We start from the raw sequence: 144,179 nt of genomic DNA on the forward strand, positions 1-144,179 counted from the left end.
CTTAACAGTGAATGAGATTAAATTCTGATCTACCAACAGTAAATGGCTGTTATTTAAGACAGACCTGATTCAGTCAGAAATGCGCTTCCACTCATTTTTACAAATGTAATATGTGAGGAAGTTATGCAATACCAAAGAAAGTTTGCAGCATTCTGACAACTGCTGTGTGAAATGTAACATTTGCAAACATCAAAGATTGAATTTCGAATCCGCCCGTCCAGCAGGAATTGGCATGTGGCAGCGAGTCGGTTCAGATCGACTTGTCGAACCATCTTGCCAATGTCAAGGGTGATGATTACCTGACCATGAACGCACACGTTTAGCATCTGCTAAGTAACTGCAGGTGTCTGATTTAGCAGGGAGAACATGAGCATGTTGAACGCCTCTCCTAAGACTGAGTCATGCGTTCAACCCAGTTACAGAATCAAAAAATCCCACCACTGACCTTGATGTCACCCAACAAAAATGCCCCCCGCCCTCCGACGCATCAAGTCTGAACATGTCAAAGAAAAGAAATCCCTCTGCTGAACCAGGACATTCTGAGATGTTTGAGGTTACATGGCATTTTCTCTTTTGTTTGAGCCGACCTGAAAAGTAGTAAGACGTGGTCGATACAGCATTCAGGAGACTCGATATCTCCTCGGAGAATCAGGACGGTGAAGCAGTCTGCTAATGACTCATTCTGAGTCATGCAGCACATTGTCAGAGAGGGGAACTTTGGGACATCTAAAATACTGATTACACAGTCATATAATTTATATTTGGATCTAATCGCCGTCTTCCGTCGAATCGCACATGCATAATAAATCACGGCGAAGTGAATGGAGCGCTTTATGCAAATACTAAAAGTGTCTAAAATGTTTCTGTCTCTTGAAATGATTGTTGCTCAAAGATAGAATCTGAGAACCTTAGTTTTTAAAGAAATGAGAAAAGAAATACCAGCCCAACTTTTCTAATAAAAACTACTTGACTCTAATCACCATAGATAATAGGAAGTAGATGTCCTTCACTGTAGCCTCAATCCAAAGCCAGCTTTTCATAATATATTCAGATAACTGCAGCATTACTTTTACGTTGGCATACTTATTACAATAAATCCTTCAACAACAAATATATAAACAAAAAGAATATTCCTAAAGGTAGGAGGAACATCCCTGCACATTGCAGATGCCCTTGCATCTAATCAAGCATGTTTTCGCCTGACATTTAAAAACGTTCTTCTTTTCTTCAGCCCACGGGTCGTATTAGGATTCATGCTCGGTTCATCCGGGGTTCAGCTTTTCATGTTGGGGACAGCCTGTAGCTTTAAGTCACAGACAGAAACCTCCACCCCCGAATTCACCTTCCAAGTCTGGTTTGTCTCCTCTGGGCTTCTGTAGAGACACTGTTTTGAGATGTCAGCATGCGGAGGGAAGGTGGACTCAGCTTCCTCTTGTGACAAGACTGCGACTAAAAAGAACCGGGACAGAAAATGGTGTGAAGGCTGCCTATCAATTTAGAGTAAACCTCTAAAAGGTGATTGACTTTATGCTTGTAAAACAAGAAAAAAATGCTTTATAGGCATTTTTTTCTTATGCATTGATTTTGAACAAACTGATTACTGATGCCAAATAAAACTCCTCATCTTATGTCAACATCTAATTCTGAGCCTCCTCTCTGCCTCTGCAATATTGCAACACTTGCTCAAAGGTTTAAAAGAAGCACGCAACGTTTTTGTCTCATAAAGCCATCAAAAAAAGAAATATTTTATTTCTTCCTCCTCTTGACATTAAGTGCAAGCTGTAGAGCTTCCAGCGCAGCTCCCCTCCCTTCCCGCCCCTTCCTTTAATTCAGCAGAATTAGATGTAGAGGATTCTGTAATGGCCCCCTGGAGGCATGAAATTATGAGTCAGAGAAAGAACAAAGTAATTACCATCAAGGCTTTGGGCTTCAACCAAAAGCACATTACCCACTTCAAAGGCTGAGAGAGTGAGAGAAAAAAAATGCAAACACAGAAGCAAGATAAGTGAACCCCTGACCGACCACTACAGGCGCTGTGTTTATGGCCAAACAACGTTTAATGAAATGATTTAAAAATATATAAAATTCTGGGCTGGTTAAAGCTGATGGAAATGTATAATTGTCTCATTATTTCCAGGTTTAATTCCTGTAGTTTTGATGCCGGCAATTATAAGAGGGACTGTTGACAATGTTGCACAAAGAAGCAGCAAGAGCCGAAGCTGGTAAGTCTGTGGATTCAATTCACAGCTGATTTTTACACAAAAATCTTAACGTCAGCAAAACCCTGTGATGAAGCCATGAATTGAAATCAGGGGAACATCCTGTACATACAGGGACACCAGGGCTGTGAAACACTGCTTTACAGATCAATTATGGAACAAACTAAATCCTTTATCTGTTTGGTGATTTCTTTATTTCAAATCAGGCATTTATCAATAAAAAAAAAATCTATATTTCGATGGTTACCCGAACCCCAACCCTAGGATGCTGAATGAGCATCTACATTTTAAGCATGTAACTGTTAAACTGTGCACAGAGCAAACACTCGCCACATTCAATTTGTGATTATTTTTCACCACAGATAATAGACATCTGACATCTGAATGCGTTGTGTTTTTTGTTTTTATTTGCACACTGTAGAAGCAAACCTGTTACATCTCGTGAAAAATCAACCAACGGTTTCGAAATCTTGCCGTGTGAGCCAGGCGTTAGGCTGACAGGTGGCGGTGAAAAGTGGCCGGAGTATTGTTTCTGTTGTTTCTTTCCACAGGAAAATCAACAGAGAAATGTTGGAGGGTAGTGAGATAATGATGGCATCAAAGGAATCCAAGCCCTCGTAACAGGAGGGCAAACAAAGGAAACTAGTTTAGGAGAAGGCACGCTTACACACGCCAACCTGCACACAGATCTGTGGATATGGACAAAAACGAAATCCACATATTATTTCCAAATATTCCCAACTTTGGGTTTATCACATAGTATTCTGATAAAATGTATATTTTATGGAAAATGGAAGGCACATGTAGAAAATGCAAATGATCTGGAAAATGTATGTTTGATTGCAGATTGGAGATTTACTTTTTTTCATGTGTGATTTCTGAATTTATAGGTTACATTTGCACTGCTGAGGGCATAAAGTTGTGTTCTAAGGCAGGATGAAGATTTGTGCAGAGTGAATATGAATAATGCGTGTTTGCTGCAAGCCTGTTTTTTTTTTTATTTGCATGCACAAAATGGATTTTTTCTTTATATGGAACACACTGCCATGCTGCAAAATGAAATAGCACTGTCTGAAAAAACAATAGCAAACTTCATTTTCAAGATTAATGATTTTTTTGTTGTTGTTTTTATTATTCTTTGGGCTCATACCTCACTGCCTACTTTGTGGAGAGCAGAATCAATTCAGTGATTCAGCCGTAATGCTCTGCCTGATCAATAGTTCTCTGATGCAATACATACAGAGAAGATCTCAGTTGAGCAGCCTGCGTCTGTAAGAATGAGCAACACTCCAGCAGAAGCAAATAAAAAAAAAACTTAATAAAAATCTATGGACAATTCAAACATCTCCACGAATAGGTTTTTGAGGAACACTCAAAGTAAACCTTCAGCTTTTCAAAGAAAAGCACACACAACGCAGGTTTTGAATAGATGAGAAAATAAAATAAGGGACTGTCTGGACTGTTTTAAAATGAGCAGAGTTATTTCACCAGATGAAGGTAAAAAAAATAAAAAATCCTCCATCGGTGCTCACTGTTTCTGTAAATGGCTACCTTGTTGTTTCTCATGAATAATGAATCAGCCACCAGGGGCTCCTCGTATTACGCTACACTTGTATTTTCTGCACCATGGCAAAACATATTTTTATCATGTTTGGGAGCTTTTTTTTCCCCCTCTTCCTCGGTTTTGCACCACTTTAAGATCAACTTTGACGCACAGAAAGATTTAAAGAATATATATGCAAGTTCAGAACGTATGAGCAAGACAACAGCAAAACGCAACTCAGCTCAATCTGCAGGGCCTCTAATCAGGACATCACTTCTTTCCCTGATACAGTTGATTTAAAAACCCCAGATGTTGGTGAGCTTATGTAGATTTACAGATTTAAAGCATGAAACAAGTCACGTCTGATTTACAGCCAAGAAATCAGGAGATGTTATCTGCTAAAAAGTATCAAGGTGACATGAAAGAGGCCCCGTTTGATAGCGCTTGAAATCTAAAAGCCACAACTATGTAAATGCAGCATCAAAGAAATTGTGATGGAGTTTTTCTAAGTCAAGGAAATGGTTGCATTTTTCACTGTGGGTGTGTTTATCCTACCAGAGAGTTTCTACATATTTCTACATATTGCAACAACCTTTTCTCTTTTATAGTAGGACCGTAGAAGTTATTCTTGTCAGCAGTTTGTTTCCATGATCTCTGTCTTTCAACTGCGATCCGTACAGCCGAGAGTCAGAACATAGAGATGCCCTTTTGGTGGAGCCGTAACATTTTGGTCGTGACCCAGCGGCTCCTTTACACGTCTCCAGTGATCGCAGACTTTCTGAAACAAGGACTCAGGGTGGAATTTTCCTGCAACGCTCCTCGGAGGTGGGAACTACTCCGCAGGTGTGAAAGTGCACAAAACACATGGCTGCAGGATTTGTTCTAAGCATGCACGGGCAGATCACAGTAAAAAAAAAAAATCAATGACGAATAGCATTGTACTGCGTGTGTTACCTGCCCTTTTCAGATTAACAGATGTTCTGATTCAGATCGTGTTGCATGAGGATTTGGTTCAGTGGAGGCAGGGACGCTCAACGCAGATACTGAACGGACCCGTAAAGGAAACACGTTTGGACAACATGCTAAAATCAGCCATTTAGTGATCGGCATAACAACCGTAGTGGATTCAAGATGTTATGATCATGTCGTCTCAACAGTGAAGAATTTGAATCTCGAATCCGGCCTGGAATTCACCAAACAGATGGTACAAGCCTTCTGGGAACCCCACAATCAAAGTCTGAATATGTGAAAGATTATGAATGAGTTGATGTGAAGCTGCTTTAGACATTCCCAGAGTCAAAACTTGATTCATTATGGGAACAAAATCAAATGAAGTTCATTCTGAGGTTTGTTAAGTAACGCGTCTTATTTACGCCACTCCATTTTCTGCTTCAGGGAGCAATTTTAACTCTACCAAACCTTTCGGCAGACTCAAAAGTAATTGGCAGAAGGGATTAAAGCTTGCTGTTTTAATAAGATGTTATTCTTGAATAAGAAGGATTATTTGAGTCAATTTTGAATAAAATATAGTTTCAGTAAACTTAGGGGTTCTGTTCCTTTCCTCATCGCTGCTTTATCTCTCTCTAACAAAATCCTTCAGCTGATTTAATAGATGTCACTGCAGTAAATCAGGATGTGGAAAGCTGACACACACACACAAAAAAAAAAACCGGGGAAGAAAAAAGACATTCAGACGTGTGGGGGGTGGGTGGGGGGGGGGATAACTTATTTATCCTTACAGCCTCACTTATGGAACCCGTAAGGTAAAAGGACCTGGCAAGACTTCAACTCCTCCTCACTGAGCTCTCGCCACAGTTATGGCCGGAGACAGAAAAACCGACTGATCCTTTGAAACCACTGGCTCAGCACGACACTCTGCTTAGCGGCATTATGAAAAGTGTCAGTCAAAAAGCAGCAGCAGCAGCAGCAGCAGCAGCTCACCGAGACACAGGGAGGGTTGCTCCGCAGGGTCGTCGCTGCTCTCATGTACAGCATTGCGGCTCCTGATGTTTAATTCATGGGAGGAAAAAGCACCGGCACATGAATGTCTGGACAGCGTTAGTGTACAGCGGACGCACCCTGCATGATACAACCAGAGCCGTTGTTTCTGTTGGTTTCTGGATCTTATTGAGGCTGAAATGGGTTCAGATTTCTCACGTGGTAATCTCACGTCAACAAGCAGCTGCTGCTGATGGCTTGGGAGTTTAGAAGAAGTTCTTTGATTTTTATCCTTTTTCTCCAGTGATGGAGAAAGATGGAATATGGCTTAAGTATTTTCCAGCTCTGCATTGGTATTTAGAAAGAAAAAGAGGAGTTTAAGGAATCATTTTTCCCGACTTTGTCTGGAAAAGACTTAAGATCTTGAAAAGAATTATGTAAGTTTGCCAATATTGTTGAGACGTGTGTGAAGAGATGTTCTTCTTTCCGTATGGGAAACGAGAATAAAAATAAAGGAGTGGCTGCAGTCGGTCTCTTATTTTAAACATGGTTTATGGTGATACGCTTTGCTCTGCTTACATTGTTGTTTATCAGGTGTTTTAGGGGGATTATTTTCCATTTCTCATCTTAAGCAAATAGAGACCTGCTGATTGACGGTAAACAGAGCCGAACACATTCGCGCGCAATGATGTGGAACCTGCTTAGGTGTGCTGAAACAGGGAAACCAAAATAGAAAACCTAATTGTGTCGGTGTGTTTGTTTTGAGGGCTTATCTTGATATGTGGATGTTCTTTATCTCGTCCTACAGGAGCAAAAACAGCCCCGATCCTCACGGATGATTTCCAAACAGCCACTCATATTATTCAGGCTTTGGATTAGATTTCTTACACCTAAAGAATAACAATATTTAAAAAAGGGATGAAGATAAACACTCACAAAACTTTAGAGAGTGGTAGATGGGTTTAATCTGACATATTTGACAGATTCTCTGTAGGTTAATGAACTTCAGCTTCGTGACCGGCGGAGGCATAAACACTCAACTCCAATGGGTTGAGATTTAGGGAAATTTGCAGGTCAAGTCAGCATCTCAAATATATTGTCAAGCTCTTCTAAAGATTTCTAAGCCGTATTAGTTAAGTGGCAGGGTGCTTTGACTGGTTCAACAAGGCCACAAACAGAAGGCAGCATTTTTCATAAACGCTCCTATGGTCTTAGCGCGATGCTCGGGAGGAGCGTGGCGGATGTCACGGTCGGACAGAGGAAATGTCTGAAATACTTCCAAACTTGTGGTGCGACCTTCCCTGTTTAAGGAAAGGTTTTGTCTGAACTAGTTGGGTGTTTTTTATTATTGTTATTATTTTTAAGCAGTTTTAAGGCAAAACATGAAACTGCTGTGGCACAAGTTACTCAACAGGTTGTTGCTAGGTATACCCTTACCAAAAAAATCCCATGAAATCCACATGTGACCACATGTGAAGCTAAAATCTGTTTGCATGGCTGGACTCAAGCTTCAATAAGGGAGTTTTTCATAAGTACACTGCCTCTGTTGTTTAACTCTTTCCCACACTGCATTCTGGTGCCATTGGTCCTTAGGTAAGTGACACCTATACCTACACACACACACACACACAGACACACACTCACACGCACACACACACACCCACACACCCCCACACACACACACCCCCACACACACACACACACACACACACCCACACACACACACACACACACACACACACACACACACACTCTCTCTCTCCCTATCTCACAGGACATTATTGGGACCTACACAAGGTGATTCATCAGACCAGGCCACATTCTTCCACTGCTCTGTGGTTTAGCTCTGAGGCTCACATTCCCTTTTGTTAGAGGACTGTGGTCAGAACGAGAACCCAAACTCATCTGCAACTACGCTGCCCCATATTCAGAAACTGAAATAAACTGGGGCTGTTTTTTTTTTGTTTTTGTTTTGGAGTTGTTGTTGTTTTCTGTCCCTATTTTCCTGAGAACCAGCACTCATTTCTTCAACAACAGCATCCAACAGACCATTCCACCCTATTTTGTGACATGAATGAGAAATTCCAGCGGTTCACTCAGTTCGAAACACTGAACGACTTCATAGCTAATTTTTCTCTTGAGTGCAAAGTGAAGAGGTCTGAAGAACCTGCGACGGCACGGCAAGAACAGGAGGAAAAACACTGCAATGAAGCAAATCACATTTGGTCATGACGCTGTATAGCTTGACAGAAAGAAAAGTTTCCTTGTTCACCCCTTTGTGGGATCCCTGTGAAGAAAGAAAGGATTTATTTCCCCCCTTTCTGACCAAGTCGAAAACAAGCCACGAAGCTAATGAGTCATTTTATGTCTTTTATTAAATACAAAATGACTTTGTTACTCAAGAAAAAGAGAAGATTCTTTACTAAGTGTATCTTGTGAACTCAATTGTTCTAATCCCGATAGATTGAAAACATTCGGCTTTACCCGTCATTCAAACAAATCTGCCTGTTTTCAGGTTTACAAACTGACTGCAGGAGCTGAATCTCATTAAACCATCCGTTGAACGTATCCATCTGTACTTAGCCTCGCAGGAGGGCACATGAAGCATGCTGACAGGGCAGGTCTAGATCCGTATATTGCACATTGAGTTGTTAAACATTGCTTTGCATGTGGACTTCAAACATGTGCACAGTGCTTCCTTGTGTTTATTTGTCAATTAATTTCTGCATGCTCGGATTGCAGCACGGCCACAAATCAGCGTTTCTGCTGATTAGTCAGATGCTGGAGAAGAACATCGAAGGACGACTGAGTCCCGAGACGGATCGGATGCCGTTTCCCCTCCCATGTTAAGTGACCTTTATTTTCCCTTTCCGGGCCAATAAAAGACAAAACCGAGCGTCTGCTGAGTTTAACGGACGTCTGTCGCCTGGACGACAGTAGGCCAAACATCTGCCCTTCTCAGGCAGATGATGGGAGTTTTTAATCGCTCCAACGCAGACACTCCCCTGTTTACATCAGCGGGAGAAACATCACGTAGCACGTCTGAGGTAATGACAGGGAAGCCTGTTTGCTCTCCGTATGAGCCTCGGCACACAAAGCCCTGCCTGACAGGGTGTTGAGGAAAAAAAAAAAAAGAGGAAAAAAATAAACCTTTTATGGTTTCTTGATGGAAAGCACGTGATGACAAGATGACCGATTAGTTTGATGAAACAGAGTTAAACTTATAGGTATAATAAAGAAGTCAGAAGGAGGGGGATTAGATTTTGATGATTGATTTTCACCTGAGCACATTAAAAATTCAAGCCAAAAAAACAGATAATTTACAGAGCCTACACTAATGCACCCAAATAAAACTGAGTGGAACCAGCTAGTAAGTAGGAAACATGCAACAAAGGTCTTGATTTATAACTGAACCCTCAGTGTTTCAAAATGTTTCATCATTGCACTGTTATCCAAAAACCGACAGTATGGCACAACTGTGAAGCTGTCAAAACAGACAGGCCAATGTGTAAGGACATTAAGTAGAGAAACAGTCAGGAGGACTGATAACTCTAGAGGAGATGCAGTGATCCATCGCTCAGGTAGATAACAGGAACTCATTTTTTCTTTTTGTCCATAAATCTGGCTTCAATGGAAGAGTGACAAGAGGAAAATCATCGATGGAGATGATCCAAATAATCCAGTTTAAATAATAGTCAAGTCAGGTTCAGCTCATTTCAGCAATAAGACAGTTCAAAGTGATGTACACCATGAAAGCATCATTCAGTCACCAATCATGGAACAAGCAACGCATTTTGTCAAATGCCCTCGTCAAGTAAACACACATCAAATGTGTTGATTAATGTATCAACTGATTTTCAGGAAGGAGGTGTTGTAGCTGTTCCAGTTTTCTGTTCTTGATTTTGGAGCAGAGAAGCCGAATGCTGCTTCTCCGTGTTTGGTTCTGGTTCTGGGGATGCAGAGCAGAACCAGAACCAGAAGACCTGAGCGCTGTGGACTAAAGATAAATGTATCGGTGAGTTTTTCTCAGTCCGTTAAGCCTGGAAATGTTCTTGAGGTGATAGAAGGCTGACTTTATCCCTGTTTTTATGTGTCTCTGAAGGCTCAAGTCTGGTCACTAGTTTCCAGTTGTAGTAGCTGCTAGAAAGTCCAACATCGGTCGCTTTGGAAATCATTTTAGAATAGTCTCAAAGTGTTCCTACAACGTGCCGATTTCTTATTATCCTTGTCTACTTTACATTTACACTATTTGTGTTGGTCTATCCCAATAAAAAAACTACATTTTGACAAAATACTTTTTTAAAGTTTTGTGCAATATCTGAGAAGCAAAAGCAAAAGCAAAAAAAAGAAAAAGTGTCAAACAAACAGCTGATAAAACACAGTCATCATGCGGAGGAGGACAGATGAGCTGAACTGACCAAATGGAGGGAGGAAGAACTGAAACAAAAAGTTCTGGAGAGGTGTCAAACCCCACAGGTCTGGGACATTCCTGAGCACCATAAAGGGAGTGTTTGCCTTGGCGTGTTTATACAAATGTTCTTACAAGTGTCTGTCTGTCTGTGGAGGCTGATCTTCACTCATTGTGACTTGAAGCAGTGGGTCTTATTAGCATTTTATGGTGACCTTTATGCAGGTTTGATGGAGGTGCTGAGGGGCTGATGCCAGACCAGCTGTGGAAACATCCAAACGCTTCTGACGACACCCGAGGGGTGGATCAGAACAAGAAAACACCACCCTGAAAGGCTTCTGCAGAGCTTTTCTGTCGAGCATCCGTTTTATTTAGAGCCGCTCCTCGAATCTGCCGGAGTTAAGGAATTTAGCACCCTGGTGTAATATGCAGCAGGGTAATGTTAAAGCGCCACAAAGTGACTCTGGGTGCAGCTACAAGACGGGAGCCTGTGACAGGTTTTAGAGAGAAAAATGTCAACAACCTAAATTTATTCAGACCAAAAATTGTCTTCAATTCTTACAAGGTATTTAGAACCAACTTTCTCTTTAAGTGATGGATGAAACCACTGTTTTATTTCTGTGACAGCTCGAGCTGCAGCAGAGATGCAATTAGCCTGGGAGGCATCTGAGCTCCCGTAGAAGGAATGGTATTTCTGAAAATATCAAACGCTTCTTTGAGCCTCTCAATTAGGCTTCTTTCAATATATTTTTTATTTTTTTTCTTCATCTTACTGAAATTGTATGCAGAGTTACTCTCACTGCACGTTTAGCAAGCGGCTGCAATTCACAGCTGATTCTGATCGAGAAACAACAAGGTGATTTTTTAATATTTTTTTAACAAAGAATGCACAGAGCAATAGAGCAAGAAAAAATATTGGTGTGTGATACTAAGTAAATTCAAGTAAATTCAGGGACAGTATCACTGATACCAATGTTGATGTCCTTTATTTGGGTTTGATATATCATCAAACGTCTGACTTTCAGGTGTTTTTGTGTTTTTTTCTTTGAGTTAGGTGTCAACAAACCACTTTTGCATACCGATATAAAAACCAGAAACATATTTGAAAAATAAAATGCAAAACATATATAATTTGAAAGCAAATCAAGACATCTTCTTTGAGTTAGCACTGAGAAACGATGTTACAAAAATAAAATACAGTTTCAAGAGAGTCTGAAACTATAGTACCGATCTTATCACTCTAGTATTGATCGGATACTGACACCAACTTGGTATCGACATTATTGATATTTTGGAGCTCTAGCGTCTAATCAGTCACATAGTTTATCAGTAAAGAGAAATTCAAAAGATATCCAAATACTTTCTATAATTGTTGTTATCAGTCAATATATATATAACACAAACATTCAAGTCCATATAGCCTATCTTTTGGTCTGACCATTGTTGCAAGTCAAACATTGGTCAGATAAATTGTCTTTAATGACCATAAGACAATGACCAAATTGTCCTATATGGAAAACACCAAGCATGATGACAAAGTCATTCTGAAAATCTTCATAAACACACAGTCACTGTGGTAAAACATAACATGATGGGTTCCTATTCTTTACAGAAGAAGTCTCTAGGGCTACATTTGAAAAAGTGCAAAGGGGCATTGACACTTTTGCAAGAAAATGCATGAATCACTTCAAAGCCCTTAAGCAACCTGTGATTACAGCTTCGGTGAGGATAAATAACAGTGGTCTGGTTTCTCTTAAGCCGTGCAGGTGTGGAAGCAGCTTTGCCAAAGCAATGTTCCAGCATTTCGCTCTAGTCAGTAACAGAAACGACATGAACATTTCATCGTTAGAAAGCATGTGGTTTAAGGAGCGGGTCAGGACAGCATCCGAGTCGTCTGAAGTGAGTTTCATCTTACTAGAAAAGTGAGAAATGTGAGGTTACAGTACGGTTTGTCAGCATGTAGGATTAGTCTCGGCTAATCTTTGGCAGCATGTCACTGCAGCTTAACATAATGTCCACTTGGCTGCTTCGAATCTGGCAGCAGAGAAATGTAGCTGACATCGATATGATTTAGGCTCAAATTAGTCTCCGACATCCAAGTCGCTGCAGAGTGAGATGAAATATGTCGTGGACTGCTGAGAATAAGGAGCTCTTGCCATCTCTACTTGCTTACATCATTATCAAGTAAGAAATAAAACACGATGGATCTCGATCTGTGCTAAAGGTTCAAAGAGACAGTTGACGGTAAAGATCCAAAAACATGGAAATATTCCTTCTGATACTGTTTTGCTAAATGGCAGCGGTACTGGTTATTCCTCAATGAGTCACAGTGAACTTCCTTCATGCCTCACACATTTCTAGAGTGAGTTTCAGATGACATGATGGTGAGTGGCTCACTTATTAAATGAGAGATTTAACTCTGAGCTATTATTAAAAATTCAATGAAAACACCCATGATGTCCCAATGTTTTTACTACAAATATTTATTCAATAATATTTTATTATTCCTGTTATTTAGTCAAAAGATCATGTTCTTTACAGTAAAAAATGATATTAAAAACAGTAAAACAAAATAGTTTTGGACCAAAGACATTCTTCCAGAGTTAATTCTCAGAGTATTCATTATAGTTAAATTCTGGAGTGAAGATGCAAATTATTTCTAATTTTGTTGTGAACTGCACCCACCTGGTGCTCATTAGGCAATTGTTCATTTATTAAGTTATTTGTCATTTAAGTACTTTAAAGACAAAATTGTGCATTTACCTCATAAAAATACTCCTTCTGCCATGTTGGAAGCCATGAAACCATGTTTTGGTGCGTTCATACCAAACACGTTTTTGAGCGTTAGACGAGTTGGACGCGCTAAATGCTCCAAACGGTCCAAATCCAGCTGCTCGAAATGCAACGACCCTCGAACGCACCATTTGGCTTCCACAGTGGCTTGACATTGAATGTGTCACGTAACTATGGCAGCACATTCCTGAACAATGTTGAATTGCAAAAAAATTTTATTTTTTTTTTTTATGACGACCAGATCCACAATCCGTAAAGGCAAACAATGAGTTTTTTTATTTTTAGATAGGGTCTAATCAACCCAGCAACAATGGCAGGTGAAATTATTCTTCCACTTTCTCTTTGTCCTGATAACATACGCTAACACACGCTGTTAGAAAACAACAAAATGTGGAAAACTTGCCTGTAATGCAGTGTAAATATCAAGTGAAGAGCTTTGAAGAGCTTTAACTTGCCCTTGTTAAATGAACTCACGTCTTTCAGTTGTTGCTCGGTGTGACGGGGATCTGTTTGTGTCTGCGAGAGGCCAGTGATCTGCTCACAATGTGCATCGCCTCCCCGCCCGCCGCCTGCTGTGGCCTCAGCCTTCCCTGCAGTCCTGAACACCATTAAGCAATGAGTGATGACTAAGTCACCCCCCACAACCTTCAAGCCTGCAGTATAAACTTCCCTCTGCATTCCAAATTCGCAGTTTATCCCTGACAAACTTGTAAAAAGTCTAGAAGTGCCACTTCAGGGTGAAACCACCTGGACCACCCAAAAAAACAAAGGCGAAAACATTTATTTTACATGGATTTTTTCCCCCTCACAGCTGGATACTTAAACAATGCTGTTATGCAACTTTAATACTATTGTAAATTAGGTAAATATGAAGTCTTCCGTGGTGTATTTTTATGGAATATAATGCTTTCTGTGCAACGCTCACTGCCAAACTGAATTACTTTATTTCACAAGAGGAACAACTCCAGCTCCATCATTGTGCCAATTCTCCTCTGCCTCCTCCTGCATAGACTTTGGTTCACACATTGGCAATGCATGTTGTTAAAACTCAGTAAGGCACCAGAGCATTATTTAGCTTGATGTTTTCTGGAGAACACACAGACGATTTCGACGCAGTTCAGAAAAGTCACAGGATTTCTCATGTCTTTTTTTTTTTTGGATGTAAATGTGAATTTCTCCGGTGACCACCAACGGTTGAGTAGTTCTGTTCATGATTATGTGTTTATGACAATATGAAGGAAATGTCACAGGAGCACAATTAACATAAATTATCCTGCTTTTGCTTTTATTGTTTCTCAAAAGTCCCCTCAGTGTACCAAAAACAGTATTGGCTGAAATCCATGCCTCATTTATTTATTTATTTTTTTGCTCTACATGTTACACTGTCATTCTAAGTGCTAAGCCATGTCAGTGGCTTCTGTGGTGTAGGGTGTGGAGCAAAGGGGCATGACATGCTAATCCCTACGCTCTGCTGGGTTAAAGATACGCACAATAGACCAGAGGTGGGCTTTGGGTTTGACTCAGTGAGTTTTAGCCATTTGACAAGCTTTGCCGGTGTTTTGTGAAGAATCGTACTACTGCACGTAATTCCTCACTATGTCTGAAAAACACTCCTTGGTAGGGCTGCACATAGTATCATTAGATCAGCTAATTGATTTATTCGTACCGACTGCCTTCATTTTGGGAGATCTGCGATCGGCCAATACTTACATGTGTAGTCGATCTTATCCCCGTTCTAAAAATGTTGCACTCCCATGAAAGAGGGAAGGCAAAAGAGGACAGACATGTCTGCACGTTTGCAGTTGACAATAGTCATCGCAATGTTGGCAACTCAGCGACTTTCTTGGTAAACTTAGTGACATTTCAGCCAGAAAAACCTCCGGTATCGGACATAATCAGAATCAGCAGGTACAGCTTTTGAAAGACCACGATCAGAACCGTAACCCCTAACGGTTCGGTCTGTTGTCGAGGAGAGGAGGAAGCCTCCCTGCAAACAAGATGACAACATTTTTGTCATCCATGTCAATGACAGACGATTTCAACGCAGTTCGGATTAAATATAAGAGCTTGTGTTTATTCCAGAGGGACTGATGCCACCAGTCTATTGCAACACGTCGCAGAGAGACTGTGAATTTGCCCCAGCTGAGATCTATGTAGATTTTGCATTTTACATCTTTCCCTCTCACCGCCCAAAAACCTGCACATTAGCTTAAGTGTCCTCTCTAAATAGGCCGGAGGTTCAAGTGTTTCTATCAGCAGGAACTAGCGATGTATCGGCATTACAAAGCACTTTGATTTCTTAGTGGAAGACTTTAACTTTTATGTTTACTAAGTGCCAGAAGATGTGGACAAGATAGAAAGAGAAAGAAAACATACTACAGGTAGAGAGTTTCTAATCTAACGTCATGTTAGCAATGGATAATCTTTCTAAATCAGTGTGTGCCTGATATCAGAGATTTATATTGGTGTACAACCAATGGGCTGTTAAATGATGCTTTGAAATGGCTTAAGAGACTCATTGAACTGCTTAATAAACCTAAATACATGTCAGACCTGAACATGCAAGTTCAGTTCAACTTTAAAAGATCAATGATTTGCCAACTTGCTGATCACAAAGTAACTTAACTCAAAACGTTACTCATCAGCAAAAAAAAAAAAAAAAAATCAGCAGCTAATGTGTGAGGTCTCTGTTGGGTTTCACTAAAGAAAAGCTGTTCAGTGCCTGCGCTGCCCTGCGGCGAAGTTGCTCATTGGATTTGTCGTGAAACCAACTCCAGGGCTCATTTTTCCTAATTTATTTTGTTTTATTTCACAATCACTTAACTGATTGATATAAGAACAATTACCCGTGCCCGGAGTACCTTCCAAGGAGCTGCTGTGCAGCAGACTTCTCTAATAAATGTAATTTAAGTGTATTACAGGATGGAGTTTCACATCGATGATGGATGATGCTGTACGGAGGCCTATTTGGTGTTGTGGTGGAGGTGTATTAATCATTATTAAAGGCAGCTTAAATGCTTTCCCTATGCGCCAGGATGATTTAGACTCTTGGGTGGACAGTGTGTGTAACACCGGCGCTCCTGCTGCTGGTGGTTTCCATAATGAAGCACTTACTCAGCCTGCTGCCAAGAGGCTGCAAGGTCATGATAAGCTGCTGGAGTCGTTTTATGGGCATCGTCAAGGGCAAAATATAGACATCCTGGCATGGACATGCAAAGACTGTAGATGTAAACCACACCGTTACGCGTTAGCATAATGGATATCTATAGCAAGAATGTTCCGGGATAAGTCATTTCGACACAATGAGACACGGCGCTAATGTAATGTTGCTTGAGCAAAATCTCTCATTATAATGGGTTTAAACAGTTCAACTCTTTTGCACCAGTTTACAAGGTGATTTTGCATCCAATATACAGAGTCATGAACATAATTATGTGAGATTTTTGCAAGAAGATTTTTTCTTTGCAAGAAAAAATCTCACATAAATCTCAGGGATAAAGGAATGTCAGAAAACATTACGTTTCATTGGTATGACAAGAAATCTCTATTACAAAATTACTGCCTTCACTGTAACGTCTCCGATCAACTCAAATGTTATCAATTAACCAATCGGCAGAAGAATATGAGCCGTTCATAACCTGACCTAAGAGCCTGACTTCCTGGAGGCGGAGTTTCAGAAAGAGCAGGCGTTTTTAAAGAGACAGCAGGTCAATTTCAAGGCATTAAATTAAAATATCTCATTTTATCTAGCAGTTTTATAATAATTGAAGGTAACATAATCACTTGATTGTGTTATAAATTGGTACTATGTGCCAGAAAAATACATAACACCACCTTTTACTCCTTAATAGCATTATAGCAACACTTCTGGTATCTGAGGTTGGACGGCCTTCTTGTCATCCCAACTTAATCTTTCAGTAGCTACACAGAATCCCCAACAGATTTCAGACGCGCTTTGGTCACTCCAAACATATCAACAGATTATGTTAAGTCTAATTCTGCCAGACGTACAAAAAAATGAACTATGTGAATAAAATGAGACAGATTGAAGCAATATGTTTCATTGTAATAAAATCCAGTCTACTCCACAACTTTAGGGAACTTTGAACTCTCGTGTTCCCTTTAAGATCCGACACTTTCCTTTGCTCTCTGTACTTTTCGGTTCTGTGGAGAAAAACCCCCCAAAAACCTCGCCCATTAAAGAGGAAGATTGCTCAGATTATATGCACATCATGCTTATTTTGTCCGGGGGAAGCCGTCTTGTTCTCCACATCATTCTGCGTTGCACATATGGCGCACTCTGTACTCACACGCATTCATGGTAAACGCGTGTATATGTAGAGTGACTTTCAGTGGTAAAGACCTCAAAAAAAAAATCTTTTGAGTCCCCTTTCAATGTAACTTCATTAGCTCAACTCGTGCCAATTGCAAGGACACACAAGCAGCAAACTAAAACGCAGACATCACAAGAGACTGCAGGAGCCAAGGCCCGTCAACACACACGCACACACACGCACACACACGCACACACACACACACACACACACACACACACACACACACACACACACACACACACACACACACACACACACACACACACACACCCCTCCCCACACACACACACACACACGCATGCACACACTCTGCTGCTAGTGCTTAGGAATAGGATGATGTATTACCTCAGTGTGAAAGACACCATCATTCTGTTGACTTTACAATGAGCCATATGGGTTGAGTTGGAAATTGTTAAATCTCTGCAGATCCTTGGCAGAATATCTTTGACTCATAAGTCATCACTGGGAGAAAAACAAAGCTGAACAAATCAAATCTAAGAATTAAACTTGATTACAACAGCAGTGTTTTCCAGCTTTAAAAGGGCACTTGTTATGTGAAATAAACTTTGAGCTTTACATCATAAAACAGGCCTGGACTGTCACCCTGATTCTTTCATGCATGTTTGAGAAATCCTTTCGCCTCCCATGGCAACCGTTCAGATGCGCTAAATGCCTATGTGAACGAAGCACTGACTACGAGGCGTGGCTCCTCCCCAGAGTTTCTAATCTTCCACCTTACACCCTCCTCCTATTCCGCTCCTTCAGACTAGCCAGCAGCAATTAGCAAACACCTGGTGGACCCGCTGAGATCATTGGTAAAAATGTTAAAGGGCTAAAAGAGGAGCAAAGTTGCGATCACTTCCTGAAGGAGGAGTTTCAGAAAGAGCAGGAGCTTCTTAAAGAGATAGAAGCCCAATTTCGCTTGTGTTTTATTTGATCAATTTAGCATTTTTATAACAACTGAAGGTGACAGTTATTTAGTTACGCTACGAATGCCACTGCACAGTAGAAAAATACATAATACTGACCCTTGAACAGGAACAGCATGGGAACAAACAACAAAACAAACATAATCCTAATCTGATCAACTTGTTGGTGAACGGCATCAGAATTAAACAGCAGGCTTGGGGTTTCTATTTCTGTCTGGAGACAGTCTGTGTTGACTGACCTGAGCTCATAAACGTTCCTGTTTAGATCAATCTTCTGCAGCCCTGACTGCTACCAGAACCATTATCTACTGCTTCCATATTTGGTAAAAAAAAAAAAAAAATCCAATATCCCATGACAAACCATTTTATGAGAGGGTAAATGTGTGTACTGAGCATATTTATGTGAAACATTTCTTTTTTTTAAAATAACTTAGATTGATGCTCATTTATAGTCAGCAGCAGTTCCATCTATTTCTAAACTCTTTTTAAAGTGGATGGATAAATATGACATTTCCATGTTTTAAGAACCCGGCCAGAGTGAATAGTGATCAGAAATAAAAAAATAAAATAAAAAAGTTTCTCTATAGAGAATTCAAAACATCTGACTGGATCGATTCTGTTTGGATCGACTCACTCACCACAGGTCCGCGACGTTTCCATCTCTCTCCAGCTTTCAGCAGATGACATTTCTGTTTTTACACAATCTGAAACACAAACAGCTGTGTTCTCTGGTTACGCTTTATTGTTTTTGACTGGGCTGTAATTTTAATTGGCATATCTCACCGTTTGGCTAATTTGCATCTGGAAAACAATGTGATGTCATTCTTACATACTGGCCTTCACTTCATGGGTCCTGAATGTAGCCACCAGGACTTTCCCCTGGTTCTCTGTTGCCAACTTCAGTTTATAGACTCGCAAATTATTGTCCACTTGCAAGAAGACTGTGCGTCCTAGAATACAATCAGCCTGAAGCAGAGTCAAATAAGCTTAAACAACAAATTTTAAGAGTTTTTGTGGTACAAATTTTTTTGTTTTTAGCTTGGAAATGGTTGGAAACTCTGGTTCTCTATCCTACTTGGGACAAAAATAAATACATTTAAAAATAATGCTTTGCTTTGTGGTCCTGCCATATGTTGATGTGAAAATAGATCTGAGAGTGTTTGTGTCATGATGTGAGAAAATCCCCAACGTTGTGTGTCGACTAAGAATTTAACGGGGTCTTCAAGGAGAGCAAAACGCAAGAGCATGAACATCTGTATGTTTAGTCTTGCAACATGACCTTTTGCAACTCATAAACCTGGAATTTTATTTTTTTATTATTATTTTGCTTTGGTTGTCAAGTTAGGGTAAATATATCTCAGAGCCCCTGAAGCCTCGCCTCCACAGACCTGCAAAGCTTTCTGGAGAGAGTGAATTTATTTATCTCACCTGTCAAACAAGAACGCCAAACAGTCATGCTTCATCCATAAAAACTGAGATGCGGACATTTGAACAGAGAAAATAACAGCTTGAAGGTCAGATGACGCTGAATTCATCTCTCGCTCTCCTGGACACCAGCTCTATAAAAGGTTATTCTTTTATACTCCAAGGATCTCAGATTATTTGACTGAATTTGATCACACTTCTGTGCATGGTCATGAAACCAGGTCAAAATATGAACCTGAATTCCACGTTTCTGAGTGCAAAAACGCATTCATCCATCCATCCATCCATCCATCCATCCATCCATCCATCCATCCATCCATCCATCCATCCATCCATCCATCCATCCATCCATCCATCCATCCATCCATCCATCCATCCATCCATCCATCCATATGTATTCGGGGCTTCCCGGCTCAAGAGAAAGAAATGTACGCTTTTGACAGTCCGTGGTTCGCTGTTGCGTTTGCAGCTTTATTTGCATGCGACATGATCACATTAGAAGCGACAGACTCTGTATTTTTTCCCACAGTGCTCCTTGCTCCGTCTCCTCCACCAGCTGAACTGGCAACCACCATATTATCCACCACATCTTGGTTGCGACAGGGAAAAACAAGTCTATTTCCCTGTCGTGTGAGCATGGTTCTATTCTGTTTTCTTAGTACTCTGGAATAAAAGATATAATTCTGTTACCAGCTCGACCCGCCTGTCCTCTATAGCGCTTTATCACTGAAGACTCGCAGGTGGGATGGTAACTCTGGCTTGCTTATCTAAAGGCAGATGCAAGGTACAACCTGGATGTGTTGCTCCTTTACAGGACAAATAATCAACCTCGATTCATTTGATAATGACATTGTATGCAATAACAAGCAGGGAACGCTAGAAGCATAAAAGGTAAACATATCTACCTACCGGTTTCGCTAACTACTGAGCAAGTAAAGAGCTGAAGCTACAACTGAATAAACATGTCATCTAGAGAAACATAAAGTCACATCCCAAATGAACGTCACTGTGTTGCATAATTTTTTCTATCATGCCATTTCTTCTGTGAAGTCCGTTCAATTCAAAATGGCAGTCTGTGACGAACGACGGGGCCTTTGCAGTCTGTTCTCTAGCAAAAACAAACTGGGCAGCAGCTTTTGATACTAATGTTTGGCCAGAGCTCCTCAACTTCATTCCCACCGGCATAAACTTAGAAGAAACAGGCCAGCAGTTTAACAAAGCCTAGAAGGAGCGAGAGCGATAAAACCACAACGTCCTTTCTTTCTTTTGGGAGTGAAGAAAAAAGAAAAAGAAAAGTCTCACGAAAAAGGGTGTAAAAATAAATATGGCAAGACGCACATTATTTGTGGTAACAGTGCTGGGAAGGGGAAAGTACAGAGGGGCCAGATCAGTGAGATGTGCACCGGGATGTAGAATGAAAACTTTTTACAGTTTTGGATGAAATCACCGAACACATGAGAGCGAGGTACAAGAAAGACTCATCCAGCTGCAAGATGATTCTGATTCTGGGAACTGAAATGAGCTCGGTGCATGAGTCATTAGCCGGTGCTTTGAGTATCAGTGTGGGTCGGGGCCCGAGAGCTGACACAGCTACTGACATCATGGGCCGGCTCACCGTGTTAAACGCAGTCTCCCCGGGAAATGGACGACAATCTGCTGTTAATAATTCAGCAGCAAATAAAAACCATACAGCAGGAAAACAAAAAAAAAGGAAAAGAAGTGCATCGCCCCAGTGAAGTGCCGGGTTGCAGCATTATGAGTGCATAGTGTAAAAGGAGAAATATTACATCACCGGGTGGAAGACTCTCTGATTCATATTAAAACACGTGGCGCATAAATGTGTTTTATTAGCTTTTTTTTTTTTTTTTTGCAAGTAAACACAACAGCTATGACAAATGACTCCACATCAAAAACTAAAACGTTTTGAATTAATTGCAAGCGGAAAACCACTCAGGCTTTTACACTCGAAGCACAAAAACGTGTTTCTTTTTGTTTTATTTTTTCGTTTGTTTCTTTTGTTTTACCCCAACACGCCTTAAACCTGTAAGCGCAGCAGCTGTGAGAATTTATAACTGTTATTGAAGGGAAGCCTAATTCAGGCCGTTTCATAGCACTCGTTTTAAAATCCATTGCCTGTGTGAAATGCACACAAGCTGTTTTATTAGCAAACCTCAGCAGCAACCATGATAAATAAAAGAACCTACAGTGCAGTCGGTGCTTTCAGAGGAGAAGTGAGAGGATTGTTTTTTGTTGTTGGTTTTTTTTTGTGTGTGTTGTTTTTGTTTTTTCAGCTCTCGGAGGCCAGTATGATGAGGGACAATGGAGCTGTCAGGAGTTAATGCAAAAGTTGAATGAAAGAGATAAATCTCCCATCTGCACCATTACGGATCGCAAGAGAAGCTCGGAGATGTGCTGCAGAGGTCGACAACAGCCTAACTGCCACCGTGAGACCCGTGCTCGGCTCCGACTGGTTCCCCCGCAGAACCGCTTTTTTTTTTTTTTTTTTTTTTTTGTTTCTGAAAACTATATAGTAAAGTTTGTCAGCTCACCACCTGCATTGTTGTGCAGAGTCTCTGGTTCATCCTCTACAGCACAGCAGGGGTGTCAACATCCAGTCCTCGAGGGTCGATGTCCTGCAACTTTTAGATGTGCCTCTGCTGCATAGAATAATAGGTCATTAGCAAGGCTCTGGAGAAATTATCTACACAAGGAGGAGGTAATTAAGCCATTTCATTCCTATGTTTTGTACCTGTGGCACATCAAAAACCTGCAGGACAGCGGCCCTCGAGGACTGGAGTTTGACACTTCTGCTCTACAGCATTTCTTCAAGTTCTATTTCTGCGCAGAGTTTTTATTAAACTGACACCATTGACTTCCAGGTCCGAATGACTGAAAAAATGTTTTCTAAAAAAATAAATAGTGTTAAAAAAAAACACAAGGGTTTAGAGTTTATTGGTTCTGATTTAGATGTGGGAATTTGAAAGGAATAACAGGAGAGATCCCAAGATACTTGTGATAAAGTGCGTTTGAAAGAGAGGAATAGAAGGTGTCCTTCGCATTTTCAGCGTTCAGAGTTAGCGGCAAACTCAGGTCAGTATAACTCAGGGAAAATGACTTCCATTATCCCAGCAAAGAAAAGAAAAACACCCAATAAAACCCAAATCCTACCAAATAAACTCAAGTCAAACCTCATCAACACTTCCCCCCATTTCTTCCCATTTAAATCTACGAAAGCCTTCCTTCGGTTACATCTCACATCTACGGGTTTAACTTTGTTTCAACCCTTTTAAAAAGAGCAAAACCTGCAAGATCGGTTAGGAAAAATCCCTTTGCGCTCGATTCAACTGGCTGGCGAACTGTTGCATGTTGTGAGAGCCACAGAGAGCTGTTGTGATACTCGACACGGGATGCAGCTTGTGCAACAACTAAAACATGTGGCTTCCAGAATGTAAACACCTGACCTCAGACTTGCACCAGGGTAGGTTTACTCGCAGACAGGGGCATTGTTGCAAAGTGTGTGATTAAACATAGCAGACGAGATTACCCCACAAGTTCGTGTCAATATGAAGTTGTGGGGAGAAAGTGGAGCATTCATTTATTTTTTTATCTCCAGATAATGGTTTTTCCTCATTAAACAAAAGAACAATGAATCCTCATATTGTTCAGTCTTTGAAACTGATTGGGGAAATGGAATTCATAATGGATTTTTATTTCAAATGAATGGCAATAAGGTCACATTGTAGCTCCCATGAGATCTTTTTTGAGTCTTCAGAAAGTTTTAGCATCTTCCATCCTTTTCTAGGGGAAATTACTCACATCGTCAGAGCCGAGCTTGTTTGCAGTTGTTTTTGGAACTTTTAAGAGCTTTTCGGAGACCTTTAGAGGCTCGTAATCAGCACAAATCTTCTTCCTGAGAACCTCAGACAGGTTTTGTCATGTCGACATGGTGTCCAATCCCACTTCAGCCGTCAGGACCACACCAAACCGCATGGGTGACGTTCAAATAGTCTTCTTCGTGACGCAGAGCGACAGTGTTCCAGTTTCGTCGGTCTGAAGTGACGCGTTTTAAACGATGTCGCATTTTTACGTCCCTTTATTAACGTTTGTTTGTTTTTAATGACCGAGTCGTGTGTGTTTTAGTCATTTTCGTGCTGTAAGTCATTTTGTGGGACACAATTGTTTTTTTGCCCTCCCCTTTCTCACCAGAAATTGGTGGAGCGAAAACAAGAGCAGGCAAGAGAAAATGGCTGATGACTAAAGTCACGACTCAGAACTTACTTCTAATTCAGCAACATCCTACGGTTTTAGTCTAAAGTACCAAATTACACGACATGCTCAAGATGTGTTTTTTACTTTAATAAGGCTATAAACAATGTATATTAAGTCTGATCTTAAAGCAGAAAATATTGGAGTGGCGTAGCTTTTGGATGCTGTAATTGGCAAGCAATAGTTAATGAGCTCGTTTTGTGTTTTGACAATGATTTATGTTCGACGCAGATTAGCAGGAATAAATTAAGAGAATAAAAAGTTAAATATATCGCATGTGACTGATTAAATACTTCTATCCATATGCGTCAAAATTTGAGTCAACTACAGTAAACTGTAAAGTCTGCAAAGGCTTTTGAAGAAAGTTTCTGTGCTTTCTCTTAGTGTGAATATATTAAATAATTCCAGGCAATTAAGTCTTTAGGGCCTTCTGGTGGTGCCTTTGTCGTCCTCTTCAACATTTTAAAATGTACTTTTGGGCTGGGCTCAGACAGAATTCATTTTTATAGAAGCATTGAGGCATCCTATAAACGTAGGTGGGAGCTCCATAACGAAACTGAAATAAATAAACCGCCAATCTGCCTTTTTGGCACGAGTGCATTGTCTCATCAAGTCACCGCTGTTTTTTGTTCCAGCACACCGGTTCATTTTATTATTTAGGAGAGCCTGAAACATGCCTGTGGTGCCAATCAAAACTTTAAAAACACTCATCATGGGAATTGTTGACATTTGCCTTCGATGATTTATTTGAGCCGTTTTTCTTTTTTTCCAGGATCAAAGTTTTTTGTTTGTTTTCAAGAAAGCTCTGTGTGTGAGGATGCATTTGTGAGAATTGTTCCCACGAGTTTTCTTAAATTTCCATAAGGTCAAAATGCTCAAATAGTAGCAGGTGTTTTCTCCCAGGCTATCTGGACAAATCACTTCTGCAGAACTGCAGGATGATCTTCGACCATCAATTCATCAGCAAAATGATTGAAAAAGCTTTGCTTCAACAGTTAACTTTCTACAACCAACAACCTTGAGTTCTTCCAGTCTGGTTTCCGGTCGGCCCTCGTCACAGCATTCAGTGACGTCCACATAAACACAGACTCTGGAAGAACCGCAGTGCTGGTTCTGCTGGACCTCAATGCAGCTTTTGACACTGTTGACGGCGACATATTACTGAAACGACCAGAGAGTTGGGTCGGACTCTCCGGTCCTAAACTGGTTTGAATCTTACATAGAGAAGTGGGATTTTCTTTTCTTTTTTTCTTTTTTTTTTTGTTTCAATAGGAAACTTGTCATCTAAGCAGACAGAAGTTAAATGCGGAGTTCCCCAAGGTTGAATATTCCCCCACGAGGAGACAAGATTAGCTTCCATAACTACGCAGATCATACTCAGCTCTACAATATGATGTGGCCAGGAGACTCTGAACCCACCCAATTTCTGGACAGAAGCTTAGAGGAGATAAACGTGTGGATGTGTCAAAACTTTCTCCAGCTGAATAGAAACAAAACCGAAGTTATTATCTTTGGACCTAAAGAGGAGCAATCTAGAGTCAACGCACAACTTCAGCTGGAAACTACACATCAAGTCACAAACCCAGGGATGGTGATGGACTTGGGCCTTAACCTTCAGAGTCACATAGAGACGGTTACAAAGTCGGCCTTCTATCACCCGAAGAACATCTCCAGGATTAGAGGACTGATGTCCCAACAAGATGTAGAGAAATTCGTCCATGTGTTGATCTTTATTTGCATTGATTATTCCAAGAGGTTTTGAAGTCGTCAGCAGTGGAAGAGCACAACGTTTTTTGACAGTTCTTTTCAGAAATTAAAAGATGTCCCATTCAGTTCAATGGGGAAGCAGATATTAGTAGAAGATCTCAATGCCAAATTATATAGCTGTGAAGTCCTGAATAAAGAGAATACTGTAAAATTGAAATGGTCGAAGTAGCACAAAGTGTGCAGAATAAGTGAAGTGGTGTCACTCAGGCGTGTGAATGCCTGTTGCAGTCACACTAACAAGTCCTGTCCAGTGATTTTTATGGGCTTTTTTTATCCTCCAAGTTCTGTATAATGCTTTGTTTCCTGTGATTCGTGTCTGGCTCAAATCTGTAGCAGATGGAGAAGGACGGGTGATGTGGGGTTAAAAAAGAAGGAAGAAATATTTCTGTGTGAGCGCACACATGACAGCTCCAGCCCCCGGTCATGGAGGGACAGGTCTGCTTTGGCCAGACTAAATTGCCTGTCAAACTTACCAAGGGTGACCCTTTTGCACAAGACATCCTGTCATATTCCTCCTGAAATATGAGCCAGAAATGTGTATTTGTAGTTCTACTATTCTCTCAATTTCCTTAAATTGAAAGAGAAATTAAATAAATGGAGAGAGAAATGAAAATGAGAATTTAAAAAAAATATTTGGAACTTTTAAGATAAATATCTTGAAAATCCACAAAAACAATTTAAAGTCACAATGTAGGCAGCGGGGTTTTCCTACATCAGAACTAAGTCCAGAAGAAATTGAAATCGATACGTAAACTCAGAGATTCATGACTGATGTTTTTACTTCTGTAGAGCAGAGTTGCATTAGTGAAATCATTGCTCTAACATTGGCCTCCACTTCTAAACTTCAAAGCTTCTCCTTCTCTTCACAAAGTCGGCGTCAAAGCTGAAAGAGGTCGACGGCTGAGTCGGCTGCGGTAAACATACATTTAGACCGCAAAGCACCAACAACTGAGGATCTTCCCTGGATACGGGAATCCCGCATCTCTGACTCGTTTCAAGCGTTTCCTCTCCTTAGATTCTGAGACATCGAGCCAGTGACACATCACAGGCGACGCTCTTAGCCGGAGTTTAAACAGGAAACTCTGCTCCGTCTCTTCTTCCTGTAAGGCGAAGGGGAGGTGATTCATCGACTCCGGGGAGGCAGAAGGGGCCCCGGTGACGGCTCGAGCCCCCTCTCTCTGCCTCGTTATCCGAGATCTCTCACTGGCACTTCCATCCGATCTGTTCCCCTGTAACAGCAGCGTGGAGCCTCGACTGATGTGAGAGCGGCAGATGAATCATAATTAAACACTTATTCCCCCCCAGCCCCCCTCATCCGCTGCCACCTCGGCAGCTTCGTCGGCGGCAGCCCACGGTGGAGATGAGATGCAGAGACGGGAGCCGTCAGTCATCCTGTTCAGGGTGAACATTTGCATCTGCGTCCCTCCTGAAGAGCATCTAGCGGCATCAAGGATGAGCAGCGGCCCACTGCCTGCTGGAGGCTGTTCTCATCTTCCCCTTCTCTGCTGCCTGCTTATTAGATTCTTCATGAATACATTTTTGTCTGAGCTGCACTTGCGCGTTGCATACCTGTGGCACGGGGTAAAGAAGGAGGTGATTGGCATTAAAGCTGCGGGATGAGACTTTTTTTTCTGTTTGTTAAAACTATTACCTCGTCGTGGCAGATAATCTGTGAGGAAAAAGCATAACTATCGAGCTCCTCCATCTTCTCTTTGAGCCACTATTACGATAATGCAGCACTCCCGACCAAAAACAACCAATCAGAGCCAGGAGGAGGGTCTTAGCGCTGTCAATCAACGTGCTAATGGTGGAAAAACAACTTACCATTTATGCACTGTCATCAGTGGCTGTGTTAACTAGTATGGGCATTGGTGACAGGCAATGATGTCTGTCATTGCCTGTCATGAGAGTGATTGACAGCGCTAAAACCCTCCCCCCAGCTCTGATTGGTTGTTTCTCGCCGAGTGTATTTCTGCATTTGGTAGCGGAAGCACTGGGAAAAGGCAGACGACATTATTATAGCTTATCTGTCTTATGCTGTCACCACATAATGATAATTTTAATAAATATTCAGAAAGCTTTTGTTAAAGTTACATACTGGAACCGTAATAAATCTATGGCATCAGATGATTCAAACACTCATAGGCTTATTTTAAACCCATTTCATTGCAAACCTACTTCAGTTTCACAACACGTCTCAGTGTTATTTAACATCTTGTTAAATAATATTTAATTGTGTCACAGTGAAATTTCCTCACAGTTGAGAACTTGTTATAGAAAATACTTTGAAGCTGCACACCAAATTGTACGACTTCTTTTTCTAATTCTTTTGGTAACTAAAACACCAAAAGCAGTGGAAGAAAAAAAAATCTTAACCAGGATTATAAATGGCTTGTTGATCATAAACCACTCAAATTTGGAATGTGAAACATTCATGAAATCAGTAAGGGACAAATGAATAAAGACTTTTTATGATGCAGTTATTTTTAAATCTCAAATCTTTTTTTGAGATTTAGAATTTGTTCTTACAATAGAAAAGCAAATTGTGAATCTGCACACACTCACACCTAAGGGACATACTTTCTGTGTATTTTTGTTTTTGTTTGTTGTCCTTTTTTTTTTTGTTCTTTCACTGCAGTGACAGGGCGTGAACTTGCCTTTTAACAAGCGGATCACTCAGTCTGGGAACCCGTCCGTGACCGAGTGGGTGTCCATCTGGTATTGAAATGAGAAACCTTATGTAAGAAAACTTTAATAGGCTGCAACTTTGCACGTTGATGTGTCCTCTGTGGCCCTTTAAACGGCCTCAGCAAGTGCGAAGTGCCTTTGACTCATTAAATGTCACCCTCGTTTGAGTGCATGAGTCAGACTGGGAGGGGCTACGTCACATGGGAACCCAAGAGCTCTGGGCCTTCTTGTGGTGAACCGACTCTAACGCCATGTGGTCATTGCTATTGAACTCAATCAGAAGTTCTCGCTTGAACTCTTTAAGGCGACCAAAAAACATGAATAAATGAACGCCAGAGAGTCACTCTTTGCGCAAGCACTGAATAAAATGTCATACTAATAACGCTGAGACTTTACTGCCGGCTCTTTCACCTCTCGTCGCACAACACTTGTTAACAAAGATGAAGCGTAAAAGGATACTCTGCTGGTGGGATTTCTGCAGCTAATTGGGCCTGTTGAAAGCCCCAGCATCCTGGTGGTTGTTGCATTGTGTCTGAATTTGCACTTCTGGTGATCTGAAGCGCTGGGATTAAAATTCATGCGAGGGCCGTCGGGGTCAGCGGTGTGATGTGTGTCCATGCGAGCGTGGACGTCTGCAGGTGGACTCAGGAGAGCGGTGGGGACCGAGAAGTGGAGTTTCTCTCACCATCTCATTATCTAAGACTGCAGCACCGCTGTATTCCCACGCTACCGGAGAACTCACCGGCTATCGATAAAGCAGAAAACTGCGTAAATAGCCTCTTTTTTTTCTGGCCCAGTTTCAGTCTCTCCAGTTTTAGAAATAATTGGTGTCTGCTGTGAGCGTGCTGACGATGTGCAGTCACACAGACCTTCATTTTTGGACTGATCACATTTTTATTTTCCAATTAATTTATGTATTTTTAGAAATTCATTCAGCCATGCACACAGTGCAATAAAAAAAAAAGTATTTACTTCTTTGTGTTTATATTCCATTTTGGAGGCGTTATTTCTCACTTAAATATTGAAAGTCATTAAAGTTTCAGAGAAGAACGATCTGAGTAACTTCAGCTGGCAAAATATTATTTTAGATGTCGAGCATCTAAAATATGTGAAAACATTATTCATTAACTAACTCACCTTGTTTTTAATTGTTTAGTTTAGTTAAGCTACATAAATGCGGGCCTAATTACAAATGTGAACGGAAACTAAAAAATCTCCAAAAGCAGCCAATCATTTATTTATTGATCTAAATTAAGACGATGCACCTTTATCAACATTTCAGCAGTAAACATGGCGGAACAAGTCGAGTCGGACCGGGGGGCATTTAGATCTGGTAACTATCAAAATCCAAAATGTTGCGCTGAGTTCTGCTAATAATGACAACGTAAAGGCTTTTCAGTGTGGAAAAGGGTTAAAAAGCCACTTCTAGGCCTTTTGGGATTCCGACAAACCAAAGCGATTATCCATAGCTGGATAATGGGTCTCACTCATGATGGAACAGCAGTCAAGCCTCCCACGGTTGACTCTGAAAATGGTACCATGAGTGCGCTGATGACCCTTCCACCAGAACACAAAGAACCGACATTCAGAGCACTGCAAACCTCACTTGGCTCAGGCAGCTGCGCTCATTTTTGTCCAACAAAAACTCCCCATAACGGCCAATTTCATCCAAAATGAAACTTTCTGGAAAGTATGACTTCAGTTCCATCTGGTGTAAAACTAATCCGGCATTAAAGAAATAGAACTTCATGTCTATGTCGTCAAACACGGTGGTGGTAGTGTGATGGTCTGGGGCTGCTTTGGTCCCTATGCAGCAGGATTCCAATATGTGAACCTCTGAATGGCTGACAAAGTGAAAATAATAATAATATAAATAAGATTTTTGGTGCAGCTTAAATCTTAATGAGATGCTTATGGTAATACCTTAAATTACCCTTAAATATTCCCTATCAGGGCAACTGAATAAAGTAAAATACTCACAGTTAGTCAAATCACAGTACATTAGATCGTTGCTGCGGCTTCTAAACATGGTACAAGTTATCAGGTTGAGGGAGGCAACAGGTTTTCCCTCAACAAATGAAATCTTAATTTGAATGCTGCCTTTTTATTTATTTACTTATTTATTTTACATTTTTTTGACTGATATTTGTTAGCTGGTGTGAGAATTTCTCCCAAGTTTTGCTGTTTGATCATTTGGTTGCGACTAAAAAGGCGGAGCGGTGGAGGGGGAAAAAACCTAAAAGGTGGCAAATTTGTCTTCTCCCCAGCAAAGTAGCCGCCAAAAAAAAGAGTGAGGCCTGGCGGTGGAGAGTAATTTGTGATCAGTCAGGAGCAGCCGAGCAGCAAACCCCCCTATGATAAAATAAAAATAAAAAAGAGGAAAAGTGGGACCATTAGGAAGACAGCAGAGGCTGCTTACAGCCGGAGGCTGAAGACAGCCTCTGATGTGGTCAGTGATTAACTAACCCTGATGGCTGGGCGGCCGGTTGCTAACAATGACAACTCATTCAACCTGGGTGGTAACTCAGCCATTTAACACAACCACCCATGGGATTGCCAACAAGCTCTCAGTGAATATCATTGGCGTAGTGCACAAATTAATGGTTTCCAAGTCTACGGTCCTGATCCAGAGGATTACCTGGTCCTATTGGCCAGACAATAGTATGAATAAGGCGGCTAACGGCATGAATGTGCAAACAACTCGTACGTCTGTAGTCGTGAGGACCGCAGCGTTATTTGTTTTTGTCAGCAATGTGTGAATAGTAATTGCAGGATTTAGATTTGGTCACATGATGTGGACACACTTACGTAAAGTACTGCGGTGCCTTGAAAAAGTATTCATACCCCTCAGCTTTTTTCAAACGTAGCCACGTTTCACTCATGTCTTACTGAATGTGATTTAATGGGATTTAATGGATTAAGCCAACACAAAAGTGTTGATTTTTAAATCTAAACAACTTGCATGTTTATTCACCTCCTCTCAATTCTTATTATCCATAATAATCCCATGTCAACAAATTCTTTTAAAAGTCACCCGATTGGTTGCAAATCCAACAGTTGAGCTCAAGACAATTTTTTAGCTCTGCATTCAAAACATTGTGAGCAAAAAACAAAAAACAAAACTGAGCCAGAAGAAGATTTTCCCATGGCGAAGCTGTGGGGAAGCTTTTGTGGAGCAGAGACAGAATCTGGTCAAAGTTGATCCAAATCCGATTGACAATCTGTAGAAAAACTTGAAAGTTGATATTCATAGATTTCACAAAGTTTGAGCCATTTTGCAAAAGAAAATGAAAAATGCACACGTTTAAGTTGCCATGCTGGTAACAATGCATACATCTCCTGAAAATATAGAGGACCAAAACTGACATAACTAAAAATAAAAGCAGAATTACATATTTCCTGTTTTCCCCACATGCATTTCTCAAGAAAATTATATATATATATATATATATATATATATATATATATATATATATATATATATATATATATATATATATATATATATATATATATATATATATATATATATATATATATTTTTTTTTTTAATAAAACCTTTGTCAACAATGCATGTATAGAAAAAAGTACAATTAAAATACATCTCCGCTTTTATTTCAAATTTTGCAAGTTCCGGTCCTCTGTACTACAGACGCATGTACAAGGAAAACGAAAAACGAAAAGACGCGTTTCTGTTTATATTTTCAGGTCATCTTTCATCCTAACCAATTTTCCCTTCCGCTTCACAACCATGTGTTCATTCACTGAATTTACTGCGGTTTGTAGTTGTAACTTGACAAGACATAGTAACATTTAGTTGGCGTTTTTGGCTATTTCAGAGTGAAACCTCCTGAGGGGAAGCTGAAGTCATTTTCTCGAGATTAGGAGGTTTCAGTGTCTCTGCTCCACCTGCTGCCAATGTGACTGTGATTTTGGTTGACCCCTTTGACAGGATTACAAACTGCCATCTCTCAGTCTATCTCCATGGGTTTTAATGGCACCGCTATCAGTCATTTGCTAATTTCCCACAGTCGCTGTTTGTCCACAAGGACCCTGGGAGAGATTCCCACAGTTCTCGGGTCATTGGCGTATCACTCACATCCTGTTAGCTGCTCGTCTGCTTCTGAGGCCGGAGCTCAGGTTCACTGTTTGTTTTGGCGTCCCGCTGGTTGGGAAACAAAGCCGGGCATTGTCTCCTGCCTGCAGATTGGGGAGTGTTTTGCAGATAAATAAAAAATAAAATAAAAAAAAATAAAAAAATAGAACTTCCAGTTCCTCTCACATTGGGCTGCTCCACATGGCAAAAATATTTTCTGATGCATGCGAATCTTTACTTTTCTTTTTTCTTTTTAGCTTGGATGACATCATTTGAGCTCTTTATTTAAAACCTACGCTTCAATGTTGATCACTTCGCATGTTTAGACATCAGCGTAAGATTCATCTCGTCTCATCTTAACCTTCCAAATCCACTTTTTGGCATTTTGTTTTTGTTTTGTTTGTGTGTGTGTGTGTGTGTGTGGGGGGTGTGTGTGTGTGTGTGTGTGTGTGTGTGTGTGTGTGCGTGCGTGCGCGCGTGCGTGTAAATGACTCCATAGTTAACAGTTACCGTGCTAACAGATATTTCTCCACCTGAGTCGTAGATCTCTGCAGCTCCTCCAGAGTCGCCACATATTCTTGACAGCTTCTCTGATTAGTTTATGAATAGTTTCCTGCCAGCTTCACAGTGGCCACTAATTTGCGTTGCTTTCATCTCTGAAAATCCGACACAGTGCGTGGCCGTAACGCAGCAAAATCTGGAAAAGTCTAAAAGCGCTTGAATGGTCCATCATGCTTTTCTATGAATTCCAATTGCCTCGACTTCATTTTCATTCGCAAGAGCTCAATTGGGAGGGTGGAAGCAGAATGAAAACGAGCTGGGAAGTATTTCATGAATGAACTTTAATGGATCCAAACAGGAACAACGCGCACATGCCAGATAAAGGATTGCAATCTCCATTAAGATGAGAACCAGACGACTGATGGTGCCGGTTAATATCACCAAGTACATTTTAACAACTGCTGCTGCTTGCCTGCCTGATGAGTAAATACCAAGGCCCCCCCGGAGCTATAAACCTTCGAAATGTGTTTTTAATTTGAGAGAAACAACATTTGATTAAGGACTTGCGGCGCGGCGCGCCGACATCAATCACAACTAGCGGGGAGAGACGCACAGCGCCTCAGTAGTTCAGCGGAGGGGAGGGAGAACAAAAAGTGATTTTTGAAAGCGATCGCAGTGCGAGTGAAGCAGTCTGCTCCCAGGCCTGGGGCTACCGAATCAATCTGACGGCTTTCATCCTTTTGAAAATATTTTAATGAGACCAAATCTTTTTAAATTATACCGTAGCCGCCACAAATATGTGCATCTTAGTCTTTCCTTTGCGCATTGTTTGCGCGCGTGTGTGTGTGTGTGTGCGTGCGCATGAGCGGGAGGTGATCCCAAACAGTCTGAGCTTTCCTGTCGCCTTCATAACGACAAAATAAATAAATAAATAAATCAAATGAAATCAGATCAAAGGCATCAAGTGACAGAAAGTGGCACGTATCGGTTTTGTGCCAAACGAATGTCTTGCGTCGCAATTCTGTACTACATTCTTTTTCGTCTCGGCTGTGTTTAGGCTTGTAGCTCGTGACAGTCGTTTTCATTTCAAAGGTTGAAGTAAACAAATGTAAAAAAAAAAACAGCATGAAAGACAAGAAGTCAGCAAAAGACAGCTGAGAACCCAACCAGATTGCCTGAGCACGATGACACTTTGAAATGTGAAACTTAGTTGTCAGTGAATATCAAGAATACGTTGCGAACATCCACTCAAGACAAATGTACTGATAGAAACTCAATTATGAGTTTGTGCAGTTAAGACTTGTATGGAGGCAAATAATTACTCTGTGAACACATTAGAGTGGAGACTCAACAAACCAGGACCCTATGAAAGGCTTTAAAAGTGCTGTGTTATGAGCCTGGTTTGCCTGTGACACACGCCACAAGAGGAAGTGGCGGCATGTGACAAGAAGTGTCATCTGAAACATTAAAAGTCAGGATTTAGTTGGGTGTTCCTGTTTAGGTAAGTGTTATTTCTGCTCCTGATCTGATCATCATTGTCATTCTGATGACCGAGGACGCCACTTCGGTCAAACTTTGTAATTATGTCCACACCATAGTATTCTCAAAATATGCTGTTTGCTCAGCTCATATGTGTGCACTAATGCTACTTGTTGAGAAAACCGTACTGTGTCCACATCTCTCAACTTTGAGTTTCTCTTACTCCATAAAGCAAGATTCACCAACGCTTAAAAGAGTTTGGTATGTCAGTAAAAAAAAAAAAAAAATGAAAAAAGCTTTATCTATTCAATACATTACCATTAAAACGGCAATTTTAGTCACAATTTTCATTTTTAGTTTAGGCCATTTGTTCTGAAATAACCGGGAATTTGAAGGCTGTGCTTTTCAACTCCATCATCCATGATAGTATCATCGTTTACCCATTTTTTCTAGAATGACGTCACCTAAAATTGTTGTCAAGACTTATACTTTCAAGACAGCTTTTGGCCTCTAACTTATAATGAGTAATTTGTGCCCTTTGACAGACACACAAATAATGTGCAGCTTAATTTACACACATGAATTACAATCAAACCACGTCAGATACTGAGCCAGTTGTTTTATATCAGTAAGAGAACGATGCCAATCACAGACTGGCATCGTTCCTAAACTGGTTTAGGAACGATGATATTCACTGGATTTGTTGTGAGTTTTTGCATTGAGTCTGAACTAAATCCCAGTTGAGCTTAAACTAAACTGGGATTTTAGTTTAGTAATCCTCAGTAAAAATCAAACTGTTTGCGGTCAGTTCTGTTTCACACTTCATCAAGTACTGGTTGAGTATTCAAGGTACTAAAGCAACCGTGATGTTGAGATTCTTGAAGATTTTAAATCAGATTGCCAGAAAATCAAAATGCAACAGCCTGAATCAAAATTTGAAAGAGCAGTTACGTAAGGAAGTCCAGCGCTGAGTCATTTTGGGGGAGGGTAGTTTGGTTTTGTTTTTTGTTTTTCTTACAGTTCATACAAAAGGCTGGCTAAGTAGAAACACACAGGCATGTGATTCTAACAAGCTCTTAGTCATTAAAAAATTTGGCTCCTGAATCAATCCAATCATCCTTATGTCACGACGTCAACACAGAGGCTGGATGATGAACCCGCCGTCACGCTGGAGAATCACATCGTTCCACCTGCTTTGTAATGCAAACAATATGCAAGCTGTCTGTTCAGCACCGGCTTACAAAGCCCGGCGGATTTCAGAAGGCTGTCGACAGCCAAAACATTTCTGGTTTGTCTTCTTTAATCCTAAAATAAAGTATCTCCTTAATTGTTTTTTTTTTTGTTTTTTGTTTTTGGTTTTTTACACACTTCCACAGAGGACATTTAGTGCATCAAAACCTGAACTCTTACAACCGAATGAAGGAGAACCGCCAGGCTCAGAGCTCAGCAGCTTTCTTCATTGATCACAGGGAGACCGGACCTGCAACTGGGAGCAAATTGCCCTTGAAGGCTGTAATTGTCGGCTCCACTTTGCGCACGCATGGACGGAGATAAGCACTGACCTTACTCTCACCTATTCTAACGCCCGAGTGTTCATTTCGCCGGGTCAGCATGTTGGGGGCCTACCACTTCTGGAAACTAAATAAACGAGTAAATCGTTTCAAGGCACTCGAGCTCCAAAACTTTGATAATCGGAAGCGTGCCATTTGGTCTGGATTTGTTGTGAGCCATACTGGGTGTAAAATATACTTTACTTATTTCATTAAAGCATCAAGGAAAATAACTTTGAGACGTGTTAAAACAAGGTAGTTTGCATTTTTACATTTATGATCCCATGTTTTCAACACCAACATTGATGCAGTCTTCTGTATATGTATGTGTTAAATTACACCCCGTTAACTCAGACCTTCCTACTATTCTCTTTTTATTATTATTTATGCGTTACAATCTCCTCAGACTCAATTTTTTCTTCTTGCTGAAATACTTTTGATTGCAACTTAAAGGTTGAACAGCTAACATTTGAGTGCAAACAACCACAGGGAGAATGCTGTGACACCATCTCATGACCACTGATTACGTCACGTCCCGCTTCTCTTGAATAGACTCAACCTGACACAAAACGCCACTTATCCGTGACTCAGCAAACGCGGCGCATTTTGCTCGCTGTCGCGAACAAAACACGCTCTCGACTGTCCTCTGTAATTTCAAAGGACCATAACAAGAAAATGATAGCCCTTTAAAGAAAAAAAAAGAAAGCGGGTGGGTCCTCCTGTTGAGGATTACCCCACTGTCACGGTGCTGCATCCCGGTGAACAGCTCATCCGAAAGCTCGCACGAACAACCGTCACACGCGCGTCTTCCACTCCTTCCGCAGCATCGACAGGTGAGCGTCTGTGACTGTGTGCTGGTTCGCCCAGGAGATCTCTCGCCTCCTCCTTCTCCTCCCTGAGGGACACCGCAGTTAGTTACCCTTGTGCTGTTCTGCGGGTCAAAGGTGACCCATCACACCCGACTTGTTTAGGGTATTTTTTGTAGGAAAAATACCCTAAAAGATCTTTTTTCAGCTTGAAGTTTTATGACTTTTCCTGAATCGACCCCGACATTAGAACAAGTGATGCTTTGTTTTTGTTTATACTTCCATGTGAACAACATTAGGGTACAAGGATTGTCTTCTGGGTCACTTTTGACCCGTGAATTATAAAAAAATTTACACACCAGAGAAAAGAGTTCAAAGGCCACACACACTTTCTCTAATACACACACACACACACCTGCATCCCTCGCCTCCCACACACACAAACACATATCAAAGAAACTGGATTGATGGACGAATTGAACTTGCATTTGAGCTGCACCTGCTCTGTCAATCTGCAGCTCACCCCTCACATCACACAAGTTCCCAAACACAACAGGAAACAATCTCAGACATAATAAAGGCAAAATATAGAGGATATGAAGGTCTGCAGAATCTGAGTACCTCTAGTTGGTTTCTTGCTGACGCCAGGAGAAAACGTTTCACTGCCCAACGTATGTTTGCACATACTGACCTACATGGGACCTTCAGCATGAGAAGTTGAGCAAATTCTTGTGCTGAAGATGTTCAGCGTAGGAGCGTCTTCATAAGAACATCTTCATCATATGAAGAACATCTTGTGTTGGACATTTTGTCTTCAGTGTGGGACGATCTTCATCTTATGTTCAACATGGAGAGGGAAGGAAAGAATCATCTTCGTCTCATGTTGAAGATGTTCATCATCAGAGCGTCTTATAAGTTCAACCCCTGATGTTGAACAGACGATGTTCTTCGTCTTGTGTTGAACATCTCACATAATTAAGTGACACAACATAAGAGATGATGTTAAATTGTTCACAATATGAAGCTACATCTTGTTTTGTCGTGTTACGAGAGATATTATTCAATTCCTGAAAAAAGAATAAAGAAATGAAACGTTGACTAAAACCTTCCAAATTGTCGACTTTTTGTTCCGTTTCAGATAATTAATTCAGAAGTAATAACTACATTTATATAATTACAATAATAAACATTTATTGTGCAAAATAAAACTGCTACAACACTTGGTTTGTGGTAAAAAGTAAAAAATGTGTAACACTGTTGATTGTCTTTTTGTATTGTGCAACAAAAATATGTGATAAAAAAAAGTATTAAATTGAGTTGAATTGATAAATTCAAAATGCAGAAAAGATTGTGGGTTTTAAATTCAATTGATTTTCATTATTTTGGGTCTTTTGTTAGGGTGGGTCATGTTTGACCCGTGGGTCAAGGGGAGTAAACAGAAAGTTAGGATCACTTCAAGGAAGACACTGAACAAATGTTCGCTTCCTGGGAAGTCACCCTCGCAAAGGTTGTCATCGTTTGAGCTCAAAACCACAAGCAGCCGAGGTTCTTTGACCGTCCTGTGAGCTGGCGATCAAAAAATAGTTTCCAAGCCACAAAAGCAGACACCTTTTTTTTTGTGCATTCAAAGAACATAAATTGATGTCACTGTTGACAGAAGGACTAGAGCCGCGCTGACAGGACGGCAGGCGGTCAATGAGCTTTTTGTAGAAACGACACAAAGAGGAGCGATGCACTATTCATGGCAATAATCCGGCCGTCTTAAACAGTAAGCGGACTTTTCTCACCGGCTTACCGCATTGAAACCACGAGCCCTGGTGATTTTAAATTGCGTTTTACGTAACAAGCCAACACAAGGCAAGGCGTAAGTGTGAAGAGGAACACGTTGGAGAACAAAAGCAAACATAAACTCGCAAAACTAGAAGCGTACAAGAAGGTGTACTGACCTCCTGTTATGTTGACTTGCATAGAAAACAATGTGTGATGAGAAACAAACACTATCTCCACTCTAGAACACGGTGGTGGCAGTATTTAGATACGGGTTTACAGTCTCCCCATAATGGATCACAAAATCGGAATACAGGAAAAATATTTAGAAAGCTCAGGATCCTACTGAATATTGATCATTTGTTACAAGTAATCAAATTAACTCATTTTTTTTCAGCTGGAGCTCTTCGTCTTTCAATAATAGGAATTCAGATGACGCATCTTATTCTGTTCATGTTTTGCATATTTTATTTTAATGTTACGCAAAGTAAAGCCCATCTTTCGAAAGGCTGGCGCTATCAAGAGCGCTTGCCGCCATTTTGGGAGTTTTTGATAGCAGAGCATTTTTGAAAAACAGCACTCAAACCACAACGACAATGCATAACATTATGACCACTGACTGGCGATGTGATTAGGTGGCACCTGTTCGTAGGAGGGCTGTGGGAGGTGGCAACTGAAAGTCGACATGCTGGAAGGAAATTTGACATTTGTAACTAGACAAGAGTTGAATTGACAGGCGGGACGATTACAGGCCTAATGAAGATTGGCACACGTCATCTTATCGACCAAACCAGCTCCTGCTGAAGAGGTTAATCCTGATTCTGGTGGGGAAAACATATATATATATATATATATATATATATATATATATATATATATATATATATATATATATATATATATATATATATATTAAAAGAGTCAGAATACACACTTGGGTTTGTGAGTGAGGCTGTGGTCCAGCAAAGCAGTCCGAATGTTCATTCTGGACATGAGATTATGCTTGGGTCACCGAGGGCAGATCATCTCTGATCTCTGTCTTGTCCCACTGTCGGCTCTGACAGCAGCGTTCTGTGTAACAGATGGCTAATTAGCATTTCTGCAACTGCAATCACCAAAGCTAATTTCCCTTTGGTAACTGTAGCTTAAATAAAGAACCGACTCTATTGACCTTGTCGTGTCCGTTGGCACCTGCGTGCCGAAACTCGGAAACTTGGTGCCGAAGGCCTCGACAGAAACCTTGAGCGCATTCAGTCACTTAGGATGTGGATTACAATGAGGCTCATTCAGCGTCGTGTTACAGAGCAAGCAGTTCAAACCCAACATGTTATGATGATTCACTCTCGCCACACGAAACGTTCCCTCAATGGCCTGTTAATTTCAAGTAAAATAAATCGTTAAACGGAAAGTACATTGTATCCCATTCAAACGATGACTAAGGCACGACTGCAGCAAGAGGCTCAGTTTATTACGTGCGATAAATTGTGTAATAAATTCCAAAGCGAAAGCCAATTAATGTTGTTGTTTCTTTTCCTGTCGGTGCACCTCACATCACGGTCTCGTGAAGTTTTGATAATTATTATTTCGATGCGGTCAAATACGCGTCAGTGTTACACAGTTGCATCAGATGAAAACTTGACCCTTGCGTCGCTCGGGTCGTCTGTAGAGCCGGTTACTTCAGAAACAGAGTGCATCCAACCAGAAAAGCAGCAGGTTCGTTAAGGTTTTATGGGATTCATGCAGTAACTTCGAGAGCAGCGGCGTAACGACTGCAGGGCCCTCAATGCTGCAATCGAATCAGAAGCAACACAGTTTCCACTTTTCCACCTTGTAAAACAAGCATCCAAGTAGTAACCCTGAGCTGCTAATGATGCAAGCAGTAACTCGGACTCCTAATAGAGGCTTTTATTTTCTTCTCATGCTTTGATTCGGAAAACAAACTCACGGTGCCTTTTGACAAATAAATACTTAAATGAAATGCATTTGGAGTTTACAGCTTTTTCTTGTTGACGTATTAGACTGGCAGCTCATGAGTCGCATTTATTATGTTAATTGGTCTCCATAAACTGCCTTTTCGTACGTGTGTGCGTGCGTGTGTGTGTGTGTGTGTGTGTGTGGGTGTGTGTGTGTGTGTGTGTGTGTGTGTGCGCGCGCGCACTGCTTGTTCTGTGATGAACTGTGTACCCCACCTCTCACCTCTGGAGGTCGGCACCATTGCTGCAACCCTGCAAGGTCAAACGAGTGCAGGTGAAGAGGAAATAGGTGTTGTCTGAGAACAGGATCTTGAAGACCCAGTAAACTGGCACAGTATGCAGGGATTTAAAAGCGATCCACGGCGATTTGTGTTTGTCTGTAGTTCGTGAACTGCTACTGAAAAACAATCCCAACCGATTGATTATGATTTTAGAAACGAGCGCTTACCTTTCCACCTGTGTTTCCTCTAAAGGTCACCGGAGCTTCTTTTGCACGAGAGCTGTGATTAGAGGATGCTTTCCGTTAGGCAACAAAAACTCTATCGACTTTGAATAAGCTGAGCGGAGTTTAAACCGATACATTGAGCAACATGAGATTGAAACCATTGTTAAGAGGACAGGTTTGTGGATGAGCTCCAGAGTACCACTTCGAAACTATGTTGAATAATCTTTGGCAGATTCTTCCACAGGCTAACGCAGGAGCCTATAGAAACCCAGAACAACAGGAGATCCAACTATTACAGATCTGCTTGTGCATTTCTTCTCCTCTGGGTAGAAACAGTGTTTATTTATTTTGAACCTCACCCTGTCACCATTTTTCAGCCTAAGACAAATCTAATAACCTGTACACATTCGGTGTATTGTTCAGGTTTCTCATAAAAACATTTCTCAGTGGGACGAACGTTAATGGCTGTTATTTATACTCGGGCCTGGGTGGCTTTACTCCACACACCCATAGAAATCATTACACTTCCCCTTGGGGGACGAACGGAGCGATGCGCGTTTTACCCTTGCTGAGATGACTCAGCGGTAATACGGCTCTCCTTTATCGGCTTCGCCTTCGGTGTTACTGGTTACACTCTGCTGAGGTCATTAAAAATCAACTAAAGAGAGACACGGAGGACACGAACAGGGGTTTCTGAACAGCAATGAGGAGGGAGCAGCTTTTAATTATTGGACTCACTCACAATCGCATATCAAGGCCGTGATGGAAACGCTGGGGGGATGTTAAACTTTTTTAGCCGTTGAGGCCGACGCGTAAGAAAAATCCAGGTTTTCGCAAAGAAACTGAGAGATTTTGTTTTATTACCGTTATTATGCAGAGAAATAGATGTGGAGGCAATACTCTGGTGCTTTTATATTGGTAATCTGGACACAAAAACAACATTATTATTATTATTTTTTATTTTTAGACAATAATAACAAACTGTCAGCAGAAGTGGAAGCCTGAGCAGGTTTATTGACTAATGGGGATTTTGCAATAAACCAACATGAAGTTGTGTGTAACAGAAAAGCCAAAGAGAAATGAGATGTAGCCTATTCTTTTTTTTTCAAAATAAATGACAGCGTGCAACTTGCATTCAGCCCCTCGGAGTCGATCCTACCCTGGAGCTTCTGGTACGCATGGATCTTGTTGAGATATTCCTCTCCCAACTGTGCAGCGAGGTTGGAGTGTTTATGGTGATTGGTTTTCCTCCACACGTACTGCTTTGAAAGCAGACCAACGATTCAATTTCGATTTGACTTCTTACACGTTTATTGGGCTCCTCTTCATGGTTTGTGGCAAAATGTCAATGGGACTCACCATTTTGAGCGGGCAAAGGCTCAAAATGTTTTGTTTTGGTTTTCGCATGTTGGATTGGTGAGATGTCCAAAAGCTTGGGATGTTTTATTATGCAATGTGGTGTGAGAAATCAGGGTTAAAAAAAATAACGCTGAGTTCAAATGGTTTTAATTCACAATCCAAAAAAGAGAAAAGGTTGAAGACAATACTATTTACATTACCTGATGACTTCAAAACTGATTGATGCCAAGTTTGAGTGGAGCTGATGGTCAGACAGGAAGATCAATATGCACTGTGGAGGAACCAGGACGGATCCCTGATGGTCTATTCAAAGCAAAGAGAATCAAATTCAAGGGTAACCGCAGATTAATGCAGTGAAAGCAGCACGCATAAGAATTAAGAACTAATATACCCTGCTGTATATTGAAAAACCTAACATAGAAAAAATATCCATAACATTAGATGTGTTGTATTTAACGATGCAATCTTTTTTTATTCCCTGTCTGATATAGTCAGTCTAAATTATTACAAATTACCAAAAATAACCAAGTTGAATCCATTTGTAAATAGTAAAGCCTGAATGAATTGTTTTAGGCTCCTGGGAGAAACAGTGGAACTGCATTAGGCATGTAATTACTAACATCAGGAAACTCCAACATCTCGGTTTTGTTCTCTTCAAGCCAGTTAGTCACTAATGTTCTGGCATGCTTCTGTTCAGTGTCTTTTACTTCTCATGCAAAGTGCACCAGTCTGAAAGTCGCCGACAGCCCACATGTAGCCAGCTTTGATAGTTAATGTCAGTTATGTTGCAACATAGATTTTTATTTATTTTTTTTAATCAAACCACAGAGAATGCCTCCAAATAATTAAGTAGTTGAAATTTGTTTGCATTTGAAAAACAGAGATCTGGTTTTTGGAGCAATGCGCTTCTTCCTCACTGGATAATGTCGCTCTCTTACCTTTCTGGTGGGATGAATAGATATATTTTTCTCAAAAGAATTTAGTATTTCTCAAGGGCATAGAGGCCAGCATGGCCTTTATGCTCTTAGATAACAGTTTGACGAACATGACGTCTCTGGGCTTCTGGTCATCGAACCCAAAGATCGACCAGATTCCTCTGACTGATCATTTGATCCCTGGCATGTTGGGTGTGTTTATTAATCTCTATGATGCTGTTTGAGTAAACTGAATAAATACATGCCACACTTTTCAGGTTTTTATTTAGAAAAATAAACAGTCTTCCTGCTCTTTCGCCGTCACATAAAATCCCTAAAAACGTCAGAAAAAAATAAATAAATTAGGCGAATTTTGTGAAGGAACATCATCACTTCAAAAAGTAAACATATCAGACCAGATAAAAGAATGGCTGATGAAGAAGGATGTGGGCGTTTACAGGTTGATTTAATATAATGAGCAGCATATTCAGGTTCTCTCACATCTCTGCTCTCCTCTCACATCAACACAGACACTGGTGGTTCACGATAAATAAGGGGAAGCCGCAGCTGAGCGATCTTTCTCCATGACAGAACTGACCTGGATTTACTATTTAAACCAACAACATCATAAGTAGGTGTCGGTGCAGTGAGACACCGAGTCATTGACGTTCATGCTCCTGGTCGGCCACCTGTCACTGCTCCTGGTCGGCCACCTGTCACTGCCGGCAGCTGAACGGCGGCCAACCGCGCTCACATCTGTTTGCACCCATGGAGACTCCGCGGCACAGCGAAATCAAGGACATGATACGTGGGGTGATGTTTGCGGCTACGTCACTCGTTTGTGCCGTTTTATTGAAATAGACAAACAAAAGTGGACTTTTGTTACGCAACATGCCAAAAGGAAAACAAAACTCGCATCTCGGGAGGCCACCAATGACATTTTATCGATACGCGTGATTATTTAACGTTCATGAAATGACGACGTTCACACAGTTACACAATTATGTACAATTCATCCTTTTAAGAAAAAAAAGAACAACAGTAAAACATAAATTGTTATGCAATAAATAAATAATAAACATATTTTCTGTACATTTTACTAAATACCACATTAAATACTGCCACTGCTTCACTGCCCTTGCAGCAAACATAAGACAAAACAGAAAAACTGAATAATTTTCTGTCTTCTAGTGTAGGTAAAAACAACGAGACACGGCTAAAGCATTGGCACAGATCTGTTTTAAGAAAGCAAAATGCTCTGGAGAAACTGCATGTAAATGCACAACATGAATATTCAAGTGCAATCGCTCAGAAGTAAGCAAAACAGCGTCAGGAAGGCAACTTTGAATTGTTCTGGGAACTTCAAAAATATTCTCAGGATGGTTTACAACCTGTAAGGCTTGACACGTTTTCTCTTTGTCATAAAATATAACAGAATAAACAAAAGCCTTCTATGCATGCAGGGTTGGGTGAGTTAGCAGAATTGTGGTTTTAACTAAATTCTCGCCAGAAATGCCCAAAACACAAATTATTTTTACATTTAAGGCAAAGTGAAGGTAGCCTCACGTATTTACAAACCAAAGGTCTTTGTTAAATAAATGCAGAAATTGTTTAAAGAATATATGGCAATTAAAAAACCCCCAAAACATTTCAATCACACTGCCATCTTAAAGACTTAGTTTGGATTTTAAAAATGAAGTTAATATCATAGAGATAACCGGAGATGGTTTCTGTTGCTGATGTGTCATGTCAGTAAGTGTTTTTTTTTTAGAAAACAAAAGAAATCCTCAGAGTTTAAAGGCCAACAGGGCTAAGCTATTCAAAGCAAGTCAAACTGAAAGTGTTCACATTCGTTGATAAATGGGTGATATAAACAAAAACTGTGTAAAATAATTATTTTTAAAAAATCTAAAAAATATATATGGCAGTTTAAGTGAACCCTATTTTATCATTTTTTTAACTGCCTTACTTTTCTATTCTGTACTCAGTACAGCACACGTTTCACACAGGAAGATCATTGGTGGTGCACCACCTTCCTCTTTCATTTCCTGTGTAAATAATCATCGACTACCGTTTAAATATCCACTCGATGCAAACCTAACAAAGGCATATGTAGTGTTTTCCTAAACCACTATGACATTTCTGGGACTGAAGGACAGAAAATGTCTGCTATAAGCAGGCCTCCCCTAGCTAGCCAGCTGGCTGTGAGCTTCAGCCTTTGAGAAATATTAATCTCAGTGTTAACATCAGTTATCTGCAGCTGAAATATGAACAACTCACAATCTGCTAGCATCACCTCGCTTCAAAAACCACCAAACTATTCATAAAGTAGGATTTGTGGTACTTGAAATGATTGCTTCTACTATTTTGTGTTGATCCCTGATTTAACAAGCACAGCAACACAAGTGCAACATTTCTCCTGCAGCCATGTCAGACGTTACTTTTTCTTTAAACTGAGAGACAACAGAGATGCACGGACAACAGGTTTGCTAAGCTGCTCTGTAATTTACTGGAGTTGCAAGAGGAAGTAGGTCTTGCAGACATGCAGTTGACATTTTTATTGGTACAGGGTGGAGCCTAAGCTAAAAGATCTTTTTCCAGAACATTAAATATAGTGCGCAAGAGATGAGATGCATGGGAGAGGAGAACGGCAGTGAGAGGCGTTTGAGGCAAAATGTAAGATGGAATTGGTTCTGGGTGGCGTGTCGACCTCCTGAGTCTGACATGGTTCATCGTTCACAGGAACACGATCTTTTCCTCCCTCCCCTCCTCCTGATCGCTGTCCGTCTCCAAGGAGACCAGCGTGCTCAGCTCCAGATGATGCTCACTGGGATGTGGGAGCTCCGCATCGGGGTCAGCTGTCGACATCCAGGTGTCACCATTGTAGCTGGGCTCTGAGTGAGCACAAAAGAAAAAAAAGAAGAAGAAAAAGACAGCTCAATATACACACAGTAACACCTAAAACTAGATAGAGAGACATTAAATAAGCCTATTGAAAAGAGAACAAAAGCCTTTTGAGAAGGTTCAAAAGTTTACAGTGATTGGTAGAAGATGGGTCAACCTTACACAAGCTTTTCACAACAGTTAACTGGAATTTTGTTTCCTGGAATTGCTCTAACCGAGTCAGATTTGTTGCTTTCAAACATCTTTTCAGTTTTGCCTGAAGATTTTCTCATCAATCAACCACTTTGAAACTAATTTGGTGACAAAGATCCAGTTGTACCTGAGCTTTACCTTCTTAAAAGTTCTACCCCTACAGAGGATAGAAATAAATGATTTAAACACATTTTGTGAAATGCACCGGTCCCTCCTGGATCAAAACGTCCCCACAACATGATGCTATCGCATCCATCCTTCACAAAGTGTCATCTGGATTTTTTTTTTTTTTTTTTTTTTTTTTTTTTTAGAGGAATGACATCTTTCCTTTAAGAAATGTTTGATTTATTGGGAATAAAGCAAGTCAGTCATTCCAGTATGCAGAGTTTCTGAATATCTGCGTTCACATTTCAGAGTTGGGTTGACACATAAAAAGCTCTTTGAAAACTATTGAACTGAATTGACTATTTTATTCTTAAGATTATTGAAACCCTTATTACTGCTAATGCTTGAAAGGGTTAGGATCTTAATTCAACAAGTGCTAATAAATTATTTAACAATCTCACACTAATTAGATAACCAATGTTTTTCTAATCGCAGTGTTTTTTTTTTGTTTTTTTAAGATCAAAGTACGAGGTTCATGTAATAACAGATTCTGAAGCCAGTGCCCTTCATCTCAGCACTATTTAATTCATTATCTGTTTATGATCATCTAAGACTTAGGACTTGACTTTAAGGAGCGCTGCCGGCTCACTCTTGAAGATAATACAGGGTCTGAGATACTAAAAAGAATAAATAATATGTAATTATTCTAACAAGCAGAATCCTAAAAAGGCAGTAATATGTGGGTTGCATGTAGCTGTGCATTTATGGTAGAGCTGCATCTTTATGTTTGTCTTAATGGTCGGGCTGTCTAATATTAGGGCAGGTGTGCTGTCATGGTAACAGATGGCATGAACTATAAATTGCCTCATTGTGTCCCTGCAGGAAAGTGTCTCTGTTTGATTAATCATACAAGCGTCTGTTGGAGTCGCCCTCTCAGCCGCCACGTGGGTGCTGATGGATGAGATATCAACGTGGACTCAGATGATAAAAACACTCAATCTCTGTCATGGAAATATCCAGTATTAGTAATATTCATATACAGCTAGAGGCTTGCTGGAGAGAAACCCATCCCCTCCAAAAAAACACCCTAAAGACGTAGAAAATGTCTTTCCTACTTGGCAAATCGCTTGTCAGTCACATCAACCACATGTTTATGATATTGCTGTTTGTGGCTTAGTGTGGGGAAAAAAAAATGTAATTTTTTATTTTATTTTTATCCCACAGGGAAATTAAACGTTTTAGCTTGTATTGTCGAAGCAAGATGGTGATATCTTGTTTGGAGTCAGGCTCTGTATGATAGCGTCATGACAGTCATGAAAGCTTCATTTCCAGGCAGCAGAGATGATATTTCACAGCAACGTGTCCTGGATGGCACCATCAGTTGTTAGCAAACACTGCTAACCTGCTTTTACCGTTTCTCAATAAATAAAAATCTGGGTGTAACTGAGCTGTAACCAAAGTCCTACTTTGTTTACAAATTCAAATCTGAAATTTATTGTGCGCTTATGTATAATTTTTCAGTTTGAAATTTTTTTCTGTCTTTTTATTTTTTTACTTCCATGGCAACAACAGGACTTTCTTTATTTCCCTGTCAGCACCAGAGAATGAAAATAAAGTAGCGGTCTCACATTTGTCACATTTTTACTTTAATTTTTCCTTTCTGTTCGCTTTTATTCCCCCTCACTGAAGGACGTATGACTCACTTATGAAGCAGCAGCACAGAGAGACAGAACTGTGTCGCTTCAAGCCCACGTGCAGAAGGAACAATAAAATTAAAAATTTGGACTTTACATAAAACAGATGCTCTCATAAGCTCTTCTGCTAAGAACCTTCCAAAAACAGATGAAGATATGAATATTCATAATTAGTTTAGGAAGGACAGGTAAAAATGACAGGCTTCAAAAAAAAAATAAACTCCCTTACAACAGGCCTCTGTTGTCCCAACATATTTGGACATATGGATATTTATTTAACTACTTTATGTGAGAAATAAAACTAATAACATTTGGAAAAAAAAACGTCAATGGCCCCATTTATCGCGTATGTTCAGGACAACGGGAAAAACAAAACCTACTTCACAAATTTTTGTGACAGACCCGAGCCTCGAATAGGGGCGTACGTTTTTATGACCCGCAGAAACTCGGCTGGACCCATAAACGATGCAATCGCTCAAAACACACACACTTAACTGGATACACACAGGCTGAAAAAGGAACGAACTGATATGTCCTCGGTTTGTTCGATCAGACGGCATTTTTCTGCTGCAGTGCTTTTCATTTGTTTTTTGTTTTGTGCCAGAGGGACTTCAGGGAAAACACAGGATTGTATAATTTTATTACCCAATCTTGTGCAGAGCAATGTTGAGAAATTGAATCTTAAATCTAAATGGCTTGCGGTGAAGTACCCCATCTCGTCTAGCCAAAAGCAGAATGCTGGTGCTGTCAAAATACCGTAAAAGCGATAGGATGACTTCATTATATAGTGTCTTACAAATGCCCTTTGACCTTGTGGATATAATGTAGTGTTAAAACAACCACAAGAAAAAGCAATGCATGATAGTAAAGTGAAAATTTAAAGTTTTACTCGTTTTTTTTCCCTATGAGGTTCCAATTCACCCACGTTCCACCGTAAAGGTGAACTGGGGTTATCTTTTTCCGCTCGTATTACTCACATCTCCGATCCTTTTCAGAAACTCGTGAAAAGGATCGCAACTCGTCAGCATCGTGTCGGTAAATTCCACCCAACTGCTTAGAAGAGATTACATTGTCCTGGATCAAATTATGGAAATCTACTCCGTGAAAACGTGAGTCTCAGAGAGAAGCAGATATGTGCTAAGGAGACGAGGGGATGTGTGATCTTGTCTTGAACCACAGTGTGACGGCACAGTGGAGAATTTGCATTTGAAACAGGATCTATTTTTTCTTTTTCTCACTAAAAACAGAAAGTTCCTCTGCATGCCACGGAGGGAGCGTGAGGGTGAGGTTCGATCTACATCTAGTGACAAAGAAGCTCTTTAAATTTACATAAAGTAAGAGGATGGGTCTTTATAGGAGTGTTTAATCAAGCAGGAAATTAAGAAAAGGTCCATTATTATATTCTCCCTGTGTAAATCAGTTCATTCCAGGCCCTTGTGGGACTCACTGAGCAATCCATTACAGATAAAAATGATTGGAAACAACCCTTATGCTGCAAACCGCGGCCGTTATTTCCCTCAGCTTGTTAACAAGTAACTCAGGTTTCGTCGGGCTCCTGTGTGCGCTCGATAACGGGGAAGGGGTTAATAAGCTAATCAATGAACGAGAGACGGTAAACAATTGCAGGAACCCGGGCGGGGTGGCGCTGGTAGCTCCCACCCTGGTTTCTGCAAAGACGGACACTCGCGCCGAATATAAACGGTTATTTTCCTCATCTGCGGTGAGAGATGAGGAACGTGAGAGTGTTGCTGACTGCTGACACCTCATGAGAGGAGAAACATAAATTCATTTGTGTGTGGATCTCTCATTCCTCCACCCTGTACATCACACCTTCACCTCGCTCCCCCTGTCCGTTCACCTGCTGTGATGACAAGTCAAGCGGTAATGAGTTTTGGAAAGATTTTCTTTTTTTTTCTCCAAGATCAATGTCCTAATCAGTCACTCGTCGCTTGTGAACTGTGATTCACGTACTGTTGTGTCCCCTGGCAGGCGATGGATAGAGAATCCATTGATTTTTTTTCTCTCCCTTTGGCAGGGCTGTGGGGTGGGGGTATGGGTGGGAGTTGTGGGTGGGAGGTGGTCAGGTGGAGGTGATGAGACAGTAATGTGAAGTGGGGGGGTTGAGAGGAATGGCAGACGAGGCCTCACCAGGAATACAGCCTTGAAAGCTCAGTGTGCTCTCGCAAGCGTGGGTGAAACCAGCGAAGCTCTGCTTTGTTTACATTCTCACAGGCAGAACATTTCTCCTTTCAGCTGACAGGTTGATAGCAGAACCCCTCACTGTGCCATTAGCACCAACACACCTAATCATGTTAGGTAAAAATGTAAGTGAAAACTGGAAAATGTAATCGGAGCCATTCACTTACAGCCCTGACCATAAAATGCCAAAAGCAAAGTATCAGGAAGCGCTACCATGCACTTAGCATGTTATTTAACATTTATTTAACGGACGTGTTGGTGGGTTTTGAAATGCAAAACCTGGAAAAACAAATGACACAAGGAATAAAGGAAGAAGGCATACAAGGATACAAGGGAGGAAAGATGGGAGATGGAAGGGAAGAGAAGAAAGTAAGAAATGCCACAAGGACAAACGAGAGACAAGGAAGGAAGGAAGAAAGGTAGGAGAGGTAAAAGGAAAGGCGGAAAGGAGAAAAAGAGATGGGGAGTGCTTGAGGAAGGATATGAGAAAGGACCAAAATATAAAGGACAAAAGAGAAAAAAACAAGAAAGGACTGACAGAAGGACACCAGAAAGAAGGGAACACAGAAGGACAGGACACAGTGGAGGACAGAAAGAAATAAAAATTAATGAAACATGGATTGTATCAATCTTTTGTCTTCCTTGAGACAGGGAGGAAGAAAATACAAAGCATAGAAGAAAGAGGGGCAAGAAGATAACACACAGACAGAGAGACATGACATGACATCTGGAAATACAAACATTTCTTCAAATTTCCTTTGAAGGAAAATACTGATCAAATTCTACAATTTCCCTCATTTTTTAAGACCACATAGAAACTATGTTTGGTCAAGATTTTGTCGGACGCAACATAATGTGCTTTATAGTTACAAAATAAATATATACAGGACAGCATCAGCTGTGCATTTCATAATGATACTATAGCAAGGATTCAACTCATATAACTAACACTGCAGTCTGCTTTATGAGCATAAAAAAGTAGACATTTGAAATATTTTAATATGGATTATTCAATTGAAAAATAATCAAAATTTTAAAAACAGCCATTCCTTCATTTAATTAAATGGTTTACATGTTACATGGTTGATGATGGGACTCAACTGACTCTTTAATTCAAACCGACGTTACAAAAGAAGGCAACACCAATTATCTGGTCAATGCCAATACATTTATTGCTAATTTAATGTCAATGCCCATTTAAAGAAATTAAACAATAAACCAGACGTCTATGCATAAGGTTTTAGGTATTTCTTACCACTGGTTGGGTGCTTGAGACTTCCCAGGGGATTAGTGTAGATGTATCCAGTGCCGTGTGGGCTCGTGACACCAGGATACTCTCTGTTGTTAGATCTGTCCAACAGGCTGTTGAAACAATTGTGTGCTCTCGGGTCGTTCCGTTTGTGGTGGAAGTGGCGATTATTGACGCTGCCGCCGGCAAACGCCGCCTCGTTCACAAACACAGAGCCGTTACCGGAGTGCTGTCTGGAGTTATTTGGCGGCGAGGCCTGTCAGGCAGAGAAGAAGGTTTCGGGGTGAAAGCAGCGTAAATTCAAAGGACATTTTAAGACGTTTCAACTGTGTCCCCAGCTGTAAAATTTTCTAGCAGCATGAGATGTTACATTGAACAACAAATAAATAAATTATAGTTATTGTCTATGTAAATATATTTCACGGCAAAAATATACAATGAGAGGGTTCTGAAGACTTTTCCTTTAGATGCAGGAGATCAAAGAGCATTTTGGAGGTGAACTTGTCAGTATTTTCAGACGTCGACTGAGAAAAAGATCCACATTTGGACGGAACCACCATGATACCTCAAGTCAGCTGTAGTTATTATGCCAGGCCACAAGATGGTGCTGTGATTTTAGAATGTCATGGAACCTGCATGTGTTTTTCACCTTTTGCTTCCACCTAATAGTAAATAACTAATCCGTCTCCCAACGAAGTGCTCATGCTGTAGTTATTAGCATAATTCTTGATATTCCTCATCAAGAATTATGCTAAGCTAAACTGGTTAAGCAGCACTATACAGCACAATGCTTTGTTGTTTTTGTTGTCATCTGCTTGTGCATGTGTAGAATTAACCCTACAGCTGTACGTTCTAGTTTTCATGGTGTATGAAAATACACCATGAAAGTTGTTGGGACTTTATTTGCTGATGTTTTGAAATCGGTCTCTCAAAATCAAGCTCGGTTGTTTCCAGTGCAGACTTTTAAAACACAACGTCTTACAGTGTATTAAATTTTATGAACTGACTGATAATTAAATTTTTTTTAGGATGAAAGATGCCCCTCTGGACCCGTCCAGGGTGTGGCGATCACGTCAACAGGGCTTTTCCACTGTTGAGTGGAGGCAGCACAGCTAATTAGATACGACTTGAGAGCTGATATGTGTGTGTGTGTGTGTGTGTCATTCGATCCGTCTCTGACCCTATGAACTACTGCCTTAGGCTAAAACATTACCTGGGACACATTAGGACTTCCACTGCCTCCGCTCGCCTTTGTGAGAGCACCGCTTTGTTACTGCGGCCTCAGTGGCGACTAAAATAGATGAATGGAAATACATACTGTAAGTCTGCTCAAAGCAAGGAGAGCCTTATCAAATCTAGCTTACAAAGGGGAAAAAAAGACCCACAGTGGCGTGTGTAAATTAATGAGGGAGAGGGGGAATATTGTAACCCGAGTGTGCTCATTTGTCTACTCATTGTGGTGCAGACCCACCTGCCAGCAGAGCTCCACATACACAGAAAAACCACTTATTATAGGGGTGAAAAGATTGATTGGATTAATCATGGTAATTATGAAATAACTAATCTACTAATTTAGTAATCGATTAACTGTTAATTGAGTATAGGCTCAAAAAATGGACAGTTGCTAAAAGGTAGTGCATGGGACCGTCTTACTGTGAGGTGAATGAATGGGGTCAAACACAGGGCTATCCTGAAATAAGTTGATCGAAGCTACAAACAATTGAAGTTTGGACAGAGATTTAGCTTCAAGTAGGATGAAAGCTCCTGTCAGACCTGCAATGGAATGGTTTATGTCAAAGCAAACCCATCTGTTAGGATGCCAAGATCAAGCCTGGAGCTGAATTCAATAAGGAAGCGGCGACAAAACTCAAAAACTGATGTTCACCCCTGGTCTCCATCCAATGTGACCACCTTTGAGTGAATAGCCTTCGCAAGACATTGCATGTGGTACATGTGGCACGTTAGTTTCATCACTCAAGCCGAGGTCTGTAGCGGTCCAAGAGAGCAGTGATCCTTTATCTTCTACGCCTTTCGGCTTCAGGGCAAATTTCAGCGAGGTGCTTTTCAAACAGAGTGTCAATAATTCAAGCCCTTTAGGACACAATTGATCGGTTCCTTGGGCCGCGTGCCTCGGGTTTTAATTATTTTTGTTGAAGCTTTTATTTGCAGCGATTTAATTATCATTAATCATTGAGATGTTCATTGGTGAGCCGAGCCGCTGAAGCATGAAGACGAATGGCGCTGGAATTGCTCTCGTTATCGCAGCTTGTACATCAAGGCTGGGCTGAGCTGCTGTGTAGGAAACGAGTGAACCGGTGTAAGCTGATCGCTCTTTGAAGAAGAAGAATCTCATTAGTGAGGCCACTGAAAGGAATACTGGACAAACCGTGCTTCACGACACCACTAGGGCAGGGCGACGTGGCCTAAAGTCAATATCGTGATATATTGAGCAGTTCACCTCTAACGATAAGATGAACTTATCGTTAGAAGTAAGGACTGATTTTTCGCAATTATATGTAAGTTACTAAAAAAAATAAAACCCACAACTGAACAAGTTTAGAAGTAAAAATAAGTCTTACTGTCCAACATCCTTACTCTTTCCAGCATATTGCCAAATTATTGCTAATTTATGCTCCTCTTCCTCCACGACCACATCTACTGCCGGCGCATCAAAATTTAAAATTTCCTAAATTTTCTTAACCTCACTGTCTCTTTCACTTCTTGTTACAGACGGGAGCGGACGTGGAGTCACATGACTGGAAGCTGTCCACATAGCACAGCGTCTTAAAGGGTCAGTACTATATATTTTCCAGACATAAAGTGTCATTTTATAACAAAATAATGTAACTGTGTTACTTTCAGTTTTTATAAAAAATGCTGCATATGTCAAATGTGACTTATAACCATAAATTATTGTCTTTAAATTGTGTTTTAAGGAACTATGGCTCTTTCTGAAAGTCCACTTCCAGGAAGTCATCACAACAGCCTCCTTGCGCTTTTCTAGCGTTGCACCAGGAAGTAGCTTGAATAATGAGCTCAACAGTTATGCAGTTCCACCAGGTGTTTGCTAATTGCTACTGGCTAGTCTGAAGGAGCTGAGTAGGGGAGGGCTGCTCCGTGAGGCGGAGGCTCGGAAGCTTGGAAACTGCAGTTTTGAGGAGAAACTAGATCTCCCCAAGTGTTTTGCATAGCAACTTTTGTGTTCACTTTTTTTTGTAACTCTGAAAATACAGGCAAAATGATGTCAGCTGTAATGAATTTTGGTTTTGGTTCATTTTAGTTTTTTCTCCTCAAAGGGTCGAGCATTTCTTCCAGAGGAAAACCCGGTGGGAGGTTGGACTTCTTACCTGCTGCACATCCAGAGGGATGACCATGTGGGGTATCACGGTGGGCAGGCTGCTCTGCCGCCCGTGCTTCCAGGCCTGCAGCAGCTTCTGTTGGTCCTCCAGACGCTCGCGCTCCCTCTCCACACTCCTCTGCCCCTCACGGAGCCTCTCCAGGCTCAGCTGGTACTCCTCCAGTTGCTCCGCCAGCTCCTCTCTCTCTTGCCTCAGCTTCTGCGCAGCCTGCAGGCACTTCTTCTCCCTCTCCTCCAGCCGGCTCTCCTGCTCCACCTGCTGGCTCTCCTTGGCCTGGCACTCTCGCTCCCAGCGCTCCCTCTCCTGGCGCAGTTGCTCCCGGAGCCGCTGGGCCGCCGCCACCTCCTCCTTGCGCTTCTCCAGGTTACGCTGCTTCTCCTGCTCCTGCAGCGAGTTGCCGCGGAGCCCTGGGAGGTGCAGGCAGGCACCGCGGGGCGAGGCCAGCTCGCTCACTTGCAGGAGGAGTTTCTGGACCTCGTAGAAAGTGTCCTGAATGGTTACGGCAGCCTGGCGCAAACAGGAAATAATGGTTAACCTCACCATGAACATTTATTCACACACTTTGAGGTGTAAGTAGTCTGGCCACGATAGCAAATTTTGCCGGACGATAAATTGTCTCAGAGTTATCGCGATAAACAATAACAAGAACAAAGGTCTCTTTATGTGGGTTGTGCTGAACCCATGCATCACCACAGCATCATGTTTGTATATTTTCAGTTCACATAATAGCTAAGGCGTAACGACTCTAGAATCAATTAACATTAAATTCTATTGAACATTTAACACTTCAGCAGGAAGACATTTTGAATATCGCAAAAACAAAATAAAAAGAACAAAATAAAGTGAATTACAAAATCTCTCTAAACAAAACTGTTCTTCACGAAAAGTGGCTAGTTGAGACAAAAGCTTTTGTCATGCAGTTTTTGGCAGAGAGGGAGAGAGAAAAGAAAGAACGATACATAATTACTGAACTTGTTTTAATTTATCATGCAGTTAATTGATTTATTGCTTACTGCGACAAGCCTAGCAACAACAAAACAGAAAATGTTCATTTTGTTCTGCCACATGATGTACATTAAAAAAAGTTTTTTTAGGGCACTTTTTTCCCCCCCATCAGTATAAAAAGGGGAGGCACTCTAGCACCTCTTAGTGTCTACCTGTGCACTTGACTGCACATGTGTTTCCTTGTTGCAGGTGATTTGAATGGCAAATTATAATCAGGTTAAACTGGTGACCTAGTTTTTCCCCCCTTGCATCCACTTTACTGATAGAATCACTGGTTTTGGTTTCAGACACATGAGGGAAAACAAAACTTTGAATATGAAAATCACAATGTGATCAAAACCCCTAAATCCAAACAGGAAAGAGTACACACACACACACACACACACACACACACACACACACACACACACACACACACACAAAAACCAAATGCAAATACAAACAAACACACACACATCCTCTTTACATAAATTTACATTTTATAGCAAGAGAGGGAGTGTGTGCATAGCCAAACAAAAGACCCTCCTATGTTTCTGAGCAAAAAAAAAAAAAAAATCATTTGGGGGGAAGAGCTCCTGTTGCTTGCTTCCTTTGGCTTCAAACAGTCAAACACAGCGCTGTTACTCTGTTTGTCAAACTGTGGCTCCGGGTCTCTTCTGCAAACAAATATATCTGAGCGCCGGCTAAACATAGAAGGTGTAACTTGCAAATATGTATATTGTTTCACCAAGGTTTTCAGGGGGTTTTTTACAATTAAAAATCCTCTTTACATCTTAAAAGAATGAAAAGAGCATAAATTTGAAACTGAACTTTCAGCCTGAGCTTCAGTTATTTATTTATTTTTTTAATGAAAAAAAATAATAATAGTATTGATGAGTTATTATGGTGCAGTTAAAAGTTTAGACTTAAAACTGTGGCAAGACTACAAATAAAAACATGAGTATCTGTGTGCAAAACTAGTAGAAATCACAAAAACTGATTCCATTTCACAATCATACACTACTTCATATTGGTTTGCTCTTACCTGCAAACTGTAGAGTAACTGAGTCAAGGTTTGGACACTCTCAGCAGCCTGTTAGAGGAAAAAAAAATCAAATACCAATCCAGGTCAATATATCAATCATGTCTTTTAATGCAATATTGAACATCAGTGTCAAAATTATTCAAAATAACAAGCTGCATGGGGAGTTCAAAATGCATTTCAATCATGCAAAGAGTAGATTGATGCAGCAATTGCGCCCCCTCCAGGCAAAATGCATCAATGCAGCATCATTTAAGAGCCCCCATTACCTGCACGGAGCCGATAAGAAAACGATTCATTCTTATCGGTGTAATTTAGCTCACAGGTCGTAAAGGGTGCAGAGAGCAGCACAAACGCACTAACGGCTTTGGAACAAGCCTCCATATCTATTTTTAATACCGCAGGATCTTTAAGAGCTAAATGCACTTCTCTTTATTATGAGTCTATCAATAATTCACAGCATTAAGATTGAAATGTAATTCTAACAGACGGTGAGCAATTATTAAAGGAACCCATTGTAAATATGGTGGGGGGGGGGAAGCAACCTGGGAGAGGCTGTGTTACCTCTGCAGCCCCACTTTACCTGAACTGGAGCAGTAATGGGTGGATGCTTTTATTAACAATTTGCTGCATAAAACTAGAAAAACAACCAGTAAAAAAATTTATTTCTACCTCAAAGTCAACTGTACTCTCGTGTTTTTTCTGCGAGTCAGACATAGGCGGAAGGTCAAAACCGTTTCCCCCGATTTCCTCCAAAGTGTCGGATGAGGGATCGGACAGAGCGGCGGGGCTGATGGGAAACACCGAGTCCGAGTCCTGGCTGTGACTGGACAGAGAGCGGGCCTTGGACGACAGCGCGGCTTTGAGGTTCTCAGCTGGAGAGCAAATGAAAACAAAAAACAAAAAAAAAACACATGGCTGAAATAAAACAGAACGGCACTGAGCAAGAGCAGCACACAATGGAAAACAAAGTATAATATAAGCATGTTAATATTTTAAGAGACTAGATTTTGTTTTTATAACATTTTAGTAAGAAATATAGATCATCTCTGTTTCAAATCTACAACACTTTATCAAATCAGGACTTGACAGTCACTAATCACACAACCAAAGATTGGAACCAGCTAGTTTATCTTTAACTGACCCTAATTGGCGAGTCAAACATGTAAAAAATGTTTTTTATTTATTTTTTTGCTCATTGAACTCATCGACGGTCCGAACTCCCAGCACTTTTGGTCTGTTAACACATCAAGAAACAGCATGTACTCTGATGCACTATTTTAAATATAAATCTGATAAATATTAAGGAACATGCTTTAATACAGAAATAGAAATAATCTTACCATTCTTCAATTTCTAATACATTTAACACTACTACCTCTTTAACAATCCGGCAGCATTTATATGTATTTTTCTCTTTTATGTGTCAAAATGTGAATGCAAATCAAAAGTATACGAGGAAGAAACAGTAAAATTATTCCCCTCTTATTTTGAGTTTGTAGGATTATATAGTTAAATAAATTTTTTAATGAATGTACTTTCTTAATCTTTAAGAAAATGCAATACCATCTGAAAACTCACTCTGAAAACTAAATTAAATTATTAAAAATTTTCAATATTGTTCCAGTTTGACAATTAAATCAAATTCTCTACATTTTTGGATTAATCAATACCGCAAAGAAACCCTGTCTTTATGGATTTGTTGTGTGATATTTGTATGTATTATCTAAGTAAAACATGGAAAGAATTGCTATAGTGTTATGTCCCACCTTCTTGCAGAGCAGCAGACAGTAGCGCAGCGGCCTGCGGCAGCTCCTCTGACTGAGGCTGCACCAGCAGTCGCGGCTCCACCAGTGCGGCGTCCGTCCTCCCGCTCAGCGCGGACAGCTCTGTGTAGATCTGCAGCTTCTCCTCCAGATTGGAGCAGATCTGCTGGTCTTGACTCATCAAGCTCTCTGATACGCAGTTTCAGGCATTTCAAATATTAGAAAAAAAAATGTCTGCCTCCCAAAATACACAACACCTACTCTGAACGAATTTACCTTGCAACTTGAGGATCTTCTGGAAACGAGCCTCAGCAGTTCGCTTCTCCTCTTCTGATTCACTTGCGTATTCCTCCGGTTCCTCAGGGCAGCTGAGTCAAACAATAAAAAACAACTAAGAATATAAAAATAAACTTAAACATTTTGTCATGTTACAAGTATGAGTTCAAATATTTTTTCCTTCTGGATTTTATATGACAGACCAACACAAGGTAAAGTAGAAGCAATTTATCATGTTTTGCATATTTTTTCGGAACAAACCTTTTCCCCAACTTTCCATCCCTTTCTTTTTTTATCTAGTGTCTATTACATTTGAAATAAATTCAAAGACGAAAGTCTTAAAGCTTTGCTTGTGAAAGCTTTGACACTCTGACAACAATCGTGAGTGCCAAAATAGAAAAACATACAGTCTTGGAGTCACATGATGCTTTGAATGTAACAAAATATGAAGATATTAATACATCACAAGGCTCAAACCTACCTTTCTACCGCCTCTCTAATCAGCCTCATCCAGGTATTTCGCTCCTCTTTGGATGAAGTGTGGACCTCGTACATTTCTGGGCCTGCAGAAGAGGCGCTGATCAAAAACATCCCTTTCTCTTCGTTCGCCACTTCGCGAACTATTAACTTCTGCAGCGCGATGACAGGAGGCTTTTGGTCCTGTGGAAAAAATGTAGAAAATGCCTTAGAGTGCTACAGGCAAAGATGACAGTAACTCTGATGATATTTGTTTGCTACACTCACCACAGTAGCAAATGTGTATTTCTGGTCTTTCTCTTGAAGGAAGACGAGTACGTCTGTGAGGAGGAGCGCCAGGACGTCTAGAACAGTCAATATAAGCAGAAAGTAACGTCACAAGATCAGTTTCTATATAATAACTCATGGTTATCAGTAGGGAATCAGATATTCTCACCTTTAAGGCGACTAGTGGCGGTCTTCCACAGCAGCATGCCCTGGTGTCTGAGCGTTTGACCCATCATGTCCTGCTTGCGGAAGGTGTTGCCGCTCTTCAGCTTGGCCGCGCTGCGGTTCTCCATGCGGTTCCACACTTCCTGTAGTCTCTGGTGGCGCTCGTATTCGCTGACCCTCACGTCCACGGCCGTTATCGCGTCCCGAATGTGAGCCAGGGCTTTGGAAAGGTTGGCATGCTCCTCTGTTTGCTCTGGAAGATCAGAAAGGACGAAAACATAGAACAACTGAGTTCACTTATTTCAGTCCCTGCAGTGACTGTGATTTAACAGCAGAGGGTAGTTGCTGCCTAACCTTGAGTGTAATGTAGGATCCTCTCCAGTAGCACTGGGTATTTTGTGATTCTTTGAGTTACCAGCAAAATACATTCTGGGATCTCTCTCCGCCGCACCAAAGAGTTTTGACTTTGTTGCTTTAAAAATTCATAGATTTTATTACACAATGTTTAACTCCACTGAATTGTAACAATGCTAACTAAGATTTCGGACAAGAAATACCTTAATGAAGCTTTGAAATCTCTTATTATGCTGCATGAGATCCTTAAAAAAGGCTACTGCTTCGTTGTGATGGCTGCAGAATTCTCCGTACACCTGCTTCATTTTTTCTCCATTCTCTTCTGAAAACTACAGGCAGATTTTGTTATTGCACCAGACTCTACCATATTGGTCATTTGTAAGGTTATTACTAACCTGTCGGAGCAAGATGTCACCGATCTGCTGTATCAGGTAGTTCCTGTGACCCGGGGGCTGCCCGGAGCTCTGACGCCGCTCCTTCATGGCAGCGAAGAAGGTGTGGTGGAAGGCGAGCAGCTGGTCCAGGCAGGGAAACACCCGCTCCACTGACTCCGCGTCCAGCTGCACCTCTTCCTTCATGCCTCGCCGGAAAACCTCGGCCATGATGTGCAGAGTCTGAAGGTGGTGGAGCTCAGTCTGCATCAGCTCTGTATCGGGCCAAACGCTCGATCAGTACTAGCTACAAACTTCACTCCAAAGTCAAATATTGTTGAAAGAAAAAAAAGGCAGATGAAGGCGAAAGCTTTTCTTTTTTCCTTTTTTCTTCTGCTTTATATTGGTCTTTCATAACCCATGGTGTCAAGAGGAAAAGAAATGCTGCACAAAAATGTTACTCAATTGACCGTTTTTGAAAGTTGTGATTGCCGCACGAGAAAACAAACCATCCCTTTAACGTTTGCTCACCGTAGATAACATCCTGCCTCTTGACAGCCCGCTTGTCTTGCCTCTTGCAAAACTTGTGCTCCACCGTCAAACTCCACGACTCGGCCTCGTAATCAGCACAATCCGCTAATATGTTGCCGTGAGTCTGAATGTACGAGTCCACGCAGTCTGAGGCGAGAGAAAGGTACAAAATTACTTCTGATCGCTTTCTTAAAATAAACAGTCTTCCCTATGCTTTTAAAATGGACGTCCACTTTGATATATTTTGTTCTCAGCCTTTGCTTGCATTTTGAGCAAGAGCATGCAAAGACACTCAGTTAAAAAGATTAATTTCTTTTCTCATCCTTATCAGTGACATCCACAATTAGCTGGCTGTGCAGAGAAAAATTAGAGGCTGAATTTGGAAGATCCCAAGCCTAATTAAAAAGGAATTGTCCTCAACTCGGTTCAGAAGAAATGTTGAACTGAACCAAAAGATTATCCAGTCAGATGTAAAGGGTGAGACGGTCAAGAATGTTGATTCTCAACACATTTTTGAAGATAAAGTACTATGATGTCAATTTCATGTTCATTTAAATTGACTTAAGCTTAAATTTCACTAAGAAGTCAAACATAGGACATTCAAAAGTACAGGAATAACTGGAGAAGTTACAGAAAAATAATTATTGAGAATTGGACTGAAATTTAATTTCCCCTTTACTTTCAAACCATTTGAAGTAAAAATTATGACTGTGGAAATTGCATTTTCTAATTTTCCCCCCAAACATCTATTAATGAACATCTTTCTTGAGATAATGTACTTTTCTTTAGTCATTTACCACATTGAGGGAATGAATGCCAGATTATGTGGGTTAAAAGTAATGCATTTCTTTTAGAGATGTACAGAGGAATTGGTTGCGACCAGAAAAAGCTGACTTTTAGGTTGAACGGACCCTCAAAAATCTGATATCATTTTGGTCAGAGTAGGCAACAAACCCAAGCGTTAACAGATTATGTTAACAACAGCCAGTTGTTTTAGCAACAAGACTAAAAGTTAGCTGCTGTATTTTCAGTGTCAGGAGGTGTTTCAAAATGAAATCGACGACAAAGCACAAACACTGTAAGAAACAGATTGAAATACAATTTATCTTGCACACAGACACCCTGCTGCTCTTTGATTCAGTGTCAGTCGCCTTTTTGAGATTTTAGTTGGGGAATTAGTCTACATTCTACAAAATATTCTTTTTTGCTATTACAATAACCTAATAGCTAAATGAAGATATTAAAGGTAGATCTAAATTTCATCTCAACAGAATTATTTTCACTAATAGAGTGGTATTACCTCTGCTTATGAAAAATACAAACATTATTTGCAAATGATAGAAAATGTAGATCAAAATATTTTGATGGATATTATTTTTGTTTTGCTTTGTGGATATTTTCAACACGAAACCTCTCATACCGTCTCCGAAGGATGATTCATTAGAGGCAGAGGAGCCCAGAGTTGGCAGGAGATCCTCCGAATGGCTTTTCGGCCTCAGGGCTTCAGATTCTATCTCTGAACTCTCGCTGAGCATACTGTGCCACAAAGCAGAACACGGGAGCGTGTCATTACTATTATCATCCCATTAATCTATGTAATAAACTCAGATTGCTCAATGACCTGTCACTGTTGGGTAAGCTTCCAGGCAAAGAGTATGACTGTGTCCCAGTGTCCTTCCTCTCCCTTGGGGTGAGGACGGGTTGAGAAGCAGAAATGGGGATCACAGAATGAGAAGGACTGTCTCTCACTGTGAAGTCTGAGGGGACAACAGACAAAGATTAATCAATTGTTATATTTGAAAAAAAAAGACAAAAAAAGCAAAAGGCAAACGTTTGTCTGCATTGTTTTGTTAAAATCTTACTCTGTGGAAGAGACGCTGTCTTGCTTTTCTCCACAGTCATCGCACATCTGTCTTGTAGTTTCTAAGTAACATACAAGAAAATCTGACTACAACTCTATTCAGATCATTTTATTTTTTAAGTAGAGAACCAAATAAAAAGCGGACAACCTTCAAGCACGGTGGAACAGACTCCTTACAGCTCTTATGGACAATAGCAGTGCAACCTGAGGGAGGAACAAATCACTGATGATTTCAGTCGGATGACTCCTGTGCGTTTGAGTTCACCTTCCACCCACCTGAGCAGTGCAGAAGGTCCTTTCCAGAAGCCGGTTTGTCACACACCACACACAGCGTGGGACCTAAACAGGGACCCGTTCCAAACCAGTGGCCATTCAGGTGCCTATCCTTGGCTTCTCTGTCCTTCCCTTTTCCCTTCGAAAGCCACACCAAAGACATAGGTGTCAGCAGCCAAACCGTACAGATAATTACACCAAAATCTACGGTGTAACAGTTGCATTAAAGACGATCTTCGGAGAATGTCTTCTACAGTTTCGATTTCACGCGTTAAATATACCTCAAGCCCAAGGTAAAAAAAAAAAAAAAAAAAAAAAAAGCATGGAAGCAATTCCCGCCTCCCTCCAAGCTGTAAGAAAAATCCTTGGACTCGGAAGCAGACCAAAGAGTAAACAACAGATTGACATCGGGGAGGGTTTCCAGTCCCTGTGCTGACTCAACAACCGCGGGTTAATCATTGAAAGGGAAGAGGCCGGACACCATGTTTGGTCTGTCGCTCTGACCTTGAGTTATTCCCAGAACTGTTTCCTGGTTGAGTCTCCTCGAAAGCCAAAAGACAATCGCACAGTTCATACCAGAGACCAGAGCTGGAATTGTAAAGCTTCAGCATCTTTGTTGAGACTAAAACTGAGACTGAAAGTGGGATTTATTTTACTCAGTACAGTGTTATTGTTCCAAAAACACTCCATAATAGTGTTAGGATCACGTTACAGAAATGACAGGTAATGTTGAGTTCAAGGTGGATCGATACATTTTGTGGGATTTATTTGAACAACTTAAGATGAAAAAAAAGTTTAAAATTTTTATTATTAGTATGTGCAGTAAATGGCTCTAAAAATAAACATCATCCTCATAAACTATTTACACTGTTTTGTAGTTTAACTTTAGCACTCAAAACCAGAATTATTTTGTAAGGCTTCAAATCGATTAATATTTATTGATAATCACATGGAACCAAGTGTGAGGAAGAAATTTCAAGCAGCAAAATTATTGCTGCTTTATTGATGTCATAATAAACCACAATTCTTATAATGATAACAGCTAAAAGTATTGAACCATACTGTTATGGTTTCATACTTTTAGCTGTAAAGTTCCAGGTAAGCAGTACCTGGAACTCCTGCTTAGTTCCAGGTCCTGCAGTCTGACCTGTTTTTCTCAACAGCCACAAAAACTTAGCCTTAAAGACAACATTGGTGCTGCTCCAATGTGCATCTCTAGTTGGAAATCTGCAGTTTGTTGGTTTTACCTTGTTCTTGTTGCGTGTGCTGGACATCCTGTTCTTCAGAAAGCTGAATGTGCGAATGACTTTATACTTCTCTGACTCTGTCTTGGTTGGAATGCTGCACTTCTCCAACTCCTCTTCTTCAATCCTGCACAAAAAAAGGTCCTAAAGTTTTGCAATTCCAGATACAGAGTGGATGATTTTCAGAAAGCAGACTCAAAACTGTCACATTTCGTTTTCTTCTTCTTCCTGGGAAGTAAAGAAAATGACAAAAGCAAGCAGAACAGGCTGGTTTTTGAGATAAATCTCCAGGCAAATGAAATGTATCCGGTCACTTTAAGGAGCAAAGGTTCGTTCTCAAATCGGATGCGTTTCGGAGCAGAGCATTCCAGGAGAGTCAAAGCAACGACATGTAAACATCTCAAGAATCCTTTCTGTTAGTAAGTGAAATGTAAGAAAAAGGTTTTCCACTTCTGCACTGCTGTGACGTGAGCGAGAGTAAGAGTTAAAAGCAGAGGTAAAGGCTAAAAACATTTAAAACGGACAAAGACACCTGTGCATGCTACAGTCAGTGGGAGCTCAAGTTGCTCTTGCGCCGTTTGGAGCCAGATGGGGAAGGAGCTACCAGTTTTGTTTTGTGGTTAGTATTTTCAGCTGTGGGACAGTCAGGGAGAGGTCAACAGAGGTCGGTCCCGTACACATACTCTTTGAGAAACTCAGACAGGGTGAGATGCTGCAGCGACTCTGCCAGCTCAGTGCTGCCATCATCGTCAGCGGACTGGGCGCGCTTACGGAACCTAACCTCTCTGGAAAACACACGGACACACTGAATTCATCGGAATATAAAGGCAACAGACACTGCTTGTAAAATATTAAAGTTTATCTGTGCGATTTACAGCCGGTCTGATGTCTTCCTCTAAGACTCAGTAGTTATCATGGAGAAAAATGGAACAGTCAATGAAATATTTGACTTTGATTGTGTTGGAACAGGATCTAAATGATGAAGTGAATGTAAAGTGTTCATAATGAAGTCGTTTTATTTTAGCCAGAAGCCACAAGTTAAACCATCTCCTCCTGTAAGAAAAGCATCATGCTTCAGGATCATAGTTGAAGGGAAGGTGGAAGCAGATAAATATCAGTAAATACAAGGCAATCTTTGATAAAAACCTATTAGAGGCTGCAAAATACCTGAGGCAGGAGTTCACCTGTTGTATGTTTTCCAAAACATACAACCAGAACTACTATGGAATCCATTTGAAAACAGACCAATGAGTGTTTGCCGAGTCTTGCGAAGTTTTTTTAAATTAAAATAACTAATAAATGACAACTGTGCTCCACTTTGTTTTGATCTACCACATGCACTGTGACAGAATGTAAAAAAAAGATAGAAAAAAATTCAAGATATATCAAGATATTCATTGAAACTGCAAAGGAAGAAAAACAAGAGTCCGGTATAAAACTTTAATACCTTTTATCATTGGGCTGTTCTGAAATGCTGGAGGCTCTTTGTTCTGTGGAGAGATACAAGAAGAGAAGCTGTCTTTGATGGACAACAAAAAGAAAAGCTGCAAAAACACCAATAATAATAATAGGAAAGACTCAACAACTTTCAGCGTTTAACGTTTGTGTTTGTGACAAAGGCAAACAAACTGTCTGAACTTCTTGTGACAACTTCATCAAAACGTGAACAATAAATATTAAAGCTGAAACTGCGTTTTATCATCAATTCTCCCAGATTACAAGGAAATAGCAAAACAACTATGACAAAGTACTTCATTAATTTCAATTCATCTAAACACTTGTAAAGGGAGCTTTTACTCACATGGATTTAATTTCATGTTAGATTGTCATTTAAGTTAAAAAGAGGCATTTTTTAAATTCTGTCTTTAAGTTTTTTAAGATTAGAATGAACTAAAAGTCGAAATAAAGCTATTCACAGAATTCAAATATCGACATAAACTCACGTTTAAACAAGAGTTATTATTTAAACCGTTAAAGAAAATATTGGCTTGATTGTCACCTTATTCTCCTTTTTACCATCTAAATTAGTTTGTTTTGCAGATTTTAAAACTTTTGGCAAAAGGATTACTGTACCTAAAATGAGGCAGGAAGCCCAAAAGTGAAAATAAAATAATAATAACCTCACAGTTCTGCTCGCTAGAAACGTAAATTCTTATTTCCATAACTTTTCATCTGTACATGTTGTATCCTTGCATTCCCAAACGCTCAGCCTCACCTACACACACTCACACACGAGTAGAAATGCTCTCAGAGAAGTGCTGGGTGTGGTGCGGCGGCTGCATGCATCCAGTACTTACTGCCCGGGTGGAGCAGAGACAGAGACAGGGTGGATTTAGACAGAGAGAGCGCCTGAAGGAGAGATCGGCTGTGGCTGACGCTGTGGAGAACGCCATCTGCAGGACACAGTGCACAGAAGGCGGCTAACACAACCACTGCAGGAGGAGGGTGCAAACTATCAGCGTGAACAGTACAGTCGGGTTCCAGCACAGAGATACTCGGCAGGGTTTGTGTCATTTGACAAATTTATATTTCTTTTTAGAAAATGTGGTGTTTAAGTGTCCTGCATTTTGAAGCAAAATGGATATTTTATATCAACCCCCGTCAAGCTGCTCTGTCCAACAACTGTGTGAACATGACTGTACCTTATATTAGTGTTAAGACAGTAGCTCACAAATTAACACAACATGTAAGATTATTTCATTAGTGGAAGAAAATATCAGGAAAATTAGTCGTGTGTTAGACTGAAATGCTCTGGGTGTTAAGCGGACTGAGTTGTACCGACCAGGGCTACCTTCCGGCGTGTGGTTGTCCCTGGGGTTGCGACTAGGACAGAACTTGGAGTACGAGTAGGAATAGGAGCGAAGTCGAACGCCGTCCTCACTCAAATCCTACACGGCAAAAAAAACAAATCGAGGCAAAAATAAATATATGACAGGCGTGAAAAGAAATGTTTGCGAAAGGACGACCGCTAATTTTACTTTGGAGATGGGTTCGCACGCCGAGGCCGACTGGCTCCGAGTGCAAGTGAGATCGGGAGCTGGATGCGGCGTTTCCTTCTTCTCTTCGCTTCTACCAACATCTGAAAACAGCCGGGAAAGCAGAGACTTTGGCCCCGGAGCTTCTTCCTCACTGTCCACCTCCAGGGCCACCAGGCTGCGTGGTGGGGAGGGTAAAAACATTATAAGTCCGTCATAAAAGTAGGAACACTGGCACATAGAGACTTCAACAAAGGAAAATGTAACACCTGATGTCGCAGGTTTCCAATGGCGGGCTGCGACAGCTCAACCTGGTGAGGGCCCGATCTACTGGTGTGAGAGAAACGGACCCAGGGAGGAGATCTTCACAGCGGGGTCGAGGCGGAGGGGTGTCGGTCGCAAGAAGAAGGTCCCACAGGCCGCCATCAGTCCCTGTGCTGTCACGCGTCACATCATCTATTTTTAGCTTAATGTCCTCTTCACAAGCCTGAAGTTAAGAGTAGGAAAAAAAAGGGTTTAAAAAAGTTGAGGATTGGATTAATTTAAAAAGAAAATGTACAACCTGAGTCTGCTGATCTGAGTCGTTGACAACGGAGAGTAAAGGGTCCGAAGCCCGCTGGCTGAACTGGTTCTGAACTTCTCTGTCCCGTCCGGGGCGCCCATTTACTAAGACAAACACACACAGCAAAAATCTCATTACGCTTCCAATGTGGTCTGCTAAATCTTCCCCATATATTTGTCTTTTTTTTTTAATTTATTTATTTTTTTAACAATGCCAGACTGTTGTCTTTATAGAGCCGAAGGATTTATTACCAGACTGCCTGGTGAGAAATGACTTTAAAATTCTAACAATTCATCAAAACCTTAGCCAGATACGAAGATGTCAGGTTAGAGACCGCAGCTTTCAGAGTAATCTAAAGTAATACGACAAATAATCCAGGGGAAAAAAGTTAATAACACACACAGAAACGCCAAACTCAGAGAACCGATTATCAACATGTCACAATGCAGGACTATTAAGATATATTTACTTTCTCCTGGCCCGTATTATCCCATGCTTTACTCTGGTTCAGGATTTTCTTCTGTCTTTTTTCTGCTTTTTCAAACCACAACGCATCACTCTCTCTATGCACAAATGTCAAGGCTCAGAGAGAAGAAAGGAAAATGCGATGAGCTGCTGCATACCTACTCCCATTTGACCTTTAAAGGATTGTTTTTGTAAAAACCTCGACACATCATCCTCGCCGACAGGCCCCATGTGTTTGGTGAAAAATAAGTTGGATTACATTGACTTTCACTGAGTCGGGCCCCTTCGCTGCGATACATCTGCTTAATGTTTCTGCTCACTCTTCACATATGAAACGGTCAGAGGCCAGCCAACAGCAAATGATGTGCGTAGAGTGATAAAAGCGATAAACTTCAGCATATTACATTATATTACAAGCACATTGTGGGCATTTTTTTAATCAACCGGCCCAGTTCCTTTAAATCCGAGTCAGCCAAGCTATTTCCGATGACTGTAGGCTTACAGTATTTTTGTTTTTTTTACGTTTAAATTTGTCCTTGTTTTTTTATTCTTATATTTTAGCTCCATTTGTCTGTTACTTTGCTGCCAAGTTTTCCCACTGAGGAAAATTAATTTTTCTCAATAAAAAGAAAGAAACTAAAGCCTCTTAATCTAAGAAGAAAAAAAAAAAGAAGCACAAAAACTGGAACAAACATAATGATTTATTTCACAGCAATTGTCAAAGAAATAATAGGATAATATATTCCTTCTATAAGAAATTTGTTTTCTGACTACTGTAAATAAAGATTACGTAATATTTTTGGACATGCCAGTTTTGTCAATTCAGGAAGCATAAGTAATGAAAAACATCAGAATTTTATGAGTCTGCTGGAAATGTTGTAAATCTGTAAATGCCTAAAGGAACTATTTTAGGTTATTGGACTCCTTATAATGTCATCTAACGATTTGCAAATTGAGAGAAGATTATTTTTTGAAATACTAAATCAAACCTTTGTTTTTAAAACCAATCACAAAGAGCTGGCCAGAACAAGACTTATGCAGTGGGAAAAAAAATGCTTTCGATAGAGTGGGAGGAAAAAAAAAAGAAAAAAAAAACTTTCAGCCTGACTTCTATCCATTTCAGAAACTGGTAAAAATGAACTTCCTACACTCCTTCTTTCCTGTGACTCATGTAACAAAACAACGGAGAGCCAACATCGTTTTATTAAAATAAACGATGGGTAAACGATTAAACACACAACAAACGGCGTCTCGAAGACCGTTTCTTGTTCCGCACATGAAATCCTAACCTTCAAAATAACGCAGAGACACAATTATCCAAATCAGAACAATGCCAAAGAGGCTCCAAGTATTTCTGTGACTGAGTAGAGCGGTGCTTGCACAGGCTGTAAGTACATGTGCTGCTGCAGCATATCAGCAGGATTGGCAGAATAACAGCGTGGAAAATTGCCCGGCTTGATGAGTGCGCTTTCCACCCAGTCTTTGATGTCTGAACCAGCCAAGGCTGCACTAATGTAAAGGAAATCCTGGGCATCTCAGAGGCATTTCCTCTTTGCTTCTCTCACACAGTGAAGACACTGGAGTTTAAACACGCTGGCGCAGATGTTTTAGATCCAGTCCTGTCCTTAATTTCTCCCATTTGCAAAGCAGTGCGACGCTCCTTTAAATCCGCATTTTTCCGTGCTACAGCCACAACATTTTAAGTAATATAGAAAGCAGCGCATAATTTTGAAGCAAAGGGTGAATCTTCTTTTTTTTAATTATTTTTTACATATTTCTATAAGTTAAAATCTGAAGTGTGGTGTGAATTTGTATGCTGTTGCCCATGAGTTAGATTGGAAATTAGACTGGACCATTGTAAGGTAATGAGAGTTTTTGCAGTAACACTTTATTTGAAGTGGTAACATCTGTCATGAACATGAAGGAGTCTTCATGAATCTCTATGATTGTTGTCATGAAGTTCCATTTAGTTGTTATTTAACCAAATGACAACAATGATAAACATTTGTGAAGTTTATTACAGGATCACGTCAGTCTCATGCACACCGCTTCAAATGAAGTGTTTCCGTTTTTGCATTAGAATTAAAAGTAACATTTCATTAATCTTCTTTCTTATTTGCAAAAAAAAAAAAAAAAGGAAAACAGTGTTTCCCTTTATTTCAGCCTTTAAATTACATGCAAGTTTATGTTGGTCTATCACAATAAAGCCTGTTCCTGGTATGAAAAGATTTCAGAAACCACTGAATCTTACATGTGAAAAGCATGAAATACACAGAAGTGGAATTTGGTCATTTATGCATTTGATGCAACGTGTCAAAGCTCAGCTCTCCATGACAGTCTTTAGTCAGACGCTTTCTCATTAAAAGCTTCAATGTGTAAAGTAGAAGGAAAACAGCTTCTGTGTGCAAGTTTTGTTTGTGTAACTGAACGAGACGGTCGTCTAATGTCTCTTTATAGCTGGATGTGCCGACTCCAATAGTCCTTTAGAAATAAACAATAAAGTCAGGCACGTTTAAGCTCAAGAACTTTGGTTCAGAAACAAAATGACTGCCACAATAAAAAAATGCATCTTGATTATCACTGTTGGCGCAGACGTAGGAACACAATGACTATTCTGGATCATCTCATGCAGAAAGTATGACATTTAAGTTAATAAAAAGAACAAATTCATAAATAGTGCTGCTGTTTTAATGAAAAAAAAATGCTTAGACATTAGTGATGTGTGGTTTTTGAGAAAACAGTTGAAATGACGTATTTTATCACTTCTTAAGGTTAAAGAAAGCCTTGGCTTGATTTTATGAGTTGAAGATTTAAACTGCTCATCAAAAACAAACTTTTCAGCAGTAGATTTTCTCTGGGTATCTTTCACTTTAAATGCAGCCGTTTGATGTTGCAAAACATCAAAGTTCCACAATTAACTTGTCCCTTTAAATCACACAGGTGAATCTGCCAAAATCACAGGCTTTGTGTTTCTTACACAGCATGCTGTTTCCCTGAACACAAAAATAAAAAACTTCAGAATCCTGAATATTTCACGTGACGTTCTAATATGCATGCAACGTCTTTTGCTCGCAGCTTGAGAAAACGTGAGGAAAGTTTGCAAAGCGCTGCGTCTTCATCCTCCTGCTTTTGTGTTTAAATACAACCACAAGCAGAGACATGAAAACCTTCCCTCCTTCCAACCCGAAGGCTGGTGACAGATTGGTCTCTGCTGGTAGACAGAACGTCACAGCGCTTCGCTCCAACAATAACCGACAGGCGCTGAGTTATGTCGGCGAAACTGGAGGAACTATTATGATCATCCTAGCAGATTTGGAAGGAAACAATAACTCTGGCCGCCTCGCGTAGATGCAATTCTGACTAAAGCATTTGGATGACAGCACACAAAGGTATTTTAACTTAAAAAAAGAAAAAACTCTATCCTAAAGTAAACATGTCTTAACTATGAGGCTTTTTAAGCATTTTAGCTTATTAACATTCCAACTCTTGTTTCTTCGTGCTGACAGATCTTCTGACTAATCGGGGAAGCTGGGGGCAGGGGATGGCAGGGTGACAACTCTGGGGCAGCGTAGAGGGGGAAGAGAGGACGAGACACCCAGGTCAGACTGATTCTGAGGGGGACGAGCCTGACCCCATTCCCGTCTTTGTCCCGGTGATGGGGCAGATTCCTGGACTCTCGAAAATGACTCGTTGTGGAGTCCGAGCAGGCGGGACACAACCAGAACGGGCTTCCAGATTCACTGAAAGAAACCTCCCACCAACCACTGCAAGTCAGGCTGGAGCGTATCCCTCTGTGCGTCTGCAAAACAACAACTATTGATTTCTAGGGATGTGATTTGAAACAGAAGTCCGGTTGCACATCGCGCCAGTCCTAAAATAAAACAGGATTCCAGCTGGTGATGGTGTGCTGTTCCTAAACCCCCACTGTTCTCTGCAGCCACAAAAATTTTGTTGTGTTCTTTTCGGGCTTAGCTGTTCGTCATTTCAGACAGAGATGGGATGTTTGGGATGTTGTAGTAAAATGGGATGAATACATCTAAACCAGGAGTAGAAGGAGGAAGAATTACCGGGCAGTGATGACGAGTTTTCCTCTTCGCTGTCGGTATCGATTAAAAACAACGTCGTCGGATCGTCAAAAACCTTAAAAAGGAAGGAACACAAAGGCACACAAAAGATATAAAAGAATTTAAACACACTGTTCAGAGCAAGTATGTGTCATTTTTTCTGTATTTTGCTAAATTACAACCTCAAACATCATCGTATAAACCAAAACACATTGCTGCATAATAGTTCAGGATTTTCTCAAACTTTCTACAAATAAACATTGTGGTACCGTGTTCATATTCACGCTGGTCGACTCGGACTCTTTGTGGCCAACGTCCAAAACTTTCACTGATCCAGGGAAGCTAACGTCACCCAAACCCCTAAACGCATCATCGGACAGGGCTGAGAAACTGCTGCTTTTATGAGGAGCGCTGGTGAAACCTGAAACTGCTGCTGTGCAACCACTCAACAGGTTGTTGCTAGGTAACCAAAGAGTGAATGGGTTGATCCCACCAACATCATCAGAGGTTGAGCAGCGAAAGCCTGTCCTCTGCCTACATCCTCCAGAATGCAGCCTACATCCTCCAGAATGCAGCGTGGTTCTGGGTGGAGTTCACTCTGTCAGACGTATTACCTACTGATAGTGGTCATAGTTATCGATTTAGGGCTGCTAAATAAAGCCAGTTTAGAGCCGCTAAGGCTACATGACCTTGGGAAAAGACAACCACATCTTTCAATAAATATCTACCTTTTCTAAAAGAAACATCATTTTACTTCAATTTGGGGATTTTAATAAAAAACATACAACTTTTGCCCAAAAAGGGATACTACATTTTCTTCTGTGGAAAGTGGTGCAAAGAATATTTGTAGTTTCTAGACAAAATACAAGTCAGACAGAAATAAAATAATAATGCTGGTTCTTTTTGTGTCATTCTGTTGTGGGGCATTTAATTCAATTACTCCATCAAAAAAAAATTTTAAAAAAACTTTTGAAACCTGCATTTATTAATGTAACTGTATTTAAAATCATCAGTGGGTTCTTTATCATCTTTAGCCAAAGTGATTATGTTCAAGGAGCCACTTGGGAAGGTTGCAAACAAATAATTTAGGGAATAGCATATTGCTGTTTCTGAATGACCTAGTCAAAGTTCACACCTAAATCCAAGCAAGAATCACTGGCAAGAATGAAGCCTGATGTTTTCAGAAGGCATGACTGGCTTTCAGCAATCGTCCATTGAAGAACAGACAACTTCTCTGACAGTTATTTGTAAAATCTTTCAAAACCATGAATGATTTAAGTGTAATTGTTGTGAGGAAAAAAAGCTCTTGCAAGGCACTATAAAAGCAAAATATTGACTTTTTTTTGTAAGAATACTCACGTTGTCCACCATGTCTTTCCCATCTACATGAAGCTCCTTGGTCCCACCTGTACCAAAAGAGAAAGCATGAAACAAAAGGTGTTGAATAAAACACCTCCACTTAAAAATAAACAAAGCGGGTTGTGCGGAAAGAACGAGATCAGGCTCTCTCTCGACTCTTCAGTCCATAAATCCAAAAGAAACAAATGAGATGTTTTGTTCGTCCGGTCCTGAGAAAGAACACACACTCCCTGCCGAGAAGTTGTTATTTCAAGAGAATTAATGGAGAGCTGCAGAAGTCGGCACAGGGTTAAGATCAATACTGAAGTACACTTCCTGCCTGCCATGTGAGTCGATACCATCATCTGCCAACTCTATGGTAACCAGAAAGAGTGGCCCAAGTTACAGGGAAAGATCCAGCCACTAAAACAGGAAAAAAAAAACCCAAAAAACTGATAAAAATCTTTCTCTATGTGGGTTTCCAAACCACCCTGAGCATGTCACGCAAGGAAGGAGGTGGAGTTTGGAAAAAACAGAAACAATCGACTCGTTTTCTGACTTATGCTGCACAGGGACGTCTCCTTTTATGGAGTTTGTTAAAAGTGTTTTGTTTTCTTTTTCCCTAGTTTCTGCAGGCTGCAAATGATGGATGTTTGAAAGAACGCGCTGTTTGCACAAGTGAATCTGCGGTTGTTCGTTTCCTACAGCTCTGCAGTGAAGCCTTCGTGCTCGCATACCCACGCAGAGGCTTCCCACCGCCAGCCGTCTGAACGGGACGGTGGGAAACACAAGCTAATGATTAACTAATGATTATTGGCACTAATCTAGAGCCCTCTGATAATTAGGTTGGAACAAATCAAATACTCATTTAGTCGGAGCGACAGCGCCGTCTCCCAAGGTCTGCACGGAGTTACGAGAGGAAAGCGGACGTTCACACATCAGAGAACCTTAAACGCAGGAGAGTGATGCTGATAAACCGCTTTAAAAATGAATGAGCGCCAAAGCGAGTGTGAGCCTAGACTTATACTGTTAGATACTATATCCATCCAGACACACGTTATACTCCAGTGGGTCAGGAATGTAAGAATTACAGCTGAGTAAATCTTGGATTTTTTCCAATTTCTATTTTTCTCTCTTTGACAAATATTTTCAGAACTTGGCTTTTATTTCAATTGTCTCTTCTACGAGTTGACTTGAATTCAAACTTCACTCAAATACATGATGTAAAACAAGATAGCTCGAGGGTGAGGGTAAGTATTGTATCATTTAACATTTATTGTGAAACATTTCTTGTCATGGTAAGAATTTTGATTTATCGCTGTCACAAAGAATTTCAGTCAATGCTAAAAAAAATACATTAAAATCGGACTTTTACCATTTTTTATATGTAAATTTGAAAATATGATTAAATGAGGTGCGGCTTATCACCAAATTTTATAGCACTATTGTGAAAACTACACAAAAACTATCTCTTACTTTTTTTAGGTAAACTCTTGACACAGCAGTCATAGCACCACATACATCAAATTCTTGTCTTGATAAACATTTCTATTTGGAATAAACCACATGCTTATCACAGACGTATGATTTATATCATTAAACTACAGAAACCCAAGGAAAAGAAAAATTCAGATCAAAAAAATAATTCATCTTCATAAACAGCAAATTTAATTAAGTGGAATTTGCAAGACCTTTAAAATGCTTTTTTTTTTATTGAAGTCTTCAATTCACTCTATTCAAAGCTACAACGGCTTCATTTTATATGCAGCTAAGTAGCTACTGTACAACTTATTCACCGCATTTAAAATACCAAAAAGGAAAAACAAAACACTTACTTTGATCATTCAGATGAGCTTCACTTTTGTGACACTTCCTGTGTTTCCCTCTCAGACTGTTGATCTGAACAGAAACAAATATTTGTGTTGTAAAACGACCATAAATATTACGCTAAATGCTTTGGCTTTTAAGCTTTTCTTTGTTTTGTATGTGAGCTACAAACATGTCAAAGTAATTGCTCTCCTAAGTAGGTTAACAGTGGCTGTAAGTTGTTGTGGATTTCATTGGAGTGTATGAGAGTAAACAGAACACCACAATTGTCAAATTATATTTGAAGATCCTATTCCTTTCCACTCTGATCATTTAAAAACATCCCAAGAAATTACGCTTAGGGTTGTAGTCGGAATGCTACAAAATGTGGAAATACTCAAGGAATGTAAATACTTAGTGAGAAAGCAATGTGTTCATGTTGCTTTATGTCATAAACCATGAAACATATCCATGGGCATATTCATCAGTACTATACTGGAGTTATGGAGAAAAAAACAACACAAGGTCAGAATAATGAATCAAACTAATAGTGTTTCCTGCGGTTTCACCCCACCTGTCTGCAGATTCTGTGGTCTTTCAGTTTTTCTCTGAGAACCATAATGGCGTCCTGGGGGCAGCCAACGGGAGCCTGTCGCAGAGTGAGGAAAACAGACTCTGTTCCTGGACAAAACCTCAGCATGCAGGCGCTGTCAGCCCACAGACAGAAAACACCCAGAGGAGGGCCTACGGGAGCCTCAGAGGGACTGATGAGGGGAAAGAAAGAAAGCAAACAAACAAGAGTACTGAGTTAACATGAAGTCAGTTCATGCTGAGTAGCTATAAACAAGCAATATCTAACTTGCTCTTGACATTTAGTACCTTTGCTAATCGCTGCTAAATTATATTTCTTAGGAACAGAAATGTACAATATTAGTCTTTCACATCATATTTATCTCCAGTTAAAGTCTTTCTAACTGTACAGTAGCTTTGTTAGCAGAATAAACACTGCAGAATACATTCTGCCTCTCAAAACATCCAAAACTCTGCAACGAGGAGCAAATATAAGTTTTTTGTTTTTTTCTACTTCTTCCACAGTTAACTTTCCAGCTCAAATCTCCTCAGGTCAGCTGGTTCTTGACAAATGTAGTTTCTGTGTTTTTTTCTAAATTCTGTTTACACTCTGCTGGCCCCATAAAGCCCCCAGTGGGGATCTTACTGCCCTGGGGAGAAGCGCTGCCTCGTTACATTGGACGTTTTCACAGTCTGTATACAGCAGTACTTGTTTTGCAGCTTGAGAAGCCTTTCAGGTGTTGCTTATTATCTAAGCACAGACGTAAGCAATGAGAAAGTCAGGCTTTTTTCAACTGGATATAACTGGGATTTGCAAAATAAAAATATTTACTCCAGCATTGTGTATTTCTCCAATGAGGAAAATGTGCATGCAGTAATCGTCCCACAAATTAGTACATTTCCATAAGATAATCATAGTATTAGACTGCTAGGTACCCGAAGGTGGAATCAAATCCGTCCTCCTGGGCCAGCTGGAGCGGAGTCTCCCTTTCCTCGTTGGGTAAGCTCTGCAATGTTTGACCTGCAGTTTGGTGAATTAAGAAGCGAGTGAGGTGGACCAAATGCAAGCGGACAGCAAGGTGAAGAAGGGCTTCTCTGTGATGATGTTCATGACCTGGAGAGAAAAGACAAAACAGGAATTCAAATGAATCAAATCAATTATATTTAAGCTAAATTTAGAATTTTTCGTACATCAACAGCTGCTTAGATCATCTCAGCAGTAGGAAGCCTTACAAATGTTCTCATTTTGACACTTTGCAAACATTCACTGACTGTTTTCTTTATTGAACTTATTTGTATTTAAGAGAATTGCATAAATCAATAAAAAATACACTGACATTTGTGCTGTAAAGGCACAAAATGATCTTCGCTAGTGATTATGTGCAACTCACTGAGTTGTACACGTGATTCACTGTCCATGTGTGGAATCTGTAGTAATAACGTGTGAAAATACAAGGAATGAATGACTCATAAATATGTCAGTTCCAAACAGTAAATCAGCAATACTACAACCCAGAAAAACTGGATGTTTCACTGAACACACACCTGGAGTGTGTGTCCTGAAGGCTGCTGATCAGTGGAGTATAAGGGACTGTAAACATTGGCCTCTCGACTCAGCAGAAACACTTCAACCTGCTCTGGATTGGCTAATGCTCTGCATAGGTAAAAAGCAACAGCAACTTGGGGTATTTTATTTATTTTCAATTTTTAATTGTGATCTCAGAGACAATTTTCAAAAGGATGAACATCATATGGGTCTTTAGAGTTTTTATCACGGTGCAGAAATGTAAAAAAGAAGAAAAATAAGATAATCTACTATCACTACAGTTGCAAAATGACAAGAATTGCCCCATGGGCTCTATAACAGTGAATTGCTCAAACTGTGACGAGACAATAATGCCCGACGACTTCATGAAAAGGTCAAGCAACAAGAAAGTTATTGTCAAAGTTTTGTTTCTGCAAACAACAAACTGAGGGGCCGTCCGTGTGGGGGATGGGCGAGTCAGCAACAGTTAGTTTGCATCTGCACCTTGTGTGTGTTTTGCACGGACATTTGCTTTCTCTAAACAAATTATGACCATATTTACACTCCTCTACACAAGGGCTCTTTGTGTCCTACATTTCAGTTTGTTGGCTTACATCTGCCTGTAGAGCTTTTTCTTCCCGGCGGTGATCTCTGGTTTGTTTAAAAGGAGCTAGGTCGCAATTTAGAAGAGTTAGAGTTTTGCTAACATCTAAAAATACTCCAATGTATATTTAATATTCCATATATCCATTTATCTGGAATAGGTGCTGGTGCATTATTAGAGTTAAAATGCTAACTAATAGTTTTAAGCACAAAACAGCTAATAATTTTCTGTTTTATTTTTTTTAACTTTTTGTAAATGTTAGCAGCCTTTTCAGAATCTTGCAGTCAAACTGAAGACATACACTCTTTATGGAATAAGCATAAAGCATATAACATTAATAAGGTCTCTTATTAATATTAGTCAGGCTAACAATGCTAGCTGTTGACATAAAATACTAGAGACAGTTTAAAGTTTGAACTCTTAATATTTTACATTAGTTTAAAAATAGTGAAACATAATTCTACAGTAACTATTCTTTCACACAATGTGATGTCACCTTAACTCCAGATAGAACAAAATAATGATGGTGGGCAAAAATATACACACAATTATTGAAATCTTCCCTTTTAGAAGCTAATTAATCCAACCTTAATGAACAGGATTTTACTTAGTGAAGTTTAAATGGTCTTTGCCATGTAGTGTGCAAACTCGTCTGGGTTTTCAGAGATGTCAAAAAGCATCATCAGCCAGGAGGAAGCTCATGGAGTGTCTGTAAACTTGCCCGTATGACCCCACCTCGTGCTTTACCTTCTCTTAGCTCCCTGTCAGGGTTTTTCCACTGCTGGGGGTATTCCATGTTAGCCAGGGCCAGAGTGATTGTCTCATCCAGATTTTTCAGGTCAACATTATCACCTGAACTTCCTGTGAGCTGAGTCTCTATTTCTCTGAAGTCTGACTGTCCACAGATCTCCTGGTCAGCTGCCTGCACCAACAAAGGAAACCTCCTCAAGACTTCCTGATAGCTCTGAGGGTCAAGCTGGTCCCAGTCCCCACTAAGGTACTCTGCTGCGTCCTGCGCAGTATTCCTAAAGTATTCAAGGACAGCTGTACACTCATAAGGATAAACTCCATTGTTCGTGGAGATGTAGGCTGTGACAGAGACAACTTCCACACGATCATGACCTGTGGATGAAAAACAAAACAACAAGTTACAAAAATGGCAGTCAAAGAGACAATGAGAGTCACCCAGTGATGATTTAGGGAATCACCTGGAACGGTGAAACAAAGAGTTCGCTCGTCACTGCCTCTTTTTGCGGTGGTCACGTGAGTAAGTCTGGAGCCTTCTGCAACAACATAAAACTCGCCGTCTTCAGGGACTGCTTCTTGCAGCAACATGCAACCATCAACTTGTCCCTAAGATAAGGAGAAAAAAACATCCATTCATTTAAATATATCTTTGCAAGGCAATCAGAACATGTAACTGCGGTTAACTAGGCAAAGGTTGGATTCTTTTATCAAGGTTTACAACGGTTTTAAAAAAGCTGTCAAGTACTTTTACAAGGTGCCAGAGTAAGTGCTGGAGTGATTGGTCCATTCCATGTTTGTACAGGGGATAACGTTGTGCCGCAAAAGTTCCAGACTTAGCTTTCTAAACTTCTCTGCCCTTTACATTAATCTTAAGTGGACGGAATACAAGACGAAAGAAATTAATAAAAACAGAGAAATGGGAGAAGACACAGCAAAGGAAAGAATAAAGGACATGATGGAGGAAGAGAGATACTACACAAGATGATGTTTTCAATGCTGAAATTGCAAAAGACCGGTTTGACGTAATATTTGGCAGGATATCACATTTCATATGACATATTTAATAGCATATTTAATAGCTGACCAGATGAATGAACAATAACTCCCTCAATGCCCACATTAGGTGAATTTTCTATTAGTTGCTCATGAGCAATGTCCTAAGAAATATCTGTCTTGCAATATTCAGCAAGATTTCCTTAAAATCAGCCTTAATTCATGGTGATTGTTCCTCCACAAAGATGCAGAAATTGATTAATGAGATGCAGAAACCTCTCCTATTTACAGGGAATTAGTGCGGTTGGAGAGCTACGCTTGCAGCAGTACATTTGTGATAGGAAGAACCTGTGTCTCAAAAACGCTGAAGACTTTCACATTAAAAGCTTGGATTTCTACATCTGCAGCAACCCAGAGAGGTTTGAACAGTCTGCGAGATCCTGGAGACCAACTACATTCATCTAAATTACACAATTGCTCAACAAAACTTCATATTGCAATAGAATCATCTTTATCTAGTCAATGAATGAAGAGTTGTTGCTTAAGCCCAGCCAGCAGATGAGTAGGAAAAACAGCCACCTTACTGTGGGAGCCAACGCTCTGGCTGCCTTTTTTCAACATTGTGTGAGCCAAGTCATTTATCACAATGTTATTCTCTTATTTAAGAGAGAACAACATAAAAATAATCATGGTTGACATAACATCCAGTATCTGGATCGCACCTCCTGTGCCTTGTGAAAGAATAAGACATTTGATAATAAGACTCCAGACAGATGTGATCTATGGCCTATTCTCCACTGTGTTATCATGACACAACCTGATCCACAATCTGTGAATAATTCAACACCTAAACTCTTGCTTCCCATATGGTCAGATTTTCAGGTAAGGCACATTATAAACGGAAATATCCAGGCTAATGATAAAAGCAATCAAAGCAAGATGGAAGACGAAAACATAACTCTGTCTTGAAATGGCATAGCTGTAAAATATGACTGAACTGTTTTAATCCTAACGCTGCATCCAAACATGTGGATGACAAGAATCTTGATGTGTTGTTCACCATTCTGGAGCAAAACAACATCAGATCTGCCGTCCGGTCTCCAGGAGACCAGCAGTTATCAAGTAGAGCGCTTTGCTATGATCCCCAGAGTGCAACACATTCGTGACGTCAGGGGAGTGAGACCAGCGCCGCTGGAACAACAAAAACAGCTCCGATAACAAGCAGTTCTCCTCAGTGAGAAGCTGCCTGATGTCAGTTTTTCTCCATATAGGATTACAGCTCAGACACAAATGAGAAACGGACGGCACACTTTTTTTTATCATTATTATTATAATTCTCAGATGACATTTAAGAAGAATTAGGCTACTCAAAATATAAATGATCAAACCAAAAAACGCGCAACAAAAGCAAAACAAAACATCATCGTCAGGACTTCAAACTTGCTCTGATAAATTTCCCTCTGAATTCATAAACTCAGAGATTAAGCAAGAGAGTCTTAAATCGATTACGATTCAGTGAAGTGTCCTGACCTTCAGGATCTGTTTGGAGTGACAACCAACATCCTATTCTCAAACTCTGCTGATTTAATCTGAAGAGAAAGAGTGCCCTCTCCACACTGTGTAAAATGTGTAAAAAGCCCTCATACTAAAACTTCTGGGAATAATATAAAAGGATAAATAACATGATATACTGTATATTGTATGAGTAATGAGACGAGAAAGTGTTCCACTCAAAAGAAAATTAAAAAACTCTGAAATTCTCTCCCAGAGGAACTACTTGGCTCGCTGTGATGCTACTCTCTTCTGTACACCTGTGCATCCGTTTGAGCAGAAATGCATCTTGGTAATTCTTTATCCTGCATAGTGGGATGTTTAGCAGAAGGTCACAGCAGAAGCTGAGCGCCGTCTTTTTTCTTGTTTTAAGGTTTTGTTGGCCTTAATTTGAAAGTAGTTAGACAGGAAGGAGGGGAATGAAAGAAGGGAAGACATGCGGCAAATGACCCAGCAACCAACACCAAGAGGATTAAGGCGTCAGTAGATGAGCTCTGCCTCTTTTCTGTGGTCATCAGAGAGATCACTGGAGTGACACTGGACAGTATCACTGTGGGCATTTATCGTATAGTTTACTATTTATCGGAAAAAACTTTAACAATTTAAATTTAGATGTAATGTTATCTTGATCAATTTAAAATAAAAACAGAAAAAAGATGATTAGATGCAGATACTGTGTGCAGTTTAAGAATATAAATCACACTTCTTTCTGCCCTTCGCTGACACCAGTGACCTCCAAACAGTTGGTTTTTTTTCTTTAAGTAAATGGTGTCCAAAACAAGCCTGTATTAAAAGAATGTGGTTCTACAAATGCTGTGCCATGCAGTTACCTAAAACAAATATTTAAAATCTGTTATTGAAATCATAATTATAATTTTTTTAAATGTAAAACATTTAATATGACACAATTGAAAAAATATAGTACATGAACGCATCAAACATCTCCCATTTCATATTGTCAGAGTGAAATCAAGCTTCTGCAATAAAACATGGACACTTATTCAAAGGGATAGTCAAAAAGCCTTAAGCAGGTATTTCAAGTATGCGACACTTGCTGTAGCAGGTACAAACGTTCACCAGCTTCAGGCAAACAATATTTAGCTTTTTTTTCATATGGTTTATTGCTAAGCCCATGTTTAGTATATGTACTGCTTATTTAAATTGGTGAAGTGCAACACAATTACATAATTGCACCCCAACTCAAAAGAAACCAGCACACAGAAACATGCAACTTTAGTGAGATCACTGTCTGTATTATGACAACCTCACCTAATCCTTGTCCATTTATGAAAATATGACTGGAATCCCGTTTAATAACTGCTATGATGACATGATTAAAACTAAATTTGACAGTAGCTAGTAGCTAGTTGTTTGTTTTTTTAGATTGTTTTTTTAGTTGTTTGTTTTTTTAGCCCCAGTGTTTTGTTCAGCTGGTGGAGAAAAGCTGTTTAAATTCTTGTAATCTAATTGTAGACTGTTTTGTGAAGGTCCCAAAGTTTGTTTGTTTTTTTAAGATTGGTGAAGACCAGTTCCTTTGGATCATAAAAGACTAAGGAACAAATTGTCTTGTTTTGTTTTTGGGCTTTTCTAGAAAATTTCAGAGCTTAATCTCAAAATTTCTCACAAACTTTTGACTTTTGGATCTCTGAAATTTCCTCGTCTGATTTTCGAACTAGAAGAGAAAAAAAAAAGTTTAGTTGAAAATTATTCCTCCTTTGTATCGGTTTACAACGCCCCTAACGCATTGTCATGGTTATGTCTGATTCAGGCAACTAAAACATCACTTTGCTGTTTGTTTCAGAGGAGCTTCTTCCAGTCTTCTTTTAAAGTAAGTACAAAAACTTTCAGGGTAAGAACTTGGAACATCTAAATACCTGGAAATTAAAGCTTAAAGCTAATCTTTGTCTTACATTTAATTTTCTTGTCGAAGCCAGTGCGGATCACAAAAGCAACCAAATGTGTCCGTGACGTTCAGAGGGGGAACGAAGACCTGGTTCTAGTGGTCGCCTCAATTAAAACCCGCTTCCACTCAAACTCCTCCTGCCAGGGCGTAACCCCGTCCACTTGTCCATTGATCTCACAAGTATCTGCAACTGGCCTGACACCACGTTACATCTGTGAAGGTGCCCCATAAAACTTTGTTACAATGGAGGCCTTTATATGACGGCTGCACGCTGCGGCTTGTCCGCACAAAGCCCGCCATTGAAATCTGGATCTCATTCAGCAGCTGGAGTTGCTCCTGTTGAGCCGTGTGACCTTCCAGGTTGGAGACGCTACTTCCTCCGACCGGAGAGGCGCTGGAACCCGTAATGATTCACATGCCTGGCTTTCAGACCTTGCTGAGTCGAAGCGAAGGGGTTCTTTTGGAGGGGTGGGGAGCCGTCATCTCTCCACCCAACACCACCCTTTTTTTTTTTTGCCTCCTGAAAGCGGTGACACAGCAAAACAAGCAGACACTCGGCTAACAAAAAAATCTGGCATCGCTTCAACGACTGGCCCACCCACGTTTCCACACGTACACAAGGGCACGGGAGCACCCGGGCGAGAGAGAGAGAGAGAGGCAAAAGGAAAAAGAGACAGCAGATTTGGAAAACTGAAGGGGAAAAGGAAGGCAGAATGAAGAAATAAAAGTATTACACAAACTTTGTCCCAAAATTAACCAGGCACACCCAGCTGTTAATGCACATCCCGGATATCTTTTCACCACTTAAAACTTAAGTGGAGTTGCCTTTGAGGAGCCAAAATCCCACTCAGACGCGTTTATTCCTGCATCGTGGCCTTCGTGTTTAGGAGAAGTCATGCTTTTAGAGGTTGTATTCATTCGGCGGAAAGCTTGTTAAAGGTCTGGCTTCCTTTGGGACTAAAACCCTGACTTGGGTTTCATCAGCGACACAAGTCTCACCAGTCAACCAGTGTTCGGAAGGCTAGTTCTTTGGAGACAAAGAAATTGCTCAAACTGCTCTGCCTCTGGACAGGAAAATAAAATGTTGTAAAAAAAAAAATCACCCAGCAGACGTACACAAGACCAACACGTGTCAAAATAAAAGCCAATTGTGCTGTTACTTACATATAAAGGAACCTCTTGTCTGTTCACCTCCATTTTCCACCCATCCACCAGATACCTGCAGATGAAAGAGTCGAGTTACTCTAATGTTAAGTTAATAATAACACCAGAAACCACAAAGCTGTGGGTGGCCTGGACCCGGTCTAATCTATAACCCATGTTTTCTTCAGACCACACTCATTTGTTCTTAGTTTTCTGGAGCTTTTTTTTTTTTGTCAAGCATAAAAAGAAGAAACAATTGTACCCCTCTGAGATGAATTTAATCTCCACAACGTGGTGTTTGATATTTTGATTATGAGCATTTGCTCATGATTGTAAGCAAATCAGAAATGGAGGAAAAAGGGATAATTCTGCTGGAGCTGCTGCAGTCAAAGAGAACAAAAGCTACTTTTGAAAGATCTTGCAAAAAATTTGGTTAGCATGAGATCCATCATTTCTATGATAAATCCTGTTTGTTGCTCCGACAGAGAGTTTTGCAAGATCCCAGATTACTTTCAGCTAGTTTCTGCAAACATGTTTTTTCTTACCTCTTCCTTATTCTTATATGTTTCCAGTGTTTTCTGTCCGTGGTCTGAGGCTATGCGTTTGCAAATGCAACATCTCGCCAAGGTAACTCAGAATACTATGAAATGTTTTCTGCTATCCTGATTATCACTGGAGGAGATTCTCCTGGAATTACTGCAAAGGAATCTCAACCTGAACCTTGTGCAACTTTTGTAATATCTAAAAAAATAACTTAGCATTATGGGGGAAAAAAGGAATATTTTAACACTAATATCCTAAATAGAGCCTTTTCTAATATCATGCAGTTTTTTGTTTTTTTTATCTAGAATATCGTGTTCAAAATATAGAAACAGACAGGAGTTTAAAAAAGTCATACTGACGTAAAAGTGAAGCAACTGTTAATTATTTTTTAAAACTTTAGTGAATGCACAACGTTAACGTCCAACACTTGAACCTGTGTGACAGATGCTACCGCGGCTACACCGTCTATCTGCTCTGACATGGTGAACCACAGCAGGAAACGAGAACTGCATCTTCTGCTCAGATGTAATCAGCCATGACATCATCCTCAATTGAGCATTAGGATGAATACTAACACAAACAGTTTGATTGTGGGGTCAGACAGGTTAGCTTTGCTTCTTGTTTGCTCTCTATGCTAGGCTAATAATGACGAAGACAAAGTAACATTCTCCTGTTGCTGTCAAGCTGCTTACATGTGTGTCTAGAGTTGGTTTGTGTTGTATAGTTATGAAGAATTTTTTTTTAAAGTAATCTCACAGCTGACGTGTCTTTTTCATTAGCTGTTGCAACTCGCATTGTTTATTGGCAACTCCGTTGTTTATTTTAAGAAGTTACGAGGAACAATTGCGAAATCTTACAAATGTTGCAGAGTACGTCGCTAAGTAACCAAAGAGTGAGTTAGTTGAGGCCACCCACCTCGCTTTTAGCCGAGAGGTCAGCTAAAGCCTTTCCTCAGCCTGCATCCCCCAGAATGCTGTGCAGTTCAGTGAAATTATTGAATGTCCTTTCAGACGTATTATCTATTGATACCAATCACATCTACTTCAAATAAGACAAAACTAGATTGCAAGTAACTTTTCAACAAGATATAGGAAATTATTTTTAGTCAAAGATTTCTTAAATTGGTTAAAAAGTACTAGTTCCATTGACAGATTATTTCTATTATTGTAAGACGTTTCTTCCATGTTATGAGGAATTATTTAACTAAAACAAGCAGCTATTTTTGTTGTTGTTGAAAAGTCATTTGTGAGTTAGTTTTGTCTTATTTCAAGTGCACTAAGACAAAAATACTTCTCCCTGCATATTTTGGAAGTTGTGATTTCCTTTGAGTGTTTTTTTCTCTTTTTTTATGTGTCTAAAACTGGAAGTGCTGGGAAATAACAGGCTAGAGCACTAAGATCCCTACCAGTTTTGCATACTATAAAGTATCCAAGGCACGTACAGCACTTTCAGGAGAAGATACCACAGGCAAGGGCGTCTCTGATTTTAATTCTATATCAGTCAACAGGTGAGTCTACATTTCAATATTGTAGTGTAAACATTGGCGCAGGTTGACAGGCTTCGCCCCATCAGGTCAACAAGCCTTTACAAAAGCTTTAAAAAAAGAAAAAGGGGCATGACACAAATGCACCAGTTCAAACAATGAAGAGCCGTCTGGCTTTGATCTTACAGAGTTCGTCAACAATTACCGTGATGTCAAACCGTCAAATGATCAGATAACCAAACCAAGACAAAAAGAAAGTTAAAAAATCACCTTGGGAGGAGGATGAGTTGCAAAGACAATTATTTGCGTTCGTCATTGTCCAGGCCCAGAGCTTACAGTGACTCAGAAACCTGAGCTGGCTCAGGGCCACGCTCCCCCCCAGAACCCAGCGTGGGAAAAGAGATTACAAGCAGAAGATTGCACGCTGTCAGAAGGCATTCGGTGAGCGTCTTTGACAGCTAAGAATGCTATGCAAATGGTCTCAGATGTAAGCGAGTACGCCCTGCACTTTCTTGTCAGGTGAAGCGGGATTGGATTATGTAATTCCTTTCGCCTGGCAAGCTGCCACACTACATGAAAAGAAGTAGCTTTAAACTAGCTCCCTGATGCAATTATGCCTTAATGTGCTGGGCATTTTACACACAAGGAGGAGACTAACACGGCGCTAATGAGCGCTAACATGATCATTAAGAAGAAGCGATGCAAATGTATCAGGAGTTTCCGCCCGGTTAACTGTGATGCATTCGTCATATGCAATGTTGACAGATGCTATTTTAAAGATGCTCTCTTTAAAATAGTTTTTCTACCACTAGCAAATCTAGTTACCACACAAACACTGACGATGTTTGGATTTTTAATGCAGGATTTCACACAGGCCGTTTTAAACGATCCCACTTTAGAGGAAAACAGCAAACTCCGCTCAGTTTATAGTTTGGTTGGTGACATCACAAGTTGCACAAGAACCGAGCTTGATCAGCTGGCAATGGTGAAGATTGTGACAGATAAGTGGCTCTTTGCAGATTTTGACAGAAATCTGGGTTGCATTAGCGTCGTCGCCGATTGAGGACTTAGTGTCTGCGTCGGAGTTTGAGTCGGGTGACTCCCAAGCCTCGATGAGCACTGCTGCTGAAGCAAACTGCGACAAGTACAGTCGCAGTTTCCTATTTGAAGCTTTCCCTGTGATTGGTATTCCTGTGTATTTGAAATTCATAAGTGCATTTTTGAATTTTATATTGCCTCTTCATCATCACTCTTACATGATTTGTCGGTACAAAGGAAATGCATGGATTTGGATCTCATATTACTTTGAGTTCACTGATTGTAGAGTATTAGAGCTTTTTGTCTCGTTTCTTTCCTGAGATGTCGACTAGAAAAATGGAAATGGCGTAACGTGTCCTGCAGGTACAAACTGCAAAAACACATCTTAAAAGTATTTTTGTATAGTTTCTAGTCCAAATATTTCATTGCACTTCAAATAAACTAGCATACAAGTAACTTGTCAGCAAGATATGGAAGGGTTTTTTTAGTTTTCAAGATAGATAAGTTTGTTTTGAATAAATAACTACTCAATGGGAACTTAAATTTCCATTTAAAATAAAAAAGTGCCTCTTGTGATGTTACTGGTCTTACTCCATTCAAAGCAGAAAGAGCACAGATTGTTTTCGTCAGAGCCCTCGTTTAAAACATTGATTACGGTGAAATCCAGAAATGTAAACTGGTGCTTCATTACCCAGCTGGGTTTTATTGCAAGCGCACAACTAAGATACATACCAGTAGATAATAACTTTAAAACTGCTTTACAACTATGTAGCAAAACAAATAAAATAAAAAATAAAAAATCGGACCATAAACAGGTCAGTTCGAGAAACTATCCCCAAAATCTGATTGAATTTTACAGAAAAACACGGACCGACTCTTCAAAACATCATCAGCATCGAGGCTTATTCCTTTGGAACGATAAAGCGACTTATGCTGAAAGCCACTCAATGCAACCTCCCAGCCTTGGGGCCCTAAGCGACTGCCTAGTTCGCTTATACCTTCGGTCGGCCCTGGTCTAAACAGACCAATTAAACAAACGCACGCGAGCTAGTTCGTTAATATTAAGGGAGCACGAGCGAAGAAAAAAACTGCGAAGCTATCTAAAAAGCTATTTTGAGCACCGTTTTTGTTTTGTTTGTTTTCCCTGAATGAGAATGACCCGGTCTGCCATTACCTGCCGTCGTCCCCGCTTGTCGTCTGTCGCAGAACTTTCTGTTAATTCGGTCTCGCTTCGGCTCTCCGCGGACTCCCGCAGCTCTCACGCTCTCGTTCCGCTCCAGTTGCTTCGGTTTCATCCGCGTTTTTTTTTTTTTCTTTTTCTTTTGTGTAGCCTACTGGGAAAAAAAAAACTAAAGTCAGCACGAGGAGTTAATGTCTGCAGGTGTTGCCGTGCGGGGTTTGCTGCTTCCAGGCTGCACTCCTGTGGTCCAGCCCCCCTCTCTCGCTCTCTCTCGCTCTCTCTCCCTCTCTCTCCCTCTTTCTCTCTCTCTGTCTCTCTCTCTCTCTCTCCGTCAGTCACCGGCTGCAGCGCGAGGACAGGCGAGAGAGACACGACGCGTCCCACGGCCCCGTCACGTGACGTCTATTATTCACTTCACTTGCCCGTTCCGTCCGCTGTTAAACAAAGCGCTTTTCGGGACTTTATTAACATTTTTAGGCAGTAAATAGTCAATTATTATGTTTTAGGATAGCAGGCATGACTACTGCACTTCTAGGACAACTGAAATTGGACAAACAATGCAGTCGAGTTTAGTTTATTTTATTTATTGTTTAGTTTAGTTTATTGTTCAGTACAAAAAAAAGTCTAAGGAAGCAGAATCCATCAACTCACCGACCTCCTGAACTGTCATGGTTTCTCTGATGGATGGATAAAAATGATCTTTCTTTTTCCAGAATTTCATATTTCAAATATATATATATATATATATATATATATATATATATATATATATATATATATATATATATATATATATATATATATATATATATATATATATATATATATATATATATACCTCTGGTCATTTTTGTCAGTTTCATCTTCCACTCACTTTACTACATTGAATACAATTTTTTGTTTCCATAACTGCACACACATTGTAAATTTCAACCAATTAGAGACCTTTATGACGTCACTCTTACTATTATTGTTGCCTCTGTTTGTGCATTCACTTGGTGTCCAAGTAAATCTGTGTTTCCTTTTGTAATTGGATTGTTTCATCACAAGCCCATGATCAGAAATAACACAACCAAGGTCAAATTCTTTTCCTGATTAAAAATATGAACGATCCATTTTGACTTACACAATCAGAACAGATAATCGTGAAATTAAAATTTGGTTTAATTTTACTTTTTCATTAAAATAATCTCTGGCTTGAAACTGCCGTCAAAGAATGCAGAAAATGTTCTGACACCGTCTGCACCTCATTTTGTGCGAGCACAAAAATGTGCTTCGCCTCAAGATATCACTGAGAGTGACATTATTTTAAAGGTTAATTTCACCACGTGGTTAAAAAAAAGAAAATTTTTAGGCAACAAGTGCAAGCCAAAAGGATGAGTCACACCCTTTTAAACAACAATCATAGAATGCAACAGTCAAAGAATTTGATGTATGTCAAAAATGTATGCAGATGTTTTTGTTTTTTTGCAAATATGTAAGTCTGTTCTCACTTTGCAATTGCGTTTGCTATCCCATAACAAAAGGGATCCATAATAATCTTTAAACTGTGCTGTCAGCTAACTGTGGCTTTCACTGTACAATCCAAATAAAATTGTCAAGTTCACCTGAATGTTGTTTGGGCTTATCTGGAACCACTTACTGATATCAAGAAGACTAAAATCCATCACTGAATTAGAAGATGCTGCAGCAAAAAAAAAAAACAGGTTTAGGGGCATACACACGCATACATTTTACTTCTGACTGACTCTGTTGTGGCAAGGAAAAAAAAAAGAAGCCTTGTTCAAAAATCCTTCACGCGTTCCTCTCATAAAGTCAGACTTATGAGTCAGGGAGAGGCAGCAGCAGATTCTTCACATCCGAAGAAACTTTTAATTCAGCAGACGCGTTGAAAGAACACGTCGGAACCGGTTTGGTCAGTGTGAACAAGCAAACGCGAACAATGGCGCCATAATGTGGTAATACTCCCTGTCGCACTACTGTGGCCTTTCTGCATAACAAAAGGCTGCACTTGAAAAACTGAAAAACTTTTATCAGCGTGTATTTCGGACAAGAAACGAGTGACAACGCCTACTGTGAAAACCTGGGCAGACGTATGCACCAGTCCGGTACATAAAGCTCTTCTCCATCCGATTCATTTTTGTGTCCTAATAGTTAGAGATTTTTCAAACCCTTGGAAGAGCTTGTGTTACGCCATACTAGCCTTCAGTGATGTCATTTGGCCAAAAGGCATGTTTGACCCATAAACAAGACTTCTAACAACAAAAAAGCAGGATTGAAGCACGGCGACAGCAGCATCGTTGTGTAAGGGTTTGCTTGTTTTTCAAACTGGACCAGGGAGTGGGGGTTTGCAAAGGTCGACTAAAGTTCTGTGCAGCTCAGTGTCCCTTCATCATATCTGCAACGTTTGTGACCGACCACAAACGAAGTGGATTTTAGTCCTGCTGGTGTGGTGTTCGGGTGCTACTACAACTAGCAAGGGCTGAAACTAAACCAAAGCAGAATATTTCAGACACAATTAAAAATTTCAGACTAGCTCATTTTCTACATTTTGTCACCTTCCAACCACAAGATTCAACATGTTTTGTTTGGAATAAAAACAAAACTTAAAACACTTGAAGAATGTGTTTTGCATTTGTTTTGTATCCCGTTCGAATCATTACCCCGATGAACGTTTTTGCTGCAATTACAGTTCTTTTACCATGTGACTCGACCAGCTTCTCATGTCTCGGGACACAACATTTCCCCAAAGTTTCTTTGCAAAATAGCTACATTTCTGTTAGATTAGGTGGAGAAGAGCTGCTTCAGTCGACTTTTAAGTCTTGCCACAGAATCGCAGTCATGAAGGAAGCGGGAGTACCAGGAGAGAATCTGCCAGCGCACAGGGAAACCATGCTAACAATGCAGTAAAGTACACAGAGGAAATAGTGCCTCCTCTTACCCCAGTATTTCACTGATTTTGTCAGCATTTTTATATTCTATATTATAATGGACTGTTGTGGTATTTTTTAAACCTATAAATATGTCATAGTATTAGTACCATCTAATACTGCTAAATGGTCAAGTTTCCTCTGCCGTGTTTGACTGTTCACATGAGATGTCACTGTGTTGGTTTTCACCAACTGTAGCTCAGCTCTGTAGATGTTTACCCAAACATCTATTCTTTCCTCCTGTTTGTTCACAAGCACATTGTTTGAGTTGTATTGACACTTCACTCTGATCCAATTCCCAGGTATGTCCTTTTTTGTCGTAATCTTTTAAGATGGTAGAGACCTGCTGCTGGTTTAAGGAGTTATTTAGTTTTGTGTTTTTCTGGCTATTTTATGATGTCAACATTGCTTTATATAGTCTCAAATGTGTTTTTTGGCTCTGTTCCTTGAAAATGACAGTTGTACTGGAGGAAAGGTGTCATGAATCACTCCCCACTGCATTTTCATCCACCCACCAACCAAGTCTGAATGTTTTTGTTTTTCTTAATCTGAAAAAAGATCTCTTACAACACACAGATAGTCGCAGCTTAAAATCAGATTCCCCAGAGACCTCAGAGATTACAGTTTCTTTCTTCCAGATCATTTAAGGGTTTTTTGTGTGTGTTTTTTAAACATGTTAACATTCTTATTTCATAAGTTTAAAAAAATTCTCTTATATTTATGGTTTAAAACCACTAAGGTATACTTTTAAATTAGTTTTCTCCAAAAACGTGAAGCCTAAACTCAATGATAAATTTAAGATCAATTCAATTTCAATGGCAAAGTAATGTTTGATTTTTTACCTTGACATTGGCGCCATCTGTTGGTAGAAGTGTAAAAAGCAACGGCATAAAATTAGGTTCATCTGTGCAAAAATCTTCAGATTAAATCATTTTTCTTTTTCAGAAAATGAAAAGCAAACTGTGTTTTTTTTTTCAGAAAATGTCTAACTTCAGTATTTTGCTCTGTATCGTGAACATTTCTTGTCTAACATTTGTCAAAGGAAGTAAATAAAACACAGCAAGATGCACCACAAGATGCAAATAATTGAAATTGTGGCGTGATCTACATTCCTGTATTTTGGTCAAAACTATAGATAAAAAAAGGTGCCCCTTTTTTTAAGCCTGCTTAAAATGAAGTCCAAAATAAGGCCATGACCAGATTTGAGATTATTTTTGGTGAGCATTTGATTTCACTATGTAATGTTTAATCGTTACAACATCAAACTTGCCTGCAAACACTCTGGGATGTCATTTATAAAGCGCTGGAAAATAGAAATGGCTTTAAAACACAGTGTACGACTCGACTTGAACGCATCACTGTACACCTGTTGGACGGCTGAAAACACCGGAAGTCCACGGAGAACCAAATAAGGGAGAGCGCCCAGAATCAAAGCGCGCATGCGTATATTTATCAAAACACCGAAGCTGCAGCGATGATTTTATGACGATTTTCTCATTATTGCCGTCATGCTGCTTTTTATTGCCGTTCAATTTAGCCACTCCAACGCTGGTAACGTTTACGTTTCGAGTCCGAACAACTGAACATGTTTTATTCCGCGATAAGTAAATATGACCAACAGAAAGCTGGGGCGACAACATGCTATAACATGCTAACAACGAGCTAACTGACAGTTTGGTCTTGTGGGCAATTTGGATGAACAAAACTAAATGGTGCTGGAGTTTAACTCTTGTATTTTGACACTCCGAGAGTTCAGTGAACATAGCTCCGAGGTCTAGCGTCGTATTTCATTATTCCTACTGGTCCGCTGTGCGAAACATTTCAGAGGATGGATAACGTTACAGTGGCAGCCGTAGAGGGGACCGCTGTCTGTCCCCTGGTCGCTGAGGACATGGAGGGGATCTGCGTGATGCCTGACCTGAGCTCCATCAAGACCGAGCAGTCCGTGGGTCCGACCCCCGACGAGCCCAGCCCTCAAAATGTGGCCATGGGCATCAAGTTCATCCTCCCCAACCGCTTTGACATGAATGTCTGCTCCAGATTTGTGAAGTCTCTCAACGAGGAGGACAGCAAGAACATTCAGGACCAGGTGAACTCTGACCTGGAGGTTGCTTCCGTCCTGTTTAAAGGTACGAGGTTCGTTTCTGTCATGCGTCATCCTGCGTGTGCACTCAAAAGGTCTCCTTTCTTCCTTTCAGCTGAGTGCAACATCCAGACCTCGCCGTCACCGGGGATACAAGTACGTCACGTTTACACGCCGTCCACCACCAAACATTTCTCCCCGATCAAGCAGTCTACCACACTGACCAACAAACACCGTGGCAACGAGGTTTCCTCCACACCTCTTTTGGTCCACTGTAAGTGCTGGGGTGTTTTTTTGTTGTTGTTGTTGTTTTTTTAACTTGTATTATTTAATTGGAAGTGTAACCAATTAAGCTTTTCTCTTATTTCTCAGCTTTATCCATTCATCAGCTGGCAGCCCAGGGAGAAATGGTGTTTTTGGCCAGTAGAATTGAACAAGGTGGGCAGTTCATGGTTTTGTCTTTCAGTCAAAGCAATTTCTTGTCATTGTGTGTTCCTCAGGGCCCTGTTCTCTGCACCCCCTTCTTCTGCACTCTTGGCTAATATCACTTTTAATCCTTTTACAGTGTGAACAAAACAATCTAAGACGTAAACACTGCAATGATTGCTAATTTTGACCTTATAATCATGATCTATAGAAAAAGTGTACCCACAGTTCCCTGTTCTTGCACCTCGGCCACCTCCAACAAATTTTAATCTCAGGTGTAATGTCTTTGCACAGAGACCATAATCAATCTCCAAGACGACGAAGGCTTCACCCCTCTGATGTGGGCCGCGGCGCACGGGCAAATCGCCGTTGTCGAGTTCCTGCTGCAGAACGTACGGCGGAACACAAACGGAGCACGAAATGGTTTTTGAATCGACTCTGAAAACATTCACTCTCTCTCTCTCTCTTGGCCGCAGGGGGCCGACCCAAACCTGCTGGCCAAAGGAAGGGAAAGTGCGCTGTCTCTCGCTTGCAGTAAGGGATACACAGACATAGTGAAGATGCTCATCGACTGTGGAGTGGACGTCAATGAGTACGACTGGGTACGAGCTTCATTCATGTCCGCTGCATCCCGTTGCGTTTGATGTACTAACATGGATCTGGTTGTGGAAGGTTAATGCTACAGAGTAACGATGTTTAGTTGGCCTCTGGGGCGTCGCTGTTTAAACATTAACTTACCTTCCTCAGAATGGAGGCGCCCCTCTGCTGTATGCTGTCCACGGGAACCATGTGCGCTGTGTTGAGATTCTGTTAGGTAAGGAAAATTCATCTGTGGGTAGCAACTTTAGGAGGATAAATACTCGTCTATTTTGTTTAATCCCACACGAACGTGAAATGTGACTCGTGTCTTCTAGATAGCGGCGCTGATCCTACCGTAGAGTCGGATTCGGGATTCAACGCCATGGATATGGCCGTGGCTATGGGTCATCGAAACGGTGTGTGAGGAACAAACGCGCCTGCTCGCTAACTTTAGCTCTAAATAGAGCGCTGGTCAGAAGTTTACATGCTCATCAAAGACGTGAATTATTATCCAGGAAATGGCTTCAGTCATTTTTATAAACAATAACCGGGTGCATAACTTGGAATTAGCATATATATATATATATATATTTTTTTTTTTTTTTTTTTTCCTGGACTGAAGTTGAAACTGGTTGTTTACACCCCTATGTTTAAAAATACATTTTTATCCTGTTGTCTGAATATAAATGAAACATTTTCTGAACTGATATCTTGAGATGCGTCAATATTTCCTCATATCATTGTTCCTTCATGATGCTGTTTCATAAGGAGCATCAGCCTCAAAAACTTCCCCACAACATCATGCTGCCAACCTCACACTTCTCAGTTGAGATAGTGTTGTCAACTATGCTTACAATTGTTACATTTTCTTCCGATTGACAGTAGAGCCAACGAGTTTTGGTCTCTTCAAACCACAGAAGTGATCTAAAAATGAATCCTACTTGTCGTTCTGCTTTTGGAGTGAAGTCTTTATCACAGAGTGGCCTCTCAGCTCTTGAAAAGACTGTCATTAAGTCCTGCGGCTGATTGGTACGTTTTTGTACCAATCAGCATATAACCATTGAAGATGCACGTGTATCGCCTGTCTGTTATGCAAACCTTCAACATGTTGCTACCACCAATGTGATTTTACAGTTAGCAAAGTGTTAAGTGTTCCTGAGGGGTTTGTTTCTTTGGTTGTGGCGCCATCTACTGGTTCTACACTTGTAACAAATCCGTGTTTGTGTGTTCAGTTCAACAGGTGATGGAGGCCCACCTATTGAAGCTACTGATGGGAATCAGAGAGTGAACTCCTGGAGGACAGACTCCTGGAGGACAGACTCCTTGTGGGACATTGTTTGGTGCTGGACAATCATGTAGCATGCCCTGGATTACAGCCTGCGGGAATATTTTGATCTCTTAAAAACGATATTTAATTCGTGTCGTAAAATCTTATTTATTTAATCTTGTGCACACGACAGCTGGTTTTCACGTCTGTCCCTTTGGGAAGCAGTCATGCTCTGCACTTTAACGTAATCTTCTGGAGTTAAAAACGCAATCGGGGCGCACCGAAGGACGTGGAAACGAGTCGCAGACTACATGTAAGTGAAGTAATTGGTTTTGTCACATCCTAATATATTATTACCTTTTCCACCTGTTAACCTCCTGCTGACCTTAAAGAGGCAGAGTGGACCCCATGTGCGGTTTTCCTTTTTCTTTTTACTTTTTGTATGATTTCGGGAATCACCCCGTTTCCGACCACAACTTCTGCCTCGCTTTTCCTGAACGTCGACCTCGGACTGTGGGAGGGTTAAATAACTAACCATACTGAAATGATTTCTAAAGTTGGGGAGAAAAAACTTAAGTTTTTCATTATCACATCTGGTCTTCACAGCAAGCACATTTCAGAGGCACATTGAATCGTGAGAACATAAAGCTGGCAACATGCCGGTGAAATTACAGAATCTTTTTTTTTGGTTTTATTTTATTTATTTGAATGTATTGCGGCCATTCTAGTGTCAGTTGTGTGTTTATGTACAGCCGCGCTTAGATGTTTTGTGAATTTAAAAAGACCGTACACTGCAAATTGACAGCCCAAAGTGGTATCGTGGTGCTTCTATTGCAGTTTTGTATCAAATGGCTTGTTCATTAAAACAGTCGTAATTTATTTGCTGGCTGTCTTTCGGTTTTAAAAAAAGAAAGTTACATTTTTACCATAAAAAATATGTCATTTTAAAATGACAGGTTTCCAAAAACTGAATGGCATGTGTGAAATGTAAAAAAACAAAAAGTCTAATTTTCTTTTAGACCATGTTACACTTAAATTATATAAAATCCCATTAGTTGTGTCAATTTACTCTTTTTACTTATTTTTCACTAAATTGGTGGGGGTTATACAGAGGTGCCCTATAATTAGCACTTCTTAGGTGTGAAGGACTCTGCTGTTATAAGTGCTCCATACTGAAAAAACATAACATTGAACCACAGAGCAACCAAGAAATTAGTTTGAATTGAGTTAAACAAAAGACAATAAAATTGTTCATAATGAAAGCTAAATCGTTAAATGACGTTTGAAGAAATGATTATTCAAAAATTCATGACACTTGTTAGCACAGAAACAAGTGTGAACTGTTAACATGGCTGGTCATCCAGGTAACCCCATCAGTTTCAGACCAAAGGTCTTCGTTCTGTCAAGATTGAGGGCTTTTAATCAAGAGCAACAAATAGCTGGATACCAGGATTCCTGCAGGTTTCATCAATTCAAATTCAAGACCTTTTAAGACTAATGAGAATGCATGGCAAGACATTGTGACACCCATGTACAAAAAATATATATATATAAAAATCCTATTGGTTAGCAACAGAAGTGAGCTACTGGGCAAGACAAATATCATCCAGCCAACTGGCAATAAACCTGCTTTTATGTTTGAGGGCCGTCAAACAAGCAAGAATATGTTAGCAGCTAATCATCAGTAAACAAACATAATAAAAAATTCAATGAGGTGTATGGCCACAACCACATAATGAGATTAAACAGTCCTGCCACTCAAAACTCAAGACCTGCTATTAACTTGTCGGTAGTCACTGTAACAAAATTTGCTGGACGATAGATAGTCCCAGAAGTTATTGCAATAAATTGTCTTGTTGTTTTGAGACCACTTTCAAGCAACCTAATGGTAATGGTATAATAAAGCAAGAACCAATTCTTAAAAATTAATAAACTTTAAATTCTAAAAGAACATTTAACACTGGGCCTGGAAGACAAAACAACAAATACAATGAATTATGACGTCTCTGTAAACAAGACTGTCAAATAAAAGAGTTGAGACTGAAGACATTTGTCAATCAATTTTTGGTAGAGAGAAAGAAAAGAGAAAAACTACAAATCATGTAACTGGAAGTTATTGAGCTTATTTTATCATTTGATTCTTTGCTTTGCTTATTGCAACAGGCCAACTTGTTTTTCATTGAACTCAAGAAATTGTAAAATCATGAATTTAAGACTGCAGCTCTGCATACACTTTAATGCTAAGCCTTTAAGTTGGCATTAAATGATACAATATATTACGATTACGAGTACAAGAGAAACATTTGGGGAAAAGTCAGATATTTGATGAAAAGTGGCAAACATGTTGACAAAAACACGTTTTGAAGCATTTTATTATTCCCACTGAAAAAAATAAAATAGACGCATTGTTCTGTTCTGTGACAGTAGCAAAGGTTTATTCCAGATATGGTGATTTTAGGGAGGCCACAGTTCAGTAACAGAGGAAACGGATGTACAGCCGGGGGCATCGGACACACAATCTCTTACTGTAACTGGACATTAAGACCACATGAGCACGGCAAGCATGTGGAGTGCCTGGTGGCAAAGAGGTGGACTGAGAAATAAACACACCTGAACACTGAAATAGTGTGACCCCAGTTTCCACACGGAATAGTACTCTACAAAACGACTCAAAAAGAAATGATTGAAGAGTGTGGCGGTAATTAACTGAAGTGTTGCGCTTTTTACTGACGGCTCAAAGCCGACACCATGTCTCGACTTGCTCAGGTGTTTCGACTGTCAACTCTCCGCTTCTTTAAAGCGAAACGTCTCCTGCCCCCCACGTGGTCCTGTTGAGTTCTGCCGTCTCCCCCCTAGTTGGCCTCGTCCTTAGACGCTTCGTCGAAATTCTCCACCAGATCTGGAACGACACAAACGCCAAGGTCTGAACTGACTGAGCGGGAGAGAAAGTTGCATTCAAGCCTTCGTAACGCTTCCAGGAAGTTTAGTCTATCTAAACTCCTGACTCGCACACAGACTTGCAATGCGCTCAACATTCAATGCCTTTGTCACAATAAAAACCTCAAACTTCAATGTGCTTTAGAGGACACAAAGTGGCGCTCAAATTTGTCAAGAAGAAAAAAATGATGCCAGGGTTTAAAAAAAAAAAAAAAGGTAAAAGAATCCACTTAAATTACAACATAAAGGCCATGCTATGAAAATAAGTTTCTTCAAAAAAAAAGTCGCAGTACAAATTATGGCAAAGCACTTCAAGAAGTTGGCTTCTCCCTCCTCTGTGAGAACCACCATGTCCAAGTCTCCGAGGGTCAAAGGTTAAAATGGAAACAATTTTTAAAAACGTCTGGTCACACAGCAGGAAAACAAAAGGAAACCCAACTCTATCAACAACGTGGTGGCGAGGGTAGTTAACCCCTGTGCCATCGCGCGCTTCGACGGCAGGGCGGCTGCGTAATTGTTTGTAGCGTGAGCGAGGACCTGAGAAGTCCTGGGAAAAGCCGGGATAGCGCTAATGACAACCTCATGTGTTTGGGTCCAACTTTCTCGGCAAAGAAAAGCAAATAAAGCCGAACGCGGCACCATCGTCAAAAGACAGCAATGCACCCTGGGAAGGAAAAACCTTGTGGCATTTTATTTATTTAAGCCGGCGGAGGAACATCTTGTTGCAATGATCCCACTGTGGGAAGATTTCCCCAGATGTCCAATCCCTCACCTGGAACGTCGTCGTCCTCTTCTTCTACTGTTGCAATCGGTGCTTTTCCATCTCCAGCTGAAAGCAGAGGAAGCAATCATAATTACCACGCCGGCAACGAGACCGGAAAAGCGCGGCGAAGCTACGGAATCTGTGACGACGGCGTGGGGGTTGCGGACCCTGTTTGGGGAGAGCCTCGGCGAGTCTCCGCAGGCTCGTCAGGCTGTCAGCTCCCAGCTGGTTGAGGATGCCGGGCAGCATCTCGGTCAGCTGCTTGGTCTCGGCGTGGCCGGTGATGGTGAAGGTGTTGGCGGCGAGGGAGGCCTGCACTTTGGGGTTGTTGAAGTGGATCACTGTGCCCTGGTTCGTGAACATGTTCACCTGGAACGAGACGCCGATGCGTTACCGGAGGAGACGGGCGCGGGCCAGGGTGGCGGGCTCCGCCACACGGCGCCTACCTCTTCGATGCCAGAGATGTTGTTGACGCCGAGCTTCTTTAGGGAGAACTGGAGTTTCTTGTCGTCGGCGGTCGCCGTTCTGTGTACAACCTTCTTCTTTCTGCGGGCGCTTCCCTGTGGGAGAGAGACAGGGGGAACGCGACCGTTAAGATCTTGGACGTGACGTGGGGGTAGTATTTGCACCGCTGCGCATTTAAGCAACCACGACAACATCCAATGAGTCGTTAACGTCACACTGGAGAAATATTGGCCCTATCTATCTTGCAGAATTTGTAGTAAATAGTTCTCACTGTAGTTCACCAGTGAGAGTCTAGTGACTGTTTTCAAACTTTGCTTCAGAAAGAACCTTTGAAAAGGAGCACAGAGTACCGAGACACTGCATATAATGGCAGGACTTTACCTTTCCACCGATGCGGACCTGCGCTTGTAGTTTAGCAAGTTTTTCTTGATTCATAATTGCTTCTTTCATCTGCAAATGAACAGATCAATATATTATAACACGGCGGTTGTGCTGCAGTCATTTACAGGCAAATCTAAGATACAAGAACATGGGACAACATAAACGCACAAAGGCACATCATGCAGATAAAGACATCACTGTCAACACAAACAATAAATTAGATTAGAAACAGTGAGTGAAGGTTTTAGTCTTGAAATTAACTTGCGTGAACGACATTTATGACATTTACCAACAGGAAATAAGAATGCAAGTGTAGCAGAGAGGAAATGATTCTCTCAGACGCCACAAAAGGTAGAAAACAAGTCCAACTTTATGTTCATAACTTATTTCTATCAATTTGTATTAATTATGTGTTTTCTGGAGAAAGAGTAGAGAAAAAAATCAAATACTTTATCATTTATAAGGGACTCGTTCATTGTGTCGCAGATCAATAAAAGAAGAAAATGTTGAGGTTTCACATATTTACAAGTAATTTGGTTATTTCCTCATGTCTAAAATTGAAAAATCGGTTCTGATGAGCTCTTTATGATTCTTACTTTTGAGAGGGATTTTTTTGGACATATTTCTGACAACATCAGCGATCATGCTAGTTTAAAAAATGCAAATGCATGCCTTCAATCTTGGAAAAAAATAAAATCTTGCAAATTTTACAACAAAGAACATCCAAATTATTTCCTTGTAAATATGTGCAACTAATCTCAAATTTTCTGCAGAAAATAAGTATCTGCACAGCAGCAACTTGGTATAACATATGGAAGCATTTCCTTAAGATGATCAAACTAGTGACAAGGCTAACTTCAAAACGGGAAAAACAAATCAACAAACAGCTTTGGAAATTAGGGAAGAAACGCAAACCTCAAGAAACATACATTTTTAAAGATATTGAAATACAGGACACTAAAACCTGTTGAAAGCAAAACTCCAACATTGTTCATTGCTATAATTACACAAACAAAAGTTCAGGCAGAAAAACTAAAAACTTCCGATCACTGATCCCAGAAACGTATCTGGGAGAAAGTAGATTCTGACCATTGAAATCACATGTAACTTATTTTTACAGCACTTCCCCCACAAATCACTTAAGAAACAAATTGAGCAAAATAAGAAAACCCAAGCTAAATTTACTTAGACAGTTTATGGGAGCTTAGATAAACATATGTACAGATCAGGCTATTCAGGTATGACCTGCCATGAAATCTGATTGGATTAAAATAACAGAAGGCGACAATAAAGGAACAATATCGCGCATATAAACGCACATGCGCAGGGAGCAGCATTGTCAGTGTGGGTGTGGCAAGACTGCAAATGCTCAAGATAAAGCGGTGTAACCACATTAAGAACCGTCGGTGAGCTCTGTATGACAAAAAGACTAAATTAGCCAATCCGCAGGACGAAACTGAAGCTATTCTCCTGATTTCTGGGAGGCGCTGTGAACGAGCGAAGCCAAGCAAATAACAAGGAAATATTATTAGTCGAGCTAAATAAGCCAGCAACAGGTTATCCTAAACGTGAAGGGAAAGTTTAGTTAGCCTGCATTCAGCCTAAATGGGTTTTTTAAAATAGCTTTTATGAGAGGAAGCTGGTGGCTAACTTTGCCTAGCTTAGCTGCTAGCAGCACGGCCTGTCACTCCGCCACACAGGTCAGTGGGTAAGATCAGCTTCACACCGCGGCGGATATCAGCCGCCCGGTCGGGAAAGGCTTTCGTTTACCTCTAGCCGTCTGGTCAGGGGGCAACAGTGCGGAGAAGAAAGTATTCAAAGCTCCTCACTGACCTGTAAACTAACAGCAGACACATGCGGGGAGCAAGATGGAAGCGAGAGAGGAGGGAGGACGTGACGTCAGGCAAAGAGGAGAAGCGTAACTGGGTTTTTTCTGCCCTGGGTTCAGTTCTGCAGGTTGCAGGCGACTCTCGCTCCGTATGAAAGTGTCAGTAAAACTTTCCTTAAGTCCCTTAAGTTAAATTGAATTGAATTAGCAGGTGTATAAAAGCAGTTGTCGCAAATACACATAGCAACAGTTGCAGTTTGACATCTGCTGGTCAATGAGATTGCTCGTTTTTACATCAACATAAATGACACCGTGTACACATACAAACACTGGCAGCATGTTTGATTAGTGCTACAGATTATTACAAATAACAGAAACAGATTTCACAAAGACACAGTTTGCTAAGACAGCTACAAGATTTTCCACCGATAGTTAAACAAGATTAAATACAATACTAAACAAGATTAAATACAATAGTATTTGTGTGGACAACACACAAATACTATTTTTGCACACATGGATAGAGTTCAATCTTCTGAGTTTCTGGGCGCTTGCATACATATTATAGGACCTCAAATAAAACTCAAAAATAAAAAGTTTCCAGAAGACAAAAAAAAAAAAAAGTAAAATAATGTCTTGCCACAGAAGCTTAAACTGTGTTGACGTTTAGAAAATATTGCACCAAAATGTTTTACATTCACAGTTCCTTGCGTTTGACTATTGGCTGAAGAGATGAACTCAGAGATGGATATTGATTAGTCCAGCAGCGGCAGCCAATTCCAAAACATCAGTCTTCATTTTTCACATGTGCCTCAAGAAGGGCAAATAATAAGAATAAACGTAATTGGACTATTCCATAGCTTGTTTAGGAAGGTCTGCAATTTCTCAAAATTTTGTCCAACTTCAGTCAGTCTCACAGCTAAAATCTGCTTTCATTTCCATCATTCCATCCACAGTTCTCAAAAAAGAAATGTTGCACCAGGTGACGGATGAATGGAAATATCAACTCTAGACCAGGGACGCTCAATACGTCGATCAGCACTTCCTCCTCTGACAGGCTTATAGAAAATATTCTCTAGGATAGTAAAGGTTTGTAGTTTCATTAAATAATAATCATTAAAAAAAATCAACAAAACGTGTTGAAATGAATAATCTCAGTAATAGTTGTTTCAACAAGATGTTGCGCAATTCAGTGCGTTTCTGATCCATTAACAAATAAAAAAGGACTAAATGTTTTTAACGTAATCTCTGCTCGGCTTGCGGGACTCAGGCGGTTGCCCCGCTTAACCGCTTAACCGATGAAGGGAGACGGAGAGTAAAATGGTTCTGAGTTGACCAGCTGTTCGGGTTGTTTCACCTCTGTTGACCTTTGCTGTGGTGCATCACAGCCGCTGAGAGTTTCAATAAATGGCAAACTTGGACTAATGACTAATTATACGTCACTCACAACAAACATCAAATAGGACAAATATATTTGATTGAGTTTTTTGGCTTCTACCATGATGATTATGTGAAGTTAAATTAACTATATCCCAAATTCAGAAGATTTGCCTTTACTTTAACAGTACCATTTGGTTCCTCCCGTCCGCCTGTTGTTTCTCAGGTTGACGTCATAGCTTAACCCAAATCTTAACCCAATCAACTCTGGGTGTTTTAAACCAACCCTAGGTATGAAAAATTTGGGCTTGGAGTGTTTTGTGTGTAACTGGGACCAAAACATTCCCAATGAAATAAAGTGTTGTTTGTGTTTTGATTAAAGTGTCAGTGTAAAACTGAAGTCAATAACAATGTGGCATTTTTTTGTGCACTTTTTTGCCCCCCACCTAAGACTTCACCAATACATTTTGTGGGTCATTTGCTTTCCACAACTCTTTCAAACTAGAAGTAATCGGAGTGAAAGCAAAAAACAAAACAAAACAAACAAACAAAAAAAAGTTTCCTAAATACAAATCTTTTGTTTGAGTTAATTAGATTAACTACAGGTTGCCGTTTTACGTTCCTAGTTAGAAGCGACAGTTCTTTAGGAATCAGACACTAATTTCAGCATCTTTAGTCAAACTGATCATTCGTCACTGGTCACCAGTGTGTGCAGCGTTTGTTTTTTGGGGTTTTTTTGTTGTTGTTTTTCCCTTCTCACTCTTATTTTGTGTTTTTTATGAGAGTATTTTTTTTTCTAATGATGTTTTTTTATATATAAATGTTTATATAAATATATACATGCCTAAAATAAATAGATGATTCAATAAAACAGCAAAGAAAAAAAATTGCTCTATTATCACAATGACGTTTGTAAGTAGAGCGGCTGCTCTACATACATTGAACTGTTGCTCAATTTGTATACTTTAAGAAGTTCTAACACCTTTAGGATGAACTGATTAAAACCGTCAACTATAATATTTTGACTGAATTAAACATCAGAATGAAATATCAACAATTTTATCAACGTTATTATGAGCGATATTATGAACGATATTTTTAACGATAGTGGAAATAAAAACCCACTTTCGAGTCACTTTTTGGGCGCTGGTAAGTGATGTCCTTAAAAAGGGTATTATGGTCAAAGAGGTGCATGGTAATGTTTTTTGCTATATGTAAAGAAGTAAACATGAGCATAAGAAAATTAATACAGTGTCAGTGTGTGTGTGTGTGTGTGTGTGTGTGTGTGTGTGTGGTGTGTGGTGTGTGGTGTGTGTGTGTGAGCTGGTACTGAAACTATTGCGTCCCTAGGAGGATTTTAACTCTTTTTTATTTTTTATTTATTTATTTGTTTTTTTGTCTTGTCCGGGACCATTTCCCCGCTAGATGGCGGTGTAAACAAGGAAACGTCGCAAACAAAGCAGAACCAAAAAGGAAGGAACCTCATCCAGTTTGAACATGGATCTTTTTTTTTTTTAATGAACCACCGATTTTTTTTTTTTTTTAATTTTGACAAAAAATATAAATAAATAAATAAACAAATAAAAAAACCACAAAATAAATAAATAATAAAAAATATGTATGTATGTATTTTTAATATATAAATAAATAAACAAACAAACAAAAACACTTCCGTTTTCCTCCTTTAATAATGTAAAAAATAAAAACAGATTTTTTTTCGAATTTCGATTTATTTATTTACTTGCTCGTCACGTTTATTTTCTGCTTAAATGTTTTTGTTTTAGATCTCTAGCAGGTACTATTGTTATTTTGACCAATAAATGTGATCGAGAGTTTAAAATCAACCTCAAGATTATCCAAAAAATTATCCTAAAACTGGAAAATAAATGATCGATAAGAATTTTGCGCGACATCACTTAAAGATGACATCTTCCGCAATGTCCTCCGTGCTTATTGTAAAATTCCGCACCACGCATGCGGCCGGCTCTAGGCCCCGGCAGCATGTACATGGAGGGGTGATTTGGTGTGGGAGGGTGAGCTCGCCTGCTCTGCGTGACCCGTGACTGATTCGAGTTAACAGCTGACTCCTTCCTACTACAAATGGCTCGCAGGACAATCTGGAGAAGTGCGGGATCACGCAAACCGGGAGCGCCACTCCCAGGAAGCGGGCAGAAGAGAAAGAAATGGCCAATCACTGAGCTTCCTGTATATAATTTTATTTTATTTTTTTTAACCCCTTCACTTCACCCTTAAAAAAAAAAAAAAAACCGTATTATTTTGCATGTACATTGAGACTAATGTATGCCCTGGTAGCAATTGGCTACATTTATAACAAGCATTTTTTTTAATGTAGCCTATTTTGGAATGCATGAAAAAAACAAACAAAAGAACAACAACAACAAAAAAGCACTAGAAAACTTATTTCCTTAAAAGAATGGAAAAATCTGAGTTTTGACATTTTATTTTTTATTATAGGGCCTATTATTGTTGTTTTTACATGCTTCTCGTTTGCCTCTGTGACGTTTCCTCCCCCATGTGATCAGGGCGGTGGTATAAATTTAAAGAAAAGACCCGCCCCTTGTGAGATCTCGGTCTGCCCGCTGCGCAGGTTCTCTCCCCCCCAACGCACACATTCGCTCTTACAAACCCAGGGTTCGCGCTTCAGTCTGCGAACTGCCTAACCTCCCGAGAAAGAAAAGAGAGAGAGAGAGAGACAGAGAGAAAGAGAGGGGGGGAAAGAAACCCCTATGGAAAAGGCGCAAAAAACAGCGGACGTTTCTCTCTTGCGCCTCTCCTCTCCCTTTCTTCTTATGAGTTTTTGACGTGTTTTTTTGGGGGGGGTTCAGGGGAAGCTCGGAGCGCAAAGACTGAGCCATGACTCTGAGCTCGGAGATGTCGGATGCCTCCCTCCTTTCGGAAGAGACCGACATCGACGTGGTCGGCGAGGGCGAGGACGGCGACGGCCACACGCGCTCCTACGTGGACGAGGTGGCGCAGATGCGGGACGGCATCCTCCTGGCCGGCTCTCCTCCTCCTCCTCCGTGCCTACAGGACGGCTCCACCTCCACCACTTCCTCCTCCAGGGATGCCTTCAAGCCGGCGGGGAAGAACGCCCTGGTGAAGCCCCCTTACTCCTACATCGCCTTAATCACCATGGCCATCCTGCAGAGCCCCAAGAAGAGGCTGACGCTCAGCGAGATCTGCGACTTCATCAGCAACCGCTTCCCGTACTACAGGGAGAAGTTCCCGGCGTGGCAGAACTCCATTCGGCACAACTTGTCTCTGAACGACTGCTTCGTGAAGATCCCACGCGAGCCCGGGAACCCCGGGAAGGGCAACTACTGGACGCTGGACCCGGAGTCGGCAGACATGTTCGACAACGGGAGCTTTCTGAGGCGGAGGAAGCGCTTCAAGCGGCAGCAAACGCAGGACCTGATGCGGGAGCCCAACGGCTTCATCCCCGCGGCGGCGGCGGCGGCAGCGGCGGCCGCGTACGGGTACGGACCATACGGCTGCGGAGGCTACGGCATCCAGCTGCAGTCCTACCACACGCACTCCGCGCTGTTCGCCTTCCAGCAGCAGCAGCAGCAGCCCAGACATTCCCACACGCACATCCCGTCGCCTTCGCTGATGCCCACCAGCACGGACCTTTCCCGGAGCAGATTTTACCCGCAGCTCGGGTCCGCTCTGGGCTCCGCGTCCCCGACGCAGAAAGCGAGCCCCCCGGCGCAGCAGCAGCCGCAGCCGCAGCAGCAGCAGCAGCAGCAGCAGCGTTCTCCCTTCTCCATAGAGAGCATCATCGGCGGGTCGCTGAGCCCCGCCAGGACTCCTCCTGTCATTGTCCCGGTTTTACCGACCTCCCTGGCGCTCCCCGGCCAGCCGCAGTCCGTCCACCCGGAGGCCGTTTTAGTCGAAAACTTCCCGAACAGAATTATCGGCGGCACTAGCGCCTGTTGAAAAAAAAAATCTTAAAACTGCAACAACGAAAAAAAAAAAAACAACAACAAACAAACAAACAAAAAAAAAACATTATCAAAAGCAGAAACAAACGCCCCCCCCCTCCCCTCTTTGAAGGTAGGATTATTTTTGTACGTTTATTTGCAGCAGAATGACGGACATGCAGGAGAAAAACAAACACTATTTGTGCCTATATTCATGCTGTTTATAAAACTATATATTTATGGTACGTTTTTTTTTATTATTATTATTATTTCAGTCAGAATCAAAATGATTTTTTTTTTGTTTGACCTCGAATTTTCCTTGTATTTTATCAAGACGCGATCAGTTTCAGTCACTGTTGTTTTCTATTAGGAGCGTCTCAGGACAGGTTCTAAGTGATCACGTGTTTAAATTGTGTCAAACACATCCATGTTTTTATATATATATATAAGTATATATATTATTATTATTATTTTATGAGCAAATCAGAACGAGGTTTAAAAGTTTTGATTTGAAGTTCGTATTAAAGGAAGAAGAAGAAGAAAAGAAGAAGAAAAGAACAAGCAAGCAGCAAAGTCATTTATAGTTCTGTTGCGGTGTGTTTTGATTTGAACTAATGAATGCATTGTACTTTTTTTTGCCAATTATGGTGTATCTGAGGTGTGATATTTTCTACACAGTCTGTTTATAAAGAAGAATAAATTTCTCTTTTTGTTTTGCTACAGACAAAAAAAAGAAAGAAAGAAAGAAAAAGTGACGAGACAATAGCCCCGTTTGGGAAATCAATTGAGCTTTCTGGTGCGTTCGAGTGCAAAGTCAAAGTGCAGGAACGACCGCTTGCAGCGAGGGAAGGTATCGCGTCTTGGCGTTTCAGCCTCGCAAAATGTGGGCCGAAACGCGCTTGTCTCCGTGCCACCGCCGCACGTTTTGGAACATGCGCAAACGGGCCTTGCGTGTCCATCTGACCTCTCTCACACTCATCCTCGTAATTGCGGTGAGCGGACAGGCGGGTGTCAGCCGGGTTGAGGCAGGGCAGGGAGGGGGTGCGGCTGTACTCTCCCTGCCGCCGGGTCACAGATTTACACATCATGGCCACAGCACTTGAGAAAAATATAGCAATAATAATAACGATCCAAGAGATGCTCCCGTTTGATACACCGATGAGAAAATGTATTCGAATTTGACGGTGAATAATCGTCCCGAAAATAATTGCTTGACAAGATCAACAGCTAAAAGAGTTTTAAGCAAGCTGGCCGTTTTTAATATCATGACACAAGGACAGTAAAAGAGAATCTCATTTTTTTTAAATATCATTTTTTTTTTACACAGAATAATTTGTCAGACATACTCTGGTTGTTTTCTTTTGAAACATTTTATACTATAAAAAACAATTAAATGCTAGCAAATTAAGATCATTTGAATTTGAATCAACTATGGTCATTTCTGAGAACGACGTGTAACAAGCTAAATTCTAAATAAAATATATTTATGTATCTACATGTAACTCATGTCATTTTAAGTAAACCTGAATGTTTTGATCGGAACATGAACTAATAACCCAATTCTTGTTTATTTTGTGTAGTATTCAGCAGAAAGAAGTTGCATTGATGTGCTTATATGGGTTGAAAGTGAAGGAAAAAGTCAAAATTTTGATAAAGATTGTGATTGGGAAAGTTTCGGTGCTGGTAACAGGTTTAGAAAAAAAGCGCCAGCGTTGTTGAAGTTGGTTAAAATCTCTAATTCTTACTCCAACAAAGGAAATGTCTCAACCACAAGTCTAAGGACAACTGGTTGCTTTTACTAAGCTCCTGATTCAAAGTAAAAACCATGTAAACACTCCAGCCTCAGTGTTATCTGCTGACCACCTGAGCCTTGCTAGCTAGCAGTTAAGCTAACAACTGAAACAGTGTTGAGTTGGTCCAATTTGTGATAAATAAATAAAAAAGAAATTAAGATGTGAATCAAGTCATAATTTAAACATCATTGGAAGCTAAATTCATCTGCTGACAGATTTGATGAAACCTTATTGAATGTATTCACATTTCCAAAATTTGCTTTCACAGTGAAGCTTGCCCATACATTAACTTTTGCATTAGCATTGTCCTTAAATTAGGTAAAACGGAAGCCTAACCTAAATTCTCGATGTAGAAACAGAACCTCTCCCAACTTTCATTAAGTTGATTTATTCATATAAACATTTTGTAGCCTTACTGTTCTCTGTGTGCTCTCTCCTCACCGCACACCGAATGTGAATAGCTAACGGTTCAATGATTTAACAACTTCAGTTCACTTAAAAAAAAAAATGTAGGTAGGGTTGAAAACCTCATATTGATTGAAAATTGAACGTACAAACATGAGTTCAATTATATATATAATATTTCAGTGATTCTTGAGAAGTGGGACAAAATGGGTTGAAATGTTTCCAAATTTAAAAGAAAAATGATGCCTCAAGCTTATGTAGCCTATACAAATATGAAAAAAAATTTTTTTTGGAAACGTGAAGATGCAAAGGTGCAGGCTCCCAGTTGCAACATTTTTTTAAATTAAATTTTTATTGGACCTGACCGAGAACTTTGTCTTCACCATCTGACAATTATTTTTTAATGACCCTATAAGTGCTATTTTGACTCAGTTTCACAGACAAATGCTTCTCAATAAACAAAAGAAATATTATTTCAAACAAAAAGAAACAAAGTCCATCTGAAGGAGTTGACAAAATGTCAAACTACATCAATTGATATAATATTAATCTGAATGAGGCCATATTGTAGCTCATCAGGTCCATGAAATCTTTACAGTTTACTAAAATTGAGCATTTATCTCATATAATTTCATCAAAGTTGAGTTAATTGACAGTTATGGTGTTGACACCATGCGGTTGTGATGAACAACCTCGGAATAAAACAGGAGAAAAAAAACAACATAAGCTAGCTAGAGCTGCTTTAGCCCTCTTAGCAAAGGAAGAGAAAGGAAGACGTCACGGGGTCCTCAGAAGTTCTGATGCCCCCCAATAATGCCTGATTTATTTATTTTTTACATTCTTTTCATGTCTGAGGGTGTTGACAAAAACTTGGGACAAATTTAAATCGAATTGGAAAATATATGAAAATGATTTTTAATTCAATTCATTGATATTTTTTTTAATAATTATTTATTTGAATACTTATACTTAATTGTCATAATGTATTAGTCTATCTTAGTTTTCCTTTAATTGTTTTAAACTATTATAATGTATTGAGTTCTGCTCCAGGACAGGGGATTTTACAGACACCATAGGCCTACATCTACTACAATGTGTAAAATAAATATATATATATCCAGCATGCACCAGGAGAGCACACAATGTTGTGCTCACATGGTTAGTTTAGTCAGATATTTGAAAAATATAGATTTTGTGTATATTTTACTCATATTTTGAGCTTTATCCATAGGACCTGTTTTGTTTCTCTTCTCAAGAATCACCGATTTAATAGTGTGACGTTCAATGACGTGCTGAAACACGCTTGGTAATTGAGATTTTTACTGACGTGACATGTATTTTTCAATAACGTCAGAGTTCATGCTTAAATTTCAAGTCTGCCAGTGAAACTGTTGACATTTTGGCAGCAGCTTTGATCGGGACGCGTGAATGTGAGCGTTGGAAGCAAGAGTCCCTTCAATCCGCTTTATTTGTCTTATTTTATTTTATTTTTTTTCACACAATACTTCCATTTGTTTCAGGTGTTTTCTGCCCCTTTGGAGTGTTCACATGTGCGCTTTTCACTGCAGAAAGAAGCCACACATTTGCTCTATTTTTACGCGTAAAACCAAACCGTTTTTAAGCATCTGAGATATATAAGTACACTTCGAGATCATGCATGTGGTAGAATTTTTTTTTTAATCATTCCACGTGGTTGCCTAAAAAAAAAACTAAAAATAAAATAAATAAATAAAAAACTATACAGCCTGAGCGCTTCCGTGACTGGATGTGTGCGCCCGCCGCCTGCGTGTGTCTGCGTGCCCCGATCCACAAACGTGAAGCGCGTAGTAGACGGCCAGATTGGTGCAGCGCTTAGAGCCAGTTCAGTGGGCCACGAGAGGACAGCTATTGCGTGATGATGTAACACGCAACGAGAGACGGACGGGCACGCACACACACTGATACAGAACACACGCACGCACACACACTGAAGAGAGAGAGATGGAGAGAGAGAGAGTCAGAGAGAGAGAGGGTAAAGAACGAGGTCAGCTGAAGGCTTGTTTACAAATAACAGAAGTGAAACAGAGACAAAAGCAAAAGTAAATGCGGAAGTGATAAATAATGGAATCACTTCCGAAATATGTGCGGCATTAGTTGGGATTAGTTGATTATTATTATTATTATTATTATTATTATTATTATTATTATTATTATTATTATTATTATTATCAAAATGAAAAAATAATAATAAACTGGTATATTTCTAGTATTAATGTTCGTCGGGTGTTGATTTCTCGAAGTGAATTGCTCTTATAGGAACTGAAAGCATTTTTGGAACAAGTTTATTTCATCCTCCCATGTTTACATTTTTTTGGAGGGGGAGAGGGATATTCTTCACAGTCCCAAAGGGGAAATTAAACCTTACTTAAAAATACGTCCCGTAAATGGTTTAATCAACCGATTGGACGTAAATCCACTGAATTTCTTGAAGTGTTTCTTTTTCTTTTCTCTCTCTCTGTCTCTCTCTCCACTTCCTCTGTTCTCTCGGCAGTATATAAAATTATACTCAACTCACCTGACTGTTTATGTTTTTTGTGTGTGTTCGTTTTGTTTTCAGCAACTTACGACCCGCGCGCAAAAAAAAAAAAAAAAAAAAAAATCGCAGGTTTTAAAACGTCAAAACAGTTCAAGGGAGATGAGGTTAAAATAAATAATAATAATAATAATAAATAGACGCGAAAACATCCTGCCGTAAAGTAGAGATCGTATCACGCAAATCACGTTGCAAATATCTGTTCACATCCTCCGCGTCCTTCAATGACTTATGAATTAGTTTGTTCTTAAAAAGTGGATGGCCATATGTTCATTGAACTATTGCATAAGATCGTTCAGCTTCCCTCTCGTTTAATAATGTTAAATAACCATAAGTTAAAGGATTGCGGAAAGAGCTTCACTATGGCTGAAAATAAAATGAACAAACAAATAGAGGAAAGAAATAGATGCTTCGGGAAGCAGGAAGTGTTGGATGGGTGCAGCGAGGTGGCCCTCATCCTCCTGGAGCGTGACTGGAGCCCAGTTAGCGGTCTATCCTGCGGGGTCACACGGGTCATGAGGAGAGGGGATAAAGCAACATGCAGAGCAGAAAAGACTCAAAGCAAACACACAAAAAAAGTCAGGTTAAGTTTATAAGAAAATTGTATCCATTAAAAAAAAAAAAAAAAAAAAGCAAAAATAATATTTGAGTTTGAGCAAATAAGGGGTTTTGGTGCAAGCGTGTCTGATTCTTACTATGGTTTTGGTTCTGACTCTGTAGATGTTTTTATTTATTTTATTTTTTTTTTTGCTTTTTTTTGCAAATGAAAACACTGAAATGCAGGAAAATGTAGAAAAAGTATAAGAAAAGAAATAAGAATTTTTATGTTCAGAAAAAAAATGAAGCGTGAATTATTTTTTTTAAAGCAATCAATGAGTATAATCCAAGTACATTTGAAAGTTTTTTTTTTAAAATGTGTATAACAAAAGAATGAGAAAAAGTAATTTCCTTTTTCTTTCTGTGTCCCAGAAAAAGTGCTGAATTTTTAACCAAACTGTTTTGTTCATGGCCAGTTTTATTAAGGAGGTGATATTTTTGCAAATATATCTTACAAATGTAAGAAGCGCATCCTGTTATTAAAATAAAAATGTTTAGATAACTAATCATTAAATAAATATTTTTTAAAAAAACCAACAACTTTAAAATAAAACTTTCAACAAAAAAAAAAACAAAAAACGAAATTGCTTGAAAACTTTGACTAAACCCTGCTGCCCGCCAGCCCCCAAAAAACTGACTTAGGCTATATAACAAGCCCTTTGCAAAAAGCTCTTCATAATTTAGTTCTATTTGCAGAATTTTATTCAAAACCCGATCCATGAAATTAAGTACGACGATGAAATAAAAGGAGTGAAAACGTAAACATCGCCCCTACCTTCACAAGAACCAGGATGTTTTTGATTCATTGTGGAAGTCGTTTTTTTTTTTAAAAAAAAACACATCTCTACTAAAACCATAGACTGTTTTCATTAAAACCAATCAAGACGTCGTGTTTTTACATAAAACATGAATGCATGCTGACAGTGCTCCCTCTTTATCTTCCGACAAAAACAAATGGAACTTTTTAGTGTTTCACTCCAACCACCAGAACAATAAAAAGCGAAGTGTCTTTCCTCACATTGTGCAGGCTATCTTTTACGACGCAATTTCAGTTTTAAAAGATGTGGGGGAAAAAATAGATAAATAAAATAAATAAATAAAAATTTGAACAATGACTGAACTGCAGCCCAGAGTTGCAGGGTCCATAGCAACGCCCCTGCCTCCCCTGGCGGTACCGGATCCTTCCATCTGCTATTCAGCGCATGTCTCTACGCTCAGCCTGTCTCCCTCTAATAGGAGCTCCGCTTTCTACCCCTTAAAGAAGTTTGGGAACTAATGCCACCCCTGAATGCTACCCTAATTAGAGGCTGCTCCAAACTGCAAGGACCTGCTGCACAACGGTGGCTTTTTTCCATTTTTGTCAAGCCATTGCATTTTTTCTTTCTTCCTTTCTTTCTCTCTCTCTCTCTCTCTCTCTCTCTCTCTTTCTCTGTCTTGCAGTAAAGCTATTAATAAATCAAAAATAAGGAGCGCCACATGGCTCAGCGGCAGGACACCGACTCAGTCTGAGTCCCTTCTCCCCTTCTCTCTCTGCCCTCCTTTCTGTCCAGCTAATGAACTATATAGCCTCCAAAACCTTAACTAAATACAAAACAAATAAAAAGAAAAAAGAAAAGAAATAGGCAACTGTAATGATTGAAAAAAGAAAAATCCTTTGCCTCGCTAAAGACAGCAAGTGAACATCATATCTGGATGATGACGTGCTATCTGGACCCACAGGGTCCGATGGGCTGCAGAACATCAAACAAGAGGATATTTTTACAGACATCGAATTAACATGTGACTAGGAATGTAGAAAAAGGATTCAGTAAGTACTTGTGATTTATATATATATATAAAATGGGTGAGCTTGTCAACTCGGCTCCTGTCAAGGTTGTTTGTGAGCATAAAGTTTTTCAGGTAAGAAATCAATTTGCATTAGAGTGTTCTTTTGTTTTTTCATTATTATTTCTTAAACCCCCTCTCGCATACTATTTATCCACTAGATTTTTGTTTTCATTCTACCCTCTGTGGGAAGCTGCATCTCTGGTACTTACTTTTTAAAAAAAGTTTTACTTTGCTTAGAGTTGCACAAGCAGACAAGGTTGTGCGGCATCACTCTGGAGTCATCTTTCGACAGAGACGTCAAAAGATGAATGTGGCAGGAAAAACCGGCGAGCAAGTCACAGTCAGGTTGTGTGGAAAAAGGTGAGACTTACACAAACCACCACATGGCTTGCTGATATGACTTAGTCTGCTCTGGTGACGCAGTTGATGTTAAAGAACGGGGCTCAAACATGCCTGTACAAAAAATGTCGGCATCCGTCTGAACCCTGCCAGAAGTGCTTCAAGAGGCAGCATTTAGGGGCAAAGTGTGGTTATTTACAAGCAGACTGGACTTGGAGCAAAGAGTTTTTTAAATGTCTGCCTAAAGTGCCAAACTGTTGCTTTCATACAACATTTCTCCTGGCTTTTCCTCCCTTGACTTATAAATCTTGACTTTATGAACTCAAATCTTTCCTCCACCAGACGTTAAAATTCAACTTGTTGTGGGATAAATGTGTGTGTGTGTGTGTGTGGATGTGTGTGTTTTCTAAATTATGCCTGACATCTGTGATCCAAATGCAATTCATGCATTGCTGGCAATGTTCAACTGCTCACTTTTTCTTCCTCCCTTTGACATAGAAGTGTTTTCCAGTTCTGATCATGGAAATCCCTGCAGCTGAAAGAAGCTACAAAGAAAAAGGGACCGTAAAAAAAAGATTATACACACCATGTAACGCGTCTGATCTTACACAGACAAGCCCAGGGCATTGACGAGTCCCCATAAAGAGAGTTACAGTGACAGCAACAGATGCATGAAGTGCAAAAAAAAAAAAAAAAAAAAAAAAAAAATGGAGGGGGGTGGAGGGAATTAAAGAGTCTGGCCCGGGGCCACTTCTCTGCAGACGGGGGCCGCCGAGGAAAAACTTCCAAGCTTTCACCACTTCTCCAAGTGCAAACTCACGCGTCCTTGCACATAATTTATTTAGCCGAAGACTTTCTGGGAGTGTTTTTATTTATTCTCCGATCTTTTTTTTTTTTTTTTTTTTCGCCTGTCTCACCCCGGAGTGAACCCTCGGATCCGGGGGGTTGCGGGGGAGCGGACTCTGCTGCAGAATGACGCGGGGCCCGCCTCGCACCGCATTTTTCACTTTCATTTTTTTTTCTTTTTTTTGCGTGTTTGCTTTGGCGATGCCGGCCACCCGTACAAACAGCCGGAGCCCTCGGAGCTGATCCATCACTGCCGTGCAGAATGTGATGATAAAATAACAGGGCCCGGCCTGAAACAAACCATTTGTTATACGGCTGGATTTATTATTCTGTCCACTTGAAAAGGAGCGCAGAGGTTACCTAGACATCTCCTACTTAGGTTACAACAATAAATAGAGGAAAAAAAAAAGCCTTCTGCTGCCTGGAGAAGTCCCCAATCGAGCAGCTGCGTGATGTCACCGCAACATCCGCTGACTGTGTGCGTCCAAAACGTCATCGAGCGCCGCCCCCATTTTGCCGTTGCCGTTCGGTGGAGAGTCCTGCCTTCGCCCCACCGGCCTCGGGCCTGATTAGTTACATGCAACAACGCCTCTCGGTCATAAACACTTCATCAAGCTCCGGCAGCCCCGTTCATCATCGTGACACCCGCAGGTAACCCAAACCCGGAGCCGCAGCTTTTGACGCAAGGCAGAGCCCAAACAAGTTCTTCTAAACACAGACTGCCAGAAGTCTACACAGCAAACACGCACACACACACACACACGCACGCACGCACGCACGCACGCACACACACACACACACACACACACACACAGAGTGAGTACAGCACTGCTTGTATATCTGCTTAAAACAGAGCCGGTCCCAGAAAAACGGTGGTCCAGAGCAGAGCTTGATTTGGGAACCACCCAATCTATAAAAGCCTCAAGGACAATGACTAATATATTCATAAATAAATAAACTCTGTTCACTTGATCTTAACACGCAGTTATAAACACATTGGTACAGGCAGGCTTCTGATTCCATTTGATGTCACGCTCATTGCGTTTCTCCGTAGCACTTTGTCATGTGAAAGGTGCAAATTTGGATTCCTAATGAAGGAGAATACAAGGTTGTCTGAATGCAGGCAGCAAATAAACCGGGGTTCCCAAGACCTGCTGAACCTCTTCTGGAATCAAGTTGAGTAGTTTCAACCAACAAATAAGTTAAGAATAAAAACGTATCTAGTTTGTTGTGTTAAAAAAAAAGAGAGAAAATGATCATTCTTTGCCAACCGTCAGAATCTACTGAAGCTTTTCCAGAGAACGAAGTAATAATAATAATAATAATAATAACTTCTATTGGGGATTTCAGAAATCAGCATTCGCCCAAAAACTACCAAATGTTTCCGGCCTATTCGTGTTTCTCATCCTGGCGCTAGACAAGTGTCAGACATGCGGCACTTCAACACAGATCCAACGTGGATTGAAAGCAGGCGGACCAAAAGAGTATGTATGTCTGCATTGCTTGCAATGTAACGCTGTTCGCATGTGGGGGGGAGGAACTGAAGTGCTTCAAAGCTTTCTGTCCATGTCGTCTGCATTATGTCACTGATTCCTCAGCAATGATGGTTCTGTCACTCAAGAAGCCAAAAGAAATAAAACATCCCCGACTAGAAGCCACCCATGTGGCCCCATTCATTTCTTATTTTCCCTCCCTAAACATCCTCCCCCAAACCTTCCCCTTCTGTTGGAGTATTTCTTTCCTTCCATCCTCTCTCTCTCTCTCTCTCTTACTCCAACTCTCCACCTCATTGACTCAACCACAAAGTGTCTGTGGCAGATGATTCGGATCTGTGAATGGAACGATGGTGGTGGGGAGGGTGTGGGCCCAAAAGCCGAAGCTGAGACTTTAGAGCGGTTGTTTTCGAGCCACCCCTGCTCTATCTGTGTCGCTGCGTCCCTTTCGGGCTTTCTGGACGTCTCCCAAAGATATCCCGTCTCGCTGTTTGACAGACGTTGCTCCTCTCACACAGCGACGCATCAGCCCACAATTGGATCCAGACGTCTCCCTGCGCAAGTTCCCGAATCACTTTTTTTTTTTTTTTTGCCAAAACGCGCGCCACATAAAAGATGAAACCGATGTTGCTCGCAACATGTTGGGGGAATCTGATTTCCTTTCAGCACACTTCGTGGCAGGAGGGTGAGGAGAACTTTGGGCCAGGCGTGTTCGTCTTATGTTTTGAACTCTGTCCATTCTGTTCGTACACCTTTAAAGTAATAGTATGCGGCAAAACCAGAACGAACTTTGACTGGATGTGTGACACGGACAGGTTAACGTTAGGTTCTGCTCATGTTTCTACGTGTTTACAGGCAATAACTACGTTTTAGCGCAAACGACCATTAATCTGTTACCGTCATGGCGGACATTTTGAAAAATGTAAACAAAAAAAAGGAACTCAGAGACCAAGAAAATATAACTGATTTCTACAGTTTAAAACATGTGAGCTACAATTTGACACCAAATGCATTAAATGAATTGGTGATTCTACCTTAAATTTTTTAGTGCATGACAACCATAGCAACCAACTTTAAAAACCAAAATCAGAAAATATAATTTCTATGAGCAAATAAACAAACAAACAAAGAAAAAACTAATCTGTGAGATGTATTTTTGCAAAAATACATTTTCCCTGACACCCGCAGTCATCTTAAACAAATGGCTGCCATTTTTAATTTTTCAGTAGCTAACTTATGTTTTGTCGTTTTTTTTTTTTTTCTAAACAGTCCCCTGTGAACATCTTTGCCAAGTTAGGTTCATAAAAATGATTTTGCAGAAATATCTGCAAACACAAAACTTTGAGGCCCGTCCCACATTTGCATATCTCAGCACTCAAACAACGGGGGCACGCCAGATAAACTAGCCTCCGGTCACCAGGTGGCAGCAGCGTTCAAACTAATCAATTTGATGCCCGCTCAAGCCAGTAGAAGTAGCTTCACCGCACGAATGTTTTTGAAATTAAGCGACCGTCATTGAGGAGAGATGAAGAAGTTTGACAGTGAAAAAAACGACAGCAGAAGTAAGTGAAGTAAAACTCTTAGCCTGTTTTATGGACAGACTAAGAGATTTTTATGTTCAAAGAAAGTCGTTAAAAAGCTTAGGTAGAGTGCTTAGGTAACATTGAATTGACCGCTCATTATGAGGGTCAATTCAATGTTTTTTTTGTTTGTTTTTTGTAGGATTTGCATTGTATAACTCAATACATAGTCGCCGTGTCGACACATTCCACTTGAGCTGTGTGTAGTTGCTGCTGATATTGCTGCACTGCACTTTAATGAGGGCGAAGGGGAACGAGTAACCGACCGCAGCACCCTTTACTATTTGCAAAAAAATTAAATAAATTGAAAATTGTGTCATTTTCCATTCACTTCTCAATTACTGCTGATTCATCTAAAAAAAATAAATAAAATAAAAATTGCATTTAAGTTTGTGGTTGCAATGTGACAAACTGTGAAACAGCCGAAGAATATGTTTTCCAGGCACTGCGAGTAATGCCTGGGCAATGCCAAGACAAAGAAGAGTTCAGAAGGTTTGTGAGCGGGGAAACAGTGAGCAGTCACTTTTATTTGTCACCTCAGAGGAATCGGGAGGCTTTTTTTTCTTTTCCCTTCTTTCTTTTTTTTTTACTGTTTCCATTTATTCTTTTCCCTGCACAGTTTTAAATGAATGAAAATACACACCTCATGCACTATAGCAATACTGACTCATCAACAAAACTAATTAAACTGTGAAAAAAATATATATATATATATAAATAAACTTTTGTAGGCTCCACTAGTGTTAAAACTCCGATTGGTACATGCAGCTCTCAAGACGCCGCTTCATTTGATACTTCCTCCCTGAGCAGTTGGCACTTCCTGTGCCCTGTCACAACACTTTCAGGGGCCTCTATCAAAGTATACCTTTGCTGCCGGGGGCGGTTTCAGCCGCCTCTGTGCTTCAGGGTGGCCGAGCCCCCACGGCTCCGGACAGATATCCGTTTGACACCACCGTTGCTGCTCCACCGGCAGGTAACCGAACCCAAATGCACAGCACAGCAGGAGCAGTGGGGGGCTGGAAGAACCGCTGAGACGTATAGCCCCACCTCCAGTGTTGGCACAGGCTAAACTTAACCAGGTGGATTTCAGTGCGGCCTCGTCGCTGGTGTGAGATGGACGCCTATGAGCAGCAGAGAGGTTTTTTTTTTTAACTTGTGTGTTTACTGAATTACCGTGGTTATCGACCTGCTCAGAGCAGTTTTATCTCCAAGGTTTAGAGAGCCTCTCTCACGCTTCCATTTTGCCCTCTTGTATCCCGTTAAAGCTAGAAAGAGGCTTTTACACCCCCATACGTACGGTCGGCGCGCACGCTCTCCTGAATGTGAACACCTAAACTAATTACCAACCGTCCAGTAATGGTAATTCAGAGTCATCAATATGCATGAAGCGAGCCATAAACAGTGAAAAATAAATAAATAAATAAATCTACTGCTGCCCAGAATCAGCACAGATTAAAAGAACAGGGGTGAGCATGTGGAGCATTTTATATTCAGAAAAAAGATATAATGTCAGGCAGTGATACTTTTTTAAGGTTTTTACAAATACAAATAAAATAAATTGTGACATGCGCTTATTTTTAGCCGGCGTTCTCACTAAGACCAGGAAGATGGAGCACATCAGCCCAGTTCTAAAGTCCCCACATCCCTACAGCTCAGAATAGACTTTAAAATAGTTTATATGTCACTCAACGGCTTAGCGCCACAATACATTAAAGATCTCCTGTTGCTGTATCAGCCTTCCAGACCACTCAGGTCTTCTGCTTCTGCTCTGCGTCTGCAGAACCAGAACCAAACATGGAAGAAGCCGCATTCAGCTTCTACGCACCACAAATCTGGAACAAACTTCCAAAAAAACTGCTAAACAACCGAAACACTGAGTTCCTCCAAATCTAGACTAGAAACCCACAAGTTTAGAGTTGCTTTTGAAAGAATGAATAAAAGATGAATCAACATTTTGATGTGTAAGGATGGCACGTGACAAAATGCAATGTTTCAACTGACTGAGTTTTCTATGATTTTGTATGTTTGTCTTTTTATGGTGTAAAGCACTTTGAACCGCTGTTGCAAATAAACTTGATTGATTGACTTGACTGATTTGAGTTAATAGCTTCTCGAACCATTTGTCCATGCCATTGTAGCTGCAAATCCTTTCCAGCTTTGCAAACCAGAGGCTGAAAATTTCATCCATTCTTTCCAAACAGATAAATACAGAAATAAATTCTCAAGCTCAGTCAGATTGAGCAGCTTTTTCAGTTTTCTAAATTTGCTTCGGTTCGCACTTTGATCGATGTGCGTCTGAACTTTGACTGCACCATCTTCACAGATTTATACACTTTGATCTAAACCATTTCGTTGTCAGTTCAGAGCAGGAATTTTCAAAGCGCTTTGGCACGGGAGCCAAAAATATCAAGTTGAAAGTATCCCGAGATTATACAAAAACAAATAAAACATATGTCTGGTTGACCATTTTTAAAAGAATTTCTTTGTATCTTTCTAGCAACCGGAACAGGATTTGTCTCACTCTCGCTTTATTTTGACAAGTTTATTAAAAGCCCGAATCTGAAGTTCGGTGTATTTTGAAGTTTGGGTATTTTTGATCTCTGTTAATAATAAATTAAGTTGGATGAAATAAAACGCTGAAAGCTGGATGAATATTTTTGCGCTGCACCTTTTCCAATTTAAGACTGTTACTAAGAGCTGCCCAAGATCATCCCTGTTGAACAAAATGATTCCCCAAAATAATGTTTCATAGTGGATTTGGCAGGTGAATGGAGACGTGTGGTGTTAGTTTAAAAAAATAAAAATAAAATGCAGTCATCACTTTACCGGAATGCGAAAACTATCCATTTCAGTCACATCTGACTAACTCATCTTCCAACACATTTACTGTGCTTTCACACTCTTCTTGTTTCATTCAACAATTGCTTTCTTCTTACTTAATTAGTGCCACATTTTATGAAGACTAATCGTTTTTCCTATCACAAGGTTCTCCCTCCTGAGCTGCAAATCACGGCAGTTCCTCCAGAGTTACCAACAGCTGATGATGTCTAATTAGGTTCGCATTTTGTTTCCATACTGTTTTATTTTCAGTGTACAGTATTTTAAGTTGGCAGTTTCCAATGTGCCAGGTTTAAAACTCTGAGGTGGTGGAGGAGGAAATATCCCACCACTAACAAATCCCTGTTGCTGAGATGAGTAGATTTATGAGTTTGCTCTGCAACATCGCAGCACCGCGCTGTGGTTCCCTCCCTGTCCCTCATCGGTAACCCGACCCCCTGCGCTGTGAATGGCCGCGTGCCGATTTGTGGAACGCATGAGCTCGACTTAGAGCAGGTCCCGGACCTGCGACATGCCCTGTTTCACCTGAACGCAAAGTCGATTTCGTAAAGGACGGACGGCTCAAGCGTGAAGCCTTCAGAGTTTGAGTTATTTAATTTACAGTTTTCACATCGTCTCAGTGTTTCGATTAAATCGACAAGACTTATAGAATGCAGCGTTATCAAAACATTTAGCCTGAAAATGGTCGTACTTGTTGTAAATGAAATCATATTTCAACGGATCTTAGTTTCATAGCAGCAGCTCGACATAGAGTCCGGTTTTGACGAGCAGTTCCAAATGTGTTGTATCATATTGTTTGACTTGGCTGCAGGAGCAGCTGTTCTGTTCACCAATCGGGAAAACAAACAGCCACCGAAGAGCTTCCAGGGGTATAGCTTGAGAGAGCAGCCGCAGCTAAAGAAACACTGCGGACTTTAAGCAAATTTAGAGGTTGTTTTTGTAGCCCACGCATACAAAAGGAGCCACTTAGTGATGCTCTGCGTATGTTTGGAACAACCCTCTGAAAATATTATGAGAGCAAGATGAGGACATGTCAAGTTGTACTCGCCCTGGGTGGATGGAGTTCAAGTTGTTGTCAGTCAGTCCTACTTCTTTTTTTTTCCCTCCTCCTTTTCTTTCCTTTTTTTTTGTGGATGTTTGGTTGGGAGATTTTACTGAAGACTGTTCGGGTTAGGTGAGTGTCAGGTTCGAGCATCAAACCTCAACTAGCGTAAAACAACATAGTTTGTGAACGTCTCTTCGTCTATTTGCCAGTGTCAAGAAAATAACCAAAAAAGGAGCTCCCGTGTAAATGCGGGCTCTTAACGAAACTATCCGCTCCGTCCGAGCTAAACTAGGAACATAAATGGAAATGAAATGATCCTGAAGCTGAAGCTGTCCAACGCATCCATCTTCCCCCCACTTTCGCGCCATGTTTACAGCTGACTAAGAATTCAGATGTGTTCTTCAACCCGTCATGCTCTTGTTGTAAGGAACTGATCAGTTTCTGCTCTGCCTTTACTGTGGATATTTACCTATTGGAAAAACTTTCATCTGCTGTTTCCTGGCTTCAACATCCCAGCTGGGGGCGGTTCAGCAGCCTGACAGACTGATGCTCTGTCGCTGACGGCTGAAGACTTCCCCAGTCTGAACAAATAATCGGGTTTTTTTTTCTCTCTTACAGAGAGGGGATGTGCAGGAGGTTTGATGAGAGTATAGAAGGGGGAATTCTTCCCTCTCATCTTTAATTTTCTACATGTTACTGTTATGAGGGCGATCACTGTGGCGACCTTTACGCAGTAGGAGGGTAGGGTCTGCCGGTGACCCCTGGATTCCCCCTTCCAGCGACGGCTCAATGCAGACCATTCATGGGTGTGTGTTTACGCTTGCGAAGCTCCGCAGGGACGACTCGCCAATTTACGGCGCCTGAAGGCCTGAGGGAGGGAGGGAAAGACAAGGACCGTCCTCCTCACACTCTCACTCAATCGCATTTCAGTTGCTAGCTTGTCTTCTTCAAAGCTAACGATGGGGGTGGGGACAAACGAGCAGGAATGCACCTGACTCCAGATCCAGACACCTTTTGGCTGCGTAAACGTGAAAGAACAGATACGCTGCGGAGAATAATAAACTTTTTCACTTTCTCGCGCCGCCTTGAACAAACACACTGAGAGTGAGAGGCACAAAGTGATGGAAGTGTTGAGGCGTGTCTCGCGGCGCTCACCCGAGTCAACCTCAAAGTTATTGAGCTTCCTCCGTGCCCCGGCATCTGGATACCCCCACAGAACTCGCTCCCCCCCACACTCTCGCCCAGCAGGACGAGGTGAGGAAGAGGAGATCTTCACTCCTTCTGTTTGTACAGCTGACGCCGGCGAAGCTGGACGAGAGGGATCGGGGCGAAGAGGAGAAGGACTGGTGGTGATAACTGCAGACAGCTTCCTGCCAAAAGGGAACCCTCAGTCGACGAGATGATTTGAGTAATCCATTGCATGAGCAACTGTTTGATTGATGGTTGATAACTGCCGAACCGTTAACCTTTTAGAGGTCACAGTTTTTCTTACTCACAGGGCTGGGCAATAAATCGATTTGAGCGATTAATCAAAGTTTTGGTTTTTTGAAGATTCAATTTTTGGGAAAAAAATCATTTCTTACATTTTTGTCACCAATGCACTCTTTGGGTTTCCATACACTATTTTTATATAAAATTAAAAACTCTCCACTTTACAGTACAATACCAGATGCAAAAATTTGATAAATATGGTAAAATTCTGGCAATCACAGCTGCCGGTATTTTACGCAAATTAGAGAAGTTTATATAAATGTGTATATATATATATATATATATATATATATATATATATATATATATATATATATATATATATATAGGGCCAAGCTAAGATTTATTACTAAAATAAAGCTGCAATATTAAGAATATTAAGTTGTAATTGTATGTGAACACCGTTTCAAAAAATTAAAAAATTTAAATGAGCAATGTTGAGCATCTTCTGAAGTTAAACTTTGGTATATGTTTTACAGTTAACACTTCATACTCAATAGAAATCCAATAAGCATCAAATTACTGTCAGTATGAGAACTTTGAAACAATTTTGCAATCTCAGTTAAAGAGCTGAGCGTTAAATCTTGATAACTCTGCGAAATTTCTTTTCTCGTTAAATAAAGTATTTTCTTGCAATTTTAAGTCATTTTTTTCAGGTAAAACTGCATAATTTTTCTGCTAATATTATGCCTTTAATCACATAATTAAGCAAAAATTATTGTAGTCAGGTGACAAAACTCCGTCACAGAAATGATGATAAAAATATATTTTTTAAAATTTTCTTTTTTTTAAGGAAGGAAAGTGTAGGGATATTTTATTGGTAAGACACCCGGCTTTATTTCCTGTGTTACAAGACAGGTTTCGCTTTCTCTCTTTGGTGGTGTGTGTGTATTTTTTTTTTTTTTATGAATGGTGGTTTTAAACCAGATCTCATAATAAAGCACACATGGAAAATGAACTGAATTTATAGCACTTTTCTAGTCGCACCGACCACTCAAAGCACTTTACTAGAGCCACATTCACCTAATCCCTCTCATAAATGTTCACACTTTTATACACTTATGCAAAAATTAGAAGGCAACTTAGGCCTAAGTGCCTTGCCCAGGGGCACATCAATGCTGAAAATTGCACCTACAGCCTTCCAATTGCAAGATGACTACTCTGCCCACTAAAAGTTGCAGTCGTCCCGAGCAATTGTCATTAGGAGTGTCAAACGGTTCTTGACAAATGACTCAGTCTTGCTTTATTTAGCAAAGTTTTTTGAAATGGTTGCGCCCAAGTCTGGTTTCTTTGTGAAAGTCACTGGATGCTTGTGGTGCAATTTACTGTCAAATTAAACGGCAGAAGCTGAAGTCTTTTGCGTCGTTTGCACCTTACGTTTTCCATTTTAAGAAGATTTTCATTTGTATCTTTTTTTAAAAGAGCCACCCTAGCATTTTCTTTTTTACATGCGCATCTGCAACACCCGCCCGAGATGGCAAACCAAATCGGTGCACAAAAAATTTCCTCTCGAGGGCCTTGGCGGTTCATCAAGCTCGCGTTTCCTACCAATTGACAATCGAGCACACACCGAAAAGGCTGGATGAAGTAGAAAATTGTTTGGGTTTTTTAGTTGTTTTTTTTTTTTTGCAAGAGTTGAGACACATCGGTGGAAGTACGAGGCTTGCACACTTGCACTAACTTTTAATTTGACCAACTGCTTTAGAGTTTTGTTGCTTCCACAGCGAGACAGTTTGGAGACGCTCATTGGGTGACCAGAAACAAAATGTACTCTGGGGTTTAGCTGAGAAACTTTAATCAAAGCAATTAAAAGGCAGTTTTTTATGCACAGTGGGAAGGAGCCAGTTTAATTAAGGCTGTGCGATGAGAGCTGGTTGTTTTTTGTTTTTGTTTGTTGTCCCTTTTTCCCCCCCTGTTAAACGGTCTTTAGCACGCACGCCGGACCCAAAAAAAAAAAGAAAGAAAGAAGAAAATAAAACCCATGACATCACGTCCATTCATCAATACCACTTAGAGAGTAATGGACGCGCCAACCACTGCGGCCGGGTAACAGCAGCAGGCGAACTGGAGAGACGGTTCTTGTAAAGCTTTTTACGGTTGTTCTGTTGTTGCAGCTGAAGCGGATATATATTTATTTGTTTGTGTTTACTGTGTGTGGGCAGAAAAGTCTCTTTCCGAATCGGAGCATGCACCAGTCAGCGGACGCAGGAGAAATTATTGACGATCAGCTAGCCCGAATATGAACAGAAACAACTTTAGGTACACATATAGAAAACATTGTTACCGTCTTATGGGATTCCATTTGTTTGGACCGAGGTTGACGTCTTAACATGTATGTTTGTTGAAGGGTATGCTAACAAAATGCCTCAGACCTGCAGCCCACAGGTGGTTCTAGAGGCTGGTGGAAGTGGCTCATTGGTTCCCTTCTATATTAAATAATAAACTATTGCCCTATTTTTTGTTTCGTTCTTTTTATCTTTTTTAACAGCAATTTATTCACATATACGTACATTTATTATTATTGATACTTTAATTACAGATGAATTGTACAAGTTTATGTAATAGTGGGAGGTGTGTGTGTGCGTGCGCGTGTGTGTGTTTGGGGGGGCTGATCTGAAGCCAAATTCCCCTCTCAGTTTTCAGATATTTGTTTGCATTTTTCTTGAAATAATGCAAAATTTTCCTCCCACTTCACCATAATCCACTGCTCTCAGTTTGTGTAATCACATAAAATCCCAGTTAAATACACTGAAGTTTGTGGTTTTGGCATGACAACATGTGGAAAAGCTGGGTTCGAAGACTTTTTCTTTTCCGTTTCTTTTTTTTTTTGCGAAGGCACTGTAAATTTCTACTCTCCGCCGCACTGACCCGGCTGTCCCGGCGGATTTATTTCAAAGACGGGCCTGTAACTTAGGCTGTTGGACACAGACAAGCCGCAAGCAAAAGCGAAGGAATCCTTTCCTGTGAAAATGTTGGAAACCAGATGCGGTGCAGAGAGGAAAAAACAGCTTCCCCACCACAATATGCCGCTCTTCCACTAATGTGAGAAAAAAAAAAGCAAAAAAAAAAAAACGAAGATTTTTCTTCCTCTGCCCCCTTCGCCGCTGTCCGTCAAACATGCAATTTCTGTACGACCGCAATCATTTGTGTATGATCAGGTAATTAGAAGGCTGCAGGCTGCCATTGTGGAAACAAAGAAACTGATCCCATAACTGGGACCACCTATCTCACAAACTTTCTCCCTCGAGGAGCATGTTTTTGTTGCGAGTGAGCACTAATGTGCGTTTTACAGCCCTGCTAAGTTTAGTTCCTTGGGAATATCACAAAGATGCTGAAACGGGCCGCTTCCATAAAACTCTCGCTGTAGTCCTCCCACTTTGAGGTTTCTGGCTCCAACGTTCCTCTGACATACTTCAGTAAATGTAATATGCTTTATTTCTTATGATTATTTCTGTACCAAAACCATGGATCTTCAAAGGTTTTAATTTTTTTTCTTTAATTAACTTCCTTTTTTTTTTTTTCTTGGAGTAGTTGAGCTCATTGCCAGGGAGCCATGACCTCATGCTGTAATTTTAGTCTAATTCCATTTTGGAGGGGGACTGACTCAATTCAGCAGGCCCTTGATTCAGGACCAAAAAGGTTAAGAAACGACCACTGGCTAATAGCAGGGCTAAAGATTCTTAAGAAAATAAAGATCACTTTTTGACCTTTTTAACTTCCTCTTTCAATTGCAGTTCTCAGTCATCTCTCTTTCCTTAGGTCCAGCTGCACATGTTTTCATTTACATGAGATTGTTTTAACCTTCATTCTGCTACATTTCTACATTGAATCGTTAACCTGCCATTAGGGTTCGACTCATTTTTATTGCCAAAGTTAAATACTTCTAGAGACTTGGATTTCTAGAGTCCTCAAAACATTTAGTTTGAATTTATATTTGTGAATGGATGGGTAAACATTTAGATCAAATGGTTCTTCTTTCATTTATATAAACTTATTCAGGTATATGAAAAATGCAAAACAGAAAGTTCCATATGTTTGCACACTACAAGTGGGCTGGTTACCCTTTTCAAGATAAGCCTCGATTTGAAAAAGTCATGATTTCAAAGCCGACAGCATTTACTGTCATGTTTTTATATGTTTATGCAGAGATAAAGTGGAACTCCACTCACATGTCTATCCGTGTATGACTAGAGCGGAGAGACACTCATGAAACCTCCACTTGAGCTACAAAACTGCTGCTAGCTGTTTTGTAGCTAAATTGAGCTAGCTGAAGAGCTAGCGCAATTTAACTCCATTATATGAGAATATTTGGGCTAGTGTAAGGAGACTGATGGCAACTTGCTTACATGTAAAACGTGCTTACAGACGGTGGCAGGCAGAGGAGAAAACAAATTAAATAAATTCAAGGTAAAGTTTATGTTGTCTCGAAAAGAACAAGCGACTGTTAGCGTCTAGCATTGGTGATACAAATATCACTGTGGCATATTGTGCTGGTCATAACTTGTATGCATAGCTGTTTTGGAGTTACATTGCGTATTTGATTAATTTTAAGTGAAAGGCAAAAGTACGAGTGATTTTTTTTGTGTCTTTACAAAAAAAATCACTCGTAGTTAAGCTCTTTAGCTTAACTCGTATTTTGTAAAAATGTGTTCCTTCTCATGATGTCTGTCGGATCTGTGTACATAAGAGTTTTATGTACACAGATAAATACCATCAAATACCGTCTTGGAATCCAAAATGCAGTAAAAACTTCCAACGGGATACACTGCGTGATTAAAAAAATTACTGCTGTCGCGTAGTATAAGCTGATTTATCCTAGCTACTGGCATAAATCTAGAAGCACAAATTAGCATAGTTTATTAAATGTAAACTATGTATTGCACTGTTATAGTTTACATCTACACTCATACAGTTCAACTTCCAAAGATCATTAAATTTGACAACAACTATAGAAATTATGGTGATAAGTTAATTTAAAATGCCAGCTAAATTCACATGTCTGTCCCAATTGTATCAGCAGGTCATGTCAAAGGGTGAAGATCAGCCCATAATTCAGCAAACATTTAAAAAGCAAATCATGTATGCATTCATGTCAAAACATACCAAAGAAAATGCAAAATAGCACATTCTAGAGCAAAACCCTGATATTTTTACCTAAGGTTATTATATGGTCATAGTTTGGTTTCAGCCCATGCATTGCAGACCCAGATATGCAATGTACAAGTAGCATTTGGGAATAAATGTAAGTTTCCTTGCTTCACTGTGAAGCGCACCGTTGCAGCTTGGCTCAGCGCATTATAAGCTTAGCATAAGGAGAAACAGTAAGTTCCTGTCACAGTGCAACAGCAGCACAACATGCAAACCCACTACAACATCTCAACCGTAGTACTTTTCCAACTGACTTTACTATCATTTTTCTGAAATAATATAAAAATTTTCGGCATGTTTGTTTGTACTGAGCAACCATTGGCCCTCTTGACTCAACTGGAAAGGACCACAGACCCTGCATGGAACAACTCCCTACTTTTGTTTAGTCAGTTACAAGCAAACATTAAAGGCAGACCGATTCTCTCGTCTTACTCTTTGCAAGCAGTATGCTTTTGGACAGCTTTCCAAACACTAAATACATATATCAATCACATTCCAGTAGAGCTAGTGTGTTGGCATGGAGGTGAAGGCGGACAGCCACAGCCGGAGCTGTGTGGTGTGTGAGTTGAGGTCTGGGTGTTACTCTCCTGGAACGGATTCAGCGCTAATGAGCTCGGCGTTTAGGCTAAATGCCAGCGAGCGCCACACCAGCAACAAATCGCACACCCTGAACACCTTCACGTATTTCACATAGCATCACAAAACGGTAAGTTTAACGCATATTCCCAATCAAGAAGTTTATCGCAGCTGATTTAAGCGAGTGTTTGGACGTTCTGACCGCTGGGAGTGATGAGGCTGAAACCACTTGAAGGTTTCTGGATGCTAGACTCGGCATAACCCCCACTCCCCTTCTGGCCCCTCCTCACTTTCTTTTTCCTGCCAAGACAGCCAGCTCCTCTAACATCCCATTAGTGCAAAATCACATAATACCCATAATGTGCTTTGTCTATTTTCATTTCAAACACACACCACGCCTGTGTCACAGCGCTCCTCGTTCTGCCTTTTCGAGATAGCTGGTCCTCCTCTCCAGCGGCCATTCTTCTCCATCTTTTGTCGCCACCGTTTCTCATGCAGTACGTCCCCCCTCAGCTAACACTTCAACTGATATTTCCGGCCTTTTATCATCGGGTGAATAAAGCAAAGGATCTCCAAGCCAATTAGGAAGCATATGGATCTTTCTCTCTCTCTCTCTTTTTTTTCTTTCTTTCCGGGTTGTAATTGCAGAAACTGTAACTCTCATCAGTAAGCTGAGAGGAGGGAGTAAAGAATGCATCTACATCTATGTGTGTGTGTGTGTAGTGTTTATTTGCCTGTGTGAGGGGCATCTCGTGCGGGGAGCATCCAGGGACGCCAAAGCCACACGCTGCGTTTGTGGAAGATTATTAGAGCGAAAGATATCGAGTCTGACTCTCAGCGAGAGAGAGAGAGGAGGTTCCTCGAAAGACTGATCCGACTGATGGGGAAGGAGACGCCACGCGCATGTGCACCATCCGGTCGGACTGCGTGTGCATGTGTGTTTATTTAATGGGAGGGGGAGGGGGATTCTGGGAATATCAATATTAGCTGCATTCGGAAAATTCAGTGACACACAGATTGCCATGGTATTAGAATTGTGGCAGTGATGGATTCAGGACCAGTGGGATAAATAAATATGCTGATGATACGTTGGTAAGTCATTTAGGTGGAAATCACATGCAACCTCTGGTTGTTTTTAAAGGACCCTAACAATGAGCTTGAATGGGGCAAAAAGATTGTTCATTTGACCGTGAATAATTCTGCATTTTTAAAGGTAAACATTATCGAATAGTAAGCTTTGAAAAGTTGGCTGCAGAAACTTGAAACTTTCAGTGAAGTATAGGAAACATAGTAGTTAAATCGGAAACAAGTTATTTCCAGATCTATTTGTCTTCAAAGTGCTTTGAGGTGGCATTTGTTACAAACTGGTGACTTATACACAAATCTAGCCGAAAAGCTCGTAGATTTAAAACTCTGAGGTTTTACACAAGTAAAATCATATGGAACAAAAATGCCTTAAATAAAGAAAGCCTGGCGACTCCATCCACGAGTTAATTCAGAACGCAGTGTAAATTCTTGCTTCACTTTTAATCCCAGTTCAGAGCCATGTGGGATTTTTCAAAGCCCATGTTATTGTTGGATACGCAGACTTAGTGTGAGGAGGATTTTATAAACGTTCGATGTTTAATTGGGAAAGGAATTTCATTCAAGAGCGTCTTTAAACCTGAAGAAAATGAAATGCGAGGGATTTGGAAAAAAAAAAAAAAGAGTTGGATTGAAGTTACACAACAAAAAGATTTACTGTTTCGGTAGTAACAAATGCAAACGGAGGGTGATAAACATTTATAGCTGGCCTGAAGCAATAGCGAACCAAGCAGCTGCTGAGAGCTCAAACGCCAGCAGAGGGCCTCCAAGAGAGAAAGAACTGTCACCGAGGTTTCGCTTGCAGATTTATGAGTAACATATCAGTGGTCTTTCAATAACAGTATCATTCTATCCGACTGCTTTCCGTTCTTTCTATGCTTAAACATCATTGACACCCATTGTCTTGAGGGCACATCAGAATTCCTCCATATTTTCAGTCTCTACCCATCTATTGGACACAACGGGGGTGGTGCCTTTCTCTGCTGGTCAACGGGCAACAGACAGTGGGAGGAAACCAGAGTACCCAGAGAGAACCCATGTGGGAAAAATATGGAAACTTCATGCAGAAAGATCTCCAGTGTTCATCGTACAAGATGCCGGGATCTCAAGAAAAAAAAAAGAAAAAAGTTTTTCAAAAGGATATGTGGATGTTATGTAATTTTAATAATTTATTGATGTAACACTCATGATATTAGATGTGTGGCACACAAATTTCCAAACGTAGATGATACAAATAAGACAATTCCCCAAATATAAATGTCTGTCATATGGTGAACATGGAAGCATGTTGAGGGAGACAGTCTTAAGTTTGAACAGTAAAGGATAGAAATGTATGAAATGGCTAAACTCTAGACCTTGTATCGGTAAACTAATGAATTAAGTTGGGGGTTTTTTTCTGCCAAAATTGATATTGGTGGAAAAAAAAAAAAACAAAACATAAATTTTGGCCCGAAAGAAAAAGAAAAAAAAAAGAAAAGAACAATTTCTAGGGCAGGGAGGTGACGATATGTCATGGTTGGACAAGCAGCAGGAGTTACAGAGTAATTTTATTTTCCTGTTCATTTGTCTTTTATATGAAAGCTAAGCTTGAGCCTTTTTAATGAAAAATATGTCAGTTGGTATTTCTCTGAAAATAATCTAACTCAGGGGCCATCCACTAAAACACAACTTACAAACAGCAGTCCTGTTCCTCTCTCTCTCGTTCCCTCTGTCTAACACACACACACACACACACGCACACACACACACACACACACACTCACACACACACACACACATATGCATTCTTAAGCTAACCAGAACAGGGAGAGGAATTACAGCTCTCGCTTTTTTGGAAAAAAAGCAAAAACGCAGGGTGGTGATTAATGAAGCGGAAAGGACGAAGGTGGAGAGTCCGGGTTATCAGAGGGAAGGTAAATGACACTGGAAAGGCCCTGCCTTCAGCCCTCAAAAGTTTGCGTGAGGCGAACTTAACGGAACGTCAGGTTGTTTTTCCGCTCCGCTGCTCTCTGGACTGAGCCAGAAACTAAAGGTGACGTGCTCTCATTAGTCTGCCCTCTGTAGTAAAGCCAGGCCATTTAGTGTACCCGAAATCCCATTGTTTAATTGTGTGGGTCAAGTCAAAGGTCAGACAAAATATTGATGAACTTTTTTTTTCCTCCTTTCTTTCCTTTTTTTTTTTTTTTTTGGAAGGAAAGGAGGTGGGGAGGGAGGCGGAGGCTTAAAGCTGCGGGGAGGCGGTCGAGGGCAGAGGTGCGAGGGCCACAAACACAGCTGTACAGACACAAGCAGAACAGAGCCAGGGAGCTGGGAATGCTGTCCCTTTCTTTCTTCTTTTTCTTGTTACTGCACTCCACTTAGAAAAGCTGCATAACATGGGCACAGACAGCTGCGTTCAAGTCATCCGAGTAAACACTGTGCTTGCAAAGAACCATGACCGCAGCCCAGAACGCAGCGCCAGCATGTCCAAAGGAGACGCCGTGGCACGGCAGAGTGTTATGGATTACACTGTTTGTTTAAATCCATGTTAGGTGGATTATGCTCTTTCACTAAGGAGGGCTGGCAGGGGTCAAAGGGCAGTGAAGCGAAGGCTGCTAAGAAGGTCCTCAAAACACAGCTTTTTCTTTCTGACCTGAGGGAATTCCTGCACTGAGCCGCCAGGCGCAAACACGCCGAAATGCCACGCCAAGGCTGCAGCAAAGTGGAGGAAACTGTTGGAAATTCAAATTATTAAAAAAAAAAAGTCATCTTTAGGTCTCAAGGGTCGGGGTCCTCGCTGGCTTTTGCTTGTTTTCAGGTCAGAGTTGTCCAAACAGAAAGATCGAAAGGAGAAAGTGTGCCAAGCCTCTACTGGTTGACATCTTCTGAAATAAAAAAATAAAATGAAATGCAAAAATAGTCATAGATAGATAAATAATATTAACTAAATGAATAAAGTAAAAAGTTAAGCAATGTTTCTTTAACTAATAACGTACAAATACGTCAATGAAAATTCAGCAATTAAATTGGATTAAATAAAAATAAAAATGGACATCCTTCTGTCTCCCAACTCCATACATGAATATTTGTTTTGCTATGTGAATAAAAATAAAAATCTAGTAGTCTATGTAGTTTAAATGAATGTGCAATGAATTGTTCAGTGTATGTAATAAATCCCAACTGTGATGGCACGGTCATACATAAAGTACATAAAAAACAACTTTTTCTTTCCCCTAAACGACATGTTATTGGTTAATTGAATTAAAATAACACTGCACGGTTTGAAGAAATGCCGGCACGTCCTGTGATAACCCCTCCAAACTCCCCCAATTCTGGAAGCTAAATGGGATTTTAACAAACAAAACAAAAACAAAGCGGTCACTTGACGCCCCGGGCGCGCTCCTGGTGACATTTAGCAGCGAGGGAAACTGTTTCCTTCACCATTCACAGCAAAAATGCTCCTAATTGCCGCCGAAGTCTGTGCTGAAAGTTTGGGAAACGCTCTGTGTGATCCTCCTCGGGCTTGGTCTCTGCGGTTCAACTCGGGGGTCCGTGTTTACTCCTGCGCGGAGAAAATGGGTTTACTCCTGCTGCAATTTGGATATGACACTAAAATATCCCCCCCGAACGCGCACCATTTGGAGCGCTTTGTACTCCTAATGGCCATTCGTTGTGGTTTTCCACGATAAGCGCATACGCCGCCATTTACTCTGACCGAAACAAACATTTCCCAAACGCGCCTTTATCCGGGCTGCTGCGCGGGGCAGCGGCGCAAACGCCATCAGATGGACCCGCAGGGGGTCATCTGCGCGAACCGGATCATTTCATACAAATCATGGGAATGTTTCTTTCTTTTTTTTTTTTTTTTTTTCTTTTTAAAGTGAAGCAGATCGCTTTTCTGTTAGCGGGCACCCGACAGGGGGAAACCGGAATTTCCCCTGCGTATTTGTCAAAAGCCTTCATCCTATACGGCATCAAGCCCTGCGCGCAAAGAGGAGCTCCTGTAGGAGCTGCTGCGGCTGTGCGCACTACCAAAACGCTCCCTTTACGAGTTGTTTTAACCTCCACCTCCACATAGTCGTTTTTTTTTTCCGATCGGAAAAAAAAAGAAGAAGAAAAAAAAGGAAAGTCAAGTGATGTTTTCTGCTCTTTTATGTGTTCAGGGGACGGGAAACGTGGCCCCGATAAATCACCGATAAGGCGAGCACTGCATGTGTCAACAAACACCTGGTGACACTTGTTATAATAACTTTTTTTATGATTTTACAACGGATCTCCAAACTATAAATAAACAAATAAATAAAACACGACTTGTTCAAAGCCTTTTATTTTCCGGGATATTAAAGTTTCAGATAACAAGTACGCACAGTCGGTGCTGGAACAAGCTGTCGCCAATAAAGTCGGTGTAACAATTTAACTTAGATTTTATCCATACTTCCGTGTAGACGTCACAACAGTGTAATTCTCTAAAAGCCATTTTTATTCATTTAAGTGAATTAATTAACTAATATTAGGATAATTTTGATAATCTGGCTCATTTTCCTCAAATAAAGAATTCACTTGAAAACTAATGAGGAGGATGTGCTATTCAATGGCAACAACAACTTACTCTCTAGCATCTTCCTTGCTAGCAGCAACAACGTTAGCATTAGCACTACTCGTAAGCTAGGTATGGTATAATGAGACATAGGTGAAATAGTGAAGTTTTAAATCTCTTCAAACAAGACGGTATGTATCCTATTTCCCTAGCAACCATAAGATAAGATGTCCTCTGCACCAATAACTTGCTTTGCTAGCAAGTTCTAAGTTAGCATTAGTACTTTTGCTGAACTATTTCAAGCTGTTTACAAATATTAAGTGTTGCTCTAGGAAAGAAAATTTCTTTTAACATTGTTTAGGTTTTAGTGAGTGTATATATTTACTCCTAGCATGACATATTTAACGCTAACCATTTGGCCAAAGAGAGATTTAAAGAGGAGAGGTGAAAGCAAATGAGGTGGATTAGCAGTGCTTGACAAAAACTGGTGCTGTCTTCAAGGAATGTTGCTATCTGTTGCCCATAAAATGTCATGGCAGCCATGAGACTTGTCATCCAGCAGCAGTCTTCAGTCAGAGGCATCTTCAGGTTCAATGTGAGACCGACTGCTACTGGAGATTCACTACCCATGACAACTCTGTCAAGATACTTGGATGATGTGAGTTACGGCAACATTTAATTTCCCCTTGGGATAAATAGTTATTTTTTTATTTTTTTTTAACAGAATGGAATTTCAACAAACACATACGATTGAGTGTTAATTTGCACTACAAACTCATGGAAAAGCTTCCAGAGTTTATATAATTTTGATCTTTTATGCTTGAGAGCCTGCTATAATCTTTTAAATATTTTTGTCATTAAATAAGCTTATTTTTTAACATAAGTCTGATAAATAAAAATAAAAATAACCAAGTAGTAGTATCATTACTATTTCAAGTTTTATATAAAATAATTTATATTATTATTGCTGTTGCTGTTATTATTATTATTATTATTATTATTATTATTATTATTATTATTATTATTATTATTATTATTATTATTATTATTATTATTATTATTATTATTATTATTATTATCATTATTATTATTGAAACTTCATGCATATTGAAATATAGAAGTAAAAAAAAATTTTTTTCTGCTCCCTCAAACTGTCCCGATTTTTTCATTTATGATTTTTGCTACTAATTGAGTTATTTACTCATTTGCATGCCGCTGTTTTCTTCCTCGTTGGTTTTATGTAAACGGAAGGATGAAGTGGACATGAAGACTACAGACCCTGATTCATCTGTCCAACTTATTGTCTCGACGGAAAGCCCTCTGGGCCAAAAATAATCTTAATGCACTTTTTTTTCTTCTCCCCCTGTATTTACATTCCACTTCTTTTTCTTTTCTTTCTTTTTTTTTTTTTTTTTTAAGAGTTTCAAGAATTTTGACTCAGTCTGCTAGTTTGGAAACAAAAATATTAAATTGCAATTTTAAAAGGAATTAAATAGCTTTTTGTTTTTTTCCCCCCAATCATCTTAATTGATCCCTCCATGCAGTTGTCGCTGTGTTGAAAACCGTAACGTAAAATCACCGTCCAGTCTGCATCGCTCATGCGCAACCGGTTTGTATTATTTATTAATAACTCCCAGCTGTTTATGGTTTTGGCAGTAAGCTCCTGGAGCTGCTGTTTCCTGCTGTCTCCTAATCAGGCTCTGATTGTTCATAGTTCTACGGAAAAAAGGAAACAAAAAAGAGAGAGAAGAAGAAGAAGAAGAAGAAGTGGAGCCAAAGCGTAAAAACCAGTCAGTCTCGTTGCTGGGATGTAATCAAGTAAAAATTGGCGCTTCAAGCGAAGGAAACTGATCCTTTCCTTCATGTCTTGTCCCCATTTAGCCCCGTTTTCTTGAAAAGCAAACACGACTGGCTTTTGCCGTCACTGGTGAAATTTTGACGCCTAACACTGAAGTTGATGAAACAACTCTTTAAAATAAATGTTTTGAGTTTTTTTTTTCTTTCTTTTTTTTTTTTAACCACCATCTGAAAACCTAACCGGGGCCGGATCGAGCTGGAAGTTTTTTTTTTCTTTTTTTTTCTAATTGATGAAAGGAACCAGAGTGTTTTTGGCCCACAGCGGGGGAAGCAGTTCCCACTCTCCACCGCGACCAAGCCCACTTCGTGCCACGTATTTACAAAGACAAACCCAATAATGATCAGAAGATCAGAAACGCAGAAATGGAAATATATATATATATATACTTTCTGCAAGGCGTTTGACAGGTGCCTTTCTTTTTCTATCTTTCTTTTTTCTTTCTTTCTAAGTAATAAAGACAATCATAAGAAAAATGTATCTATTAAAAAAACATAATAAATAGATAAAAATATCAAGTATTATTACTACTTTATAAATGTATTTATAGATTTAACAGTAATTATATATTACTGTTAATTATATATATATATATATATATATATATAATTACTGATAAATGTATAAAAATAAAACACACGGCAAACAGCAACCAAACCAAATACGTGCACTTTATTTCTGTCACGCAGTCCACGTGCGCGTAAAACGCCTGAGAAAAAATAGGCGCAGAAATTAACCCGTGGGGTGTTGGGGGCTCATTTTCTTTTCATTTTTCGTCGTCTCTTTTAAGAGTCACGCCACACACCACGTAGTTTTCTGGGCGACGCAAAAACAAAACAAGACAAAAAAACGCTGGGATGCAATCTTTAATTGAATCCCTCAGTGGGGGAAACGGCGCTTTAACCCCTTCAGAAAGAGGTGCGCCATGATGTCAGACTTCTCCACATCTAAATTAACCTCCGGCCGCGGGCATTGATTTGCAAATGGATGACACATAAACCTCCAGTGACTCCTCCTGCTATTCAGTGCATCCAAGTTCAACAAGCACTGGTGTTCACCTGCTGCAGGCTCTGACTGCTGCCAGCTGCCAATTAACACCTATGGCATGTTAATTAGGCCGCAGACTCTGCCACTTCAGGGGACTTTTCATACCCCCTCACCACAAGTGCCTTTATTTTCACAAGGGCTCATGTGCAATCTGCATATGCATCTTGTATGTGGATTCAGGAGGAAGCCAAAGTGGGGCCTGAAGCTTTTGGCTGGAGACGTGGGTTCGTGAATCAATACTCTGAAGGTATTTTTTTCTTCTTTTTTTTTTTTTTTTTGACGCAGGGAAACATGTGGAAATTAAGGAAGGGGAGGGAATGGACGCATTTGTACCTACTGAGCGTTCAGACGTGATGTCATATCGCAACTACAAATTTAAATGTGTTTTTGTTTGTGCAATGTAAAAAGGCCCAAGTTAAAAATGTGCGCTAATCTTTGCCTGTATTCCGCTATCCTCTAAAAAAATGTCGGGAAAACCCCTCCCACAGATTCCCCAGTTGTGTAAAAAAATGGAATTCACACGCGAATACGCCAGTTCGCGCGAGAAGTCATTAAAAGTCACGTCAGCTTAGCCAGGACGCTAGCGTTCATCGTCTAACAGTCGCGAGGAGACTTCGGCAGGTGTTGGCCCGTGATGTGTTTAGGGGAAATTGTAGTCGGCAGTTTAACGGACGAGCTATGAAGTAAACACCTTGAAATGTTTCATTAACTATTTCCGAAAAAAAACAACAACAAATACAAACAGTCATTCTCGTACTACTTCCTGGTGTCTTCTTTATCTGTAGTGACGTTGTTGTCCTGTTGGTCACGTGACTCATGTGACGAGGAAAAGTGAAACATGTCTCGGTTGAAAAAAAAATAATTCAGGCCAAAAATTTTTTTTTTTTTAATTACCGTGTTTCTGTAAAGCAAATTAATGTTTCTGCAATTTTATGGTTTTGGACTTTGACTCATGAAGACACTTTAATTGAAGTACTCCACTGTAGGTTTTGGCTCCATGTTTAATTGTCCTGCTGGAAGTTGAGGCCTTCCCTGCCTTGCTGCCTCTCACAGGTTTCCTCGCACGGCTCCTCTATTTAGCTGCATTCAGTTTTCCATCATTCTGACCAGCTTCCCTGTCCAAGACGGAGAAGAAAAACCCCCAAAATATACTGCTGCCACAACCATGTGTCAATGGCGATTTTAAGTATGTTGTGCAGTTGTGGTTTCCCTCCACCCGTAGCTGGGCCTGTCACGATAGCCGTTTGCTGGACGGCTAACTGTCCCCTGAATTGCTGCGACAAGCAACATTGTTGTTTTGAGAGCATTTCCAAGGACAGTGGCAGAGTAATGCAAGTTTTCCCCCTGAAAGACCAGTAAATGTTAGTTTTGTAAAGAACATTTAACACTGGAAGTGGAAGACTTTTTAAATATGCAAAACAAATAAGAAAATGTCCAAATAATAAATAAAAGCCATACACAACCAAAACTGTAAATAAAAGGCATTATGAAGTCACTTTAAACAAAATTGAGCTTCAAGAAAATATTTATTATCAGAATGGAAATGATCAAGTTAACCTCAATTTATTGTGCAACTCACTGAATTAATTAAGTGAACTGTATTGGATAACTTGGAGATCTTCTGCAGGAAGTTGGGAGGGGGTGGGTACATCGGAGGAAAGACGTGCATGCCACACATTTCAGATTTTTAAAAAAAAATTGATGACCAATGTTGAAAAGAGTGAATACTTTTTCCTTCGACGTTATTTTCAGCTACATTTCGTTGCCACATTGTGGCCACGAGGAGTCGAAATGCGAATTCGGGAATTGTGAAAAGGCCTCGGGGCGCTGGGGCTGTTTATCGCATCTGCTCCCAACCAAGAAGTTCAAACATCGCACACATCCTGCTCGGACTCCGGCGCTGCTTCACACGTAAGACCAAATGGGCGACTAAGACAAACAAACCTCAAAACAAATTAAGAAAAGGCTGGTTCTTCTCACGCACGAGCAGAGCGTGATTCACCTCCCGAAATCTGGAACCAGTCATCTCTGAGTAACAACCTGCCGGGGTGATTTGTCAAGTCCGGGGGTGGCTGTGTGTGTGGGGGGGGGGGATGGAGGGGTGGAGAAGGGGACAGAGGAAAATTGCTCAAAATTTAGACAAACTTCCCAATGTGGTGTCATTAAAAAGCCCTGAGCCTAAAAAGCGGGCGTTCGGGGTCGGAGGGAAGAGGATAAGACGAGAGGCGCGTCTCTGTGTGTGGCGGGTGTTCATAAAGTGTTATTCAGGAAAAAAAAAAAGAGAGAGAGGGAGAAGAAAACCACCTGAAAGGCTTGAGAAACACAATGACACATCAAAAGGGAGAAACCTGAAGAACGTCGGTATAATGAGCTTCAGTGAATTAAGCTCAGATCCCGAAAGGAACAAAGTGCGTTAAAGGGTGTGAGAGAGCCAAAGAGTGAGGCACAGTGATGGGGACCTGCATGCGTTCACGCGCTTTAGAGGGAACACGCTGCGAGGTAAACACACACACCATGGGACTCGGGTGGCCTTCGAGTAGGTGAAGGATTTTCTCTGATTAAATATAATCTGAGAAAATGCACAAGACACTGTAAGCTCCCTGAGAGTAAGGGAAGCGAATGTGATTTTTGTGAGAGAGACAGAGAGTAAAGAAGACTGAAGACTTTAACGCATCTTGATAAGGGATGCTAAATTTCCATGTTGAAGAAAATATGAAACAGACAGAGCAATGCCACTTAAAGGTCATATTGTGTTTAACTTGGTGTACAGTATCATCCAGCAGCAGCAATTACTGTTCAATATATTTGGTTTTAATTGTTTAGCTGGAGTTTGCCATATGTGCCCAACAGAGGGGGGGGAAAAATCTATCAAATATCATCCAGCACTAAAGTAATGACTGAATAAATCACTGCAATTTTTCATCTCCACTTTATTAAATGTGAAGTTACCTTTGGTTACAGTAATTTTTTTCGAGTGAAATTTAAAAAACAAATAGATTTTACCCATTAAAACAGGTTAAAAAAAACCCAACAGGCAGGAGACGATAAATATAGACTGAAAACTTGAAAACCAGTTTGTTGCGACGATATCTTAGTCTGGTTGACTCTGGGAACCTTTGTGAATTACTTTTAAGTTCTGGCAAACATTAAAACTTTCAGACTGGAAGTGATTTCTCAAAAGCGTAGCAAAAGAAATGCTAATAATCCCTTCAAACATCCAATGGACTTTTGCTTAAGAACACGTGAAAAAGATTGCAAAACTGCTTGGGTCCTTGGAGGGAATTTAGAAAAAAAAAATTAGAATGACAAAAGACTTGAATCATACTGTATCATAATTTACAAAAAAAAAAAAAAAAAAAATCAAATCTGGGTTGACAAACACAGTTATTTCCACGAATATAAATATTGACCAACTCTCTAAGTTATCCAGTTTTAATTAACCTTTGCAGAATCAATGAAAACAGACTGAGCGCAGACCAATTTGCAAGAGAAACAGTCATCTGTGCTCTGTGTGCTCGGTAAGTGCTGAAACCCATTAACTGTGTGGGGTAACACGTTTCTGCTTTCCTTCTCCTGTTTTATGAGACATCATAACTCTCCGCTCCAAACAATATGAGACTAACTCACTAAAGTATAAGCAAGAGCTTTGAAGTCGCGAGGCGGCCGTAGTTTGGAAAGTCAAACAGGCTGCAGTGAGTGACAGGCTCTCGTATGTGTTTATTCACATGTGTGAGTCGTGGCGGCGTTGAGGGTCCGGGGGGAGAAGAACATCAAGATGTGAAATGAACACCGACTGGACAGTGGGTGCAATAGGAGTTAATGATCACAGCTTATTGATTTTAGACTGAAATGAATTGAGCTTCATCACCAAAGCACACTTGGGCCCCTTTGGTTTTGCTTTGTAATTCAGTTTTGAACTGATTGTACTCGTTTGGGCTACAGTGCAGCTTTGCCAGGGATTCAGAAACGTGGGATTTACAAATCAAATATCAGATCCTGATAAAAGTGCTTTCAAGCGATTGGCATAGGAGTCCCTGCCCAAAATCAACTCGTAAAAACCTTCTGTTGTTCTGCTGTCTGTCATTCTTACAGATCCCATCTTAGCGTTATTGTTAGGAAGAGCAGTCATTTGAATTGTAACAACTTTTCCTTCAAAGGCTCTCCCATTCTTCATAAGAAGTATCAAAATTGCAGTCGCGTGACGGAAATTGCGTCATCTTGTTCGTCGGGAGGTTTCCTTCTCATCTTCTCGACACCAGGTTGAACCAGGGGCGCCACCAGGAACTTTGGCCCCCCATGATGAAAAGCGTAATTCGGCCCCCCCGCCCTTCACAGCTGCTGTTACAATTTCTTGCATCTATCTGACCCGTCAAAAGCATCACAACTTCAAAGACGCTTACTTTCTTTGGTCCAATAGTGACACAAGCACAATATTCACTGCTAGTGAATTTTACATGCAACAGTCCTTTTTTATTATTAGTTTTAGCTCATTGAAATGTTTCTCCCCACCAGCAGCCGTCAAAAGCAAAGTGCAAAATATACATGAAGAATAGACCCACTCTTGCTGATTGTCGCTGACGAGATTTAGGGCGGCCATCTTGGAGGGGTCGACCGCTCCTCTCAGCGTTATGTGTTTGACAGGAGCAATGATGCATCAGTGCATTTAATCAATCATACCGAACAGATTTTCACAATTAGTTTTGCTGTAAAGCTTATTTAAACAGCTATCAGTTGGGTTTACAAGAATTTTTTAAAAGCATTTTTGAATTGACTCATAAATATTCCTAGTGGGGAAAACAGAATAGATTAGGAATAAAGTGTTCTCATATTGATGTATGATGAGCATCGTATAAAGCACACAACCACTCATAATTTTTCAAAATATATTCTTTAGCCTTGTCAATACATATTTATATAAATATGCAAACACAAAATTATACAATCATAGAGAAACAAGGATAATACCGAATTATATTTATATGTACAGGCTTACATACTTAATATCTACAGTTTTCCAGCCGAGGAGTCGTAGCTGATGAGAGATTCAGCTGAGATTCATCCGTGCCGTGCAGCGAGTCCGTCTCTCCTGAAACACATTTTCACTTCTTCCTCAGTTGGTGTCTTTATGAAACCTTCAAAACACAA

General features: G+C 40.4%; 4 protein-coding genes and 1 long non-coding RNA gene across 12 annotated transcripts in view; 2 read left to right on the plus strand and 3 right to left on the minus strand.

Annotated features, from left to right (window-relative positions):
• Nucleotides 1–44,017: 44,017 nt before the first annotated feature.
• On the minus strand, nucleotides 44,018–89,257 carry arhgef28a (Rho guanine nucleotide exchange factor (GEF) 28a). Of its 7 annotated transcripts, none has more exons than XM_055052355.1 (36): nucleotides 89,001–89,257; nucleotides 84,784–84,838; nucleotides 79,634–79,778; nucleotides 79,173–79,547; nucleotides 77,233–77,410; nucleotides 76,301–76,490; nucleotides 75,756–75,819; nucleotides 73,942–73,988; nucleotides 72,586–72,658; nucleotides 68,054–68,157; nucleotides 67,761–67,978; nucleotides 67,495–67,669; nucleotides 67,308–67,404; nucleotides 66,814–66,909; nucleotides 65,964–66,006; nucleotides 65,200–65,301; nucleotides 64,520–64,643; nucleotides 63,276–63,411; nucleotides 63,148–63,203; nucleotides 63,001–63,061; nucleotides 62,760–62,895; nucleotides 62,559–62,674; nucleotides 61,139–61,285; nucleotides 60,632–60,882; nucleotides 60,440–60,565; nucleotides 60,237–60,354; nucleotides 59,887–60,135; nucleotides 59,718–59,794; nucleotides 59,455–59,633; nucleotides 58,974–59,065; nucleotides 58,701–58,886; nucleotides 57,604–57,806; nucleotides 56,935–56,982; nucleotides 54,894–55,412; nucleotides 51,553–51,802; nucleotides 44,018–46,097 (listed from the first exon to the last, which is right to left on the minus strand). In XM_055052355.1, exons 2-36 carry the CDS (start codon nucleotides 84,814–84,816, stop codon nucleotides 45,940–45,942), a joined length of 5,172 nt encoding a protein of 1,723 aa, XP_054908330.1. In that variant the 5' UTR covers nucleotides 84,817–84,838; nucleotides 89,001–89,257; the 3' UTR covers nucleotides 44,018–45,939. The 7 variants fall into 7 exon arrangements, with proteins under 7 accessions (XP_054908330.1, XP_054908329.1, XP_054908333.1 ...); XM_055052354.1 differs by having other exon boundaries at nucleotides 67,299–67,404; XM_055052358.1 differs by lacking the exon at nucleotides 66,814–66,909.
• Nucleotides 89,258–93,364: 4,107 nt separating this feature from the next.
• On the plus strand, nucleotides 93,365–97,170 carry ankra2 (ankyrin repeat, family A (RFXANK-like), 2). The gene is made up of 8 exons (XM_055052589.1): nucleotides 93,365–94,065; nucleotides 94,135–94,293; nucleotides 94,392–94,457; nucleotides 94,740–94,837; nucleotides 94,922–95,047; nucleotides 95,193–95,259; nucleotides 95,360–95,440; nucleotides 96,257–97,170. The coding sequence occupies exons 1-8, from the start codon at nucleotides 93,765–93,767 to the stop codon at nucleotides 96,310–96,312; spliced, it is 954 nt and encodes a 317-aa protein (XP_054908564.1). The 5' UTR covers nucleotides 93,365–93,764; the 3' UTR covers nucleotides 96,313–97,170.
• Nucleotides 97,171–98,645: 1,475 nt separating this feature from the next.
• btf3 (basic transcription factor 3) lies at nucleotides 98,646–102,735 on the minus strand. Of its 2 annotated transcripts, none has more exons than XM_055052590.1 (6): nucleotides 102,671–102,735; nucleotides 100,838–100,906; nucleotides 100,438–100,551; nucleotides 100,159–100,360; nucleotides 100,001–100,057; nucleotides 98,646–99,190 (listed from the first exon to the last, which is right to left on the minus strand). In XM_055052590.1, the coding sequence occupies exons 2-6, from the start codon at nucleotides 100,904–100,906 to the stop codon at nucleotides 99,144–99,146; spliced, it is 489 nt and encodes a 162-aa protein (XP_054908565.1). In that variant the 5' UTR covers nucleotides 102,671–102,735; the 3' UTR covers nucleotides 98,646–99,143. The 2 variants fall into 2 exon arrangements, with proteins under 2 accessions (XP_054908565.1, XP_054908566.1); XM_055052591.1 differs by having other exon boundaries at nucleotides 102,608–102,734.
• Nucleotides 102,736–106,646: 3,911 nt separating this feature from the next.
• On the plus strand, nucleotides 106,647–108,057 carry foxd1 (forkhead box D1). Its single transcript, XM_055052735.1, has one exon. The coding sequence runs from the start codon at nucleotides 106,917–106,919 to the stop codon at nucleotides 107,997–107,999; it is 1,083 nt and encodes a 360-aa protein (XP_054908710.1). The 5' UTR covers nucleotides 106,647–106,916; the 3' UTR covers nucleotides 108,000–108,057.
• A 35,969-nt stretch (nucleotides 108,058–144,026) lies between these two features.
• Nucleotides 144,027–144,179, minus strand: part of LOC129374307 (uncharacterized) — a 6,847-nt gene continuing 6,694 nt past the window's right edge. Inside the window, exon 3 of the long non-coding RNA XR_008607486.1 lies at nucleotides 144,027–144,166. This is a non-coding gene — a long non-coding RNA (uncharacterized LOC129374307). The remainder of the gene's footprint in view (nucleotides 144,167–144,179) is intronic.

Source organism: Poeciliopsis prolifica, unplaced genomic scaffold (assembly GCF_027474105.1).
Source record: "Poeciliopsis prolifica strain line A6 unplaced genomic scaffold, Auburn_PproV2 SCAFFOLD035, whole genome shotgun sequence".
Lineage (NCBI taxonomy): Eukaryota > Metazoa > Chordata > Actinopteri > Cyprinodontiformes > Poeciliidae > Poeciliopsis > Poeciliopsis prolifica.

Coding starts and splice junctions, on each gene's coding strand:
- arhgef28a (XM_055052354.1), bottom strand. CDS start 84,816: ATGGAGGTGAACAGACAAGAGGTTCCTTTATAT. Junction 76,491..77,232: donor GGATTTGATTCCACCTTCGG/GTACCTAGCAGT, acceptor TCCCCTCATCAG/TCCCTCTGAGGCTCCCGTAG. Junction 63,204..63,275: donor GGACCTTCTGCACTGCTCAG/GTGGGTGGAAGG, acceptor TTCCTCCCTCAG/GTTGCACTGCTATTGTCCAT.
- ankra2 (XM_055052589.1), top strand. CDS start 93,765: ATGGATAACGTTACAGTGGCAGCCGTAGAGGGGACCGCTGTCTGTCCC. Junction 94,458..94,739: donor GGCCAGTAGAATTGAACAAG/GTGGGCAGTTCA, acceptor GTCTTTGCACAG/AGACCATAATCAATCTCCAA. Junction 95,260..95,359: donor CTGTGTTGAGATTCTGTTAG/GTAAGGAAAATT, acceptor CGTGTCTTCTAG/ATAGCGGCGCTGATCCTACC.
- btf3 (XM_055052590.1), bottom strand. CDS start 100,906: ATGAAAGAAGCAATTATGAATCAAGAAAAACTTGCTAAACTACAAGCG. Junction 100,552..100,837: donor AGGTCCGCATCGGTGGAAAG/GTAAAGTCCTGC, acceptor TCTCTCCCACAG/GGAAGCGCCCGCAGAAAGAA. Junction 100,058..100,158: donor CGAGGCTCTCCCCAAACAGG/GTCCGCAACCCC, acceptor CTCTGCTTTCAG/CTGGAGATGGAAAAGCACCG.
- foxd1 (XM_055052735.1), top strand. CDS start 106,917: ATGACTCTGAGCTCGGAGATGTCGGATGCCTCCCTCCTTTCGGAAGAG.